The 121,896-nt window shown below is 47.2% G+C and overlaps 4 protein-coding genes and 1 long non-coding RNA gene across 20 annotated transcripts; 3 read left to right on the plus strand and 2 right to left on the minus strand.

The window, feature by feature from the left end:
• The first annotated feature begins 17,032 nt into the window (after positions 1-17,032).
• LSM2 (LSM2 homolog, U6 small nuclear RNA and mRNA degradation associated) lies at positions 17,033-23,105 on the plus strand. Its single transcript, XM_083725482.1, has 5 exons — positions 17,033-17,161; positions 18,980-19,047; positions 19,296-19,326; positions 20,748-20,807; positions 21,861-23,105. Exons 1-5 carry the CDS (start codon positions 17,159-17,161, stop codon positions 21,984-21,986), a joined length of 288 nt encoding a protein of 95 aa, XP_083581608.1. The 5' UTR covers positions 17,033-17,158; the 3' UTR covers positions 21,987-23,105.
• A 3,846-nt stretch (positions 23,106-26,951) lies between these two features.
• LOC310837519 (uncharacterized protein) lies at positions 26,952-31,850 on the minus strand. The gene is made up of 3 exons (XM_083724224.1): positions 30,294-31,850; positions 29,615-29,744; positions 26,952-28,009 (listed from the first exon to the last, which is right to left on the minus strand). The coding sequence occupies exons 1-3, from the start codon at positions 31,065-31,067 to the stop codon at positions 27,114-27,116; spliced, it is 1,800 nt and encodes a 599-aa protein (XP_083580350.1). The 5' UTR covers positions 31,068-31,850; the 3' UTR covers positions 26,952-27,113.
• Positions 31,851-34,877: 3,027 nt separating this feature from the next.
• VARS1 (valyl-tRNA synthetase 1) lies at positions 34,878-72,141 on the plus strand. Of its 3 annotated transcripts, none has more exons than XM_083723240.1 (31): positions 34,878-34,980; positions 37,170-37,529; positions 39,054-39,197; positions 39,839-39,989; positions 41,362-41,519; positions 42,251-42,335; positions 42,530-42,630; positions 42,941-43,068; positions 45,276-45,440; positions 45,565-45,646; positions 46,527-46,646; positions 47,295-47,403; positions 47,802-47,890; positions 50,341-50,431; positions 51,953-52,077; positions 54,302-54,405; positions 55,405-55,563; positions 56,952-57,042; positions 58,045-58,150; positions 60,289-60,359; positions 61,179-61,304; positions 62,551-62,655; positions 63,471-63,539; positions 64,543-64,621; positions 65,224-65,351; positions 66,383-66,538; positions 67,389-67,595; positions 68,824-68,935; positions 69,416-69,591; positions 70,375-70,524; positions 71,931-72,141. In XM_083723240.1, exons 2-31 carry the CDS (start codon positions 37,176-37,178, stop codon positions 71,997-71,999), a joined length of 3,810 nt encoding a protein of 1,269 aa, XP_083579366.1. In that variant the 5' UTR covers positions 34,878-34,980; positions 37,170-37,175; the 3' UTR covers positions 72,000-72,141. The 3 variants fall into 3 exon arrangements, with proteins under 3 accessions (XP_083579366.1, XP_083579368.1, XP_083579367.1); XM_083723242.1 differs by having other exon boundaries at positions 34,894-34,980; positions 42,254-42,335; XM_083723241.1 differs by lacking the exon at positions 34,878-34,980 and adding an exon at positions 34,983-35,328.
• LOC310838262 lies at positions 72,077-77,720 on the minus strand. 2 transcript variants are annotated; one of them, XR_014560864.1, is made up of 2 exons: positions 77,632-77,720; positions 72,077-72,351 (listed from the first exon to the last, which is right to left on the minus strand). It is a non-coding gene; the product is annotated as an uncharacterized lncRNA (long non-coding RNA). The 2 variants fall into 2 exon arrangements; XR_014560865.1 differs by lacking the exon at positions 77,632-77,720 and adding an exon at positions 73,884-74,089.
• Positions 77,554-120,557, plus strand: VWA7 (von Willebrand factor A domain containing 7). 13 transcript variants are annotated; one of them, XM_083723425.1, is made up of 17 exons: positions 77,554-77,877; positions 84,499-84,786; positions 86,353-86,634; positions 88,510-88,606; positions 90,759-90,905; positions 93,202-93,397; positions 94,243-94,412; positions 100,243-100,355; positions 103,236-103,352; positions 103,890-104,069; positions 105,800-105,977; positions 108,712-108,864; positions 109,895-109,987; positions 112,862-113,145; positions 115,497-115,633; positions 116,775-116,943; positions 117,543-120,557. In XM_083723425.1, the coding sequence occupies exons 2-17, from the start codon at positions 84,547-84,549 to the stop codon at positions 117,942-117,944; spliced, it is 2,958 nt and encodes a 985-aa protein (XP_083579551.1). In that variant the 5' UTR covers positions 77,554-77,877; positions 84,499-84,546; the 3' UTR covers positions 117,945-120,557. The 13 variants fall into 13 exon arrangements, with proteins under 13 accessions (XP_083579551.1, XP_083579546.1, XP_083579540.1 ...); XM_083723420.1 differs by having other exon boundaries at positions 77,556-77,877; positions 117,625-120,557; XM_083723414.1 differs by having other exon boundaries at positions 77,556-77,877; positions 90,783-90,905.
• The last annotated feature ends 1,339 nt before the right edge of the window (positions 120,558-121,896 follow it).

A 121,896-nucleotide genomic window follows, 5' to 3' on the forward strand; every position in this document is an offset into this window, starting at 1 on the left:
TCTGGAGCAACGGGGCCCTGTGACAGAAACCAGTGTGCACAGAAATGTCGTTTACCTTCCCGCTGCAGAGGTACGTATTTATCTACTTGCACTGGCGTGCTTTCGAACTGCTAGGTTGGCAAGAGGTGGGACAGAGCATTGGGAGCTCACCCTGTCGTGGGGATTCGAACTGCTGATCTTCTGATCAGCAAGGCCAAGAGGCTCTGTTCTCATCCTGAGGTAAAGTTCTTAGCCTGAGGTACTATTTCTGGGTAAGCGGAGTCTGTAACGTGAAGCGTATATAACCTGAAACGTATGTAACCCGAGGTACCACTGTACAGAGAAAGGGGCAGAGATTGTCTAAAAAACGTTTGCAGTGTTCCTTTCCAAATCAACGGGGCGGCGACACTTTGGAATGTCACGCAGTTCCAGTTACGTCAATTTAATATGAATAGAATGGGATGCACATCTTTAACTTTCGCTCCTGCCTTTTCTCTCAAGTGCTTATTACCTCCTCTTCTATTGCTGAGAACTTTCAAACCAAGCCATTTAGGCGTTTCACAGTTGGGTGCCTAAATTAAATCCACTATAGATTATTTCTTTCAGCATTTAATGGCCCGCGGATTAAATCTATCGATATATATAATCCCTTCACCATTTACAAATACATTATTCACTAGGAAAGGAAATCCTCATGATAGCTACTAATTAGCCAAGCTGTTGTGCGATGCTATTTTGTCACAAAAATAGCAACAGACACCGGGAGGCTGGGATCTGGGGTGTAACAGTGCATCCAATACAGTGGTACCTCAGGTTACATACGCTTCAGGTTACATACGCTTCAGGTTACAGACTTCCCTAACCCAGATATAGTACCTCGGGTTGAGAACTTTACCTCAGGATGAGCATGGAAATCGCGCGGTGGCAGCGGGAGGCCTCATTAGCTAAAGTGGTACCTCAAGTTAAGAACGGTTTCAGGTTAAGAACGGACCTCCGGAACGAATTAAGTACTTAACCCGAGGTACCAATGTATATTAAATTCACTGTGTGTGGCAATGTAAACTTCAAATATCCCTATTTATACAGTCCTTGGGCCCCTCCAAGCTGGTGTCTTTCCGCAGGTATACTCTGCAACCTGTCATTGATGCAACCGTAGTACATTGCAAAGCAGATTTAAACTGGACTGTCCACACGGCATTCTTTTTTTATTAGCTGTTCTGCAATGCTTCCCCAATGCTACCATGCTATTGCCATCTGGAGGGGACAGTCTTGCACTGTAGTGCAGTGAACGTGGGGCAAAAATTAAAATAAACTGGAATATTTGCGGTATAAAAAGTTACAGGATTTCAGCAGGATGTCTGATCGGAAACGAAGCAGAATGCCTGCCCCAGACCTTTTGCAGGTGCAAACACTATTGAAAGTGAGATCACGGATAACCGCCATGATACTACAGTGGTACCTCTGGTTACATATGCTTCAGGTTACAGACTCCGCTAATCCAGAAATAGTGCTTCAGGTTAAGAACTTTGCTTCAGGATGAGAACAGAAATCGTGCTCTGGCGGCGCAGCGGCAGCAGGAGGCCCCATTAGCTAAAGTGGTGCTTCAGGTTAAGAACAGTTTCAGGTTAAAAACGGACCTCCAGAATGAATTAAGTACTTAACCTGAGGTACCATTGCTGTGGGTTAAACCACAAAGCCTAGGACTTGTTGATCAGAAGGTCAGCGGTTTGAATCCCCGTGACGGGGTGAGCTCCCGTTCCTCGGTCCCTGCTCCTGCCAACCTAGCAGTTCGAAAAAATGTTAAAATGCAAGTAGATAAATAGGTACCGCTCCGGCGGGAAGGTAAACGGCGTTTCCGTGTGCTGCTCTGGTTCGCCAGAAGCGTCTTAGTCATGCTGGCCACATGACCCGGAAGCTGTACGCCGGCTCCCTCGGCCAATAAAGCGAGATGAGCACCGCAACCCCAGAGTCGGCCACGACTGGACCTAATGGTCAGGGGTCCCTTTACCTTTTAATCATGAAAGTGCATGAAATTCAGCAACCAGGTTGCTCACTAGAGCAAGACGGTTTGAGCATATTACACTGATCCCTGGTCCAACTGCACTGGCTACCAATTAGTTTCTGGGCCCAATTCAAAGTGCTGGTTTTGACCTATAAAGCCTTGAAAGGTTCAGGACCACAATACCTCAAGGACCGCCTCATTCCATATAAACCTTCCTGGACCCTGAGATCATCTTCTGAGGCCTTCTCTGCAGTGGCTCCCCATCTGTGGATGCTTTCCCCAGGGAAGTTCAGCTGGTGCCTTCATTATACACCTTTAGGCACCAGGCAAAAATGTTCCTCTCTAACCAGGCCTTTGGGTGATTTGATTGACATCCTTTTAAAATGTTTTTGTTGTGAAGGGGAGGTTATTGGGTTGTCGTTTATATTTTTATTATGTATTTTGTGGTTTTATATCTTGATTTTATTATGTGAACTGCCCGGAGACCCCTGGGTATAGGGAGGTATATAAATTATAATAATAATAATAATAATAATAATAATAATAATAATAATAATAGTCAGGAGAACTTCTATCCCCCCCATCTTCCTGTCTTTTGCCCCATTCTCTGTCTTTTGCCCCTATTTTTGGCTTTGGGGGATGCTTTTGGGGTCCCTTACCTTTCCTGCCCCGATCTGGCCACAGTGATCCATCCGATGGTCACCTCCAGGCTTGACAACTGTAATTCGCTCTACGCGGGGCTGCCCTTGAAACTGTCCCAGAAACTCCAGCAGGTGCAGAATGCTGCAGCGAGGCTCCTCACGGGGTCTCTGCCATGGGAGCATATTCACCCAGTGCTTTACCAGTTGCACTGGCTCCTGGTGGAGTATAGGGTCAGGTTCAAGGTGCTGGTTTTGACCTTTAAAGCCCTTTGTGGCTTAGGGCCCTCGTATTTATGGGACCGCTTCTCCTGGTATGCCCCACAGAGGACCTTAAGGTCCATGAATAACCATAGTTTAGAGGTCCCGGTCCCTAAGGAAGTCAGACTATCCTCAACCAGGGCCAGGGCCTTTTCAGTGATGGCTCCAACCTGGTGGAATGCTCAGTCCCATGAAACCAGGACCCTGCAGGATTTAACCTCCTTCCGTTGGGCCTGTAAGACAGAGTTCTTCCACCTGGCCTTTAATTTGAATCCAGCCTGATCTTTTATTTCCCTCTCTTCCCTCCCCCCTTTTATGAAGATCACCCGCTCTGAGACCCCACAGCTAATTCTCCCCTGGCCTCCTCACTGGCCCAAGCAGGACAAATTCAGCCAGCTAGCCCTGGTGACTATCTAATGCTTTTTAGATGGATTTCCCCTAAATTAATTTCTGAACTTTGAATTTTATTGTTATTCATGTTTTTATACTGTATTTTATGCTGCTTTTACAATTAAGTGTATTAAATTTGTTGTTAGCCGCCCTGAGCCTGGTTTTCTGAACCAGGAAAGGCAGGATATACATAAAAAAAATATTATTATTTATTAAAATGCTGTTCAGTGTGACAGTTGAGAGCTTCCATCGTTTAGGGTTCCACTCCTCCTCTGGCCTGTATCATTTGAGACAAGGCAGGAGTGAAAGGGTGTGTGTGTCTCTGTGTTAATGCATCTTGTCTCTCACACATCCCAGATCTCCTTGACTCAACCTTTTCACTGGCTCTCGCTCTCTTGCCTTCCAGAGCGGATCTTAGCAGCTGATAACCTTGGAAAGCTTTGCTTGCCAGTCTCTGCAGATCAAGCAGCTCCGAAAGGCACAAGCTCAGGTCAGACTCCCCTCCCCGCCCTGTCTGTGTTGAACCAAAGGTGAACTGTTCCGGAAGCTTTGTGGTAGTCGAGATAACCCCACAATTAATTGGTAGTTGCTGCGGCAACAAGCAGACACCTCATTGCTTATATGCACTTGCTTTGATATACGTTAATTGGCTTGCTTTGATGTCGTCCTTATCTGTGGGATTGGGGTGCTGGGCTCTGAGCCTAGGAAAGGAGAGCTAGCTGTAAGATTTGGGTAACTGCCACCTAGGCCCTCACCTGGGCAGCTGAGGTGATGGAAAGTCCTGGTCAAAGTGACACATGCTGCTTTGTGTATGCTTGGGTGCAGAAAATATATCTCCTCTCTGCGGTGTCCGCCCTGTGTCTGCAAAGGCTAAGAGAACTGGCAGGCTGCTTTGCTGTAAGTCGACTACACCTTTCTTTAATAAAGCATTGGAACTGAGCACTCTGGCCTTTTTCGTCTCCTTCTTTGGTATCTCTGTACCCAACTACTCGCACAAGCCCTCCTTTGGGCTGGTGGATCAGAGCGTCCCTACATCCAAGTCCAGTGCTCTAGCCATTACAGTGCTCCCTTGGTTTAAGAGCAGCCCTGTTTATGAACTATTCAGTTTATGAAACCTGCAAAACTGGAAGTAGTGTCCCGGTTTGCGAATTTTACCTTTTTCTAAAAACGGAAGCCGAATGGTGGAAGGGTACTGGCAGCGGGAGGCCTTATTAGGGAAAGCACACCTTGGTTTAAGAACGGTTTCGGTTTAATATCAGACTTCCGGAACGGATTAAGTTTGTAAACCGAGGTACCACTGTATAGCACCCTGACTGTGTGTTTTACTTCAGTAAAATTTCTTTCCTCTTCCTCAGAATATTGCAGCTTGTGCTGTGTGCTGTACAGTGTAAACATACAAGTAATGGCTTTCAAGTTCTGTAATCATTTTGTATTTGTTATTTTATTTTGTTTTGTGGATCTTGGAACTTTTCGTTAAGAAAAAACACGCTGAACCTGTTAATTTATAATCTGCCCATCGTTGCTGTAGGCTTTGTGCAAAGACACACACAAGCAAATATTCCAGGAAGGCAGCAAAGGGCCTTGATCCAAAGAATAAAGTTTCCTTGTGTGTTGGCAGCTATTGGAAAGAGGATGTGAGGAATGCAAAATATGGTTCCTAAGCTGCAGAAATCTGAGCAGGGACCACATTCAAATCATGCATCACTTGGTGCTGAAATAGCTCGTTTCTCTGGAAAGGTGGTTCATTACAAGTGGAAAAGCCCCATTGCTGTGTGTGCTTCTCATGGCTAGCATGGTTTTCATGTTCACTATGACACGGCATTGTCTAAAAGTTTCATTTTTGAAAGCAGATGCTTAGCTGTTACGTGTGTGTATTTTTAAAGAATATTTTAAAGAACTGCATCATCTATAGGGACCCTGTTTTGCAAAAAGCCAATGGCCTTTACTTGTGTGCCAAGCGTCTTTGGCTGGTACTGGCATTTAATGAATGTGGCAAAGTGATACCCATCTTCGTCTACAAATGTAAACACATGTGGCTTTTTACAGAGGCCATTGTGTGGGTTGGTAGCTGAGCATGTTTTGAAAGGCAGAGAGGCACAGATAGTGGGTGTGTTGCAACAAAGGATGCTGCTGTTGATAAGGCTGAATAATGGGCAGGTGCTTATCCTTGCTTATATTGTATTCCTGGCACATGGTATCCCTGGCATGCCCCTATTTCAAAATGACACCAGTCAAGACCTTACTAGGACAAAGCTGATGACACCCAAATGTCTGGCTACCCATCTCAGGGAGCTGTGAAGGACCAGTTGTTAATTCAGTCCTTCACTCGGGGAATTGTAACTCTGGGAATGGAGTAGGGGGTCTCTCAACAACTCTCAGCACACTTAACAAACTACAGCTCCCAGGATTCTTTGGGGGAAGCCAGGATGGTTTAAAGTGGTAGCATACTGTTTTAAATGTATAGTGCACATTCCTGCTGGTGGTACTAAATAGCAACAACTTACAAGAGAAACTGGTGTTTGTTCCCATCTCTTTTCATATTCATATTTGATGACACACACATACACACATCCTGCACCTGTATGAACCTGATCAGACTTTAATGTTGGCTGTTGGGGTTACCTGCACAATTACATACCCTCCAACATTTCTCTGATGGAAATAGGGATGTCCTATTCCATATTAATAATACTAATAATAATTTCACTATTTATACCCTGCCCATCTGACTGGGTTGCCCTAACCACTCTGGGCAGCTTCCAACACATAAAAAACATTTTTTTTAAAAAATTAAACATTTAAAAAAGCTTCCCTCTACAGGGTTGCCTTCAGATGGCTCGGGGATCGGATAACTCCATACCCTCCAACATTTCTCCAATGAAAATAGAGACGTCCTATGGCAAAAACAGGACATTTGGGGGTCAAATCATAAACAGGGACAGCTTCTGTAAATCTGGGACAGTCCCTAGAAAATAGGGACACTTGGAGGGTCTGCGATTAGTGGGCACTAAAGACAAGACCATATAAAGACAGTGACCCCCTCATCTGTGGAAGTCCTTCCTTATGGATATATAGTTGACCCGATTGCTTCTGGTTTTTCAAAGGGACTCGAAAACCATGATTGCGTCGTGTTGCCTTTAACCGAGATGTATTGATTCAAAGTGTTAAGTTGATTTTCTGATGATTATTTTTTAAATGGCTACATCAGTGCTGGGTCTAATGGTTTTCTCTAAGAGTTCTTTGTTTTTACCTCACCAGTTGAGGCTGTCTGGGATCCACCACTTTGGTTGAATACCATAAAACAAAATACCTTAACTGTTAAAAAACAAAACAAAACACAATGCATCTGTGCTCTAAGGCAGAAACTATTCAGTGAAGATGCTTGTTGCACCTCTGTGGGGTGGGAGTTGCCCAATTTAGGGACTGAGACAAAGAAGGCCCTCTCCTGGGCCACCATACCCTGAACGTCTGAGAGTGGTGGAACTACCATGAGGGTCCCACCATCAGCCAGTGTGGTTGTATGGTGCTTTGCTGTTGTTTAGTCGTTTAGTCATCTCCGACTCTTCGTGACCCCATGAACCAGAGCACGCCAAGCACTTCTGTCTTCCACTGCCTCCCGCAGTTTGGTCAGACTCATGTTCGAAGCTTCGAGAACACTGTCCAACCATCTCATCCTCTGTCGTCCCCTTCTCCTTGTGCCATCCATCTTTCCCAACATCAGGGTCTTTCCCAGGGAGTCTTCTCTTCCCATGAGGTGGCCAAAGTATTGGAGCCTCAGCTTCAGGATCTGTCCTTCCAGTGAGCACTCAGGGCTGATTTCCTTCAGAATGGAGAGGTTTGATCTTCTTGCAGTCCATGGGACTCTCAAGAGTCTCCTCCAGCACCATAATTCAAAAGCATCAATTCTTCACTGATCAGCCTTCTTTATGGTTCAGCTCTCACTTCCATACATCACTACTGGGAAAACCATAGCTTTAACTGCTAGGTCTGATGAAAATTGCTGTCTAAAACATCTGGCAGGGACCAGGTTGAACTAAATCATTGACCCAGTCTAACAACTGAGATATTTGGTTTCAGCATTTGAGATTTAGGTACTCTTCAAGTTGTCGGAAGGGACAATGTTGGCAGCTTCCTCTTCTACCCAACCCTATTAAAAGAAGGTACTGGAGAGATTTTATGTGTCCATAACTCCATAAATAATTTGTTGTGGAATGAACTTTTGTATGCCATGGGCAATTTCATCAGATGGGTGAAGCAGGTTGACTTACGATGGTAATTACAATGATGAAGGTGGTGGTAAGAGCAGCAAAAACAATAATTTGCCACTAGCCCAAAATTTTACAACATGGTACTCCTGGTTCATGGGACGCGGGTGGCGCTGTGGGTTAAACCACAGAGCCTCTTGGGCTTGCCAATCAGAAGGTTGACGGTTCGAATCTCCGCAACGGGGTGAGCTCCCGTTGCTTGGTCCCAGCTCCTGCCAACCTAGCAGTTCGAAAGCACATCAAAGTGCAAGTAGATAAATAGGTACCGCTCCAGTGGGAAGGTAATCGGCGTTTCCATGCGCTGCTCTGGTTCGCCAGAAGCAGCTTAGTCATGCTGGCCACATGACCTGGAAGCGGTACACCAGCTCCCTTGGCCAATAAAGCGAGATGAGCGCCACAACCCCAGAGTCGGCCACAACTGGACCTAATGGTCAGGGGTCCCTCTACGTTTACCTTACTCCTGGTTCATACCAGACACTGCGAGGCGAGACATTGGTCATGTAGGAAATGCAAGGAGTGGAATCTAGCTGGAAGAAAGATACAGTTGCTTGTGTTTTCCCCACAGCTCCACAAGCATGGCTGAAATTAATGTATAGCTCCTATTTCACTGCATTTTTAGGTGCACACAGAGAGGGTTTTAAGTGCACATCTAAAATTCAGAGCATGAGTAAGACAAACCTGCAGTTGCAAAGATGTGTATCACACAGGTACATCTGTTAGGGATTTTGGATTGAATGAAGTTCTTTGGTGAATATACAGCTGGTGGAAATCCTGGATTTGCAAAAACATAAAGATAGAAGGCTTGGAAACACCAGTGCTGGGCAAAAAGCTAGACGTAGAGAAGGTGCTCAGAATGCAGTAGTAGAGGAAAGGTGACAGAGAAATGTACTCTTGACATCCTCAGAGGCACTATCTTCAGCAGGGGACAATGTCTTGTTCACTGCAGGGACCTCTGGGTTCTGCTTGACTTTTTTATTAAGGCTGGGCCTACAGATATAGTGGAATAAGTGGCAGAGTCTTGGGCTGGTAGGATGGATTATACAATTTCATACTGCTGATGGAGGTTTGCATTTTAAGATGCTTTGCTAGGAAGAGGATATCTGTTATGTACTGAGTTGAATAGGATCTAAACTGCAGCAGTCTGATTGGTCCTAGAACAATAGGATTCAGAATACAGCAGTCTGATTGGTCCTAGAACAATGCAGCAATATGATTGGTCCGCAGGAGCCACCCAATCCAGCTCCAGATAGAAGTGAATCCACAACCTGATTGGCCTACAGGAGAATTCCGGAATTAGCCAATCACGTGCAGCCCATTGTGTAAATAATGTAGATAAAGCAGATACTTTGAGGGGACATTCATTCATTCCCTCCTCACCACTATGAGCTGAATGAAAAGCATGAAATCACTTTGCGACTCTGAGTATATTTCAATATCTCTGCCAGTAAAGAACTAAAATAGGGTGAGGGCTAAGCTAAAACTCCCCCCCCCCCTTTTGCTAAAGAAAATAAAATCTGAGGGAGGTTGGAGGGAATAGGTTTTAATATTCACCCTTGGTGCCCCCCCCAAAAAAGTCCAGTTTATTACTCTAGTATGAACCCTTAAAATCCTTTAAACTAGGGGGTTGTCAATGTGTATGACTAATATGCACTTTTTTCTGCTTGTACACCTCATTTGTTTGCTCATTCTTAACTTTTGTTGATGGCTCCGGCTCCGTGTTGGAGAACCTGATGTGGTTTGTAAAGCCTGGGCTTCTACTTATGATTCCCACCCACAAGGGCTTCTGCTTGCACAATAGGACTCCCCCCCCCCCAAACTACACCTTAAATCTTCTCTGGGGGAGTCAGGAGAACACCTTGAATAGGGGTAGGAGAGGCAAGGGATTGTTTCACCTGGCAAAGCAGAATGCTTTCCCTGGCAGAACAATCAACTGTTGAATTCCTCCCATTGCTTCAAAATAAAAAATATATTTTTAAAGAAATCTAGTGATTGCCAACACGACCCGAGGGAACACATGCGCCTGGAGGGGTTTTCCATGGCACCCCAGAAGGTCCTCTTCCCCTGCTGAAATTAGGTTTGAAAGAAGCATTCTCTTGTAGCCAACAAAGTAGGTGATATTGTGTGCATGCGTGTGTGTTTGCAATGCCCACAACAGTTTCTCTGGTTTGCAAATGTCACCATAGTCCCTAAGGGGTTGTGACTGCTGTTCTGATGCGAGTGATGTGATCTTTGGCCTGAGTGATCCTTAGGCCCTGTGTGTCCTATTTTCACAGGGTAGTCTTCTCTTTGAAGCCTCGCTCCATCAGAAAGGCTGGTCCAAGTCTGGTTTAAAGGAAAGATCCATTCGAAGGGAGGGCAGGGGTCTCAAGTTTGCCCCTTCACAGGAAGCAACTAGATGGCGAAGCAGCTGTGCAAGTCAACTGTGGATAGTCTTCTCCACTATGGTGAGATGTACACTGGTACCTCAGGTTACAGACTCTGCTAACCCAGAAATAGTACCTCGGGTTAAGAACTTTGCTTCAGGATGAGAACAGAAATCGTGCAGCAGTGGCAGCAGGAGGCCCCATTAGCTAAAGTGGTACCTCAGGTTAAGAACAATTTCAGGTTAAGAGTGGACCTCCGGAACGAATTAAGTTCTTAACCAGAGGTACCACTGTATTGCATTTCTATTTGACCCCAGATGTGCATCTACAAATACTTAAATAAATGTAAGTGATTGCTAGGCAAATCTGTGGCCTCTTTTTTGCTGACACACAAGTGAATCCTAGAGGATCTTTGAGGAAAAGACCTTGCTTATCTCCTGATAGAAATCCTATCTAGACGTATAAAGTTGCAGAAAACAAACCCGAAGAGTTTCTGTAAAGAACAGAGAGCACAAGGATCACACACACAAATAACAGGTGAGAAAAGAAGAGGCGGGCCTCAGGCTGATTAAAGAAAGCAGTAATTTGTTTTCGCCATAAAAATAACAGCCATCAAAGGATGAGTGTGCATGCGTTGGTGCCCCAAATCAAAATCTCTTTTATAGGTTTACAGCTCCAGGTAGCTATATAAATTATGGCCACCAATGCAGATATACTGACGCATCTGTCTCCATTTGTGAACCATGCAATCATCCGCCTACTCTGTGTCCACGTCAACATTTCATTACATCTTATGATTGCTCATGCTCACGTCGACGCCGGGATGTAATCTTCCCTTCTCTCATTGCTCTGCACCAGAGCAGAGCAGAGATTTTTCCGCAGAAAGGCTTTGGAGGAAATTTCTGAGATTTTTCCTTTATCTGACTCTCCTCGGGCCCCTCCAGACGGCTGCTTTCATGTGGGTGTGTTCCACAACCTGTGCTTGACACAATAATTAGTGCATTAGCAGAAGATTTATTCCGTTTTTAATTTGTGCCACCTCGCTGCAACCACCTAATTGCTATCTGGGATGGGGAACAGGGTGGGCTACGGCACATCAAAAGCAGGACAAAAATATATCAGAATGTTTATGGTGTTAAAAGTTATGGGATTTGAGTAGGCGGTCACGGGATATGCACGGGTTGGAAATGAAGCAGTACGAAAACTTTAATAAATATTCTTTAAAAAAAAAAGGAAATGAAGCAGTACAAATGTCCCAAAATCTTTGCAGGTACAAACAGTATTGTAAACGTGGGCTCATGTGTGACTGCCCTGAAAACATCATGTGTGCAAGTCATCATGAATGCACAATAAAAAGGATTGCTGAAGGGGACTTTCTGCAGAGTGGCCATCTTTTTTCCCCTCCCAAAATTCTCCACTGTTTTCCCATAGTTAATCTTTTTCATGCTTTTGTCACTGTCGGCACTTTGAACTTCCTAACAGTTGAGCAGGATTCAGATGGTTTGTGCTTTTGTTGTTGTTTAGTCGTTTAGTTGTGTCCGACTCTTCGTGACCCCATGAACCAGAGCACGCCAGGCACTCCTGTCTTCCACTGCCTCCCGCAGTTTGCTCAAACTCATGCTGGTAGCTTTGAGAACACTGTCCAACCATCTCATCCTCTGTCGTTCCCTTCTCCTTGGGCCCTCCATCTTTCCCAACATCAGGGTCTTTTCCAGAGAGTCTTCTCTTCTCATGAGGTGGCCAAAGTATTGGAGCCTCAGCTTCAGGATCTGTCCTTCCAGTGAGCACTCAGGGCTGATTTCCTTCAGAATGGAGAGGTTTGATCTTCTTGCAGTCCATGGGACTCTCAAGAGTCTCCTCCAGCACCATAATTCAAAAGCATCCATTCTTCGGCGATCAGCCTTCTTTATGGTCCAGCTCTCACTTCCATACATCACTACTGGGAAAACCATGGCTTTTACTATACGGACCTTTGTTGGCAAGGTGATGTCTCCACTTTTTTATGGTTTATGCTAGCGGCCCCCAGTAATAATAATAATAATAATAATAATAATAATAATAATAATAATTTATTATTTGTACTCCACTCATCTGGCTGGCTTTCCCCAGCCGCTCTGGGCAGCTTCCAACAAAGATTAAAAATACATTAAAATGTCACACATTAAAAACTTCCCTGAACAGGGCTGCCTTCAGATATCTTCTAAAAGTCAGATACTTGTTTATTTCCTTGACATCTGATGGGGGCGTGTTCCATAGGGCGGGCGCCACCACCAAAAAGACCGTCTGCCTGGTTCCCTGTAGCTTTGCTTCTCACAGTGAAGGAACCGCCAGAAGGCCCTCAGCACTGGACCTCTGTGTCCGGGCGGAATGATGGGGGTGGAGACACTCCTTCAGGTATACAGGACCGAGGCCGTTTAGCTCGGCCCAGTTAACTAAGTACTGTGGACCCCTTGTTTTTTCAAAAGCCAATTTCCCTACCTTTGAAAACATTGATATATTTGTGGTAGCTTTAGTTATGGGAATGATGTAACCATAGCCTCCAACTAGCAAAACCAGGACGCGTCTGCCAGGACATTCTCCCGTGCAAGTCATGTGACCTGTGCAAGAGCGTTGCACCCTAAAACATGTTTCAGGGTGCCACAATCTCGCTCAATATGTGTGTTTGGCTGTAATCTTGCTCTCAAATGGGATGTCCCAGACAGTTAATGGGTATGTGCCATGGACAAGATAGGCCTTTTTGGTCTGACCCAGCAGGGCTGTTATGTTCTTATGACCTCTCTGTGATGGTGATGATCTGCTTCACGCCTTGGCTGTAGTTTAGAATATAATAATAATAATAATAATAATAATAATAATAATAATAATAATTGTTAAGTTGTGGTTTGACATAGCAGACGACACAGCGATTTCTCCAAGTAGCTCTTTATTTTGTAAGCTGGAATAGAACTGACTGCAAACAGCTCAGCCGGCCTGCTTTTATAGGCAGCCGGCTGTCAACATTGTAGCAACAACAGCCCAGAGTTCCCGCCTAAAATAACTGACGTGGACCTGAGTGAAAACTATCTACAGACCTGAGTGAAAACTATATACAGTATCCCCCTGCTGGCCCAGGGTGAAACTTCACTACATAACAATTATTATTATTATTATTATTATTATTGTTATTGTTATTGTTATTGTTATTGTTATTATTTATTATTTATACCCCGCCCATCTGGCTGGGCCTCCCCAGCCACTCTGGGCGGCTTCCATAAAAGCCAAAAATACAGTAAAATATCACACGTTAAAAACTTCCCTGAACAGGGCTGCCTTAAGATGTCTTCTGAATGTCAGGTAGTTGTTTATCTCTTTGACATCTGATGGGAGGGCGTTCCACAGGGCGGGCGCCACTACCGAGAAGGCCCTCTGCCTGGTTCCCTGTAGCTTTGCTTCTCGCAATGAGGGAACCGCCAGAAGGCCCTCGGTGCTGGACCTCAGTGTCCGGGTGGAACGATGGGGGTAGAGACGCTCCTTCAGGTATACTGGGCCGAGGCCGTTTAGGGCTTTAAAGGTCAGCACCAACACTTTGAATTGTGCTCGGAAACATACTGGGAGCCAATGTAGGTCTTTCAAGACCGGTGTTATATGGTCTCGGTGGCCGCTCCCAGTCACCAGTCTAACTGCCGCATTCTGGATTAGTTGTAGTTTCCGAGTCACCTTCAAAGGTAGCCCCACGTAGAGTGCATTGCAGTAGTCCAAGCGGGAGATAACCAGAGCATGCACCACTCTGACAGTCCGCGGGCAGGTAGGGTCTCAGCCTACGTACCAGATGGAGCTGGTAAACAGCTGCCCTGGACACAGAATTGACCTGCACCTCCACGGACAGCTGTGAGTCCAAAATGACTTCCAGGCTGCGCACCTGGTCCTTCAGGGGCACAGTTACCCCATTCAGGACCAGGGAATCCTCCACACCTGCCCGCCTCCTGTCCCCCAGAAACAGTACTTCTGTCTTGTCAGGATTCAACCTCAATCTGTTAGCCGCCATCCATCCTCCAACCGCCTCCAGACACTCACACAGGACCTTCACTGCCCTCACTGGTTCTGATTTAAAAGATAGGTAGAAGTACTCCCTAGGTGGATCGGGGCCATAATGGCAGTCAGTCTCTCTCTGCCTCCTCCCCAGCTGTTGCCTGGAATGTGGGGCTCACAAATATGAGTGCTTTATTGGGTGCTATGTTTTGTTTTCTGCTGGGAGAGGGAGGACCTCGCCATGGGGAAGCCATTTTAGGCAGTGTCTCCATAGCAACCGGAACATATGTGTGCCCTGTCTTGCAGCTTGTCACATGTAGCCTCTCATTTGATTGAACTGACAAAGGAATTGCAAGAGGATCAAGCTGCAAATGTCAACTTACGGAACTGGAGGATTCCCCCAATATATTTTACTGTACTTTGGGAAAGCAATGCAAGGGCTTGAATCTCTGCTGCCCCTGGGTGGAAGCAATGAGTTTGTACGTGTTTGCTGCGATTACATTAAACAGGGGACAAAAAGAAGAGCAATTTAAGGCCCTCTTTCTGGGTCTGATCCAGGAAGCTCTGCCACAGCTTTGATGATCAGTGCTGCTTTTACCATCAGGCGAAGCGAGGCTGTTGTGGAAAGGCATGAAGTTGCAGCAAGGAGAGGTCTGTGCTATAATACTGCCAGCCCTGTGCTCCCTGTGCCTGCTGCCCTCAGGTGATGTGATCGATGATAACCTGTCACCTGTGTTGCTGTAAGATTCAAATGCCAACCTGATGGGCTTCTGTACGAGGAACAGATTAAGGTTACCAGATTTATTCCCAATGAATCCGGGGACACTTTTCAACTTAAATGGATTTTGTATGGGACTGATATGTAAATCTGGGGAAATGGGGACGTCTGGTAACCTTAGAATAGATGGCATCGTCTTGTCCGCCTCAGGCAGCAAAATGCCTTGGGCCCAGGACCAGCCCTACCATTAAGCAAAGTGAGGCAAAGCTTATTACATTGATAGGGCTGCCATATTTCAAAAAGCGAAATACTGTTTTGAAGCTATTTTTTTTTAAAGAAAAATCTGCAAAAATTACTGTATTTTTTGCTCTATAAGACTCACTTTTTCCCTCCTAAATAGTAAGGGGAAATGTGTGTGCGTCTTATAGAGCGAATGCAGGCTGTGCAGCTATCTGCCATGGGGGCACAGTTTGGGTATGGTGAACCTCTTGCCTCATGAGGAATTGTCGCTGAATTCAGCGAGACGTGTGTTGAATAAATAACAGGAATTCGCTCCGATACTTCCCTGTGGCCCCGAACACCACTGTGATCTTCTTTTGTGTTGTCATTGCTGATCCGGATCTAGATCAGGGGTCAGCAGACTTTTTCAGCAGGGGACCAGTCCACTGTTCTGCAGACCTTGTGGGGGGCTGGATTATATTTTTTGGGGGGGGGGGGATGAACGAATTCCTATGCGCCACAAATAACCCAGAGGTGCATTTTAAATAAAAGGACACATTCTACTCATGTAAAAACACACTGATTCCTGGACCATCTGCAGGCCAGATTTAGAAGACGATTGGGCCAGATCTGGCCCCCAGGCCTTAGTTGTCAGGAGTTCAGCCTACACTTGAGTAGGACTGGCATGTTCTCTCCCTTCTGGTCGATCGTTCGGGAGCTTCATAAGCTTTCTTCAGTCCAAACATCACAGCAACGAATGCCAACCGACACCGGCACACTTAGGGATCCGCAAAGTTTGCCCAGTTCGCGTGACAGACCTCAGCAATTCAGCATTTTGGCTAATCTACTTTATTTACATATAAACACACACGGAGCACTGCAACATGGCTCCCTCTCTCTCTAGCATCAGACAGCAAAGAGAAAAAGAACAAAGGACAGCAGTCCTACTTCACGGAACACAGTAACACAAACATCCTGTTTCCGTCACTTCCCACTCTGTGGAGTCAAAACATACACTGTCCTGTGAAAGACAAAAATCCCATGACTGCAATCATGGAGCAGGAATTCTAACAGCTGTACCTATTTATCTACTTGCACTTTGACGTGCTTTCGAACTGCTAGGTTGGCAGGAGCAGGGACTGAGCAACAGGAGCTCACCCCATCGTGGGTCTAAGGGACGCAGGTGGCGCTGTAGGTTAAACCACAGAGCCTAGGACTTGCTGATCAGAAGGTCGGCGGCTTGAATCCCCATGATGGGGTGAGCTCCCGTTGCTCGGTCCCTGCTCCTGCCAACCTAGCAGTTTGAAAGCACATCAAAGTGCAAGTAGATAAATAGTTTCCATGCGCTGCTCTGGTTCGCCAGAAGCGGCTTAGTCATGCTGGCCACGTGACCCGGAAGCTGTACGCCGGCTCCCTCGGCCAATAATGTGAGATGAGCACCGCAACCCCAGAGTCGGCCTCAACTGGGCCAAATGGTCAGGGGTCCCTTTACCTTTGATCTAGACATAGCTGTCAACTTTCAGATTTGAAAATAAGGGATCAGCAGCCTCACCTGTCCCGGGGACAGTCTATGGGATATCTAAAAATCCGGGATAGCAGTGGGAAACGGTGCTGGAATAAGGGAATTTCCCGCAAAAAAGGGAAGGTTGACAGTTATGGATCTAGATATTGCTGGTAGCAGGAGAGCTTGGATCATGTAACCCCAAATTCTAAATGTCACAGCTCCATGTGGGAATGGGATGTGAAGTGCACATTAACCGGCCCTGCCCCCTGCAGCTTCATCCCCCCACGCCAACCTCGTGAGGTAGGCTAAAGGCAATGACTGGCCGAACAGTACCCAGTGTGAACTCGAACCCAGGTCCTAGTCTAGCCACTGCACTGGAGAATGAGGTCTGCGGACACCCGTGTTAGCCGGTGCACACGTTGCAAAGAGTTTCTGCTTTAATGGCTAGAAATGCATTCGCTTCTGCGGCCTCGTGTCAGCAGCCAGGATGGCCAGGTGTTTAAGGCCACTTTTAGAGGGGAAATCTGAAGAGTTTAAGACGAGTTTTCTATCCATTCATAGAACCCGCAAAGGGCAATTGAGCAGCAAGCCTCCTTCTCCTTTAAGGCGCGGGGCGAGGCATAATTAGGCAGCGGCCCCTTTAAATAAAAACCTTCCTTCCTCCGCGCTTTCCGAGCGCGTCTGGTTGTCCCGCCCCCTTCCCCGTTCCGTGAGCGCCCGCACGACGCATGCGCAGCCCGGGAAGTTCTTTCTGGATTCTGAGGTTTGGTCCACGCGGGTTCTTTGCTGCTGCGTCTGGCGAGCGGCGGCGATGGTGAGTTTGTGACGTCACGGGCTGGTTCTGTGACGCAGCTGCCATTGCTTTTTCTCCCCCCACGCCTAAAAGCAGGGTGCAGGAGGCAATGGTGTGTGGGGTTATTATTATTATTATTATTCTGCAGCCAGGGAAGCCGTTTGCAAGTCGGGGTCGGTGGGGAGAGGACGAACTTTTCCTGCTTTTAATTTTTGGACTCAGAGCAGAGCAGAGCAGAGCAGCCTGTGTTTTGGCTAGGAATGCAGGCAGCAGGGTAGCTTAAAATGCACCTTAAATACTAACAGCGTCGCCATCATCATTAGGATCAATGCTTTTTATGTTCTCCTTTTCATAGTAGAGTTGGAAGCGACCACGAGGGTTATTTACCAGTCCAACCCCCTGCAATGCAGAAATCTTTAGCCCAACGTGAGTCTTGAACCCACAACCCTTATGAGTTAAGAGCCTCATGCACAACCTCAGCTGAATCTCTTTAAGCACTTCCTTACACTGGCCTTAGACATCAGAGATAATGTGTTGCCAGGGTGACTGTAATCCGTTTTATTTTATTTTTTAAATATATCTTTATTCATTTAAAATAAATACAGTGGTACCTCGGGTTACAGACGCTTCAGGTTACAGACTCCACTAACCCAGAATTAGTACCTCGGGTTAAGAACTTTGCTTCAGGATGAGAACAGAAATCGCACGGTATTGCAGCAGCGGGAGGCCACATTAGCTAATGTGGTGCCTCAGGTTAAGAACAGTTTCAGGACCTCCAGAACAAATTAAGTACTTAACCTGAGGTACCACTGTACATTTATGAAAAACAGACACACATACAAGTAAACAAACAAACAAACATACAAATAACAGACAAATCAAACAAACCACCACACTATAAGATATAAGAAGATTAATATAATTATCATATAAATTCCTGGTATTGAACACAATTTTAAAATTTATAGAAAAGAAATTTAAAACTGACTTCCAATTAATCTAATTGTACTATAATCCATTTTAATTGTTGCTAATTTGAAAAGTGTTGGCAGCCCACCCTGGGGCCTGCTGGTGTAGGGCGGGTAATAAATTTAATAATGGTGGTGATAATAGCACCATTATTGTTGTTCTGTGTAACACCGTATTAGTGTACGACGACTTGGCAAAGAGCACGGTTTCCTACCCCGAAGGGCTTTTAGCCTAAATTAGAGGCAAGGAAACAGTGGAGCAAAGGGGAAACTGAGTCCTGAATGGGCAGAGGAAAAAGGATGATGGGTATTTCGGTTACCTGTAGTTGAGCATTTGTTGCCACAGGGGCTAGAAACCTCTTTTCAGACTGTGGGTCCTATTCCTTTCTGAGCCTCTACGCTGACAGGGGCACGATGGGAGTTGTAGTCCGAAACACTGGGTGCTCCCACCGTTTGTTGGAAGCTGATATGTTTGTTGGAAGCTGATATATGTGATGTGTTTGGTGCATAATGCTTCCAGCTGAGCAGTGGAATAAAAGTTGTGTGAGGCCGTCTTGTCTTTAAGTGCAAGGGAGTCTCTGCGTCAGGGGTAGGCAACCTAAGGCCCAGGGGCCAGATGCGGCCCAATCACCTTCTCAATCTGGCCGGGATGGTCCGGGAATCAGCGTGTTTTTACATGAGTAGAATGTGTGCTTTTATTTAAAATGCGTCTCTGGGTTATTTGTGGGGCATAGGATTTTGTGTTTTTTTTTTAAAAAAAGAAATACTCCCCCCCCCAAGGTCTGAGGGATAGTGGACCGACCCCCTGCTGAAATAGTTTGCTGACCCCTGCTCTGGGTGATCTCTTCAATTTGTTCTTCCTTCATCGCAGCTTTTCTACTCATTCTTCAAGTCCCTGGTAGGGAAGGACGTGGTGGTTGAACTGAAGAATGATTTGAGGTACATCTTACTCTCCTTTTCTAAAAAAATAAAATAAAATTTATTATTTCTACCCTACCCATATGGGTGGGTTTCCCCAGCCACTCTGGGCGGCTTTCAACAGAACATTAAAAACAAAATGAAACTTCAGACATTAAAAACTTCCTTAAACAGGGCTGTTTAATTTATTTCTCAGGCTTTGCACCCCTCCCCAAATATCCCATGTGTCCTGGCTGGCTTTTAATTGTGCCTTTTCTCCCTTTTTACAGTATATGTGGGACCTTGCACTCCGTGGATCAGGTATGAATTACATCTCAAGCCTATTTCTTCCTTACAGATTATATCCTGCCCTAATTCTTAGTGGATCGCGTAGGCGCAGCTTATAGTTAAACTATGGAACTTGCTCGCACAGGAGGTAGTGATGTCCAACAATTTGGATGGCTTTTAAAGGGGGTTTGGCAGATTCACGAGAGCAGGCTACTTGCGGCTACTGGCCATAATGACTAGGTTCTGTCTCAAGAGACAGAATTGCAGGTGGGCAAGAGGGATGCGGGTGGCGCTGTGGGTTAAACCACAGAGCCTAGGACTTGCCGATCAGAAGGTTGGCGGTTTGAATCCCTGCGGTGGGGTGAGCTCCCGTTTCTCGGTCCCTGCTCCTGCCAACCTAGCAGTTCGAAAGTATGTCAAAGTGCAAGTAGATAAATACGTACCGTGGTAAATGGTGTTTCTGTGCGCTGCTCTGGTTTACCAGAAGCGGCTTAGTCATGCTGGCTACATGACCCGGAAGCTGTACGCCAGCTCCCTTGGCCAATAAAGCGAGATGAGTGCTGCAACCCCAGAGTCGGCCATGACTGGACCTAATGGTCAGGGGTCCCTTTACCTCCTTTAAGAGTGCTGTCGCTCTCATGCCCTGCTTTTGGGCTTCCCACAAACATCTGTTCAGCTGCTGTGAGAACAGGATGCTGGACTAACTTGGCCACTGGTCTGATCTAGCAGGTTTTGCTTATGTTACGTTCTAGCTTTTGTGGAAAATATGTGCCTTTTGGTTCTCAAAAAGGGCTTCCTGTTTGACTGTACGAGGAAAGGGGATATGAGCAAGCAGAAAGGAGAACGTCTCTTTAGCTATAAGGTTTTATTTATTTTAATTGTGGGGCGTGACAGAGATGTGTAAAATGATGCCTGCCACGAAGAAATTGGACTGGGAGAAGTTTTCCTTCCTCCTCTCTCGTAATACTAATGGGGCCACCCAGGGAAGCAGAACGTGTTGGAAGACTCTGGACGGGCGAAGGAAAAACCGTCACAGAGCTTATTCTTGAATTCGGTCCACGAAGAGCAGCGTTGGCCACCAACTCAAAAGATTAGGAAAATTCACGGGGAAATATAATTGTTAATGGTGGCTACCTCTCCTGGCCATGTTCTGCGTCCACAGTGGGAGACAGCGCCCCTCTGAATAGTGGTTGCATGGAAAAGCAAATGGGCTGTTGGGCTCAGATTTTGCTTGAGGGTTTCTTGTTTGTGTCTGGTTGGTCACCATGACGACGGGATGCTGACACAGATGCTCCCAACAGGGCTCTATGTTCAGTGGAAGCTGACCAGAGGTGTTGATTAAGGTGGATAAACAGCAAAGGGGTAATGAACAGGCCGCTAGGCAGAATGTTGTATTACTTTTGAACCTTGCTTGCTTATTTCCGCCCCACCCTCTCTCTTCTCTGACTTTGCAGTATCTGAATATCAAGCTCACAGACATCAGTGTGACTGATCCAGAAAAATACCCTCACATGGTGAGTGATGGACGTAGGGCAAAAGGGGGGATTTGGGACGGCAGGCGTGAGAAGTGTAGATAAATGCCGAGGTAGAAATTGGTGTCTCTCTTGCTGGCTTTTAACCTGTAAAGCCCCATAACCAGCGCAGGGATTTTGCTTGGTGGTGGTTGGGGGAGATCTGAGGGACCTCTATAAAACCCGACTTCCCACAGGCTTACCCTGATTATTTGTTGTTTTAGAGCAGGGGTATGTAACCTAAGGCCCAATCGCCTTCTAAATTCAACCCACGGACGGTCTGAGAATCAGCATGTTTTTATATGAGTAGAATGTGTCCTTTTATTTAAAATGCATCTCTGAGTTATTTGTGGGGCCTGCCTGGTGTATTTACATGAGTAAAATGTGTGCTTTTATTTAAAATGCATCTCTGGGTTATTGGTGGGGCCTGCCTGGTGTTTTTACATGAGTAGAATGTGTGCTTTTATTTAAAATGCATCTCTGGGTTATTTGCGGGGCATAGGAATTCGTTCATTTCACCCCCCAAAAAATATAATCCGGCCCCCCCACAAGGTCTGAGGGACAGTGGACCGGCCCCCTGCTGAAAAAGTTTGCTGACCCCTGTTTTAGAGCCATTCAAAACCACTTGGCATTTTTAAAAAATCTCAAGGTGTTATCCAGAAATTACAACCAAATGAAAATAATAATTATTAAAACAAATAAAATCAGGGATTCAGAAATGGCGAGGCCCGGTCTTAGACTCAGAGAAAGCCTGGGCAAAAAGATATCTGAAGCCGGTAATAGATGATGTTGTACCCAAGTCTCATTTTAGCCTCCTAGATACAGGAGTTAATGGCATTTTTGAAAATGAGTTTGGGGGGGGAGTTAATTCACCACCCCCAGCCCATCTGGTGCCCTGTCACCTCCCCCCACCTCAAAAACAACCTTGTGGGGTAGATCTGTGGGTGCTGTTTGGCCACAAGGTCACGCAGTGGAGGATTTGAACTGTTGCGTCCCCCTACTCCAGTCCGGATGCTTGTGATCTCTGCACCCTGTAACACTATTCTTCCTCTCCAGTTGTCCGTCAAGAACTGCTTCATTCGTGGCTCCGTCGTCCGCTACGTCCAGCTTCCAGCCGATGAGGTCGACACGCAGCTGTTGCAGGATGCTGCGCGCAAGGAAGCTTTGCAACAGAAGCAGTGAGGGCCCCTCCTGCTTTCATCCCCCTCCCCCTTTCTGCACTGTGTGGTTTTCCTGGCAAAGAGTTGAATGAAGATGTGGGGAAGCTAGACCCACCTTCCATACCTGCCCCCCATGCCATGGAAGCCGCCACCAATATTCTGTGTGCATGCACGCACCCCCCCCCCAGTCCTGCACCCGCTGGGAGGCAGAATGCGTCCCCCAGGCTAGAGTTGGTGCCTGCCTCCTATGGGCTGGATCCAGACTTACAAGTCACCCTTGCAGAAGGCCCACGGGAATCAATAGGAATTTAGCCACGGCTACCTGAAATCCCGTCAATTTTGGTGGGTCTGTTCCAAGCGCATCGAAACCTGGGTCCCAACCCTGCAAGAAGCAACAAATTGGTTTCTCTTTTGCTTTAAGTTCAAGGAGGTTGTCTGTACACTCTTGTTCCGTTCCTGGTTGGGACGCTGAACCCCCTTCCATGGTAATGGCAGCAACTTTTTTTAAAAAAGTTATTTTGAGCCAGTAGTTCAATTTCCCAGCCCCTGCAAAAACTTCTAGTATTCCACAGGTAGAGCAGATGTAATACTCGAAGCTTTTGTTCAGTAGTGGGAAACGTTACTTCTTCCGGGTTTCCCCCCACCCATTGTTTTTGTTCTTCCTTCATTTGTTCTCCTACCTGTGTTGCCGGTAGAGGCCACAATCCTGTGGGTATTCTAGGTGGTACAGACATGAGTTCTGCGATCTATAAATACCAATTAGCAGTACTGGGGGTGGTTCAGATTCTGTGGCAATGCTCCTTTTGGCCAGCAGAGGGTGCCCCAGGGCCAAGTTTCCCTAAGCAAACTTGGGTCTCCAACTGTTTTTTTTTGGACTACAACTCCCATCATCCCTAGCTAGCAGAACCGGTGGGGAGGGATGATGGGAACTGTAGTCCAAAAACTGCTGGGGACCCAAGTTTGGGAAACCCTGCTTTATAGCAACTTTTGTGTTTGGCCCGCAAATACGGGACCTGCCCATGTTTGTATTTTCTTGTATTTTGTTTTCCTCATGACCTTTGTGCATTTTTTTTTTTAAGAGGGCAAATTGAAAGAGAAATTGTATGTAAAGTTGCAGAAGAATAAAAGGTTGCATTTGAAAGATTGTGGCTGTTATGGGCTCGGTCTAGGACTTTGAGAATATACCACAACCATGGTTCTGTATGAATGACACACAATAAGACCATGCACTTAATTTTCAATAATAATAATAATAATAATAATAATATAATTAATAATTCACCAGCCACTCTGGGTGGTTTTCAACAAAATATTAAAATACAGTAATGCATCAAACATTAAAAGCTTCCCTAAAAAGGACTGCCTTCAGATGTCTTCTAAAAATCTGGTGGTTGTTTTTCTCTGACATCTGGTGGGAGGGCGTTCCACAGGGCGGGTGCCACTACCGAGGAGGCCCTCTGCCTGGTTCCCTGTAATCTCACTTCTCGCAGGGAGGGAACCCCCAGAAAGCCCTCGGCGCTGGACCTCAGTGTCCAGGCAGAACGATGGGGGTGGAGACGCTCCTTCAGATATACTGGACCAAGGCCATTTAGGGCTTTTAAGGTCAGCACCAACACTTTGAATTGTGCTTGGAAATGTACTGGGAGCCAGTGTAGATCTTTCAAGACCAGTGATATGGTCTCGGCGGCTGCTCCCAGTCACCAGTCTAGCTGCCGCATTCTGGATTAGTTGTAGTTTCCGGGTCACCTTCAAAGGTGGCCCCACATAGCGCATTGCAGTAGTCCAAGTGACACCATATATCGTGTGTGTTGCTTTGTTTGGTTTCTAGAATACATATGCAGTATAGGACACAACCAGGACTTTCAAGAATGGAAGATTCTACTGTGCAGGGAATCCAGCTCTAGGGAAAACCATCTCTTAGTAACCTGCCTTATGCAGAGTCAAATAACTGGCAAATCATTGGTAGTTTTTCCTAACTTAGCAGCTACTTTCCAGAATTCCAGGTCTCCCCTACCACTAACTGGAGTAGCTGGGAATTGAAACTTCTGCATGCGTAGCAGATATCCTGTCGCTGAACTGCAACCCTTCACCAAAGAACAATCCCTTCCTGTTCAACATCGCCACATCCTGCTTTGCAAACTTGGGTCGGTTTTAGAAACCGGATCCTGCACTCAGCTTATCAACACACGCCCTGCTGATCCTCTGCATGTAATAAGGAACATAAAAACCAGCTTTGGAGATTTGCCGAATTATTAACTTCTGCTTCCCACTGGCAGTCTGATGACTTAAAAAGATGGATCTCCTCCTCAATGGCCTCATTGACCATCCCAGAGGACTTGTGGTCAAAAGCAAGGAGGTCCACTACTCTGAACAAGGGACATAGCTAAAGCTACACTACTGTATCCCCCCCAAGGCTCAGCAAAGGGGAACGGTGCCCAGGACCCTGGGTGTCTGTAGTGGAGAGAAACTACAGCAGGCTTCCTCAACCTTGGCCCTCCAGCTGTTTTTGGCCTACAACTCCCATGATCCATAGCTAGCAGGACCAGTGGTCAGGGATGATGGGAATTGTAGTTGAGTTGAGGAAGCCTGAACTAGAGCACTCCGGGGGTGTTTGTAAAACCATAGGGCAGATGTAGGGAACGTTTGGCCCTCCAGATGTTGCTGGCTGCTATGTCCCATCAGCCCTGACAAACATGATGTCACAGACTGGTTGGATACAGAGGAACAGTGGGGGACACCCGCTTGGGGAACCCCCAAAGGAAGAAGACTCAGTGCCAGGGTAGAGGTGGTGGGACAATGGTGAGTGGTCAGAGGGAGAAGACTGGGAGGAGGAGGTGTCTGAAGCTGAAGAGGTATCAACTTAGTGAACTGGGGAGAGTCCATGTCAGAGGTCCAGAATCGGAGGCAGAAGCTGAATGAGAAGAGGAGGGAGGTCAAGTGGCAGAGATGTGTCTGGTTGGCAAAGAGCCACAGGTGTCTCCCCCTCCTGGTGCGACAAGCTCCCCTCACCCCTGGTCTCCCAGAACCAGCAGAGGCATGAAGAGGGTGGAGGAGGGGTTAGCTTCACGGAGGCGCAGTCTCAAGATTGCTTGGGGAAAACCCTAGAGAGGAGGGGGCAACGGGGGGGAGACAGGGACTGTCAGGGAACTGCCACTGGCTCAGAGGCGAGAAATAGAAGGGCAGTTGTGTTACAGGTAGCCTCCAAAAATCTTGCGAAGCAGTTCCTCTTCCAGGGAGGAGGAAAGCCCCACCTCCAGTGGAGAAGAGGTACAAGGACCAGAGGATGCTGGTGGGAGCCTTAACACCGCTCCTGGGCAAGCCAGACAGGAGGGAAACACGCCCTTGCCATCGCCCATCCTGCGCAGTAGCCTAAGACACAAAGAGGGGACGAGAAGGTTGGGACATTGGGAATAATATTATGTTTGAGGACTGGGAAAGGTTGTGGACTACTGGGCTGAACTTCACTGCATGTAATGCTTTGAAAGAAAATGTAATGAAAATGATATATAATGTAATGAAAATGATATATAGATGGTACATGACCCCAGTCAAACTGGCAAAAATATACCACTTGTCTGACAACAAATGTTGGAAATGTAAGGAAAATGAAGAAACGTTCTTTCACCTTTGGTGGACATGCCCAAGGATTAAGGCTTTCTGGGAGATGATATATAATGAGCTGAAAAAGGTATTTAAGTATACCTTCCCTAAGAAACCAGAGGCCTTCCTCTTGGGTATTGTCGGCCAAGGGGTGCTAAAGAAGGACCGAACATTTTTTATGTATGCAACAACAGCAGCAAGGATACTTGTCGCTAAGCATTGGAAAACCCAAGATCTACCCACACTGGAAGAATGGCAGATGCAACTGATAAGACTATATGGAACTGGCCAAGATGACTGGCAGAATCCGAGACCTGGGAGAGGAGACGGTAGAAGAAGACTGGAAAAAATTTAAGATTTACTTGCAAAAATATTGTAAATTGTATGAATGTTAAGCAGGATGCTTGATCATAAACAACCTGGCACCATTGAAACAGACAAAGTGAACTATGAAGTTAAGTTAAATTTAAGAAAAAACAAATTTTTAGATAATTATTAGGCTAAGTGTAATGTTTTAAGGAGTGAAATAAACGTATCTAAAATTTAAGATACAACATTGGAAAATTAGATAGTAAGGATGGAGATAAGGTGATAAATTGCTGGTTTAATTTCTATAATTTGGAACGCAGGAGCGGGAGATGTGAGGAAGTCCAAAGGAGATAAGAAAATATGTTATGATATGTAATATTCTTGCTTGCTTTCTTATATTGTAATCAAAAACCCTTAATAAATATATTTTTTTTTTTAAAAAGAGAAGGTTGGGAGTAACGAAACTTTTATGTTGGGGGAGGTACAATAAAAGACCACTCCCGGATTCTGCTAGCAATTGAGCCAGACATGAACTTATGACACTCTTCACTGTAAATAAAGGTAAAGGTAAAGGGACCCCTGACCATTAGGTCCAGTCGTGACCGACTTTGGGGTTGCGGCGCTCTTCTTGCTTTATTGGCCGAGGGAGCTGGCGTACAGCTTCCGGGTCATGTGGCCAGCATGACTAAGCCACTTCTGGCGAACCAGAGCAGCGCATGGAAACTCCGTTTACCTTCCCGCCAGAGCGGTACCTATTTATCTACTTGCACTTTGACATGCTTTCAAACTGCTAGGTTGGCAGGAGCAGGGACTGAGCAACAGGAGCTCACCCTGTCGCGGGGATTCGAACCGCCAACCTTCTGATCGGCAAGCCCAAGGCTCTGTGGTTTAACCCACACCAAAATAAAGCCTGTAAAAGACAGGTTGGAGTCCTGCCTGGTTATTCTCGAGCAACCGCAACAGACATCTGACATGGGACCTTCAGTCTCAGCAAATGCTTCATGGGGGCAAAACCTGCTGGAGATGAGTTGTTGTCAACCGACATTTCCTGTTTTTGCTAATGAAGGGTTAACTCCCAGTTGCTCAGTGTAATTTATTGCTGGCTCATTCCTATCACATGGAGGGCAAAAGGTCCCCCGCAGCCCCGCCGCCCGTACTCTAGGCTTGGTTTTTTGCTAAAAACGTTGGCCAGCCCTCCTTTTCCGGGTTCCCCCAATGTGCTCACGCATCCTCCATACTCTTAAGCGCTGGCATGGGTCCTCTCATGGCTAACCAGCTGCGACCGCTGACAGAAGCATTTCCCGCAGTGCGCACAGGCGTAGGAATTTTCTCCCGTATGAGTCCTCCTGTGCTTGGCGAGCAGCGAGCTGCGCGTGAAGCTTTTCCCACAGTCCGGGCAGTGGTACGGCCTCTCCCCGGTGTGGCTGCGGGCATGCGCCGTCAGCGCCGAGACCTGCTTGAAGCCCTTCCCGCAGTCGGAGCACTTGAAGGGCCTCTCGCCCGTGTGGGTCCTGGCGTGCGCAATCAGGATGGACCTCTGGCTGAAGCTTTTCCCGCAGTCGGCGCACCGGTACGGCTTCTCGCCCGTGTGTGTCCGCTCGTGCACCGTGAGCGTCGACCTCTGGCCGAAGCTCTTCCCGCAGTTGGAGCACTTGTGGGGCCTCTCGCCCGTGTGGGTCCTCCTGTGTGCGATGAGGTGCGACCTGTGGCGGAAGGCGTCCCCACAGTCGGGGCATCCGTATGGCCTGCCTCCTGTGTGGACCGTTCTGTGGGCGATGAGGTTTGAGCGGTGGCTGAAGCCTTTCCCACAAGCCGGGCACTCAAAGGGCTTCTCCCCTGTGTGGGTCCTTTCGTGGATGGTGAGAGTTGACCTCTGGCTGAAGCTTTTCCCGCAGAAAGAGCACGAGCACCGCTTCCCTTCTGGCAGGGAGATTTCATGCTCTGGGTGTCTGCCACGAAGGCAACTGCCCTCTGCCTCCTCCGAGCAGCTTTCTTGCCGTTGTGCAAATGTTGCTTCCTGATCGAGGCCGCAGGAAACATTTCTTTGGCCTTTTCCTGGCAACTTGCGACGTGGTTCTTTATCCTCAGGGTGCTCTGTCTGGTTTCGCTCCTCTGCATGACGCTGCCTATCTTCTCCTAGAATCGGGAGAGAGTTTGTAACGTGAAGGTTATTGTTTGTCAGGGACTGGGCAGAGGAATAATGGTGGAGACCGCCCTCCCCAGCCTGACTCTTCCGGAGAAGAAGAAGACTGTTCAGAATTACAACAGGGGTTTGAGGGAGGTCACAGCTCAGAGGAAGATGAGGGGGGGAAGCTGGGAAATAATGGGAGAGTAGGAGGAAAAGGAGGAAGAAGAAGAAGGACTCAGTGTCTTTAGAAAGCATTCTCTCAGAACCTGGCGGGCATTGAAAGTAGGAGACCAGAGAGCTCAAAGGCAAAAGGCCCTTTCCCGTATCTGTAGCAATGACTCATGAGGAAGTGGGAAAGACAGGGGGGCTGGGGTTTCACTCGGAGCAACACCGTTATTTTGAGAGGCTGCATTTCTAAGCCTCTCTCTGTGAATATTGAATAAAAAGCATTGGTGAGAACTTTCCTTTTCTTACAGGGATGCAAGTGGAGCTGTGGTCTAAACCAATGAGCCTCTTGGGCTTGCTGATTGGAAGGTCAGCGGTTTGAATCCCTGCAACAGGGTGAGCTCCCGTTGTTCGGTCCCAGCTCCTGTCAGCCTAGCAGTTCGAAAGCGTGTCAAAGTGCAAGTAGATAAATTGGTACCACTCCAGCGGGAAGGTAAACAGCGTTTCCGTGCGCTTTTCTGGTTCGCCAGAAGCAGTTTAGTCATGCTGGCCACATGACTCAGAAAATCTGTCTGTGGACAAACGCCGGCTCACTCGGCCTGTAAAACAAGATGAGCACCGCAACCCCAGAGTTGTCTGCGACTGGACTTAACTGTCAGGGGTCCTTTACTTTTACCTTACTTCCTTTTCTTACCCATTCCTGGCAACCTACCATGGAGGGTTGGATTCTCTGACGCCTGACATTATTATTATTTGCCCCTGCACTACAGTGAAAGAAAACAACTACACAGCTTTCATGGGGGAAACACTTTCCAAAGTGGATGTTCCTTCCAACTTGAATTCTCTTCCTTGGTTATGTGTCCACCTGCTTGCTGCCTAAGTCAGTGATGTGTATTAATTTCAATGGGTCTACTCGGTGTAGAAGTAGCATTGGATACAACCCCCCCCTTTACCCATAATCCCTTGAAAAAGCGGACTATGTGTGCATGCATATGCCTTTTCTCTTTCTGCAGGTAGGGGCCTAATCTGGAGGAAGGGGAAGATGAATTACCAGAAAAGGGAGCCCCCAGAGCACTAAAAAAAACACAACAATTTGTGCTCAAGGGCCAAATGTAACGCCTGGTTTAGAGGTCCTCGCTTTTTGCTTGCACTTTATCACTTCCACTACTTCCCGTGTGTGTCATTAGATGCCCTGTTTTTCTGCTCACCGCCTGGAATCAGACGTACAAATACGTCGCGCAAACACTTTTGGAATGGCGGTTTCCATATTTTTTTAAACACCTTGATTGAAAACATTACGAGGAAGTTTGTGCCACCTTCACTCAAGCCGCACAGATTTAGAAGAGCGGCCAGGAATCGGAGACACCGAGAACTGAACGACAACCTAAACTGTAGCTCGTTTCGAGAACTCACGATAATCCGCTGGCCCAGTCACAATAATTCCTCACCTGGGGAGCTGGCATCACCATCAACCTTCTGGCTGAGTTCTCTGCAGGGTGGTTGCTGCCAGGCACCCGATGGACCGTCACTCTCTGCCTCTGCGCAATGTATGGCTGCCACCTTGAATGGCCCTGGTCCCTGAGAAAGCCAAGGAGACCCAGCTGAAGAAGGCATGGGGATAAAGTCCAAAGCTGAGCAGGGATTTTGCTCCCACACCTCCCCCCCCCAATAATCAGCATTTGAAAAAGCCAAGGAGACCCAACTGAAGGCATGAGGTAAAGTCTAAACCTGAGCAGGGATTTTGCTTCCACCCCCATCGTTCTGCCCAGACACTGAGGTCCAGTGCAGAGGGTCTTCTGGCGGTTCCCTTGCTATGAGAAGCCAAGTTACAGGGAACCAGGCAGAGGGCCTTCTCGGTGGTGGCACCCGCCCTGTGGAATGCCCTCCCACTAGATGTCAAAGAGAAAAACAACTACCAGACTTTTAGAAGACATCTGAAGGCAGCCCTGTTTAGGGAAGCTTTTAATGTTTAATAGGTTATTGTATTTTACTGTTCTGTTGGAAGCTGCCCAAAGTGGCTGGGGAAACCCAGCCAGATGGGTGGGATATAAATAAATTATTATTATTATTATTATTATTATTATTATTATTATTTGTTTCTCAACAACCAGCATCTGGCTCTCTCACCTGAACATCCTGCTGCCGCCTCAGGAAATCCTCTGCCAGGGACACGGCCTGGGAACAGGTTTGTGGCGAACTATCCCACACCCATTTCTGGAGTTCTTGGGGCAGGATAGACAGAAACTGCTCCATAATCACCAGCTCCAGGATCTGCTCCTTCGTGTGCTTTTCTGGCTCCAGCCACTGGCGGCAAAGCCGCCAGAGCTGCCCACAGGCCCCTCGGGGGCCATCGGCCTCCCGATAGTCGAACCGCCTGAAGCGTCGTCGCTTCGCCTCTGTGTCCAAGATGGCGGAGTCCCCCTCCTCCAAGTCTTCCTCTTTCACCCTCATGCCATTTGCCTCGGCTTCGTCTGACCATTTGGCATCTTTGCCAAGGTGTGGCAGGAACTGGGATAGCACCCCCGCAGCTCCAGGCTCCTCAATGGCGTGGGCTGATCCTTCAGAGGTGGACAGAAGAGCCTTAGTATCGGCTGGTGCGGCCCCCGGCAATTGTGGGCGCCTCCATTCTGAACAGGGCAACTCGACCCTTTCGATAAATTCCTGTAGCTGAGCCGCCCAGCGTTCCTGCAGCTGCTTAGGAGGTTCCTGCTTCATCTCATCCAAAATGGTTATTTCCTTGAAATCCCCACAACTCCCCACACGGATGGGACAAGGGCTGTTTTCCGCACCGTTCCTTGGCCCAGGGTCTGGAAGCTCCGGTTCCTCCATTTTCAATCCTTGCTCAATCATTGCTTGGAGTGGCAGAGCCAGCCCTGACGCATCTCCCTTTTCAGCAGCCATTTTGTCCCTCCAAAGGATGGAGGTGGGGAGTTTAACTGGAGCTCCTAGTTAAGATGCACAGGCTTGATGAGATGATGGGTGGGTTTCTCACCCTTATTGATCGTCACAGGTGGAATGCAATATTCCTAGGCTGAGGAGAGGGGCTGTTCCCTGAGGGAAAGATGAGACAGTTGCCTAAAATTAGATTACATATATTTATGAAACTTATTGCCCAGGCTTCACCACAAGTCCCCATGAGTGGGCTAGAGCAACAGACTAAAAAGGTAAAGGTACCCCTGCCCGTACGGGCCAGTCGTGTCCGACTCTAGGGTTGCGCGCTCATCTTGCTCAAGAGGCCATGAGCCAGCGCCGTCTGAAGACACTTCCGGGTCATGTGGCCAGCGTGACGAAGCTGCTCTGGCGAGCCAGCACCAGCGCAGCACACAGAAACGCCATTTACCTTCCCGCTATAAAGCGGTACCTATTTATCTACTTGCACTTAGGGGTGCTTTCGAACTGCTAGGTGGGCAGGAGCTGGGACCGAGGACGGGAGCTCACCCCGCCACAGGGATTTGAACCGCTGACCATGCGATCGGCAAGCCCTAGGCACTGAGGTTTTACCCACAGCGCCACCCGCGTCCCTTAGAGCAACAGACTATGTATATACAATTATGAAAACAGATAAAATTAATGCAATAATAAAACAGTTCAAAAAGGAACAGTATAAATTCAGCAAAAGAGGTGTGCCCAGCAAAACAAAAACCAGAAAAAGTGCCTTGTTTTTTGGCCAGGGTCCACACATGTTGTGGAATTTGCAGTCAACCCAACTCTGCCCTTTTGGGGAAGACACACAGGTTTCATCACTTATGTCACGCCAAGCATTGCAGTTGCAAAGATGATTCCCAGTCCCAGGGTCAAGGCTTCGGACATCGTTCCCAAACTTGGGTCCGCAGCTGCTGTTGGACTACACCATCTCTAGCTAGCAGGACCAGTGGTTGGGGTCAGGGATAATGGGAGTTGTAGTCCAAAAATTGAAGGCCCAAGTTTGAGAAACTCAGGAGTGGAGATGGTCACACCAGAAGTGATAAAGCCATTCATTGCGTTGAGCAAGACCACAGGTCTTACCCTACGGTGTGTGTGTGTGAACCTTTCGCAGGCTGCCCTGCCTCTTGTCCCCAAGCCTTGCTATAGTCTAGAACCAGGACGTTTGACCAAGGACATGGGCTCCCAACACCACCTGAACGGCAGAAGGCTTCCCTACTTTCTGCTCATCTTGCGCTACCCCAGACCCGGTTTTCTGCCCGTCTCCATTTAACCCGCCAGATCCACCCCAACCCCTCCCCAAGCTGTAAAGATCCATCATTCAGTGCGCGTGGGAAATTCAAAGCCCATTTTCCCACGGTGGCGGAAAATTTTCCCACGGCCGGCGGGCGGGCCAGCAAGTGACTTTTCAGATGCCACCTCCTCCTGCTGCGCCACCGGGGCTGGTTGGGGACGAGGGCTTTTGTCCGCCCGACCCTCAGGAAGGACCACCCGGCACGGCGGGGAGAATGGCGGGTTCGTGGTCTCCCTCCAGGTGTTTGCTAGACGCCAACTTGCATCCTTGGCCGGGGCTGGCGGGAACCAACAGCATCCTTGGGAGGGGTGGGCGCATTCACGGGACATTGCAAAAAAGGGGCACCAAGCTGCAAGGGGTGGCAGCTGGAAACAAGGGGAAAGGCGGAGGCGACGTACTTGCAGCCCGCGTTCCCGGGGCATCCGAGCGGCACTAGTGGCCCTCCAGCCAGCAGGGGGCGCTCCACCGCTCGACTTAGAAAAACTGCCGCCTCTAACCTAAGGCGATGCTGGGCCAGATGTAGCCTAACTGCCTACCCCCGTGTACTGCTCTGTATTTTTCTAGTTCTACGTTCACGGCTCCCTTTCTCAGCCGAAGCGTCACCAGTTGTCCTTCATGGGTACTTCCGGTCCTGTTTCGCAACTATCCTCGTTAACAGGGGAGCGCGGCTCTACCGGAAGTGCGCGCTGTGTGTCACTCTACCCTGCGCCTTCCACCGGGCTGTTGTGAGCAAGGTGTTGCTCTATAAGAATCCGGAGGCGGAAGTCTGGCTTTAGGGTCCTTTTCCACCGAGGGCTGGCGACGGAACTGCCTGTGTAAAAACCAGGTATGATGCAAGCCGGTTGCAATACAGGATGTCTATCTATCTATCTATTTATTTATTTATTTATTTATTTGCTTGCTTGCTTGCTTGCTTGCTTGCTTGCTTGCTTGCTTCATAACATTTATGCACCGCTTAAGCAAAGAAAGAAACAAAGCAGCAACCCTCAGCGCGGTTTACAATAAAGATTAGGCAATAAGCTGGCAATCCTGCATTAAAAACATACAAAAGTTTAAATGCTAAAAACAGGTCAGAATGCCCTATAGGGTGAAATAGTCTCCCATATATCCGTGTGCCGTCCACACAGCTGCATCTGGCAAGCAATGCTTTAAAGCAGAAGTCTTGTAACAGCTTTGATTAGGAATATATATGTATTAGGAAATTATTATATTTAGATGTATTAAAGTGTGTTTTTTTGTTGATTGGTTTTTTGTTGTTGTTGGAACTAATAAAGCAAAATTAAATAAACAAATAAAAGGAGTATTTCGCCTTAACTCCTTGTAATTTAGCTTCTGCGTGGACCATGCCCAGGATCATCACCCTGCCCAGCCTAACAAAGCCCTCCTCTTCTGCCCCTCAAAACACCCCACAACTTAAGACTCAACACTCAACATTTTCCCTTCCACGACTCCCCGCGTCCCCTGTTCCCCTCCACCCCCCCCACCAAATCATTTAGCTTGACGAAGAGTCCTGGAGAACTGAAAAAAACTTGCACACTATTCTGTGACTTTTATGCTGGCCTAATAAAGGTAGTGGCACTACTGCTCTTTCTACATTCATGGATTTATTTACTTATTTACTCAGTACTGAAGTTTACTCATCTGAAGATCTCGGGGGTGGAGTGGGGGGGTTTAACAGCATAAAAATACAGAACGCGATCACAAAGGACATAATATAAAGAACAAATCAAGCCCATAACCCTCCCCCACTCTCACACCCCACAAAGACATTTAAAAGGACACAGAATGTTAATCTTCGTATGAGGAACTCCGTCATTTCCTGTGGCAGCATCTGCGGAACTCCCTGCACTTTGAGACCAAGCAGGCGCACCTTCGCCTCACCCCTTTCTCCACCAGCTGAAAATATTCCTCTTTTAGGAGCCTACCCAGATGCTTCATGGTTGAGGTAGCTTTAATGTGTTTCAGTATTTCTTTTCGCATGCGTTATAAAGTGTGGGAATTTTTATGAAACAAACAAAAGAATCAATCTAAAGCGTTCTTATAGGGATTTCGGAATATTTCTTGCAGGGCAATATGCAGGGGTCCAGGTGCTGAACTAGGCAAGGGAGACCCAAGTCCAGGCCCTCAGATCCTAAAAACTGGAAGGGGGCAGAGGTGCATAACACTCTTCCTTGTTTTCTTAAAAGAAAGAAAGGAAAGAAGCCACCAGTTGGGATTTGAAAATAATAATAATAATAATAATAATAATAATAATAATAATAATAATAATAATAATAATAATAATACTTTATTGGTACCCCACCCATCTGGCTGGGTTTCCCCAGCCACTCTTGGGCAGCTTCCAACAAAGATTAAAAATACCACACATTAAAAACTTCCCTAAACAGGGCTGCCTTCAGATGTCTTCTAAGCATATATTCCTGCATTGCAGGGGGTTGGTCTAGATGACCTTGGGGTCCCTTCAAACTCTACAAGTGCCATGCGCTGCAAATTGGTGGCGGTGACGCAGGCGTTGCAGCAGACGGCTACAGGCGGGGTCCTTCCGCAATGGGAAAGTAGCACGTGGGGACGAGAAGCTGCAACCGGCTGGATTTGCAGGTAAGAGGAGGACCCCGCCCCCTCCCTTCCCCTGAACCCAGGAGTCCTGCCATGGGGGGTTCCCCCACCCCCACCCCGAGAAAAAGACCCCCAAGCATTTCATTCATTGCCGGAGAGAGACTTATTGCAGATTCTCAGTCCAACCCCTTCCCACCCCCACCCTAGAGCCCCATTTGTCTCCCGCAAAACCCGGGAGTTTCGACTCCTGTTCCCAAGTTTACTGCAGTTTCTGGTTTCCTCCCAAAGAACCCAGAAAATTGCTCTTGGATTTCCTCCCGCGATCCAAAGCTGCCGGCTGCTGCCAAGACCCCGCCGCCAGTCACTGCCCTGCCCTCTTCCAGAGTCAGTGTAAGGCAGTAATAATAAAAATAAATAATAATAAATTTTATTTATACCCCGCCCCCCCCCCGCCAAGACCGGGCTCAGGGCGGCTAACACCAAATAGAAATACAATTGATTGAAATACAGCTTAAAAAACCAGATTAAAATATAACATTAAAATGCCACCTTATTTCAGTACTAGAGCTACATGGACCCGATGGCCTGGCTCAATATAAGGCAGCTTCCTAGGTCACTATCCCATCCCAGAATACAGTTTACTACCTGCCCCTCAGTTTAGTTTTAATTTCGTCAATCAGCCGGTTTCTTTTTCTCTCCTATTCTCTACTTATTAAACAAAAATCTGATCCCAAGTCCAGATTTAGACAGTTCTTTTTCCTCATCTGCCCCCCACCCAAGTTCACATGCAGATAATCTGTTGTACGTATTACAAACCAGATTTCTGCCCACCTGAGGTGATGCAATATGCGAACAAGGATTCATCGGTCTACTTGCTTAGGGCAAATATACAAATGCCACAGATGGCTAGAACAAAAGACAGCTCTTTCCTCAGGATTCCCAACCTCTAATATGTTTGTCCACAGAGTTAAGTGTAAAAGGTCATACAACTTTATGGGTCTTTTAAAAAAATATATTCCAGCACCATATGGAGGAGAGGAGTTTAAATCGGCAACAGCCCTAGTCCCCAATTCGCCTTCAGACCCTTTCTATGTCATGGGAAGCCTGCCTTTCAGCAGTTTCATCCCTGTTGAAAACTGTCATTATTACTAATGCTCTTCCCCAGTCCCCACCCTGAGAACTCAGATCTGCCTCTCTCAGGTCTCCCTCAGGCACTGGGGTGGGGGAACAGGTTCAAACAACAGTTGGGTGAAAAAGCCACGTGCAATTTGAAGCATAGGCATGTATCCAGTTTTATTTTAAACTATTTGAACGTCACAGGCTCTGAGGACCTGGAACCATGACATGTCAAAAATCCAAATGAATTAACTCGCGCAAATACAAAGGGACCTCCTGCTGGTGTGAGGCAAAGGATGTTAAATCTGCATCCCGCCAGCTCAATAGGAATGATCAAACAACAGACCTTGGAGTTTACATCCTCTAAACGGAAATACAGTGGTACCTCTAGTTACAGACGCTTCAGGTTACAGACGCCTCAGGTTACAGACTCCGCTAACCCAGAAATATTACCTCAGGTTAAGAACTTTGCTTCAGGATGAGAACAGAAATGGCGTGGCAGCAGTGGGAGGCCCCATTAGCTAAAGTGGTACCTCAGGTTAAGAACAGTTTCAGGTTAAGAACGGACCTCCGGAACGAATTAAGTTCTTAACTTAAGGACCCACTGTATCTTGTCCTTAAATTGTTGTTAAACAGTTAGGAGTTGGAAACCTTCACCAGTCTACCTCAGATCACCCAGAGATCTAGCAGGAGACCCCAGACTACCCTCTGCCCATCTCTGACCTACCTTCCTGTAGCGTAAGAGCCAGTGTGATGTAGTGGTTAAGAGAGGTAGACTCGTAATCTGGTGAACTGGGTTCACATCTCCGCTCCTCCACATGCAGCTGCTGGGTGACACTGGGCCAGTCACACTTCTCTGAAGTCTCTCAGCCCCACTCACCTCACAGAGTGTTTGTTGTGGGGGAGGAAGGGAAAGGAGATTGTTAGCCGCTTTGAGTCTCCTTCAGGTAGTGATAAAGCGGGATATCAAATCCAAACTCTTCTTCTCTTCTTCTTCTTCTTCAATCTAGTCTTGCCCTCTGCAGGAGCAGAGAACGTCTTCTCCCTCTTCTTCACAACAGCCCTGTTGTATTTCCAAGAGGGCTCTTAACACTTTTTTTGCCCTTTCTTTCCAGGTCGCCATGCCAACTCTGTACCTTTCCCCTCATCCGGATAACTTCCAGAATCTGCGGGTGCTGGTTGCGGCCCGCTATGGCCGACACGAGCCCAGGGTGGTCTCCCTGCCTCCTGACAAGGAGCTGGGGAATCCTTCCTTCTCTGTGCCCAAACTCCCAGCTCTGGAGACCCAGGCGGGCGTCCGTGTCTCTGGCGCAGCGGCTGTTTCTTACCTGCTCTGCCCGGATGCCATGAGAGGGCAGAGCCCAGAAGCCAGCACCCTGGTACGGCAGTGGGTCAGTTTCGCAGACTTGGAGGTCGCTCCTGCGGCCTCCGCAGCTGCTTTCTCTGTGCTGGGGGTCTCCAAGCAAAGCAAACAGGTGAGAGGCAGGCTTAACTCTGCTGTGACGGGGTAGGGTACTGTGTCTAACCCATAGCGTAGTGGTTAATGGAGTGAGCTGTGAGCCAGGAAGAAAGTGGGCAGGGCGGGGGAGGAAGTGTAAAAAAAAAAAAAAAGCTCTGAGAAATAACACTCGTTTATTTGAGACAAATGAACAAAACGAAAAGCATAAACGTACATACAAGTGCTGTACACTTTTCAGCACCCGCCCAAAACATTGTTTAGATGCGGGTGGCGCTGTGGGTTAAACCACAGAGCCTAGGACTTGCCGATCAGAAGGTTGGCGGTTCGAATACCCACGACGGGGTGAGCTCCTGTTGCTTGGTCCCTGCTTCTGCCAACCTAGCAGATCGAAAACACGTCAAAGTGCAAGTAGATAAATAGGTACCACTCTGGCGGGAGGGTAAACAGCCTTTCCGTGCCCTGCTCTGGTTTGCCAGGAGCGGCTTAGTCATGCTGGCCACATGACCTGGAAGCTGTACGCCGGCTCCGTCGGCCAATAAAGCGAGATGAGCGCCGCAACCCCAGAGTCGGCCACGACTGGACCTAAAGGTCAGGGGTCCCTTGACCTTTAACCAGGCATGTATAATGCTGGATTGTGTTTTAATCTGGTTTCCCGCTTTTTGTTGATCTTAATTATTTTTTTGAAAGTTTAAAATAGTTGCGTTTAACTGCTTTGACTGATAATTTTATTGCTCTGTTCTTTTCACAATCTGCTGTAAGGTTTTTCTTTTAACAGTTGTGTGCTGTATACATTTTGTCAAATAAATACCGTATCTTTCGCCCCATAGGACGCACCGCCCTATAGGACATTTTGGGGGGGGGGAATAAAGAAAAAAAAATTATTTCCCCCCCAGGAACAGCCTGCTATCCGCAAGCCTAGGGAGCCGCACCGGTCTCCCCAGGCTTGTGGACAGCTGTGCGAAGCCCGGGCGTGCTCTTGAGCGCTCCCGAGGCTTTGGAATGCAGGGAGCTCTGCGTGACCCTCTGCGCGACCGTGCCGGCCTCCGGAGGGCCGCACAGAGCTTCCTGAAGCCTGGAGAGCAAGAGGGGTCGGTGTGCACTGACTCCTCTCGCTCTCCAGGCTTCAGCGAAAGCCTGTATTCGCCCCATAGAACGCACCCACATTTCCCACATTATGCAGCTGAGCCCCACATTGCTGTGCGCTGTTTTCTTTCCCTACTTCCGCAGGATCCAAAGGTCATGGCACCAGCGTGTTTAACAAGACCCTAAACACTTTTTGATTCATTGTTTTTGTTTGATTTTAACTCCCCCCCCCCCCCCAAATCATGAGCAAGGGCATTTCGTGAGCTAGACCACATTCAAGGCGGAAGGCACACAGTGGCAGGGAGTAGTGCCAATGTACTTCAACAGAGCAGGAAGGTCACCTTTAATTCAGGGACCCCTTATGCAGAAAGGAGTCCAGGCGGCAGGTATCTTCTGAGCATTGTACCATGAGAGGCGGTGGTTTGTGGGTGTGATCACATACTCTTCTCTTGCCCAGGTGACGGACCGTGCTGTGGCAGAGCTCCAGAGTCTGCTTGCGGTGTTGGACGGCCACTTGAAGCTGCGGACATACCTGGTGGGCGAAGCCATGACGCTGGCTGATGTGACAGTTGCGTCTTCTCTGTTGCTGCCGTATAAATATGTGAGTCTCCCTGCAGTATCCCTCCCATCCTCTGCTCCAATGGGGCATCGGTAGCATAATTTTGCAGTAGTTTCTACTACTCTGCTTTTGTTGGGGCAGGGAGTCAGTGGCTCTGCACTCTGTTGGTGCTGACCTTTAAAGCCCTAAATTGCCTCGGTCCTGTAAACCTGAAGGAGCGTCTCCACCCCCATCGTTCTGCCCGGACACTGAGATCCAGTGCCGAGGGCCTTCTGGTGTTTCCCTCACTGCGAGAAGCCAAGTTACAGGGAAGCAGGCAGAGGGCCTTCTCGGTAGTGGCACCCGCCCTGTGGAACGTCCTCCTTCAGATGGGAAGGAAATAAGTAGCTATCTTATCTTTAAAAGACATCTGAAGGCAGCCCTGTTTAGGGAAGTTTTTAATATTTATTGCTATATTGTTTTTAACACTCGATTGGGAGCAGCCTAGAGTGGCTGGGGAAACCCAGCCAGATGGGTGGGGTATAAATAATAAATCATCATCATCATCATCATCATCATCATCATCATCTGCAGATGTTCTGCCTTAACGCTGTTGTTGGGTTCCTGCCCTTCTTCTCACCTATATTCATAATGGTATATCTCGCGTTCGTGTTCCTCTCCTCATCTCCAAATGATTCCTCTAGGTTCTTGACCAATCTCTCCGCGCTTCATACACCAACGTCACCCGGTGGTTCCTGACCTGCGTCAACCAGCCAGAATTCCAGTTTATCTTGGGTCCAATGAAGCTGTGTGAGCAAACGACTGTTGTGGGGATCCTGAAATCAGATCTCAGAGGTAAGGTGCTGCTACTGTTGTCCTCGTTCCCAGATCCCCGTGAATTTGCTGAGGGCAAAGAAACCTCAAGGAAGAACAGAGCTACAGTCTGTATTGCTTGGGAGAACAGGTTGTTGTTGTTGTGACAATTTAATGTTGAACTGGGTAGGCTTTTGGTCTGACCTAGCAAGGCTTTTCTGTTCTTGTCGCCCTCAATCTGAATAGGTGGGCCGTAGAGTCAGGGATCCACTGCTGATTTAGTAATAGTTATCATAATCAAGCAGGGCTTTTTAAAAAAAGGGAAAATAAGGTGTTGGTACTTACCATGAAAGGAACGTGGGTGGCGCTGTGGGTTAAACCACAGAGCCTAGGACTTGCCAATCAGAAGGTTGGCGATTTGAATCCCCGTGATGGGGTGAGCTCCCGTTGCTTGGTCCCTGCTCCTGCCAACCTGGCAGTTCGATAGCACGTCAAAGTGCAAGTAGATAAATAGGTACCGCTCTGGCAGGAAGGTAAACGGCGTTTCCGTGCGCTGCTCTGGTTCGCCAGAAGCGGCTTAGTCATGCTGGCCACATGACCCGGAAGCTGTACGCCGGCTCCCTCGGCCAATAAAGCGAGATGAGTACCGCAAACCCAGAGTCGGCCACGACTGGACCTAAAGTTGTTACAGTAATTGCCACACTTTTAACATGGGGGAGATGCTGGTACTTTGTATCCTTTAGTACCCCCAGAAAAAAGCACTGATGGTGATGATGAAATAATAATAGATTTCTTATTCCCTGCTTATTTGGCTGGATTTCTCCAGCCACTCTACGCGGCTTCCAACAGAAATACAAAACATCAAACAGGGCTGCCTTCAGATGTCTTCTAAAAGTCAGATAGTTGTTTATTTCCTTGACATCTGATGGGAGGGCATTCCACAGGGCGGACGCCACCACTGAGAAGGCCCTCTGCCTGCTTCCCTGTAACCTCGCTTCTCACAGTGAGGGAACCACCAGATGGCCCTCAGAGGAGAACTTCAGTGTCTGGGCTGAACAATGGGGGTGGAGATGCTCCTTCAGGTATACAGTATAGGAGTTTAATGGTTAGCACCAACACTCTGAATTGTGGTCGGAAACGTGTTGTTCATATGGGCACAGACTTTTTGGCAGCGGCAGGGAGATGTGGGTCTAGTGCAGGGGTGGTGAACCTGCAGCCCTCCCAACTATTGATCTGGGCTACAGTTCCCATCATCCTTGACCATTGGCCATGCTGGCTGCAGCTGATGGGAGCTGTGATCCAACAGCTTCTGGAGCGTTGCAGATTCTCCACCCCATTCTGGAGAGCAGATGGCAATTAAGCAAGATTTATTAACAAGGCCGCTGCACATTGGTTTATTTCCTTTTCTCTTAAGAACCTAAGGCAGAGTTTTCGGAGCCCAAGGAGCTCACAGAGCCGCCCAAAAGCGCATCCCAGCTAAAGAAAGAAGCCAAAAAGAAAGAAAAACTGGAGAAGTTTCAGCAGAAGAAGGAAAAAAGCCAGCAGCAGCAACAGCAGCAACAACAGGGGGAGGTAAGAAAAGCAAAAAAAAATAAAAAAATAAAAATAAAAAAATTCTTCTGGTAGCACCTTAGAGACCAACTAAGTTAGTTATTGGTATGAGCTTTCATGTGCATGCACAGAGTGAGGGAAGATTTAAATATTCCAGAAAAGAAGAAAATAGGATCCTTGTGTGTGAGAGAGATATTTTTCAGTGCTATCTATTCCAAAAAAAGAGCTCCCTGCATGTGGAATACTAGTGTGTTGGGGATTGAGGGATTCTGGTCTCGCCAAGATTTGAGCAGATTTGAGAGATGCTTGGGGAAAGGAGAGGGGAGACAAATTCCATGACACTTGTGGATGCGATGTTTTGGATAGATGCCACCCAATGTTGTTTAATTATTTTATTATTGACTGGGTTTTCTTACCTACTCCGTCACTGTATGTTCCCAGGGCAGGTTGAATCAATACTAAACGTCATTTCAAACAATTTTCATTCAGAAGAATAGAGTGGGTTCTTAAAACACACCTCAAGTTGGTGTGTATGTGTATATATGTGTGTGTATCACTAATAATAATAAATAAAATTTATTTTAAACCTCGCCTTTTTCCAGTAATAAATAAAATCGGGAAAACGTGACATTTAAAAAATTGCATGCCGAACTTGCCTGAATTCAGGAAAATAGCGAAGAGCTCGGGGCAGGGGGTGATAATAGTGTTTGAGGCCTGTTTCCACCTTCCTCCCCCATCCTGATTCTTTGCAGAAGAAGCCAAAAGTTGAGAAGAAAGAGAAGAAGGATCTAGGGGTCATTACCTACAACATCCCAACTCCCCCAGGAGAGAAAAAAGGTAATGTAAGTGGGGTGGGGGTGGGAGGGAGCTGAGCAGGGCTGGAGTTCTCTGCCCCACACTGTGCTCAGGCATCCGAGATGCCAATTGTGAAGTCCATTACCCAAGGGGGGGTCATAATGTAGCTAAAGCAGCAGCACCCAAACACATCAGGGAGGTATTAGGAGGCCTCGACGTCTCTTTTCTCCTTCCAGATGTGGAGAGCCCGATGCCTGACTCCTACAGCCCCCAGTACGTTGAAGCCGCCTGGTACCAGTGGTGGGAGAGCCAGGGCTTTTTCAAGCCAGAGTATGGGGTGAGTTTGAGCCCAGGGTGGCTGCGGGGCAGGATTCTCTCACCCAATTCCCCCGGGAAGGTAACATGGCCAGCCCAAGACCTTTGGGCGCCTGCAGCTGACAACAAAATGGCCGACGCGACACCCCTCAGCCAGGGAAGAAGGGGTGAGGGAAGATTACATCACGGATGGGCAGGGGTGGATAAAGATCTACAGCCTCTGCGGACCTTGCTGCCTGAGGCGGTCGTTTCGCCTTGCCGCATGGTAGGGCCGGCTCTGTGGCTGATTCCCGGAGGGCCACCTGCCTCACGAACATTGCTCTCCTTTCCAGCGTCGCAGCGTCTCCGAGCCAAACCCCAAAGGCCTCTTCATGATGTGTATCCCTCCACCCAATGTCACCGGATCCCTCCATCTTGGCCATGCCCTCACCAATGCCATCCAGGACTCTCTGACCCGATGGTGAGGTTTCCATCAGTTGCCTTGACTACAGCCTTCTGGCCTTACGCTAGGGCCCTTCCTAGACGTCTCTGTCAACCTGGACCCTCTGTTCTCCACCCCTTAACTGGCATTCTTTGGCCTTGTCAGTGTGGTGTAGTGGTTAAGAGCGGTAGTCTCGTAATCTGGTGAACTGGGTTCGCTTCCCTGCTCCTCCACCTGCAGCTGCTGGGTGACCTTGGGCCAGTCACACTTCTCTGAAGTCTCTCAGCCCCACTCACCTCACAGAGTGTTTGTTGTGGGGGAGGAAGAGAAAGGAGATTGTTAGCCACTTTGAAACTCCTTCAGGTAGTGATAAAGCGGGATATCAAATCCAAACTCCTCCTCCTTGCCCCAGTTTTGCCCTGCCTGAGAGCTGTTTCAGGTAGCCCCGACTCCCAAGTGGCATGGGGCTTTGTATAGGTCGTTAATACATACGTCCGCAGAATGGGCTACAGTGCGCAGAATTCAGATTCCTGGGAATTGCTGCGCTTTCAGTTGGAACAAAACAAGCTCAAGTTCCTAACCCTCGTGGTCTCAAATATATACTTGAAAGGATGTTCAGAGCTCTGCGGCCTCTGTAGTGCCTTTCTCTCCCCATGGCTAACCCAAAGGTATGCAAAATGGTGAATAGGCTAAATATACTAGCATAATTTGTACAGAGGGACGCGGGTGGCACTGTGGGTTAAACCACAGAGCCTAGGACTTGCTGATCAAAAGGTTGACGGTTCAAATCTCCATTATGGAGTGAGCTCCTGTTGCTCGGTCCCTGCTCCTGCCAACCTAGCAGTTCAAAAGCACATCAGAGTGCAAGTAGATAAATAGGTACCACTCTGGCAGGAAGGTAAACGGCGTTTCCGTGCGCTGCTCTGGTTCGCCAGAAGTGGCTTAGTCATGCTGGCCACATGACCTGGAAGCTGTATGCCGGCTCCGTTGGCCAATAAAGTGAGATGAGCGCCGCAACCCCAGAGTCAGCCACGACTGGACCTAATGGTCAGGGGTCCCTTTACCTTTACCTAATTTGTACAGGTTGAAGAATCAGGCTGTTCCCAGTATGGAGGCTTGCATTTTAAATGAAAAGTAGCCTCAGGAGGCTACTCTTTATACCAGAGGATTCCTAGGAGAGGGAATTGTCCTTGAATTCTACTCAATATTGATCCAGAGCAGAGCCTCAACGTATAGTTAGCAGAATAAAAACTTAAACACGTTGCAGGATTCCCCAGAAATAGACCAGAGGCAATTATATTTCATCCAGCAGAGCTTTACTGAAGGAAAATGAGCACAATGGTCACAAATCCAATACATTCAGGATTGGCACTGCCCATAAGAAATCCAGTTGCAGCAGACTTAACTTATTACAATAACTTACAATAGGTCTAAACCTTAACCTTAACACTGAGCATGCTATGTACAGAACACCACACCAGAAGGAAAAGAGATAGAGAAAGTGAAACCCAGGCTCCTTCTGGCCCTACTTTTATAGTCAGCATGACCTTGACAGAAGAGGTAACAGAACCTGTTTAGGCCATCTGTACTCACCTTCTCTGAAGGAATAACCCAAACACCATGGACCTTCTGCTTGTTTCTTTCACACAGAGAAGCTTCCAGAACCCCCTTGAATTAATTAGAATAGGAAAGATCTCTACACATCAGATCAATGCTTTCTGTACTAAGAAATGCCAACTGACAGGAATGTGGCTTGGACCTTTTCCCACTGCTAGTTTTCCTATTCAAAATTCCCCTGTCCCTGTCCATTTGCCTCTGTGGTATTCTGGAGAAAGAACCACACTTTCTAAGCACAAGTATGCCACCCTTTGAACCCCGGGGGGGACACCCCAGGGTTCCCCAAACAGGAGCATGGCCTTCAAGGACGACATCATAAGTTTGGCATGGCCAAACTTGGCCCTCCAGATGTTTTGGGACTACAATTCCCATCATCCCTGACCACTGGTCCTGTTAGCTAGGGATGATGGGAGTTGTAGTCCCAAAATATCTGGAGGGCCAAGTTTGGCCATGCCTGTCATAGGAGGATAGCCAACAAAACGTGTCCAGGTGTTGTTGGACTCCAACTCCCATCAGCCCATTAGGGATGATGGGATTTGTAGTCTGGCAGCACCTAGAGAACACCACATTGGCTGTTCCTGAACTATGTCGCCTGACGAACAGCTGCTCATGGCCCCTGTGTCTTCCAGGCACCGGATGAAGGGGGAGACTACTCTGTGGAACCCCGGCTGCGACCACGCCGGCATCGCCACGCAAGTGGTGGTGGAGAAGAAGCTGTGGAAGGAGCAACGGAAGACGCGGCACGACCTCGGGCGAGAGCTGTTCGTCGAGGCCGTCTGGAAATGGAAGACCGAGTGAGTTGTCTCAAGGCTGGCCCCATTTTTCTGAGTGCCTTGAACCTCGTCCCTGTGCTGTGTCACGTCTTCTAGAGACACAATGTGCTCAGGGTGCTTTTTCCCTCTGGCTCTTTTCTTGCAGAAAAGGCGATCGGATCTACCACCAGCTGAAGAAACTGGGCGCCTCAATGGACTGGGACAGAGCTTGCTTTACAATGGACCCGGTAATAATAATAATAATAATAATAATAATAATAATAATAAATTTATTATTCATACCCTGCCCATTGAAAGCACGTCAAAGTGCAAGTAGATAAATTGGGAAGGTAAACGGCGTTTTCGTGCGCTGCTCTGGTTTTGCCAGAAGCGGCTTAGTCATGCTGGCCACATGACCAGGAAAAACTGTCTGCAGACAAACTTCGGCTCCCTTGGCCAGTAAAGCGAGATGAGCGCCGCAACCCCAGAGTCGTCCACAACTGGACTTAACTGTCAGGGGTCCTTTACCTTTTAATCCCACCCATCTGGCTGGGTTTCCCCAGCCACTCTGGGCGGCTCCCAACAGAATAGTAAAAGCACAAGAAAACATCCAACATTAAAAACTTCCCAAAACAGATGTCTTCTAAAAGTCAGATAGTTGTTTATTTCCTTGACATCTGGTGGGAGGGCGTTCCACAGGGCAGGCACCGCTACGGAGAAGGCCCTCTGCCTGCTTCCCTGTAGCCTCACGTCTCGCAGTGAGGGAACCGCCAGAAGGCCAGAAGGCCAGAAGGTCTGGTCTGAATGATGGGGGTGGAGACGCTCCTTCAGGTATACTGGGGCTGACGGATAAGATCAACCTGATGGGTCGCCTCTATTAACCATCGCTGACCAGTTCAGGAAATGACTGGTTATGCCAATAGCCTTCTAGGACAGCAGTGACAGACTTTAGACTTAGGGGAGCCACTTAGGGTTGTGTTTCCCCCTCATTTTTAAAAAAACTAAACCCCTAGATCCACCAACTGGATTTTGCAGTTATATTTCAGAGTCGAACAGACTGTGGTTTTGTTTGCGTCCTGCGAGAGGTGGAAGCGGCTGAACTGAACTTCTCCCTTGCTTTGCCCACAGAAACTCTCCAACAGCGTCCAGGAGGCTTTTATCCGGCTGCATGAGGAAGGCGTCATCTACCGCAGCACGCGCCTCGTGAACTGGTCTTGCGCCCTCAACTCGGCCATCTCTGACATAGAGGTGACAGGGTCTGGAGACGCTGGGCAAATGGGATGCTGTCGCCCCAACTTCGGTTTGCCCTAGTTGGTCAGCAACCCCACTTGCTTGCCTTCCTAGTTTCAAGCTGGCCAGGTGTGGCCCTGAATGTCAGCTCCCTCCTCCTCAGCCTTAGCGTGGCCAGAGTCACAGCATACATTTAAAGACCACTTTAGACAGCCATGGCTTTGCCGCAGAGGATTCTGGGAGCTGCAATCTGTTACGGGTGCCGAGGGTTATTAGGAGACCCTCGTTTCCCCTCACAAGGGCTGCAGTTCCTAGAGTGGCCTAACAATTGATCCTTTCTCACAGGGAATTCTGGGAATTGCAGCTGTGTGAGGGGGAACCACTCCCAGAATTCTTTGGGGGAAGCCGTGCCTGTTTAAAGCAGTATCACATCACTTTGAACGTACAGTGTGAAGGCGGCCTTTGTTGAACTCACCAGGGAAGGAAGAGGAGGACAAAATGAGAGTCATTGGCTCCGGCACTCCCTACTCTTTGCCCCCTTACTGTCTCCCCACCAGCCCCCTCTGGGTGGGAGAGAACGTAGGATGGCCATAGGGTCAGCTATTGCCCCTGTGTTAGGCCCAGTGAGAAGAGGGTGACACACCTTGGGCACCTTCCTCTTCCCAGGTGGACAAGAAGGAACTTACGGGCCGGACACTCTTACCTGTCCCCGGCTACGAGAACAAGGTTGAGTTTGGGGTGCTGGTCTTCTTCGCGTACAAGATCGAAGGTTCCGGTGAGTCAGGAGACCTGGTGGGCAGTTGGGTTGGGATCAGATCTGACACCCTTTCTTTTTTCTCTGACTCTTGGCTCGCTCCGTTGTGGGACCAGCATTTCTCAGAGAGGAGCACTGACCCGCTGTTTTCCTTCCAGTGTGGTGTAGTGGTTCAGAGCGGTAGACTCGTAATCTGGGGAACCGGGTTCGCTTCCCCGCTCCTCCACATGCAGCTGCTGGGTGATCTTGGGCCAGTCACACTTCTCTGAAGTCTCTCAGCCTCACTCACCTCACAGAGTGTTTGTTGTGGGGGAGGAAGGGAAAAGGAGAATGTTAGCCACTTTGAGACTCCTTAGGGTAGTGATAAAGCGGGATATCAAATCCAAACTCCTCTTCTTCCTTCCTCACTTCCTCCCTAGATGAAGAAGTGGTGGTGGCCACGACCCGTATTGAGACGATGCTGGGGGACACTGCTGTGGCTGTCCACCCCAAGGATCCCCGGTACAAAGTAAGTAACCCTGAGGGCCGCTAGCAGAGAGTGACTGACATCAAAACAGAGTCTGGAGAGCAATAGGAACAAATAAGACTTTATAAAGGGTACAAGGACGAGGAGAAATAAACAGGGGGGCTTATCTTTCTTGTTGGGGAAGAAACTCCATCAGAACAACTTTTCCCTCCCAACTCCACCAATTGCCAAATCTCAATAAGTTTTCCTGGCTGACATATAACTCCTTAATAAATAACCAATAAACACATGATACGTAACCGGCTGTGTTCTTAGATAAATACGGTATACTAGTATCATAGTATCAAATTGTAAATTTCGGCAGAAGTAACTCATAAAGTTCAACAAACAAAGCAGAAGACCCAGTGGATCAGATCATACTATAGTCAGTTCATGCATAAGGTCCACCCATGTAATGGTGTCTATTCTACCTGTCTGTTCATAAAGTCCAAACAATCCACATGAAAGGTTGTTACAGTTCCACAAAATCCTTTCACAAGTCTAAGATAAGGATTTCCAGAATATAGGCCTTGTTTCGCTGTCCTGGGCTTCATCAGTAGTTAAAACTCATATATGATATTACAGGACAGTGGATCCTGTGGCATAGTAGTAGCTGTTGAAATTTACAGTTTGATCCTATGAATAGTATAAATCTTATTTATCTAAGAACAGAGCCAGTTACGTCTCCTGTGTTTATTGAGTATGCTTTACGTGACCATAGGTTTGTTTGTTGTTGATTTGACGTATAACTCCTAGCATCTTCTTCCATCCAGCCCAATACTGTAATAGGATGAATGATTGCTGGCTGAATGATTCTTGCTGCACTTCCTAATGAAAGACAAATGAACACCTGTAGTGTTCTAGGTTGGATTTATCTGAAAGGGTTATTGCAAGCATAGTGTCTCTGAAAAATTTTACACATCACTTGGGAAGACAGGTGAACTAATATCAGTGTACTGGAAGAAGCAAAGATCACCAGTGTTGAACCAATGATTCTTCAACATCAACTTCGTTGGACTGGTCATGTTGTGCACATGCCTGATGATCGTCTTCCAAAGCAACTACTCTATTCCGAACTTAAAAATGGAAAGCGTAATACTGGTGGTCAATAAAAGAGGTTTAAAGACTGTCTCCAGGCAAATCTTAAAAAATGTAGTATAAACACTGACAACTGGGAAACACTGGCCTGTGAGCGCCTCCAATTGGAGAACAGCCTTTACCAAAGGTGTCATGGGCTTTGAAGACACTCGAACTCAGGACGCAAGGGAGAAACGTGCTAAGAGGAAGGTGCGCTTGACAAATCCACACCGTGATCAACTCCCGCCCAGAAACCAATGTCCCCACTGCGGAAAGATGTGTGGATCCAGAATTGGCCTTCACAGTCACTTACGGACTCATTGTTAAAACTGTGTTTATGGAAGACAATCTTACTCGGCTACGAGTGATCGCCAAAGAAAAGAAGAAGTACCAGAGTTTAGGTGCTTTTTCTCAATTGTGCCTGGGGCCTGCTCTGTATTTTCAGATATGGTCAGTATGCCCAGACTAATGAGGGAGCATTTACTGTATTTGCCCAAGCTGCTTAAAAGCTCCCTCCACTTTTTTCTTTTTGGAATAAATGAAGGACAAGTAATCTCGTTTCACTCAATGGAATATGGCACCTTAAGACCTGGGAGAGGAGAGGATCGAAGAAGATTGGAAGAAATTTAAGATTTATTTACAAAAACATTGTAACTTGGTTGAATGTTAAGAAGGATGCTAGATCATAAACAATTTGGCACCACTAAATTAGAGGGAATTAGGAAGATAAGAGATTTAGGAAAATATAAAGTTTTGGAGAATCATTAGATCATATTTAAATTTTTGGGATATAAGAATGTAAACAAGGTAATAAATTGCTGGTAAAATTTTATAATGAAGAAAGTGGGAGCGGGAGATGTGAGGGAGTCCAAAGAAGCTATGAAACTATGTCAAGATATATGTTACATTGTTTAATCTCTTTTGTATTCTATCTAAAAAATATCAATAAATATTATATAAAAAAAAAAGGAATATGGCACCTTAGTTAGTGACGAAAGTTGTAACAGGATGAGAAGGCAGTTCAGACACAGCTGGTGTGGACAACCTTTGACCCTCCAAGTGTTGCTCCAGCTCCCATCAGCCCCGTCAAACATGACACTATTGGCCAGGGATGATGGGAGTTGTAGTTCAGGAACATCTGGAGGGCCACAGGCTCCCCCACACTTGAAAATATATGATATTTTGCCATAGGAAGAGTGTTACAGGAATGGAGAGCTGAGTTGGTTGGGCTGCATATGCATGGAATGGATCTTCTGTTAAGGACTGGATGTGGGCAGTAGATTCTACTTCAGATTACTTTTTTGGAGTATTCTTTATTCGCGTGATCTGGGAATACTTTAGCTAAACTTTTCTCCTCTCTCTCTGTTTGTCTCCAGCACCTGCATGGCCGGAGAGTCCTCCATCCCTTCACTGCTAAGTGCTTGCCTATAGTTTGCGACGACTTTGTAGACATGGAGTTTGGAACTGGTATGTCTGTTTATATATATATATATATATGTATAGATACAGTGGTACCTCGTTGTGCGTCTGCCTTGTTGAGCGCCCATTTGGTCCAATTTCTGCGGCAAACCCGGATGTACCGGAATGGGTTACTTCCGGGTTCGCCGCTCCTGCATGCGCAGAAGTGCAAACTGCTCCGCGCACGTGTGCAGATGCGGCCCTTTGTCCAGTGTCCTTTTCGGCCAGCGACTGGGGCTCTGGAATGGATCCCGGTCGCAAAACGAGGTACTACTGTATAAATTTATTTTTATTAAATTTTCTGTTCTACAATTTAGAATATTCATTTAAACAACTTTAAAATATCAGTGATTTCCCTTCTTCTCTTTCCATGGTTCATTTTGCATAACATAAATCACTGCATATTTTATATAAACTAAAAAATTCAGTATTCCATTATTACATCCATCAAAACTAATTTACACTGTTGAATTCATCTTGACGCTGCCAGCGTTTTCAAGTGTACATAATCGCCGCCCCCCCCATGTTCAATAAACATTTCCCAATCTTCTCTAAATGTATGTTCTTCTTGTTCTCTTATTCTATATGTTAGGTCTGCAAGCTGTGCATATTCCATCAGTTTAAGTTGCCATTCTTCTTTAGCAGTAGTGGCATACATAAATAAACTTTTTTTGACACCTTGGAATTTCCATCTGAATTATCCCCAACAAAAAGGATTCTTGTTGTTGTTTGGAAAAGTGTTTTTAAACATTTTTTTCCAACTTATTATAAATTATTTCCCAAAAGAACTGGTATGTCTAGGTGGAGACGCTCCTTCAGGTATACTGGGCCGAGGCCATTTAGGGCTTTAAAGATCAGCACCAACACTTTGAATTGTGCTCAGAAATGTACTGGGAGCCAATGTAAATTTAAATTTAAACTTTCCCCCCTCCAAGTTTAGTTTTGTGTTTCTGACAGCAAGCTTGGTTTTTCAGCTGAGTGAAGGTCTTCTGTGAAAGCTCAGGCAAGTGCTCCTGAGCTCGTGAGCCTTACTCGCAAGCACAGCAGCCTTGGTTTACAGACATTTATAACCTTTGCGCTGCTGTGGGACTCCCTCTTGAAAGACTTGTTGGTTGTGTATTAATTCACACACACAGAAACACAAACACATTTGCTATCTGCACTTTTGAATTGTCCTCCTTTGGGTGGTGACTTGGCGTTTAGGGGCATGCTGTTTATGTATTTAATAGGATTTATACACTGCCTGATCATGTAAAAAAGAAAGTCCTCAAAGCTATAGGGGTAGGTGGGTCTGTTCCTGATGAACTTGAGCACCTCCGGGTCTGCAGCTGCACTGCTGGCTGTAACTAGAAGAGCCTTCTGGCCGAAGGCTGGGAAAAGCACCTGCTCAACTGCATGCCTTCAGCCGCACTTAAGAGACCGTCAGGTGGGCAGTTGGAAAGCAACCTGAACAGCCACCAGTTAGATCCAAAGGCAGGATGGGTGCCGTCCTCTTCTAATATCTCCTCCTCCTCTTCCTGCGTCTCTCAGGTGCTGTGAAAATCACCCCGGCCCACGACCCGAACGACTACGAGGTGGGCCTGCGCCACGGGCTCGACTTCATCACCATCATCGACGAGACCGGCTGCCTCGTCAATGTGCCCCCCACCTTCCAGGTATGGATGGGAGGAGCGGGTTGTACGGTGGATCTCTGTTGGAGATTCAGTGCCAGTATCTGAGTACCACAAGTGGGTCTGGGTAGCGGCTTAGCTAGCCGCTTGGGTGCCTGGTGTGGCGTGTGTGTCCTGCAGCCAGGGGCAGACACAAGCCCCACGCTGCTCAAAAAAGCAGTGCGGAGCTTGCAGGCAGGCAGTCTGCCCACTGCCTCCCCCCACCCCAGGAGAGACACGTGGCTCAGGCATGCTGTAGGCCCCATGGTGTGGCGCACAGTGCCCCCCAGTGCCCCCCACCTCACCTAGCTTCCAGTGGCGTAGGAATAATGATAATAATAATAATAATAAATTGTTATTTATACCCTGCACTTCCCGGTTCAGGAAACCGGGCTCAGGGCGGCTAACAACAAATTTAAAACACTTAATTGATGCTACCAAAAAAACAGCATAAAATGCAGTATAAAGCGTGAATAACAATTCAAAAATCAATTTGGGGGGAAATCCATCCAATAAACATTAGATGATCACCAGGGCTAGCTGGCTAAATTAGTCCTATTTGGGCTGGCGAGGAGACCAGGGGAGAATTAGCTGTGGGATCCCAGAGCGGGTAATCCCAGAGCGGGATTAGCTGTGGGATCCCAGAGCGGGGGAGGGAAGGAAGGGGAACAAAAGATCAGGCCAGGTTCACACTGAAAGCCAGGCGGAATAGCTCTGTCTTACAGGCCCTGCGGAAGGAAGTTAAATCCTGCAGGGCCCTGGTCTCATGGGACAGAGCATTCCACCAGGTCAGAGCCATCACTGAGAAGGCCCTGGCGGAGGATAATCTAATTTCCTTAGTGTTCGGGAAGGGGGGTGCAGTGGGTGTGGGAGTTATTTTTTCAAAAAAAGATGTTGTGAGCCCATTTTTTAAAGAAACACACACACACACACATTTTTGCCATTTTGTCACCCCCCTGAGTGATAACACCTGGGGTGGCCTGCACCCCCCACACCCCCCTTCTTACTCCACTGGGTCCGGGGAGCTGTTGTCCTCAGGTCCTGCTTGCAGGTCTCCCAGAGGTTTGCCGCTGTGAGAGTAGGATGCTGGGCTCAGTGGGGCTTCGGCCTGGTCCACCAGGCGGTTCTTAATGTTGCGATTGGACAAAGCAGCCTCTGGTTTCATATCTGGGAAGGATAAGGCTGTGGGTAGTTGCTGTCTCCAGTATTGGAGGTAGTAGTAGGCCTCTCTGTGGAGCCGCAAGCGGGGAGGGTGACTATGGCATTCAACCCCTTCTTGAGGGCTTGAGGTTAAAATCTGGTTGGCCACTGTGAAAACAAGATGCTGGACCAGATGGGTCCTTGGCCTCATCCAGCAGGCCTCTTCTTAGATGTTTATACTCTGTTTATGCCTGGTCCTGGTTTGTAATGGGTTGAAGGATGGGTTTGGCATCCGCTAGGAGCATGAGGATCCCATCTCAGTGATTTGGGCCTAGGTCACTGACGTGGACCTTCCAGTCCTCTCATTTTTTCTGTGGGATTTGACATCTTTCCACAGGGCCTGCAAGATGGAGCTGTTCCGCCTGGCCTTCGGCTTAGACTCACTCTGACCCCTTATATGGGATTTGGTATATTAATTTTCCAATGGCTTTTTTGCTGGTCCATGTAGGACCAGCATGGATAGCTGGCTCAGGGGAATATCTGATGTTTCCCCCCTTTATGGTCTTGATTTATGGGCTACTACTAAAATGAGTCTGCATTTAAGCTGTATTAAGCCGTATTAACTGTTTGTTTGTTTGTTTGTTGTTTTCTATTACATTTTATTGTAATTTATGTTTAGTGTTAGTCACCCTGAGCTCGGCCTGGGGAGGGCGGGGTATAAATATTATTCTGATGTTCAGTGCTTGTTGCTTAACCCCAGACACTATAACTAAAGGTAAGCAGGCATGCTTTGGGGAACCTCAAGGTTTTCAGAAGTACCAAAATACGTTTAGGCAAAACAGTAGCAGCCCTAAGGTAGGGGACCCCCTTCTCCCACAAAACCCAACAACAGCCAAGAGAGGACGGAGCTTGCTCAGTAGCTCTAGTGTGGTGGCTGACTGTTGTGAGAAGAAGAAAGGGAGGAAAACTGGAGGGGCACATGTGGAAAAAGGAGCCAAGTTTCTGGAATTCCCGAGAAACAGTGTTCCACGCTGCAACATTTTGTTGTAGATCCTGCTGCCAGTTTACCTCCTCCTTAACCCGTTTCCAGGGCATGAAGCGGTTTGATGCTCGTCGTGCTGTGTTCCAACTTTTGAAGGACGCAGGGCTCGTGAGGGATGTGAAGGACAACCCCATGGTGGTACCGATCTGCAGGTGAGAAGAGGTTGATGGGGGAGAGGAATAATTTTGATCTGGGTGGTGGGACCTTCTGGTTTTTGGCAGGCAGCCCTGTTCTCTGAAGCAACCTCTTCGTGGATACTTAGGTTGCACCTAACATAATGGGTACCGTCTGTCAGAAAAGGGTGTTGATGTTATGGGAGACGTGTGTTCTGAGGTGCACAAAATCAAAAAAAGAGAGAGTTGGAAGGGATTTTGGAGGCCCTCCAGCCCTGACGCCTTGCTCAGTGCGGGATCTACGGTGCCAGATGTAACTGATGGTTGGATGTTCAGCCTCTTATGAACTGCCTCCAGGAAAGGATGCAGCCCGTTCCAGTTGTATCACTGCTACAAATGTAGAGTCAAACCATACTCTATCCGGTTTCAGATGTAACGGCAAACTGCGGTTTGCTCGAACCAGGTTGTGAGTGAGCCAATGAGCCCATAACGCTCAAAGCAGTAACTCTGGTGGCCAAACCATGATTACGTATGAACCGCGAGAGATGGTTACTGGCCCATGGCTAAGCTATTTAGTTTACGGTGAGATCCTAACCATGTCTGCTCAGAAGTAGTTGGGGGTGCTTACCTCAAAGGGTGCGATACCTTGGGGGGGGAAAGGATTCTGAGGGGAGGAGGGTTTTGAAACTGGGTAGATGGAAGGGCATTCTGTATACAGAAAAGGTGGAAAATACCTTGCCTGGTGTGGAGAATCGTAGAGTTGGGAAGAACTGCAAGGCTTCATCTAATCCAACCCCCTGCAATGCAGGAATCTTTTGTCCGATGTGGGAATCGAACCCACGACCTTGAGATTAAAAGTCTTCTGCTTTACCAACGAAGCTATCCCAGAAATAGGAAGAGCGATGAATCATTCTAGGAGGAGCCTTTACTGTCGTGGGGGGGGGGGGGAGATCCTTCTGCCATCCATTGGCGCTGGCTGCACTCGCTTGCCGGAGCTAATCCTGTTTCCCACTTTCCCCCTGCTCTGGACGCCTGCAGCCGTTCCAAAGATGTGGTGGAGCCGCTCCTGAAACCCCAGTGGTACGTGCGTTGCGACACGATGGCCCGCGGAGCGGCCGAAGCAGTGCGCCGGGGCGACCTGCGCATCGTGCCGGACTTCCACCTCAAGACCTGGTTCAACTGGATGGACAATATCAGGTGAGGGTTGCTGTGGGATTGCCCAGTTCCTGTGGTGCTGTAGGGGGAGGGCGCCGAATGGGTGGGTGGGTGGGGGGCATAAAAGGCAGGCAAAGGGGACAGTAAGAGCCACACAAGAGGAGGAATGGAAGAAATTTAAGGACTATATACAAAAATATTGTAAATTGTATGAATGTTAAGAAAGATGTAAGATTAGCAATAGAATGGCTCCAACAAATTAGCTACAAGGAATACAAATCTAATTGTAATTGAAAGAAAAGACAAATTTTGGATAAATTGTTATAACTAAGTCTTCAAAAGAGTGATTTAAATTCTAAAATCTGAGATTTAATATTGGAAAAATATATTATATGAATTGAAACAAGTTAATAATTTGCTAGTAAAATTTATGAGTTTAGGATGCAGGAACAAGAGATGTGAGGAAGTCCAAAGATGAGAATGAAATGTGGATATTGGAAAATACTATGTTATTATCTATGTTTTTTAGGCTGGCCTCAACTAGAGCCAGGGCCTTCTCGGCTGTGGCTCCAATCTGGTGGAACGCTCTGTCGCAAGAGACTAGGGCCCTGCGGGACCTGACATCCTTCCGCAGGGCCTGCAAGACAGAGTTGTTCCACCAGGCCTTTGGTCAGGGCGCAGCCTGACTCCCTCCTCTGGCAACCTGCTTAGAATCTTGCTTAATTAGTTGCCATTAATTTGATTTTAATTGATTTTTATAATGAAATATTTTTAGAATGTGTGAATATCTGATTGTTTGATTGTTGATTGTTGTTAGCCGCCCTGAGCCCGGCTTCGGCTGGGGAGGGCGGGATATAAATAAAATTTATTATTATTATTATTATTATTATTATTATTATTATTATTATTATTGTGTAAACAAAAACTTAATAAATATTATTATATAAAAAAAAGTAAGAGCCACACGTCCTTTTGTTCTGGCGAGATTTCTGTGTGCCTGCTGGTCCTTTGGTTTTTGTGTGCTGTGCGCATGCATCCAGAATCCGTTCCGCGATTCTCTTCGTCTAGCGGTTTTTTCGTCTTGCGAAGCAAGCCCATTGACAGCTTAGCGGATTAGCGCTACAGCGGTCTAGCGGCTTCTAGCGATCAGCTGTTAAGTGGCTTATCAGCGGATCAGCTGTTAAGCGGCTTAGCGGCTTAGGAAAAGGGGGGGGAAAGCGGAAAAAACCCCACGGGGACTTGCAAGATTTTTTCATCTTGCGAAGCAACCCCATAGGGAAATTCGTTTTGCGAAGCGCCTCCAAAACGGAAAACCCTTTCGTCTAGCGGGTTTTCCGTCTTGCGAGGCGTTCATCTTGCGGGGCACCACTGTAGTGTTCTGTGCTGAGGGCTTTTATGACTCTTTTCTCTCTCTCTCTCTCCACCTCTAGGGACTGGTGCATTTCTCGGCAGTTGTGGTGGGGCCACCGTATCCCGGCATATTTTGTGACCGTTAACGACCCCTCCGTGCCACCAGGAGAGGTAAGACACTGAGGGCAGATGGTGGGCTAGATAGCCGAGGAAACGAAACACGGAAAATGTTTGGGATGTATAAACGGCCATCTCCATGGTCCTCTCTGAGCAGGTAGCCCAGGGTGGGATTAGAGGGCTTGGAGGAATGCCTGGAAAAGAACTACAATATTTTTCGCTCTATAAGACGCACCAGACCACAAGACGCACCTAGTTTTTGGAGGAAGAAAACAAGAAGAAAAAATTTCTGAATCTCAGAAGCCAGAAGAGCAAGAGGGATCGCTACGCAGTGAAAGCAGCAATCCCTCTTGCTGTTCTGGCTTCTGGGATAGCTGCGCAGCCTGCATTCGCTCCATAAGACGCACACACATTTCCCCTTACTTTTTAGGAGGGAAAAAGTGAGTCTTATAGAGCAAAAAATACGGTATTTCCCTGTTACTAAGTTCAGATTTCCAAAGAGAAGCTGAAAGCTAAGGGGCAACGCTGCTGTTTATTTGAAGCACCCCCCCAAACCTTCTTTAGCCGAATAAAGGCTTCCAGAATGGTTTGCAATAGATCAATAATAACAGAGCCCTTGCCCTTCTGGTTTATAGTGCGAAAGAAACAACACAAAAGGGAGAGGAAGAAAAGGAGCCATATTGGGCGCTATTGTTACAGAATGCACAATAACAACCTTGTTTCCTTCAAAACAAGGAATAAGCTTATGGGAAAAGTCAGGAAGCATGCACCAAAATGCTTGGGAAAGTCTCGCAAAATGAATATCGTAGCTTACCCTGGAATAAAATGAGACTGTACATGCATGACCCCTCTCTCTCTTCTGGGAATGAGCATGGGTGGAAGATAGAGAAGGGTGTGTGAGGGGCGTATGTGGCCCTCGGAAGGTTGCCTGGAAAGGAAAGTGGCCCCTGAGCTGGAAGATTCCCCCCCCCCTTGCTTTATAGCTTGTATTTATTGTCCCATGTTTTTAATCAGGTTGGGGGAACTGTTTTAAATAATCTGTCCTCTTCTGCCCAGGATACGGATGGTAGATACTGGATAAGCGGCAGAACTGAGCAGGAGGTCAAAGAGAAAGCAGCCAAAGTCTTCAAGGTGCCTGCGGAAAAAATCTCCCTCCGGCAAGGTACAGCAGGGGGAGGGAGAAGGTGGGTTGGTGGGAGATTTGCAAGGAGGTTGTGAAGCAGCGGGAGCCGTCATCTTATACGTCCAGATTTTCCTGGACGTGCTCTGGATTTCTAGGGTGAAATCACCACCTGGGCGGATTTTATAAATTTTGAAAAACATCCGGGTTCTTCTTCTTCTTTTTGCTTGCCCTGAGGGAGCAGGCGAGCAGTTTGGCCGGCTGAGCGGGCCCCGCTTCTGCCCCTTTCCGAGTAATAATAATAATAATAATAATAATAATAATAATTTATTATTTATACCCCGCTCATCTGGCTGGGCCCCCGCAGCCACTCTGGGCGGCTTCCATAAAAACCAAAAATACAGTAAAATATCACACGTTAAAACTTCCCTGAACAGGGCTGCCTTAAGATGTCTTCTGAATGTCAGGTAGTTGTTTATTGCTTTGACATCTGCTGGAAGGGCGTTCCACAGGGTGGGCGCCACTACCGAGAAGGCCCTCTGCCTGGTTCCCTGTAGCTTTGCTTCTCGCAATGAGGGAACCGCCAGAAGGCCCTCGGCGCTGGACCTCAGCGTCCGGGCAGAATGATGGGGGAGGAGACACTCCTTCAGGTATACTGGACCGAGGCCGTTTAGGGCTTTAAAGGTCAGCACCAACACTTTGAATTGTGCTTGGAAACATACTGGGAGCCAATGTAGGTCTTTCAAGACCGGTGTTATATGGTCTCGGCGGCCGCTCCCAGTCACCAGTCTAGCTGCCGCATTCTGGATTAGTTGTAGTTTCCGAGTCACCTTCAAAGGTAGCCCCACGTAGAGTGCATTGCAGTAGTCCAAGCGGGAGATAACCAGAGCATGCACCGCTCAGGCGAGGCAGTCCGCAGGCAGATAGGGTCTCAGCCTGAGTACCAGATGGAGCTGGTAAACAGCTGCCCTGGACACAGAATTGACCTGCGTCTCCATGGACAGCTGTGAGTCCAAAATGACTTCCAGGCTGCGCACCTGGTCCTTCAGGGGCACAGTTACCCCATTCAGGACCAGGGAATCCTCCACACCTGCCCGCCTCCTGTCCCCCAGAAACAGTACTTCTGTCTTGTCAGGATTCAACATCAATCTGTTAGCCGCCATCCATCCTCCAACCGCCTCCAGACACTCACACAGGACCTTCACTGCCCTCACTGGTTCTGAGTTAAAAGCTGCACCAGGCCTCCCTCCTCTTCCTCTTCGCCTCAGTGGTCTCCGGGTCACTGCGGAGCCACTCGCCAGAGGAGGCCCCCAAGGAGGCAGGCATGGTGGAGGCCTGAGGCAGAAGGGCAGAGGTTGAGGCGGAAAATGGCATCCCCCAGGCAAGAAGCCTAACCCGCCCCCACTCCTCAATATCATTGCTGCCTGCCGCCACAGGAAAGTCCTCTTGCGGCTGCCAGGGGTATGGACTCGCTCAAGGGACCTGTCAGCGCTGTGCAGTGCGAGTCCCCTCTGACACAGCTTGAGCAGCTGTTGGGGGCCACAGCTGCTGCTGGGGAAGGGCCAGCCAGGACCAGAGAGGATTGTTTGGGGGGTACACCATGGCTGTTAAAGCATGCTTTAAATGTATAGTGTGTGGGTGCCATACTCAAAGCACAATTTTGATGTTTATTTGCCCCTTGAACAGGGTGAAAAGTTACTTATTCTTGGATTAAATGACTTAAACTTGCTTGTTAAGGGACGCGGGTGGCGCTGTGGGTTAAACCACAGAGCCTAGGACTTGCTGATCAGAAGGTCGGCGGTTCGAATCCCCGCGACGGGGTGAGCTCCCGTTGCTCGGTCCCTGCTCCTGCCAACCTAGCAGTTCGAAAGCACGTCAAAGTGCAAGTAGATAAATAGGTACCGCTCCGGAGGGAAGGTAAACAGTGTTTCCGTGCGCTGCTCTGGTTTGCCAGAAGCGGCTTAGTCATGCTGGCCACATGACCCGGAAGCTGTACGCCGGCTCCCTCGGCCAATAAAGCGAGATGAGCACCGCAACCCCAGAGTTGGCCACGACTGGACCTAATGGTCAGAGGTCCCTTTACCTTTACCTTTAAACTTGCTCGAATATAAAGAACAAAGGTCCTGATCTCTCTCTCTCTTAATAGATGACTCTATATATTTCTCTTGTCTCCTTCGCAGATGAGGATGTCCTGGACACCTGGTTCTCGTCCGGTCTGTTTCCATTTTCCATCTTTGGGTGGCCAAACCCCGTAAGTCCCTCTGTGAAGCAGGACTGTCAGGCCTTAGTGACGTCTTGGCCTTTTGTATTACTCCAGAATCTCTGTTGGGAGATTCAGGGAAATACTTTGCACAGTTCAGATATGGAATTCTCGCAAGATGCAGTTATGGCCAACCAGATGCCTGTAGCAAACCTGCAAAGCTGGATTTGAATTCAAGACCCAACTTTTCCCTCCTGCAGTTTCCAGCTGCTGGTATTTAGAAGGAAGCTGCACTCACTAAGCAGAGCCATCATAGCTGGTAACTTTACCCTCTGTTAATTTTCCTAACCTTTTTAAAGCTGTCCAAGTTGCTGGACCTGCGGGAGTGAGTTCCGCAGTTAAACTGTATGCTGTGCAAAGAAGTACTTTCTTTTTTCTGCCTCTGAAACTTCCATCATTCATAACAGCATTCCAACAGTTCATAATAAGTTCTGGTGTTGCGAGAGAAGGAGAGAAGACTTTCCTGATCCATGATGTTGCAAACCTCTGTCATGTCTCTTCTTAGCTGCCTTTTTTCTGAACTGAAAAGTCACAAATGCTGAAGCCTTTCTCAGTAGTTTCTCCATCCCCTTGATCACGCTGATTCCCCCTTTCTGAACCTGATGATGAGCCTCAGGTCTTAGCCTGTCCGTGGCTACTAGCCATAATGGCTGTGTCCTACTTCCCCTGTCGGAGGCAGTTTGCTTAGGAATGCCTAGTTGCTTGGAAGAACGTCTGCTTGGGGACTTCTGAACTGAATATGCAGGATTCATATCCCCCCACCATCATTCTTATCCGTTCAGCCTCTCCAACTTTTCATTTCTCTTCTAGAGCGAAGATCTCCAAATTTTTTACCCGGGGACCCTTCTGGAGACTGGGCACGATATTCTGTTCTTCTGGGTAGCCCGCATGGTCATGCTGGGCCTGAAGCTTACGGGGAAGTTGCCGTTCAGAGAGGTGTGGTTTTCGGCCGTCCCTCCCTCAACCCCATTCTTCATGACTGTGTGTGCTCAGGGTGGCTTATGTCGCATGCAAGTACCCATAGGTTCCCTGCACAAGCATGCAATCTGCCATTTGCTGTGCTTACTTAAAGAATAAAAAGAGTAGCCAAGTTACTAGTCCTCATGGAGGTAACACAAAAACCTGATAACACTGACGTTCCACCCCCATCGTTCAGCCCGGACACTGCGGTCCAGCTCCAAGGGCCCTCTTGCGGTTCCCTCCCTGTGAGAAGTGAGGTTACAGGGAACCAGGCAGAGGGCCTTCTCGGTAGTGGCGCCCGCCCTGTGGAACGCCCTCCCACCAGATGTCAAAGAAATAAATCTGGAAGGAATATCTGACTTTTAGAAGACATCTGAAGGCAGCCCTGTTTAGGGAAATTTTTAATGTTTGATGTTTTATTGTGCTTTTAATATTCTGTTGGCAGCTGCCCTGAGTAGCTAGAGAAACTCAGCCAGATGGGTGCAATATTATTATTATTATTATTATTATTATTATTATTATTATTATTATTATTTCAGGTATGCTTATCCATGCACCTGCTTATTGATCACTTCAGTGTTAATTATCTTTGCCCCCCAACGCACTTGATTGAACCCAGTCCTCTTGTTCTTGGGGTCAGGCTTGGAGTGCTGGGAAACCCAAATATCGTGCTTGCCAGTTCCCCAACCATAGATTCGCTTGAAACTACCACAGACGTTTTACTGAGGCCTAGCCACTTGATCCTTAAGTTGCAGTTCTTCTGTAGTTACATTTTTCTGTTTTAGAGGCCATAACCCTTGCATGTAGCATAATTAGTTTTTCCTCTAACGGAAGCCCTGTGAGGACCAGCTCCTGCTAAATCCTGGGGAAGTGAGTGCCGTTTGAAACATCAATCCCTTTCCCACGAGAAAAACACTCCCCTGCAGAGCAAAATGTTAGAAAATGGCATGCAAATCATCATATGTAGCCATTTTACTTTATGTACACACATGGAGAAGCCAGGTATTCCTGCAGTGTTAGATACCTTAAGAGATGTGTGCAGTCAGCTGTTCATAAACATCTTCATGCTTTGCCCTGCTAATGCATAGTGTTTCAAAACATTCCCTGAAGATTAGAGGGATTGGACCAAGTTAACAATTGCAAGCCTCTCCCCTCTTGCCACCCAAGCATACATTTCACCCCTCCTCCTCCCAACTAACCCTCTTTCTGCGACTCCTGCCAGGTTTACCTCCATGCCGTCGTTCGGGATGCTCATGGCAGGAAGATGAGCAAATCGCTGGGGAACGTGATCGATCCATTGGATGTTATTACCGGCATTACGCTGGAGGTAACCTATGGTTTTCGGCCAGGGAGGAGGAAGCCACCAGGCCACACACGCCAGATGTGGGGCTGGGAAAACGAGGGCTCTTATCTGGGATTTTTGCCTCCGTAAAGTCTCCCCTATTGCACATCCTGCTTTGTCGTCCAGTGAGAAGAAAAACCCTTTTTCTTCCCCCCACTTTATATAATTTTTATTTAAAAATTCTGTTTCACAATTTAAAACACTCATCTAAACTTTAAAATATCAATGACTTCCTTTCCTTCTCTTTTCATGGTTTGCATATCATAAATCCCCGCATATTTGACATAAACTAAACCATTCAGTATTCCATTATTGCATCCATCAGAACCTATTTACACTGTTGAATTTATCTTAACGCTGCCAACGTTTTCAGGTGTACACAATTTTTTTACCATATATTCAATAAACATTTTCCAGTCTTCTCTATACGAATGTTCTTCTTGTTCTCTTATTCTATATGTTAAGTCTGCAAGATGTGCATATTCTGACAGCTTAAGCTGCCATTCTTTAGCTGGGACCTCACTTGTTTTACATTTTTAGGCTAATAAAACATGGGCTGCAGTAGTAGCGTACATAACCTTTTTTGACACCTGGGAATTTCAGTCTGAATTATCCCCAGCGAAAAGGACTCTGGGTTTTTTTTTTTTGGAAATGTACTTTTAAACATTTTTTTCAATTCATTATACATCATTTCCCAATACTCTTTTACCCTTTTGCAAGTCCACCACATGTGAAAGAACGTTCCCTCAGCCTCTTTGCGCCTCCAGGTGCAACCCTTTCCCTCTTATCTGTCTCTGCAGGGCCTCCATGCACAGCTGCTAGAGAGCAATTTGGACCCATCTGAGACAGAGCGAGCAAAACAAGGACAGGTAATGTGTTTTCCCCCCTGTTGCCGCCAGTTCCCCCCTAATGCTGATGTTGTAATGGATGCTGCAAAGAACACCAACATGACATGACCGTGTGTGTATGTCTGTATATATGTCAGTTAGTTAGGATGCTAGGCTCAAGGTACTGGTGGTCTTGGTGTACAATATGCAGCTTGAGACCAGAACACCAAAAAAATCGCCGCATCCCCTATCTACCCAACCAAGCGCTGTGTTCTGCAGGAGAGGGCATCCTGCAAATGCTGTCGTGCCCAGGTCCCTTCCACACAATGTTAGAATTAGGGCTTTACTGCGGCGGCAGTTCCTGTCCTGTGGAACTCCCTGTCACTGCATGTTAGGCAGGCGCCTTTTTGGCCTCCTGCTGAAGGCATTTTATCTTTCAAGAAGGCTTCTAACACCTTCATCCCAGTTGGCCTCTCCTGGATCTGAACTGACGATATGTACGTGTTCTTGTTGCTTTGAACTGTTTTTGTATTTATTGTCTTTTAAAGTTGTTGGCAGCTGCTTTTGTATTTCTTATTAAATTTTAAAATTCCTCCCAGAGGCTTCGTGAGAAGTGATTCATAAACGAAATACAGTCGTACCTTGGAAGCCGAACACCTTGCCACTTGTACGTTTTGGCTCCCGAACACCGCAAACCCCCCGGAAGTGACTGTTCCGGTTTGCGAATGTTCTTTGGAACCCAAACAGCCAATGGAGCTTCTGCGGCTTCCGATTGGCTGCTGGAGCTTCCTGCAGCCAATTGGAAGCCGTGCCTTGGTTTCCGAAAGTTTTGGAAGTCGAATGGACTTTTGGAACAGATTCCTTTCGGCTTCCAAGGTACGACTATACCCACGTACACAGTCTCCCTCCCTCCCAGAATTATATGATAGCTTCAAGTTTACATATTAGACACACATTCTCAACTAGAAGCCAGTCTAAATAAGCACTTTCAGTTCTGAGAACTTAATGGTGAGGATTAAATACTTTACTTGTGATTCCTTCGCAGAAGTCGGATTATCCCAACGGGATTCCAGAGTGTGGGACAGATGCCCTCCGTTTTGCTCTCTGCGCCTACACATCCCAAGGTAATTTATCCCTCTGCCTGACTTCGTTCTCTCTCTCTCTCTGAGTGAAAGAGGCCCTGCTGTTGTTCTATCCCTGCTCCAAAAAAAGGGTTAATGTTGAGCAGGAAGACGTTCACAAAAGGGTATCTGGAATGATCCAAGGAGCTGGATATATAATACAGCACAAGATATTATGGGCTGTCCCTTGAATCCGCTGGATGACATCGTGGAAGAACATTGCCTCAGGAGAGTGAGGAAAATTCTCAGGGATGATTCACACCCTGGCCGGCACTTTCTTGATCTCCTGCCCTCAGGCAGATGATACAGAAGCATGATTAGTCACACCAACAGGGTAAAGAACAGCTTCTATCCGTGGGCTGTTAGGCTGCTGAATGAAAAGATCACAACAGGGCAACGGACTTTCGGGTTTGGTGGGTGCGCGTCAGTAAAGGAGGGGAATTAAAACTAAGAGAGCTGAGTGGGGAGTGCTCGTGTAATCTCGCTGTATACAAGTTGTACAAGTGACAATAAAGTATTTCAATTTCAGTGGACCCTTTCCTTGATGCAGAAGGGCTCTTGTGCCTCTCCTGCTTGTGTTTCACAACATTCTCTGCTCCCTCCAGGACGGGATATAAACTTAGACGTGAACCGCATCCTAGGCTACCGCCATTTCTGCAACAAGCTGTGGAACGCGACCAAGTTCGCCATCCGCGGTCTCGGGGACGGGTTCAAGCCGCAGTCCAGCCCAGAGGTGAGCCTCTTTTCAAATTATTCCCTACTCCATTCTCTCCACCCCGCCCCTGCCCCATCTTTTTTGGAAGTGTGGGGGGGCGGCGTTTAGTGCCTCCTGGAGCTCAGCACAGACTGCAGGGTTTGGAGATCCAGTACGGCACAGGGGTTGAGAGTGCTGTCAGGGAAAACGCAGCTTCAAATCCCCTCTTAGCTGTGAAGCTCGTAGTGCATGGGTTGGCAAACTAAGGCCCGAGGGCTGGATCCGGCCCAATTGCCTTCTGGATCCGGTCTGCGGACAGTCTGGGAATTGCAGCGTGGATCTGATTCTGATGATTCGGGCTGCGCCTCTTCCTCCCCCTCTCCCTCACACAAACCGCGGCATCGCCTCCTCCCTCCCTCCTCCTGGCTTCTCCCCGCCCTGCCTGGAGGAGGAAGGGGGCTGGGCTTTGTTGAGCTGTGGTTGGCTGAGTGCCATTTTAAGCAGCCCTCATCGTCCCTCCGCTACCGCCGCCAGCCCCTGCTGCTCGCAAGGCACAGGTAAGCAGCCACCGGGCCTCGTCTGGTGCTGTAGAGAAGGGAGGGGAGAGTCGGGGGGGGAGGATTCCCCCCAAAAAAGATAGTCTGCCCCCCCCAAAGGTCTGGGGGACAGTGGACCGGTCCCTTGCGGAAAAAGTTTGCTGACCCCTGTCGTAGGGTGATGTTAGGCCTGTCGTCATTTCTCATTCCAGTCTACCTCACAGGGTTGTTGTGAGGATAAAGTGGAGTGGGGGGAGCGGAGGGGAGTCTTGTGAGGCACCCTGAGCTCCGTGAAGGAAGGCTGGTGGAAGGAATAAGGCTTGGGTGCGCCAAGGTCGGGGGCGGGAGTCCTAGGAATTAACACATTGCATTATTCATTTAGAAACGGCAGTGTTTTGTTGGTTTCTGAGAACTCCCAGGTAATTCCAATGTGCAAATAATCATGTGCCCTCTCGCTTTCCCGCCTCAAAGTCCTGCCCTCAGACAAGGGCCACCGGGAACGATTCCTTATTTAACAGGAAATGCCTTTTTCAGCCCAGTGGATCGGAGAGCCTCATCGACCGCTGGATCCTGAGTCGCTTGAGCCATGCTGTGGAGCTGTGCAATGCAGGATTCCAGGCCTATGACTTCCCTGGCATCACGACAGCAATCTACAACTTCTGGCTCTATGAGCTCTGCGATGTCTACCTGGTGAGTGGGGTTTCTGAAGGGTTTTGTTTTGAGCTTTTTTGCCCCTTTTCCCTTCTGGGGAGGTGTGACATCTGCAGCTGGTGGATAGTTCATTTTTGTTTTGTCATTTTGCTACCAAGAATACGTTAAAATGTAATTCGGGGGGGGGGGGTGTGAGGGCCTAGATTAGGCCTGTGGCACTCCAAGACGAAATGTTGGGACTACAACTCCCATCATGCCCTGCTGCCGGGGCTGATGGGAGTTGGAGTCCATCAACATCTGAATGGCCAAAGCTTCCCCATTCCTTGCCTGGAGTCTTACTTTTGGACGTGGCAATCTCAGTTCAGCAAAGCAGCGCTCAGTCACAAAGCTCACCATGCAGACTTAAAGTAGTCTGAGCAGACCACAACCCCATCAATAATACCATAGTACCCTGATCTACTTGACAGAGCTGTTTTGAGGACCTGAGCTTCTTGGAGGAAGAGACAGGTGCAGATGTAATACCGACGCATAATGCACATTTTTAACTGTCCCAGGCGCACTGTGAAGACTGTTCTTGCATTTCAGAAGTTGCATGGTCGCCACAGGTGCACGGAATTGCATGGAGTTCTTTGCAGGCGAGTGGGCAGGGTGGCAGAGGAGGGGCGGCTCATTTGCCCTTTGTCTGCTAGCCCTCTTGGTCAAAGTCCAACATTATTTTTTAATTGCCCTGTAAGCTTGTGTTTCCATGGCAAGGCAGGTTCTCTTCTCACCCATTGGCTCGCCCACTTTGGCCCCGCCCACCACCTGAATGTGGCCCTCGGAAGCTGGCCTGCGAGGGAATGTGGCCCTTGTTCCTGACTTCTGCCCTTTTGAATCCCGCCCCCCTCAGGAGTGCCTGAAACCTGTGTTTGCCAGCCCAGATGAGGCCGCGATCCAAACGGCCCGGAACGTCCTCTACACCTGCTTGGATGCCGGACTCCGTCTTCTCAGCCCTTTCATGCCCTTCGTCACTGAGGAGCTGTTCCAGCGGCTGCCCCGGCGGTCCCCCAGCAACCCCCCCAGCATCTGCGTCACTCCTTACCCCTCCACAGAGCAGGTAAATCCTCAAGCTCACAGAGTCAGGGATGTAGCGGTGCAGGGACCTTTCCGTTCATAATGGAATGTGAAGCGAAATCTTGAACCTAGAAACAATGTGCTCATATTTATCGTGTAGCTTTGTTTTGAAACAAAAGTTTAGAAGCGCATGAATTACTGGAAAATAACGACAGAAAGAGAAAACATACAAATTGTTGTTACACCAGTGTGGTGTAGGGGTTCAGAGCGGTAGACTCGTAATCTGGTGAACCGGGTTCGCGTCTCCACTCCTCCACATGCAGCTGCTGGGTGACCTTGGGCCGGTCACACTTCTCTGAAGTCTCTCAGCCCCACTCACCTCACAGAGTGTTTGTTGTGGGGGAGGAAGGGAAAGGAGAATGTTAGCCGCTTTGAGACTCCTTCGGGTAGTGATAAAGCGGGATATCAAATCCAAACTCTTCTTATTTACACGTTTTCTTTTCTTAAAGTTCTTCAATCAATTATAACGCCACTTTGCCAAGCTGACGCTCTCCAGTCCTTTTCATTTCTATCCTGTCATTGAACAAGTTTATAGGCCCGCTTCACAGCATAAGGCCGTCAGAGCAGTTTGAAATACAGAATAAAATAAGGAAGCGCGAATAACAGTACAGTCATTAACTTGGGAGCCGAACACCTTGGCACGTGTACGTTTTGGCTCCCGAACGCCGCAAACCCAGAAGTGAGTGTTCCGGTTTGCGAATGTTCTTTGGAACCTGAACGTCCAGCGCGGCTTCCATAGCTTCTGATTGGCCGCAGGAGCTTCCTGCAGCCAATTAGAAGCCACACCTTGGTTTTGGAAGTCGAACAGACTTCCGGAACGGATTCCATTCGGCTGCTGAAGTAAGTCTGTAAAACCAACTTGGCAAACTCTGAAACAAAGTCTCATCATACATAAACCGATCCTCTGTAGATGATGGGAAAGGCTTCCTGAAGCTTCAGTAGCCCTGGTGTTCTGGACCGCAGTTCCCATCAGTCACAGCTAGCACAGAGGGCTGATGGGAGGTGTAGTCCAAAGCCCCAGGTTCGCGAAGGCTGAATAATAATATAAGAAAGCTCAACCTTCTGTCCCTCTCCCTACAAAACCAGGAAAGGAAGTGTCTCTTTTTGGGTCAACTTCATTGCTTTATCCCCTTCTGATTTGTTGACTCGCGATACCCAAAACATCACTTTAAACCGGGGCACTGTTAACCCTTTTTCCCGCCTTACCCCAGTACTGCTGGAGGGACGAGGGCTTGGACCACACCGTGGACTTTGCGCTGAGCATCATTAGGGCTGTTCGATCGCTCCGGGCGGACTACAACCTCACCAAGACCAAAGCTGACTGTGAGTGGAGAGGGGGGAAAGGGTCTTCATTTGGAACAAAGGAAGCTGCCATTGGTCTTCAGAGCCTGAACACGCGGCAGAATCTTAAGGCGGAATAAATCAGCGTGTGTGTTGTGGCTTCTCAGTTGCTTGGGCCCTGTGGCTCAGAGTGAGGCTGAGAATGCAGCTACTTGGCTCCAGGACACTGCAGGATGCCTAGCTGAGCAGGGATTCGAACTCAAAGAAGACCTGTGGCTCAGTGGCAGAGCAGTGGCTTTGCACGCAGAAAGTCCTGGGTTCAGTCCCTGGCGTCTCCAGATAGAACAGGGTTCCTAATTTGACCAAGGGATGGAAAAGGGGATCTAAGAGGTCCTGAGGGAGGAGGAATCGAAGGGTAGAGCCAGCCCTGCAAGGAACATCAGCCGCAAAAGCCAAGGGAGGTTCAGACAGGCCAGCATCTCCATTTCTCCAGCTCTGACCTCCTCTCCCTCCACTTCCCAGGTTACCTGCAGTGCCTGGATCCCGGAACAGCACGGTCCGTATCTTGCTGCTCCAGCTACATCCGGACTCTCAGCTCCTCCAACCAAGTGCTGGTTCTGGAGCCTGGGCAAGCGCCCCCTCCTGGTTGTGCCGTGGCCATCGCTTCTGACAAATGCACCGTCCATCTTCTGCTCAAGGTACGCAACGTCACCTGCGCGACCAGCCAGCGAGTTTAGGGCTCTGGCATCAGCTACAGCCCAGCTCTCCGGTCTCTCCCACCAGCAACCACCACTATTCCCTGTCACCTCACTCTGTTGCCTAACTCTGTCTTCTTGGCCCTCCAGCTGTTTTGGGACTACAGTTCCCATCATCCCTGACCACAGGTCCTGTTAGCTAAGGATGATAAGAGTTGTAGTCCCCAAACAGCTGGAGGGCCAAGTTTGGCCATGCCTGGTAGCCCAATGTTTCCCAAACAGCTGTTTTTGGACTACAATTCCCATCGTCCCAGACCACTGGTCCTGCTAGCTAGGGATGATGGGAGTTGTAGTCCAAAAACAGCTGGAGACCCAAGTTTGGTAAACATTGCTCAAGCCATAGGAAGAATAAGCTGTTAGGAAGAATAAGCTGTTCAGTGCTGTTTTGATGGCTGTTAATTACAAATAATACATTTCTGAAACAGATGGCAGCCATGCTTTCTGAGCTTTTCTTAAAAAAGAAATAATCCACAAGGACTAGGACTCTTTTCTGAAAACTAATAGATTTCAGTGCATGCTTTGTTGATTAACCTGTGCGTGGATACTCTTTAGTACAGTATTCACTAGTGGGGATCTGTATCTTATTTTTGGAGGTAGGGGCATTTGTGTCGTGTCGGTCGATGGAGGCCGAGAGAGAGAGAGAGAGACTCTCCCTGCTGTCCATTAATTAAAATGCACTCTGCATTTCCCCCCACTCCCCTGTACTTTTCCATCCTCCTGTGCCAGGGCTTGATCGATGCCGAGAAGGAGATTTCCAAACTGGTGAGCAAAAAAGCAGAGCTGCAGAAGCAAATCCTTCGGCTGCAGGAGCGCATGGGCAGCCCGGATTACGCTGCCAAAGTGCCTGCCAAGGTCCAGGAGGCGGATGCAGCCAAGGTAAGGAAAACCGCCCCCCCCCCCATCCCTCTGAAAGTTGCATAGGCAACGCCTCCGGGGCTCTAGTGACGAGCAACGTTCCTGCTGCCGTCGCCTGAGCCAAAGCCATTGAGGGCTTTTTAAAGGCCTTGAATTGTGACCGCAAGAAAGTTGGTTGCCAGTGCAGGCGTTGCAGGTTAGGCCCATGAACACCCTTGCCTCTTCATTCTGGACCAGCAACCTTTGGCCCTCCAGGTGTCGCTGAACTACAACTCCCATCATCCTGCATGACTCGCCGTCCATGCTTGCTAGGGCTGATGGGAGTTGTGGTTCGGCAGCACCCGGGCAGCCAATGTTCCCCACGCACGTTCTGCTTCCCAGTGGAGCTTTCCAGACTCTCTAAAGGAAATCCCCTTGTTGAATGTGTTGCAGTAATCCAACCTGGATGGGAGTAAGGCAGAGAGAGATGGGGAATTGGCCCGAGGGCCACGTTCCCTTGGGGTCGGTCTTGTGGGGCCCGAATGCCCCCTTGCACACTTCTCCATCTGGGGATTGTCCCAGTTCAACAGCACATCCCAGCCGAGCGCAGAGCATTTGGGATAGCTTTGTCGGTAGAGCGTGGGACTTGCAATCTCAGGGTTGTGGGTTTGAGCCCCATGTTGGGCAGGAGATTCCTGCAATACAGGGAATTGGACCAGATGATCCTTGTGGTCCCTTTCGACTCTACAATTCTATGAATCTACGAGGGCACAGAGCAGAACCGGCTAGGGGTGGGGCCTAGGGAGAATCCCAAGGGCTGGGATCAGAGGTTTAAGAGGGCTGCATTTGACTAGCAGACCTGAGGTTCCCAACCTTAGGGCGAAGGCGTGCAGCTGCATCTGACTTCCTCAAAAAAGAGGTGCAGGCAGCTCACCCGTCTCAGCTGCGCAAATGCCCCCCAGCCACTGCTGCCACTGTAACCCGATGCTAAACGGCATCTGGGAGACTCCCAAATTGCAAACCTGCTTACTGTGGCTCCTCAAGCTTTCCTGCGCTGAACGGTAGCTTTCAACAGGCTTCCTACTCCCTAGGACAGCCTTCCTCAACCTCGGCCTTCCAGATGTTTTTGGCCTACAACTCCCATCATCCCTAGCTAGCAGGACCAGCGGTCAGGGATGATGGGAATTGTAGTCTCAAAACATCCGGAGGGACGAGGTTGAGGAAGCCTGCCCTAGGATTTCTCGCTTGGGTTTTAGGATCTTGCCAGGCCATTAGTCTCAGCCATTTTAATTAAATAAAAGTGTGTTGCTTACGCTTCCCTCGCACATCTGTTTTGCTCACATTGACGCTGCGTCATCAAGGACCCCAGGTAGCTTGTGGTGCCCATTCTAGGAATGGGGAGGAACGATGAAAAAGAAATTGTTCGGTTTCCCCCCCCCTTTCCCCAGCTGAAACAAAGCGAGACTGAATTGCGGAAGTCAGAAGAAGCCATTGAGAACTTCAAGAAGATGCTCTGAATACGTTGATCCTAAGGGGTGGGAGGAAGGTAGAGGAGAACGTTAAGCCCTTTTACCTTGAGAAAAGAAGGCTCGTCTTCGGTTCAGCTCTCCTTGGTTTATTCTATTTTCTGCAGAGACATTAAAATATTTTGCTGAGTTAGAAGGTTGCGGTGTCATTGGTGTGTAAAGAAGCAAGCGAATGCAAGGCATGGCCAACCTAGCCCTTTGGGTCTGCTGGCAGGTTCACATGTTGGCACTGGCCACTTGTTTGCTGCAGCCTTCAAGTGATGACTCCGAATGTGTGAATGGGCCATCGATGTCGCAGAGCGTTCAGACGCAAAGGTTTAGTGGAGTTGGTTTGTACATCCACCTGCAATCAAACAAAGGGTAATAAAATATGGAGAGCTCAATCAAAGGTAGACAGGGCTCGTCCTACTCAGAGTAAACCCATTGAAGCTAATGGACATGGCTAACTTAGGTTCATTCATTTCAGCATTACTGCTCTGTATAGGATTGGAGTCGATGCTGTGGATCTGTTTGGAGTTGAGTCAAGACCATGCTTAATTTATTTCTGCACTTAATTACCAAGAACAGTACAATTCACTATAAACCATACAAATTTGCATAGGTTCCCCGCATTAGTGCATGTGTAATTTTTACTGAAACCCTGGTCATCTTAACTCATCCACCTCTTTAAGAAGGCGGAGTCCGTTCCCTATATACTTCAGGCATATATTTTGCAGTCCTAAAAGACTAGACACTTATTTTTTTTTTGTTGAACAGGGGACATTTTGCTTTTGCTTTTATGCCTACTTCCTAACTGTGATGCACACACAGTCCTAATGGCAAATTCGCACATGGTGTTCTTGGTGTGTCTCCCCCCCCCACCGACCTTGGTTGAACTTGTATAGCATTTCTATGTAATCTTATTGCTGCTGTTATTATAATTAGACGTGTTAGTCGCTTGTTACCCAGAGCTCTTCAAGAAGCTTATAACATGTTTAAAAACCTCTTCTGGTGCTGCATAACAGAACAGAAATAATTATTCTGGTGGTGAAGCAGTCCCTCCTACACCAAAACATCCCAAAATATGACCTCTTTAAGAATGTGCTGCAAAAGGCATAGTGAAATGGTGGTTCAGCATGATGTGCTTTCCCTAGACATTGGGAGGGACCCCGAGGGTCATCTAGTCCAGCCCCCTGCTATGCAGGCATCTCAACTAAAGCATCCCTGACAGATGGTCCTCCAACCTCTGCTTAAAAACCTCCAAGGAAGGAGAGTCCACCACCTTCCAAAGGGAGTCCGTCCCACTGTCAAAGAGCTCTTAACTCTCAGAAAGTTCTTCCCGATGTTTCGCCAGAATCTCTTTCTTGTAACTTGAAGCCATTGTTTCAGTTCCGACTCTCCAGAGGAGAGGAAAACCAGCTTGCTCCGCCTTCCATGTGACAGCCCTTAAGATATTTGCAGAAGTCTATCCTTTCCCCTCACCTCCAATTTTAGCTAAAAGGCTCTGCCTGTCCCATCCTCTGCCCGTGAACCTGTGGTAAGTTTATCCACTCAGGAATGTGCCGGTCCTCAAAACTTTCAAATGTTTAATCACGTCTCTCTCTCCTGAGTACATTCACATGCCAGCTGAAGAGCTTTTGAATTGCCCTAAGCATTTCTAATAGCAAGATACACACACATATATGTATCTCAGCAAGGTGAAATAGGGTTTCTGAATTGCTCCATAATTATTCTGCTTCTGTAGCTGTGCCCTTAAACTTTGTGTGGCGGAATTAGATAGTTGGCGAAACTTTGCACAGCAGGGCTATAAAAATTTGCAAATGCAGTTCCAGGTGCTGTGAAAAGCAGAGCTCAGGAACTGCTTGGGAACTCAAGTTCTCACACACGCATCCTTACCGAACTTGACAGCCAAACCTAAATCTTATCGCCCGAGTTCCCCAGAAAAGTTGGGCGCTCATGCCTCCTTGTCTGCTAGTCCTGTCTCCTCTGCTATTCTCACAACTCACCCTCACCACGCCCCCTTAAAGCATTCAATTTCTTGCCACCATGACTCAGTTCCATCTTCTGAGCCAAGAAACCACTTAGGTTAATGCGTAAGGAGCTTGTCCCTGATGGGTGAAAAAGGCTCTCTTGTGGGTTAGCCGTAATGCAGAGGAGTGTCTGTGATGGAGAATGCTTGGGTGTACTTTTTTTAAAAATTGCCCTCGTGAGCACACAAGGGCCTGTTCACTCCCTAGGGAGACCAGCTGCTTCCAGAGTCAGCCCACTGGTTCACCTAGCTCAGGATTTCATACACTGGCTGGCAGCAGCTAGCCAGGGTTTCAGTCAGGGGTAGCATTTCCAGTCCTACTTGAAGATGCCAGGAGTTGACTGCGGCCTGCTCTGACACTCTGAAAATGGCTCTTTTCTAACAAACACACCTGGGAAGCACTGTATTCTGGGGAAAATAAGACCCACCTTGCTCTAATTTCCATGCCAGGATGCTGTTCCTTGAGAAGAGAAACCATCCCCAGGAATGGTAGGGAAATCAGGGCTGACTCAATACATTTTGACACCTGAGGCAGACCACAAAATGGCCAGGGAAGAAGGGGAACAAGCTGGGAATAAAAACACACATCCGGAACAAGGGGTGTGTGTGTGTGGAACTCGTAAGGCTTACTGGGAAATGATATACAATGAAATGAAAAAGATGTTCAAAATAACGTTTGTAAAAAACAACAACCAGAAGTCTCTCTCTTGGGAATTATAGGGACAGAACTACCTAAACTGTATAGAAACTTATTCATGTATGTGACTAACAGGAAGAATGTTACTTGCCCAAAAATGGAAAGAAGAAGAAGTCCCAGCAAAGGAAGAATAGATACAAAAACTTATGGAATACGCAAAAATGGCGAAACTTACCAGAAGAATAAGAATAATTGTTGTTTGTAACATAAATTCATTCAATAAACATTGTTTTTTAAAAAGAGAGAAAAAATAAGAAATCAAGGTAACAAACTTTTTATAAAAGAGTAGAAATGGTTTATTGAATATTTACAAATAAATTGTAAACAGATAAAAACACTAGCAGGATTATTGTAATAACCTGCAGTTACATAAGAGTATATATTTAAAGAAGATAAATAAATGAGTAAGTTAAGTGAATTTGGATATGGATATGCATAATACATTGAAAATTTAAGGAATTGCAGAAAGGGGGAAGGAAGCCAAGTTTGAAAATGTCAAAATGATTGTAAAATCAGTGAAATGTAAATATCTGAAAAGTATAAATTAATTTTTTTTAAAAAAAGGGTGGTGGAACTCAAACCACCCATATCCTGGCCTATACTGTGGTTGAAGTGGGAATCAAAGGCTATTATGGGGTGGGGGGTTAGTGAACTGCTCTGAATCCCACCAGGTGGGCGCAGAGCCCAGGATACCCCAGAGGGCATCCCTGCCAGAGTTGGGAGGAAAACAGCCCCTAAGGCTGCTGTGGAGGTGGCACAGATCCAGTCTCCAAGGAGTGCACCACAGGCGTCGCTAAAACCTTAGTAATGGCGGCATCAGCAGCAGGTGGCAATTCCTTGGAGGCCAGATCTGCAGCCCCTGCGCATCTTGTCGGCTGAGGTGGTCTCCTCACGGGCCTGCGGAAGGGAATTGTGTGTGCATGGGCCTTGTAACAGCTCTCAGCATGATTAACAAACTACAGTTCCCAAGCTTTTTGTGTGAGGGGGGAGGCAGAAGGGGTACGATGCTACCATTATGCCAGTGTAGCGTAATGGTTAAGTGTTGGGCTAGGCCTGGGAGACCAGGGTTCGAATCCTCTGCTAGGCCATGAAGCATCGCTGGGGGACTTTGGGTCAGTCGCCATCTCTTAGCCTAATTTTCCTCACAGGGTTGTTGTGAGGAGAACTGTGTATACAACGTTGAGATCCTCAGAAGGCAATGGTTGGTATATTAAATCATGGGCGTAGCCAGGGTTTTTTTTGGGGGGGGCCTTTTGTTAAGGAGTGGGGGCAGAACCTCAGATTGCTATGTCTTTTTATTGAATGTTATTGATTGAGTGGGGGGCAGCTGCCCTTCCCTGCCCCGCCCCCAGTTACACCCATGTAATATAATATAATATTTATTTATTTATACATACATCCATACATCCATACATCCATACATCCTTACATACCCTGCCCATCTGGCTGAGTTTCCCCAGCCATTCTGGGCGGCTCCCAATCAAGTGTTAAAAACAATACAGATTTAAATATTAAAAACTTCCCTAAACAGGGCTGTCTTCAGATGTCTTTTAAAGATAGGATATCTGCTTATTTCCTTCACATCTGAAGGGTGGAACACAGGGTGGGCGCCACTACCAAGAAGGTTCCCTGTAACCTCACTTCTCGCAATGAAGGAACCGCCAAAAGGCCCTCGGCGCTGGATCTCAGTGTCCAGGCTGAATGATGGAGGTGGAGACACTCCTTCAGGTATACAGGACCGAGGCCGTTTAGGGCTTTAAAGGTCAGCACCAACACTTTGAATTGTGCTCTGAAACATACTGGAAGCCAATGTAGGTCTTTCAGGATCAGTGTTATATGGTCTCGGCGGCCAGTCCCAGTCACCAGTCTAGCTGCCGCATTCTGGATTAATTGCAGTTTCCGGGTCACCTTCAAAGGTAGCCCCACGTAGAGCGCATTGCAGTAGTCCAAGCGGGAGATAACTAGAGCATGCACCACTCTGGCGAGACAGTCCGCAGGCAGATAGGGTCTCAGCCTACGTACCAGATGGAGCTGGTAGACAGCTGCCCTGGATACAGATTTGACCTGCGCCTCCATGGACAGCTGAGAGTCCAAAATGACTCCCAGGCTGCGTACCTGGTCCTTCAGGGGCACAGTTACCCCATTCAGGACCAGGGAATCCCCCACACCTGCCCGCCCCCTGTCCCCCCAAAACAGTACTTCTGTCTTGTCAGGATTCAACCTCAATCTGTTAGCCCCCATCCATCCTCCAACCTCCTCCATGTATTAAATGAATGAATGAATGTAGACGGGGCCTAAATTTCAACTGCAAGGCCAGTCCACGGTTGCATATGGAGGACTGCCACCCTCTTGCCCTTCCCTTGAATTACTGGATTATTTTAATTATTTGGAGGGGAAGGAGAAGGAGACGTGCAGTTCTTGGGATTACTGGGAATAAGCGCTCCCGTGCAAAAAACAAACAAACACCTCTTTGTAAGACTGTGTACGCGGGACGGGGCCGAGCATTTAATAGGTCAGCTGGGGTGGTGGAGAGTTTCACAGCCCGGGTCTGCGGGATCACCAGGGGGCCAAATTTTCCATCCCCGCCCCCCGCGGGCCTTGCTCTTGCGCTTTAACCAGAAACCCCGGCCGGCTAGTCCTTGGGAGAAGCGATGCCTGGGGAACGCGCATTGCACCTGCAGGATCTTCTAAGGGCGCATCCAGAAAAAATAAAAACCGGTGGAGAGCCTCGCTCGGGGAGGCGGGTGGATTTTAAGAGGGGGGGGGCAATCCCGGACGCCTGGGTCCCCCAGGCAGGACCCGGGGGCTTGATCCGCGCGCCCCGCCCTTTCCCTCCCACTCTCCCTTCCTCCTCCGTTCACGTGCGCTGTAATTATAGCCCGTGACTGCAGCGGCAGCGGCACCGGTTGGCATCGTACCTACTTCTTCTTGCCCTCTATTAATAGGGGCGGGAGATCCGGTGTCCCGGCAGAGGGGCGGCGCCCGCGGAGGCAACAAGACCAACACCCCAACCCCCCCCCCCCCCGCTTGGCCGAGGCGTGGGAGGATAGATTGTAAAGGAGGCGCTGCGTGGTGGGCTCCCCCCTCCCCTCTCATTCCCGGGGCTTCTCCTCCGCGACAGGTGAGCTGCTTCTGAGTCAATTCCTGCGGCTGAAACCTGCCCGGTAGGTCTGGCGTCTTTTTTTAGGGGATCTTGGAGGGAGGTGAGGGGTTTGGGGCTGGGGAGATCTGAGAAAAGGGCGGAGTGCCTTCCTTCCCAGGGGATCGTGTTTGTGTTTGTTTTGCTCACTTCGTGTCAATAAGCTGATTTGGGCTCTGGTTTTGGTCCCCACTTGCCATAGGAAACCCATCAACCCATCAATACTTTCCCGACCCTCCAAGTGTTCCTCTTTTCCAGGGACAGCTCTGGATTCGCAGAAATCGTTTCTGATTTGATCCGCTTTTCATTTGTTGTTGTTGTTGTTTAGTCGTTTAGTCGTGTCCAACTCTTCGTGACCCCATAGACCAGAGCACGCCAGGCACTCCTGTCTTCCACTGCCTCCCGCAGTTTGGTCAAACTCATGCTGGTAGCTTTGAGAACACTGTCCCACCATCTCGTCCTCTGTCGTCCCCTTCTCCTTGTGCCCAGTGGCGTAGCGTGGGGGGTGCAGGGGGGGCCGGCCGCACCGGGCGCAACATCTGAGGGGGGTGCGCTCGCACTCGCAGCTCTCTGCCCCTACTAAAATCCATGGGTTAGGGGGCGCAAATTACTTGCCTTGCCCCGGGTGCTGACAACCCATGCTACGCCACTGCTTGTGCCCTCCATCTTTCCCAACATCAGGGTCTTTTCTTTTCTCATGAGGTGGCCAAAGTATTGGAGCCTCAGCTTCAGGATCTGTCCTTCCAGTGAGCACTCAGGGCTGATTTCCTTCAGAATGGAGAGGTTTGATCTTCTTGCAGTCCATGGGACTCTCAAGAGTCTCCTCCAGCACCAGAATTCAAAAGCATCAATTCTTTGGCGATCAATAAGCTGTCGTAGTCTTCAGCTTTTTTGGGGGGGGGGCTCTGGTTTTGGTCCTCACTTGCCGTAGGAAACCCATCAACCCATCAATACTTTTCCGACCATCCAAGTGTCCCTCTTTTCCAGCGACAGCAACGGATTCGCAAAAACCGTTTCTGATTTGATCCGCTTCTCATTAGGACGACCCTATTTCCATTGGAGAAATGTGGGAGGGTATTATGGAGGTATGCGACCCCCCCCCCCAAGCCAAGGAGATAAGCAAATATACAATCTTTAGAAGACATCTGAAGGAAAGTGTTTTTTGTTTTTTGTAAAGTTTAAAGTTTTATTATGTTTTTTATATACGTTGGAAGCTGCCCAGAGTGACCACCCAGTCAGATGGGCAGGGACTAATAATAATAATAATAATAATAATAATAATAATAATAATGGAACAGGACATCCCAATTACCATCAGATAAATGTTGGAGGGTGTGAATTTTTCAAAATTTTATTTTTGCTATATGTAATGGTCTCCTTTTGTATCATTGCTAAAAATGTAAAGGAAAACAAGTAGTGGGCGCAGGAGGTTCAGGTTGCAGGCCAGTCCGGTGCCTGAACAGCTCCTATTGCAGTGGCAAAACTATGCTTTACTTCACCTGGTTTGGCACCCCACCCCATGTGAATTTGCATGCGTACACACACACACACACACACACACAGGCTTCACAGGGGAAAAAAATCTGACTACCCTCCCCTAGTTACAGTGCCTCCTATTGACTTGTGTGTTCGTTCCCATTTTGCTTGTCCATGTGTAACCATATAACAGTGAAGTGTGTGTTACTATTCCTGTGTTGTGTGTTGAAAGCTGCAAAGGGGGTGGGTGCGGCTTGTGTAGCACACAGCGTTCTGCCGACTGTTCTACTACTACTTAACAGCCTACAAATCTCAGGTGGGTAACTTATTCTCATGACCGCAGGTCATAGCAAACATTGTCGAACGCAGTTATTCGGCATTGCTCGTACTTGGCAAATGACCCAGTGGCGAATATAGGGGTCAGTGAAACAAAAGCACTTAAAAAGAGTGTGCCGTTATTAAGAATGTTATCCTTATGGCAATGGCCGTAAGTTGGTTTCTACAAGATAAGATTGATGTGGTTTTGCCGTGGCAAATGCAAACAGATATTTCCAGAGGTATAGCCAGACAGCAAAAAAACAAAACAAGGAGACTCGTGGCTCCTTTAAGCGAATTGTATGATACCATAAGCTGTGTTGGACTATTGCCTTTGTATATAAAAAAAATAGAGTTGGTCTGAAAAACAAACAAACTGGCCCCCTTGTTCCAGATTCGCGGTTGATATAGGGCAGTCTTTGCTAACCTGGTCCCCTTCAGAAGTTTCGGACTGCAACTTCTATTCTCCCAGGCCCAGCGTGGAGCACTTTCCCTAAGTTCAGGGATGGGGTCCTCCAGATAATTGCTAGATTCACTGAGCCTCCGGATAATTGTTAGACTCCGATCAGCCTCAGTGGGCAGGAGCTGGCGGGAAGTAGAGTCCGGTAATGCAAGCTGATTTGCATGTGGCTTACTCCTGCCCTGTTTAAGAGGGAAGACTGATGTTTTAAGAATTGCTAATGGTGTGGAGAATGTAGATAGGACAAGTTTTTTGGGAGGTCCTTTCTCATAGCTCTGGGACTTGGGGATGCCTAACAAAATTGACCGGCAGTAGAGTCAGGACGGATCAAAGAAGAGACAGACAGACAGACAGACAGACAGACAGACAGACAGAGTACTTCATAACAGCATGTAACTTACGGGACTCTGCTACAATATATGGTGGTGTCCGGGTGCCCTCTAGCTTAGAGGGCTTTAAAAGGTTGAGAGGCACAATCTGATCTATCACAATCTTTTGACCAAATGGAACTGTTAGGAAGGGCTGTAGCTCTCTGGTAGAGGCCCAGCTTTGAACATAAAAGGTCCATGGTGCCGTGTATCTTTTTTTTACTAATAATTTTTATTTGGTTTTACAAATATAAAATTATAACAATCCAAATTACATATCCATATTTAGAGATTTCTCCAAGTCTCTGGACTTCCCACCTTCGCTTCCATGGGTCCTATTGTGTACCCTCTCAACTGCATATTATATCATAATCCATCTTTTGTATCTCTCCATACTGCCCATAAATTTCGCTACGTTATTAAAATCCTGCCAATGTTTTCATCTGCTTACAGTGATCTCCTAGATAAATTATAATTTCCCCCCATTCTTTTTTGAAGTTTTGGTCTGTTTGGTTCCTGAGATTTCCAGTCAGTTTTGCCATTTTGGCATAGTCCATCAGCTTGGTTTGCCATTCCTCTCTTCTTTCCAGCTCTGGGCTAGTAACATCCATGTAGCTGTTGCCACATACATGCAAAGTACAGTGGTACTTCAGGTTAAGAACTTAATTCATTCTGGAGGTCCATTCTTAACCTGAAACTGTTCTTAACCTGAGGTACCACTTTAGCTAATGGGGCCTCCCGCTGCCGCTGTGCCCCACCGTGCAATTTCTGTTCTCATCCTGAAGCAAAGTTCTTAACCCGAGGTACTATTTCTGGGTTAGCAGAGTCTGTAACCTGAAGCATCTGTAACCCGAGGTATTTTTTGTTCCTTTGGAATGTCGGTACCTAGAATTCCTAATAAAAAAAGCTTCTTCTTCTTCTTTTTTACAAAAGTTATTTTAAACATTTTTTTCCAGTTCGTTATATATCATTTCCCAGAATGCCTTCATGTCCCCCACATATGAGAGAAGGTGCCTTCCTTCATGGTCTCTTGTATTCAGGTGGGGCTGGTAATGTCCCCTGCTTGAAATCCAGAACAGCTGTAGCCCATCAGTGTTGAAGAAGAAGAAGAGTTTGGATTTGATATCCCGCCTTTCACTCCCCTTCAGGAGTCTCAAAGCGACTAACATTCTCCTTTCCCTTCCTCCCCCACAACAAACACTCTGTGAGGTGAGTGGGGCTGAGAGACTTCAAGGTCACCCAGCAGCTGCATGTGGAGGAGCGGGGAAGCGAACCTGGTTCACCAGATTACAAGTCTACCGCTCTTAACCACTACACCACACTGGCTCTGTTTACATTGGTTTAGCTGCATGGCCAGGTGGTCCGCCTGCATAAGGTAGCTTCCTCTGTTCCGTGGATGAAGAAGATCTCTCTCCACATTCTGTTGGAAACAGAACCAGGCTAGATGGACTTTGGGGTAATCCAGCAATACAGCTGTTCTGGTCTCCCTGAATTCAGGACTGTATTTAAGTTTACATGGCTGGCCTTGCCCATTCACAACCAGACAAGATATAGCTCAAAAGGTGCCGGCTAGGTGAAGGAATGCCCAGGCTGCTTTGGCTGGCTTCCAGTTCGCCGAGAGTTCGGGTGTGTGCTGTCAGTTCTTCAGTGCCACCAGATCGTTCTGTGGCACATCCCCAGTCGGTGCAGGGTGGGCGGGTAGGATCAGCCATGCTTGGGAACATTGTGAACTTGGATTCATTTGCTCTCAGCAGCATACGCCACCCCCGCTGTTTCTCTGTGCTGTTTTTGTCAGTTTGGGGTGTGTGTGTTATCCAGGAGTGTAGCCAGAGCTGTTATCTTCTCAGCCCAAGCTGCTTTCCTTGCCAGCCGAGTTCTAAGAAATGGCACAGATCTCAACGGTCAACATGCAGAGTTTGCGTGAAGGAGGAGGGGGGGAAACACAAGAGACCACCAAAAAGAGACAAATGCCACGGATTCCACTGCGTGTGTGTGTGTGTGTGTGTGTGTGTGTGTATTTCATGCAGCCTTGGGCTGAAGCCCTTGCTAGGTAAGGAGGAGTTCCGTTCAGGTTTATCTAGCATGAAAATATCAATGGTCTGTAGGAAAAGAATGGCAGTCATCCTCCATCTCACAGCAGGCCAGTGAATTGTCCAGAGAACGTTTTGTTAATGGTTGGCAAGGAACTGGAAGAATGACACGCTTCCAGAGATTACTGACTGGCAGATACTCATGTTAGAATATCTACAATTAGCAAAACTGACGGGATCAGTTAGAGGAATATCGAAACAAAAAACAACTAGAGAATGGATAATATTCAAGAACTATGTAAAACTTTATTGTACAAATAATTCCATATTAGCAGAAATGGAGTGATATTTGTAAAGAAAACAATTAGAGGAATATATACAAAGTAGAAAGAAATGATATTATACAATACAAATCTGTGTTAAAAAAGAATGTTTATATTACAGTGTAATGAGAAGGATGGGAAGGATTGTGATGAACACTTTTATTGTGTAAATAATGTTGTCTTGTCTTTTCTTTTGATTTTTCTTACTTCGTTTATTTGTTATTTCTTTATTTTTTCTTTCCCTCTTTTTTGCTCCTTTAAAAAATTTCTATTCTCTACATAATTTTCTTTTTTTTCATAGGTAAAGAAATAGCATATAAAGTTTGTATAGATATGCAAATTTTTAATCAATAAAGAATAATAATAATAATAAATGGTTGGTATAATATCTTGTAAGTAAGTAAATCACGTGGCTGCTGTGATGAATCTATGTATGGAAGTGTTTAATCTATGCATGTACAGTTTCTCTTTGGCATGTGTGAACCCACTTGCTTGGGTCGTTTAGGGCTGGGATCGCCAACATGGTGCCCTTTGGGTGCTGCTGTATTTTGTTGCAAGCTCCTCAGAGTGGCTAGGTACAGGAAACAAGTTGTTGTTGTTGTTGTTGTTGTTACATTCCTCCAGCTCCCATCAGTCCTGCAGGGTGGACCTTGGTAATACAACGCAAGGTCAAAATCTGATCCTCTCGCACCCCTTGCGCCGCCTTCTCAAAGCTGGCGAAAGCTGGGCAATTGCTTAGGAGATGCCAGAATTTGAACCCAGGATATTCTGCCTGCAAAGTAGATGCTCCACTACTGAGTGATGGCTCTTCTCATTGTGCAGAGGCCTAGTCTTACCGCCTCATGAGCACACCTATATAATGCATGCATTTGCAGGTACATTGTTATTATTTGCAAGGGGGACGGCCACATTCACACTTGAGAAGATAAGTGAAGTGGGCTGTTGTGCCTTCCAGGTAAGATCCTGTGATTGTTTAGCTGCACACAGGTGACAATTCCGGTAAGAAGTCTCAAATCTACCCTAGCAGAAGCCACTCCTGCAAAGCAGCGGAGGAGAAACTACCAGCCGCTTTGCAGAACAGAGAATGCTGTGAAGTCAAAAACAGTTGACTTTGGGCCTGAGCCAGCAAAGCACTCCTTACAGTTCTTGAGCGAGAATTGCCAACTCAGGATCACCAAATACAGGTTAGTTACAGCTCGGGACGAGAAGATCCTGAGTAGGCATTATAGCACCATAAATTTAAAGTACCCGATACATCATGGAATTCTGGTGGAAAAATAAAGTACACCCAAACGAGACTAAAGTCAGTCTGCTCCTGCTGTAAAAGATGAGCTTCTTATTTACTCAGGGAAGCCATTCCTTTCCTTAAGAATGGAGAGGTTTGATCTTCTTGCAGTCCATGGGGCTCTCAAGAGTCTCCTCCAACACCATAATTCAAAAGCATCAATTCTTTGGCGATCAGCCTTCTTTATGGTCCAGCTTTCACTTCCATACATCACTACTGGGAAAACCATGGCTTTAACTATACGGGCTTTTGTTGGCAAGATGATGTCTCTGCTTTTTAAGATGCTGTCTAGGTTTGCCATTGCCTTTCTCCCAAGGAGAAATGTGATGTAGTGGGTTTGAAAAGTGCTTTCTGAATTGTTTGGATTTTTGTTTCTGAATTGTTTTTAGGTTTACTATTTCCTTGGATTCTTGTTCTTCCTGATAAATGCATCCAATATGGACCATCCCCTGGCCTGGTTCTGGCGCTTCCTGTGGCTGCTGCCGCTGCTGCATTTGCCTCCGCGAGGAGCCCACGCCTTCTTCCCCAACTTCTGGTCTCGCACCATGGCTTTCACCTGGGACTCCGTCACCCACCAGGACATGACCGAGGAGGCAATCCTCAATGTCACCTTGCGCATCTTTGTGGAGATGCAGCATCCCGCCAAGGGGAAAGGTATCCGGGAGGAGGACTTCAAGGTGAGAGGAACGGCGTGTCTGGACACCAGCAGGGCTGCCCTAGTGACAAACAGAGGTCTTTCCATATGAACCTTCCTGGACCCTGAGATCATCTTCTGAGGCCCACCTTTGTGAGCCTCCTTCTTGAGAGGTCTGGAGGGTGGCGACACGAGAACGGGGCCTTCTCTGCAGTGGCTCCCCGTCTGTGGAATGCTCTCCCCAGGGAAGTTGGCCTGGCGCCTCCATTATACACCTTCAGGCACCAGGCAAAAACTGTTCCTTTTTAACCAGGCCTTTGGTTGATCTGATTTACATCCTATGCCTTTTTAAAATGTTGTTTTTTTGTGGGGGGATTATTGGGTTGTTTATTATTATTATTATTATTATTATTATTATTATTATTATTATTATGTATTTTGTGGTTTTACATCTTTATTTTTTCCTGCAAACCACCCCGAGACCCCAGGGATTATGGCAGTATATAAATTGAATAAAGAATTTTATTATTTCGGTCACAGACCAGTTCCAGCCCACATACAATATCAAGGAAGTCATAAAACACGATAGGGATACTAAATTTAATAAATAAATGAAATAAAATAAAATAATGCTAGCCTAGGGGTGGGCAGGCAGGCTGAAATCGCAAGTAAGGGTCAGGGCAGGCGTAGGCAAACGCAGCCTTCCAGATGTTTTGGGACTACAGTTCCCATCATCCCTGACCACTGGTCCTGTTAGCTAGGGATCATGGGAGTTGTAGTCCCAAAACAACTGGGGGGCCGCACTTGCCTATGCCTGGGTTAGGGACACTGGAGAACACAGGAAGCAACCAACTTTAAACTGAGCAGTCACTGGCCCATCTAGGTCAGAATTGCCGTACACCCCCAAGATGGGGGACTTGTGGTCCTCCAGATGTCGCTCTCCTTTCTTGGAGGTTTTTAAGCAGAAGTTGGATGGCCACCTGTCATGGAGGAGCTAAAAACTTCCCTCAACAGGGCTGCCTTCAGTTGTCTTTTAAAAGTCAGAGAGTTGTTTATCTCCTTGACATCTGATGGGAGGGCGTTGCACAGGGCAGGCGCCACTACTGAGAAGGCCCTCTGCCTAGTTCCCTGTAACTTCACTTCTCTCAGGGAGGGAACCGCCAGAAGACCCTTGGCGCTGGACGTCATGTAATTCCTCAGCCACTAGAACAGGCACACACAATTTATGGGTGCAGGGAGTTGTGCTGAATGAGACCTTTGGCCCATCTCCCTCAATTGGAACTGACTCTGTATATGGGTTTCCTATACAGTGGTACCTCGGGTTACAGACGCTTCAGGTTACAGACTCCACTAACCCAGAAATAGTACATCAGGTTAAGAACTTTGCTTCAGGATGAGAACAGAAATCGTGCAGTGGCAGCGGGAGGCCCCATTAGCTAAAGTGGTACCTCAGGTTAAGAACAGTTTCAGGTTAAGAACGGAATGGCTCCTAGGAAGAAGACAGTTATGCCTCATTCGCACCCGTGCTGCCTGTACCCACTGCCTTGGTTCCCACTGTTACAGATGAAAGGGCCTCCTGATCTCATTTCCCTCCCCGTCTCTCACCTAGGGCAGGACCCTCCTGGCTGACGACATCTTCGCCGCTTTCTATGGTCCTGAGGTGTCGGCTAAGCGCTTCCGCGGGGCTATCGCCCAGGTGGCTAACGCCAATGCCGCCATGGACTTCACGAACACCACGCGGGACGACCCTGTGCTCCACTTCGATTCTGAGCTCATCCGCTCCACGAACAGCTGGCTGTTGCAAACCCGCAAAGAGATCCTCCAAGCTGTGCGTTCGGAGCAGTACGTCATCGCCCGGGGCAAGCTGGGGCAGCTCCTTCATACCTTACAGGTGCTTACCGAAATGTAGGAGAAGCCGGAAGTAGTAGAGGAAGGGGGCATTAGGCTTTGAGGTAGAGAACTTAACATGTTTGGCCCTAGTCCTGATTTGATCTAGCCGCCTTTGTCGAAAGCAGGGCTGAAATCCATTCTAGGGGGTCTCTGTTCATTGCAGAATTTGCACTGTAGTAGATCTGCAGCGCCTGGGTGGTGCTGTGGGTTAAACCACAGAGCCTAGGACTTGCTGATCAGAAGGTTGGCGGTTCGAATCCCTGCGACAGTTCGAAAGCACATCAAAGTGCAAGTAGATAAATAGGTACCGCTCAGGCAGGAAGGTAAACGGCGTTTCCGTGCGCTGCTCTGGTTCATCAGAAGCGCTTAGTCATGCTGGCCACATGACCCGGAAGCTGTACACCGGCTCCCTCGGCCAGTAAAGCGAGATGAGCACCGCAACCCCAGAGTCGGCCATGACTGGACTTAATGGTCAGGGGTCCCTTTACCTTTACTTTAGATCTGCAACACAGAGTTCCCATAATTCATCACCCACGCCGAAGTTAAAATTCCTCTCAGGTTTTAGCCGTAATCTTTATTTTGTAAATAAAAGGCACCAGAACTATCAGGGCACAGCTGCTACACTCCTTGACAGCAGGCTCGGAAGATATATGGAATATGTGAAAATGGTATGATTTCTGTAGAGTCATATTACAATTTTCTGCATACCCTTTTCCCTTTAACTCTTTCCTGCGCTTGCATTCCTTCTGCAAAGTACAAGAAACACTTGTTATTTATATTATTTATATCTACTGCCTTATGAAAATGTGATTCACCATTTCTCCCCTATCGTGTTTTATTGTATTCTAAGCCATGGGCAAAATTAAGACAGTATTTTAAAAAAAAACCAAAAAAGGGCAAAAATATTCCATGATGTTGTCCCAGCCAATGTTAACCTTTTGGGTTAAAAAATGTCCCATGCGATTTTTCAGGCCAAACAGCAACTGAGAGAAGCAGATAAGATTTGTTCCTACACGCAACACGCGCAGCTTTGTTTTGCATTGTTTTTATATTTTATTGTATTATGGTATGTGACTAAAGATGCTGTGAGTGGTTTTTTAAAATCCTTTGTCCCCCATACTGTGGTCCTGACAGTGGCGTAGCGTCGGGGATGCAGGGGGCGGGGGCCGGCCGCACCGGCCGCAACATCTGGGGGGGCGCACTCGCACTCGCAGCTCTCTGCCCCACCGGGTTAGGGGGCGCAAATTACTTGCCTTGCCACGGGTGCTGACAACCCACGCTACGCCACTGGGTCCTGATTAGATTAGGCTCCCTGCACCTGCTATTTACATGAGGGAAACTCTCCCAATAATATATTCTGGGTCTCAAGATGACCTGTGTGCCAGCTGTAGCCCTTTAGCAATGAGGGGAAGGAACTCTGTCCAAGCTCAGAGGAACTAGTGTTTTTAGTCACATAATCAAGACGGTAGGGTAGAATCCTCTGCTTAAGTCCTCTTCTTTCCACCATTTCTACGGCATATGCTCATATCACTCTTACTTTTATTATTGCTTGCTTTCCCAGCTTACTTTTCCCACTGTCTAAACTTTTATTTTCTTCTCTACCCATCCGAATCTGTTGTGCCTTAGCAGATCCTGCAAACCTGTTTGCAATCCTTTTGCAAGTACACAATAAACATTTCCCATTCTTTTTAAAAATTTCTTGTCATCTTGATTTCTGAATTTCCCCAGTTGATTTCACCATTTCAGCATAGTCCATTAACTTGGTTTGCCAGTCGTCTTTGGTTGGGACTGCTTCCTCTTTCCATCTTTGGGCTAACAGTACAGGCGGCCCTCGTAGCGTAAACAGTCTCCACTAATAAGCTTCCGTTCCGTTTAGGATTTCTACAGTCACAGCAACTGGATCGAACTTGGCCATCGGAAGATACACCCGCACCTCCTACAACCAGGCCATGAAATCAAGTCCATCGCAGAAGGTGTGGTTTTAGAACTTGATGACGATGATGTTCCACCACAACTTGTGGAGTATTCATTCTGATGGTTCCTGGGCTGGGTGAGGTTGGAGACTTGGTGCAAAAACTCCTCAGTTAAATGAGGATGGAAGAGAAACTGAGGCCTGTGCTATGTTGTGTCTTTCGTTTAATCTGTAGGGTAAACGCAGGACTTCTGGGTCCCTGGCTTGCTTGCTATCTTTGGCAGTGGATAGACTAGGTGATTTTAGACCCTGAACTAAAATTACACATGTGTAACTCACACACAGGGGACGCGGGTGGCGCTGTGGGTTACACCACAGAGCCTAGGACTTGCCGATCAGAAGGTCGGCAGTTTGAATCCCCGCGACGGGGTGAGCTCCCGTTGCTTGGTCCCTGCTCCTGCCAACCCAGCAGTTCGAAAGCACGTTAAAGTGCAAGTAGATAAATAGGTACTGCTCCGGCAGGAAGGTAAACGGCGTTTCCGTGCGCTGCTCTGGTTCGCCAGAAGCAGCTTTGTCATGCTGGCCACATGACCCGGAAGCTGTACGCCGGCTCCTTGGCCAATAAAGAGAGATGAGCGCCGCAACCCCAGAGTCAGCCACGACTGGACCTAATGGTCAGGGGTCCCTTTCCCTATCTTAACTCACACACAGACACACAGCCGTTAGATAGCCATGTGTATTACCAATTTACACAGCGGTTACATTTCAGGGGTAGCACATAAAGCCAAAATGATACATAATAAAAACACATTTTCCCTGTACCTCCAAATACTCTCCCTGTGTGAGTGCAATGGCAGGTGGGATTGCTGACATCTCCCTGTCCCAGATGCCCACCTCCTATTTTTATTTTTTACTTTTTTCCCCAGCGAAACACATTAAGTTGAATGCGCAAGTTGCAATACGTAACTTGCAAGTCGACTGTACGTGCTTGTAAAGCACACCGTTCCTCTTCTTCCTGCTGCCTGTCTGTGCTTTGGAATTGCTTCTACATTCTTGACACGCTGAAGCAAAAAAAAAAAAAAAGTTTGCCAATCCTTCTGAAAAAAAAAAGACATACTCTGAGCATATGCAGCTTTGTCTTTTTTAACTCCCTTAAATCACAAAGGTAAAAAGGTAAAGGTAAATGACTCCCGGATGGTTAAGTCCAGTCAAAGGCGACTATGGGGTTGCGACACTCATCTCACTTTCAGGCCGAGGGAGCTAACGTTTGTCCACAGACAGTTTTCTGGGTCATGTGGCCAGCAGGACTAAACCGCTTCTGGTGCAACGGGACACCGTGACGGAAACCAAAGTGAACGGAAACGCCATTTACCTTCCAGCTGCAATGGTACCTATTTATCTACTTGCGCTGACGTGCTTTTGAACTGCTAGGTTGGCAGGAGCAGGGACAGAGCAACAGGAGCTCACCCCATCACAGGGATTCGAACCATCAATCTTCTGATCGGCAAGCCCAAGAGGCTGAGTGGTTTAGACCACAGCCCCACCCATGTTCCACACTTAAATCATTCCACCACCGGGACTGCAGGATTAAATGAAATTTACTTCTGATGCTAGACACAGTTATTTAGGAATAAGCACAATTTTCTTGTAGGAAATACCTTTTACAAGATGATGTCTGGAGCTATACAGATGCCCATCTGGCCACCTCCCAAGCATAAGAACGGATGCTGTGGTGTCCAGAACCAGCCTTGGAGGACCCAGGGATATCCATGGCACCTGAGGTGTCCAGGCCTCGCGGTCTTTTAGCTGCTGCCCCATCATCCGCTGCTCTCTGTAAAGACTCAGGAATTAACTCTCAAGCTCCAGCCCAGGAATAGGCAAACAGCCCTCCAGATGTTTTGGGACTACAACTCCCATCACCTCTAGCTAACAAGGACCAGTGGTCAGGGATGATGGGAATTGCAGTCTCAAAACATCTGGAGGGCTGTTTGCCTATGCCTGCTCCAGCCCTTGCAGCAGACCCCCCGTTAGGCTTTGTTGAGGCAGGCTTATCCAGACACATTGTTTTGTTCTTAAAATTGATTGGTTTTTATCTACATTTTAATAATTTAATGCCTGCTGTTTTTACTTGACAACCTTTTGCGCAAACTGTTTGGAGCTTTGCTTTGAGTAAAATAAAATAATAAATAAAATGAGTAGAATAAAATAAGTAGGCTTTCTCTCCTGCTCCCCTCCAGCCGGCGTACGAACCTGCACGGACTGTTCTGACTGGACGTGTCGGGGAAACCTCTTGGAAGGTCTCCTTGAAAAGGGGCTCCTGACCACCGGTTTCTATGGCGCCCAACCTGAAAAGCCAATCGGTATGCTTTTGTTGCCAGAATATAGCGGGAGGCTCTGTTTGAGGCCTGGGGTTTTGTGTCTGTGTGTTTAGTACTAAAGACTCAAAGGGCTTTGTTCTTCTTCATTTGTATTCCTTCTGCATCTTCCAGCAGTTCACACTGAAACCCTTTAGAATTTAATGGAAATTCGTTTTAGAGAAGCGCTTTTTCTCTCAGGTTTCTTCTCATGGGATTGATTTTTCTTTCCTGACAGCTTCTTTTTTTTTTTTTAATGCATAAGGCTGCCAACTTTTGGATTTAAACATTTTGACAAGTTCAGCTCGGTGTCCGGAGAGTGTGCAAAGGTGTGTTGCCTTCATGGTGGGAACTAGCAGCTTTTTGTTTTCCTTTTCCTCTTTGTTGCTTTTGGGCATGTGGGAAACGTCTGTTCCCACCCCACCCCCTGCCCTCAAGACAAGGACCAGCTTTTCAAAGGAACCTTTGCAAAGAGCGAAAGGATTCTTCTGTGCCCCTGAAGGGTATCACTGTCTGAATAATAATAATACATTATAGGGAAATGGCAGTTCAAAACACCGAACACTTTACACCCCTGGGGAACACGCGGTGAAGCTGAATGTTGGAATATTTGGGGTAGGGCTTCCTTCACACAGCATGTAGTTAAACTATGGGATTCTCTCTTGTAGGTGTCAGTGATGCTTATCAATGGCTGCCAACCACAATGGCATGTTCTCCCTTCACGGCTGGAGGCAGTAAGCCTCTGGATAACAGGTCCTGCAACCAGCAGGCAGGGAGAAAAGCTGTTGTGCTCATGACCTGCTTACAGGCTTCCCATGGACAGGTGGTTGGTCATTGTTGTTGTTGTTTTCCCCCTCACCCCATTCATATTTTATTGAAAACCTTACAATAGATTAAAATGAATAAGAAAAAGAGAAGGAGGAGGCTAACCACTACAAAATACCGTTAGAATGTAATTAGGGTTCCAAAACTATGTCATGTATATGAACATAGACACGGAGGTCCAGCTCCAAGGGCCTTCTGGCGATTCCCTCCCTGCAAGAAGTGAGGTTACAGGGAACCAGGCAGAGGGCCTTCTTGGTAGTGGCACCCGCCCTGTGGAACGCCCTCCCAGCAGATGTCAAGGAAATAAACAACTACTTGACTTTTAGAAGACATCTGAAGGCAGCCATGCTTAGGGAGGTTTTTAATGTTTGATGTTTTATAATATTCTGTTGGGAGCCGCCCAGAGTGGCTGGGGAAACCCAACCAGATGGGCAGGGTAGAAATAATAAATTATTATAGACTTATCATATCCCTTGTTTATACGTCAGTTCAGGAGTCGAGCTATGGTTTTGATAAATGCTTCCCAAATACCATTAAATCTGTCAATACATGATCTTCATTGAAAAGCAGTCTGTTAAAGAGTTGTCGTCTCTCTATGGATCAAAGGAAGCTATATTTTTTTGTCCTTCCAGTGTATCAGTATTAATCTTTTTTGCAGGTGTAAAGTGCCTGAGATCAGGTTGTTCACTGTGAGAGCAGGATGCTGGGCTTAGGCCGGCCACTAGCAGGGTTCATCTTAGGTTCATACATTTCCCTTTTTCACTGCCACAGTCATCTAAAAAGATGGAATTCTGTCTGGGCCTGTGAAAGTTCCGTGTTGGTTGGTTGGCAATTCTGTTTTTTATTATGCTAAGTGATCCGGTGGCAAATGGAGCTCTTTGGTGTGCCGTAGATGATGGTCCTTTTAAGCACTTCTCTCTTGCTCCACAAATTTCAGTTGGGTTGGCGGTCTTATTTTCTCTCTCTCAGCCCTGTTTAGGTAAAGGTAAAGGGACCCCTGACCATTAGGTCCACTTGTGGCCGACTCTGGGGTTGCGGCGCTCATCTCGCTTTATTGGCTGAGGGAGCCGGCGTACAGCTTCCGGGTCATGTGGCCGGCATGACTAAGCCGCTTCTGGTGAACCAGAGCAGCGCACGGAAACGCCGTTTACCTTCCTGCCTATTTATCTACTTGCACTTTGATGTGCTTTCGAACTGCTAGGTTGGCAGGAGCAGGGACTGAGCAATGGGAGCTCACCCTGTCACAGGGATTCGAACCACCGACCTTCTGATCGGCAAGCCCTAGGCTCTGTGGTTTAACCCACAGCACCTCTCAGACCTGTTTAGGGAAGTTTTTAATGTGTGACATTTTAATGTATTTTTAATCTTTGTTGGAAGCCGCCCAGAATGGCTGAGGAAACCCAGCCAGATGGGCAGGGTACAAATAATAAATTATCATCATCATCATCATCTGTTTGCTTATTTCCCCGTCTTCCAGGAAAGTGCAGCCATGGCGGGAGATTTGACGACAGCCGCCACAGGGAGCCTCGGGGTGGTATCAATAAGGACAGCTCCTCGTTCTTGTTCTCGCCTCACAATTACCTGCACAGGGAAGCCGCTGCCATGGCCCAGGAGGCCTCAGTACACTTTCTGGAGAAGCTCTGGCGGGAAATAAAGAGCAAGCCGTTCATGAGGTAACGCTGCCCGTTTCGCAAGGCTGTGTATACATAATGCTTCTTGCTGCGCTCACGTCTGTCAGTCTGTCTGCGATTGATGGATTTCTTTGCCGCTTCCCATTCAAATGCATCTCAAACAATAGACAACGGCAACTTGTAGAACGCTGTGCTTAAAGCACGAGTTATAAACACAACAAACAATAAAACCAATCAATAAAACCGGGATCCTTTGGGAGAAAGGGCAAGGGATAAATATAATATTTATGATCTTTAAAACAATTTGAGGGAATACAGCAACTGAAAGTAAGCCGAATATTACCGCATTCCTGCCCCCTCTCTTTCTCCTCAGTCCATTAAAATGCTCCTAACCCTTCGTCAACTCCAAGTGAATAATTAACATTGATGGCTGTACGTCATGCATTTGCATTTGAGTTAGTAGGGTTCTTTGTCTTTGGTGCCAAGGAGTAGAAATGCAGAACTGTGCAGCCAAAGATATCTGATCAAACTGATGTTGATGTTTCTCCTGACACCCTTTTCTTCTCGGGACTCTTTTTCTTTTTGGCACTATTGAATCCCTGGCTCACAACTTTTTTTGCCCGAGGCAGGGCTTGAACCCACAACCTTGAGATTAAGAGTCTCACGCTCTACCGACTGAGCTATTCCAAACAAAACAAATTTTGCTGGCAGCAGTGGGATTCGAACCCGTGGGCCCCCAAAGAGACTGGAGCCTTCACCCAGCACCTTAGTGGCTCCAGGGAGAGGGGGGAAACAGAGTTATCACTGATGCAACTGAGCCCACGGGTGCCACATTGACAATTCTAGGGACAACGACTAAGCCACAGCTCTTGCCGTTTTGTTCCCAGGCTACTGGATATCAGTCCAGCTACGGGCTTGAGCTTTGTTGTGGACACCACTGGAAGCATGGGCGAGGAGATCGGCGCAGCCAAGCGCCAAGCCTGGGAGATCATCACGGCACGCCGAGGCACCCCCCAGGAGCCAGATTTCTATCTCTTAGTCCCTTTCAACGACCCTGGTGAGATGGTTGATGAGGGCCCATTTTCTAAAATAATTTTTTATTAGATTTTCCACCGTGATAACACAAACCACAAAGAAAGATGATACACAAAAACGGGGGGGGGGGGGGAGAAAAAAGAAGAAAGAGAAAAAAGGAGGGACAATAAACAGATAAACAATAACAACTAACTTAATTCTTCACAAATCCAACCTTTTAAACATCTTGGTTGACTTCCTCAAATCCCTCCCTTCTCAGTTTCCTTGTAATTAAAAGTAACAGCTTTCCAATATCATTATTAAACTAAAACAGTTTCCAATTATAGTCCATCTTATTCCCTTTTCTTAACATTCCAAATCCCATTATAATAACTTAATTTAATCCTAGGCCTATTTGTTTCTTTCAAGTAATTTCTAATTTTTTATATTAAAATATTTATTCAAATAGTCCTTGAATTTCCTCCAGTCCTCTTGAAACTCCTCTTCTTTCTGGTCATGGATTCTTCCAGTCAGGTCAGCTAGCTCCGAAAAGTCCATCATCTTCATCTGCCAATCTTCCACTATTGGTAGTTCTTGTGTTTTCCAATTTTTAGCAAGTAATATTGATGAAGGCCCATTTTCAGTAGGGAGGGAAGTGTTTTTAAAAAATAAATATTACATACAGTGGTACCTCGGGTTAAGAACTTAAGTTGTTCTGGAGGTCCGTTCTTAACCTGAAACTGTTCTTAACCTGAGGTACCACTTTAGCTAATGGGGCCTCCTGCTGCTGCCACGCGATTTCTGTTCTCATCCTGAGGTAAAGTTCTTAACCTGAGGTACTATCTATGGGTTAGTGGAGTCTGTAACCTGAAGCCTCTGTAACCCAAGGTACCACTGTAAATGTGAGGAAATGCCGTATCCCGCTCGGTGGTGAAGCAGCATCTGCTTTTCACAAAGGAGGTCAAAGAATCGGAACCACAGAGTTGAAAGGGGACCACAGGGGTCATCTAGTCCAACCCCCTGCAATGTGGGAACCTTTTGCCCGACGTGAGACTCGAACCCACGGCCCTGAGGTTAAGAGTTCTCATGCTCTACCAACTGAGGTATCCCCTCAGGGAAAGAAGTGTTCGCTGTCCCAAGAGTCAGTCCCCAGGACCTGTAGGTAGGGCTGGTAGAAACCTCTTCTCTGAAACCCTGGAGAGCCACTGCTCAGTGTAGACGGAACTGACCTCGTTGGACCAAGTGATCTGACTCAGTATTGATTGATTTATTAAATTTATAGCTTACTCTTCATCTCAAAGGAGCCCAGAGGGGCCAATGAGAAGGGATAAGGCAATAGGAACATCTTAAAAAAAACAATAGAGGTCTCAGCTTTGAAGGGTTTATGGTACCTGCCTAATACTTGAGGAAAAGGCGTTCCAAACACTAAAGACCTCCTTCCAAAATTGTGCGGAACAGAGCTCCTGATAAGATGGTGTCTGCAAGAGACCCACTCCTGCAGGATTTAGTGGTTGTTTGGCTATACAGTGGTACCTCGGGTTATATATGCTTCAGGTTACATACACTTCAGGTTACAGACTCCGCTAACCCAGAAATATTACCTTGGGTTAAGAACTTTGCTTAAACAGAAATCGTGCTCCGGTGGCGCGGCAGCAGCGGAAAGCCCCATTAGCTAAAGTGATGCTTCAGGTTAAGAATAGTTTCAGGTTAAGAACAGACCTCTGGAACGAATTAAATACTTAACCCGAGGTACCACCTCTAGTTATGAACTTAATTCGTTCCAGAGGTCTGTTATTTACCTGAAACTGTTCTTAACTAGAGGCGTGCTTTCGCTAATGGGGCCTCTTGCTGCCGCTGCGCTGCCGGCACACGATTTCCGTTATCATCCTGAGGCAAAATTCTCAACTCGAGGTAACTCTTCCAGGTTAGCAGATTTTGTAAACACTGGTGGAGGAAGAGAGGGGCGGGGGGAGCGCACCACCCCGGCAGTGCGATTCCGGTGGGGTTCCATCGCGGCTGCCCCCCTGCCCACGCTAGACGCCCCACCCCCACAGGAGGCGCGCCCCACCCCTGGGACGTGTGCCAGTCCTGCCCTGCTTGCTCTCTGCCCCCGGTGCCGCATCATGAAGCTCCACCACTGTTTTTAACCTGAAGCGTTTGTAACCTGAGGCGTTTGTAACTTGAGGTACCACTGTATAAGGCAGCCTTTCTCAACCTGTGGGTCCCCAGATGTTGTTGGACTGCACCTCCCATCGCCCCTAGCTAGCAAGGCCAGAGCTCAGGGATGATGGGAGTTGAAGTCCAACAACATCTGGGGACCCACAGGTTGAGAACCACTGGTATAAGGGGTGAGGCTACCATTCATGCATCCCTGCTACAGGGCCTTTATATTCCAGAACCAACACCTTGAACTTGGCCTGGTAGCTGATTGGCAGCCAGTTCAATTCTTCCCACAGCGGAGTAACGAGTTGGCCACGTCCTGCCCCAGTGAGCCGTTGAACTTGTGTGTTTTGCATCAGCCAGCCGCAGCTTCCGGACCAACCTCAAGGGCAGCCCCACGTCAACTGCATTGCAGTAATCAAGGCTGAAGCATACCAGCTTGTGGACAACAGTGGTCCAGCTATCCTGGTCCAGAAATGGCCGCACCTGCCTTACCAGCTGAAGCTGGCAGAAGACATTCCTAGCCACTGAGGTGTTGACTGGGTCGCTAGTGACATTTGGAAAGCACCCAGCAGACTGCGTATCTGCTTTTTCAGCGAATGACGCTTGAAGGCAATTAAAAGCAGTATAATGCAAAGTAAAGTACAAAGTCAACATAAGAATAAGGCACATGAAACGTCAATAAAACAGTCAGCTGAGCCATACCTTGTCAGCTTATTGGAGAAAGGTCTGCCTGCATAAAAATGCTTTTGCTGCTGGAGGGAGGGAGGTTCTTGGAGACTGGGCAAGACTGGCTTCTCTCGACAAAGGACCTCTAGAGACTGGGATGAGGTGACCCTCTTTGTCTCCTGTCAACCCCCCTTCAGATGTTGGCAGCTAGAAACAAAGGCCTCTCTCAAAGACCTTCAAGACTTGAGCAGGCACTTTTGGGGAACACGGTCTTTCTATGTAGCTTCCTGACTTGTATGAGTTTTAGCTGGGAGAAACCTCTGACTCTTCCAGATGTTGCAGAACTACAGCTCCCATCAGCCCCAGCAAGCACAGCCATTGGCAAAGGATTATGGGAGCTGTAGTTCAGCAACATCTGGAAGGGCACTAGGCTAAGAGGCAACATTTAAGCAGGTTCAGATTGAGGAATATTCTGTTCCGTGGTGCTTAAATGTGAATTGGCAGGTGGGAACGCTGCATAGAAAATGCCATCCAAGATCTGTTTATAGGCCCAGGTAAATGTCAGGCCAGGAAGGATTAAGTCCTCAGGAATACAAGGCTTAAACTGTCAAAAGAAGTCATCATGAGGAAAAGCACAGCTAAGAACAGAATAGCCAGTTTATTCGGTGACAGTGAAGCCAGGAGCCAGATAAGGAACTATTGCAGTGCCATTATAATGGAGGCCTTATATTTGCCTTCTGTTGGCATTTGATTAGACGCTAGGAGAGGATATACCGTATTTATTAGATATTACCCTTCCTTTCTCACATTAGTGAGTTCAGCAGTGTGCCATTCCTTTACAGCTTAAAGGGAAGCTAGTTTATCCTTTTAGTGTTGGTAATCCAGAACGCTTTAAAGCAGACTGGATTTTCCTGTATTTCCCCCTTTTCTCCCCCTTAAAATAACAATCACACACAAACAGTCTTATAAGAGGCAAAAATAATATCTGCTCACTCAGAATAAGTCTTAAAGAACGACAGGTACAGCAGCTTGATGCAAGCAGACTTAAAATGGGAATTAAGTTACAAAGGCATACTAGGTCCGGCTTAAAAATGGAGTCTGAGCTTAAGCTCGGACTAACAGATGTCATGTTGCAGGTTTGGTGCAATAGAGTGGAAAGAGTGTGCCCAGGTAGGGAGGAGCATAAATAGCCATGCTCTCTTCCTGACAGGGTACAAAGGGAAGTGATCTAACAGAGTTCTCTCTAGCAAGTTTATAGGAAAGCTCTGTGAATACAAGTGCCTTCATGTGCCTATCTGGCAAAACATGAACTGTTGATTTGGCAGCATTAAACTCCACACCCTCTTCATCCTGGTGCCCTCCAGATGTTTTGGATTTAGTGGTACCTCTGGTTACGTACTTAATTTGTTCCGAAGGTCCGTTCTTAACCTGAAACTGTTCTTAACCTGAACCACCACTTTAGCTAATGGGGCCTCCTGCTGCCCCACAATTTCTGTTCTCATCCTGAAGCAAAATTCTTAACCCGAGGTACTATTTTTGGGTTATCTGAGTCTGTAACCTGAAGCGTATGTAACCTAAAGCATACGTAACCCGAGGTACCACTGTACAACTACTATCATCCCTGACCTTTGGCCATGGTGGCCAAGGTTGATGAGAGTTACAATTCAAAACATGTGGAAAGCACCAGATAAGGGAAGACAGCTTTATATAGTTGGGAATCAGGAGGTTCCTCTGTAAGCTCTGCCTCCTTCCTCCACCTTCCTTCCATTCTTAAAAGGGCCAGAATCCAGGCAAACACATTCTGTAGTTTCTCCTCAGGCCAGTTTGTGCCTTGTATGTGATTCAACACGAAGCGGAAACGTTTCCAACAAGCTAATATGGGGTATGGAGGAGAAGGAATGGGTAAGACTGTAGTTTCATAGCCTACACTTGGCTCTATAGTCCCTACCTTGGACAGTGTTGAATGGTCATGGTTGTGGGTTGTGCCTAGTTCAAGTGTGGAGTGCCGTGGTGAAGTTCAAGACTTTTTCCTCAATTGTCTCTGGGATCTTCATTATACATTTTAGGGTTGATGGGAACTCAGACAAGTGACCAGCCACACTTTCCAAGTCTTGACATGGAAATCCAGATGCCCCCCCCATACACACACTAATATTATAATATAATATAATATAATATAATATAATATAATATAATATAATAATAATAATTGGGACGCAGGTGGCGCTGTGGTCTAAACCACAGAGCCTAGGGCAGCCTTTCTCAACCTGTGGGTCCCCAGATGTTGTTGAACTAAAACTTCCATCACCCCTAGCTAGCAAGGCCAGAGCTCAGGGATGATGGGAGTTGTAGTCCAACAACATCTGGGGACCCACAGGTTGAGAACCACTGGCCTAGGGCTTGCTGGTCCGAAGTTCGAATCCCAGCGACGGGGTGAGCTCCCGTTGCTTGGTCTCTGCTCCTGCCAACCTAGCAGTTTGAAAGCACGTCAAAGTGCAAGTAGATAAATAGGTACCGTTCCAGAGGGAAGGTAAATGACATTTTTGTGCGCTGCTCTGGTTCGCCAGAAGCGGCTTAGTCATGCTGGCACCATGACCTGGAAGCTGTTTGTGGACAAACACCGGCTCCCTGGGCCTATAGAGCGAGATGATTGCAGAACCCCAGAGTCGTCCGCGACTGGACCTAACAGTCAGGGGTACCTTTACCAATATAATATAAATATAATATATAATTATTATTAATATAATATAATATAATATAATATAATATAATATAATATAATATAATATAATAATAGTTGTTTAATTCTTACAGTTGTTTGTTGATGCTGGGTCATACATGCATGTCCATCCCTTGGACACCAAAGGTTGATGTGTAAATTTGCACTTACGAATCTGCCGTTGCAGGTCAAAAAATAAATAACTTGAATCATAGTGCCTCTGATGCCATGCTGTTCCATTGAGACACTTCATTTATTCATTTGACATGTGTCTGCATGAATCAGCATTCATGCTTTCTCTTCTCTCTCTCTCTCATCCCTCCAGAGTTTGGCCCTGTCCATAAGACCAGCGACCCAGATGAATTCTGGAAAATCCTCAACACCATTAGCCCTCTGAAAGGCGGAGACGAGCCGGAAATGTGCCTTTCTGCGCTTCAGGTTAGTATCCATGTGATATCTTTAAGGTCTGTGTCATTTTCTAGATCTCGGCACTGTAAGATAAATGCTGCCGAGATAAATGTTTATTCTGCAATCCTCTTCGGGAACTTGCAGCCTCAAAGGAATTGTACCACCTTGATACGCTAAGGAGAATTGTACGTCCCTGCTTGTTTCTGGAAACAGCGAGGGGCAAGAACGCTCTTGGGCTCGAATCCTGTGGACAGATTTCCTACGGCCATCTAGTTGGCCGCTATGAGAACTGGATGCTGGACTCGACGGGCCATTGGCCTGATCCATCACACTCTTCTGATGTTCTTATATCTAAGCCTTATTGCATGTGCAGAGCTAATATGCCTGGCAGTGGCAAATGGTCAGAGAAGTGATTCTTAGGACCAGAGCCAAGCCACACCACGAGAGAGAATGAGGAGGATTTAGTGTGTTGGGTGGCGCTGTGAGTAAAAGCCTCAGCACCTAGGGCTTGCCGATCGAAAGGTCGGCGGTTCGAATCCCCGCGGCGGGGTGCGCTCCCGCTGCTCGGTCCCAGCGCCTGCCAACCTAGCAGTTCGAAAGCACCCCCGGTCAGCATTTTCCCTTCGGCTCTTTGCCACAGCAACATGTTCCCTGCTTTGCTGCGTTTGACTCCTTGCTTCTTGATCCTCGGACCCCTGACTTCGTGACTCCTTGCTTCCTGCCCCTCAGACCCTTTGCTTCTTGACTCCCGGCTCTCTTACCCTCAGACTCTTGGCTTTCTGACTCCTAGCTTCTAGACTCCCGTTCCCGCTCCCACCCCGCCATCTTGCCCCCGGTCCCGATGTCCCCAGCCAGGACTTTGATTGCCCGTGAACAGACATGCCCATTTTTTTTTTTTAGTTTTAATCTGGCGAAGTCAACCTTCTCTGGCTGATCTGCTTCACGTGAATGTCATAACTGCAAGGAGATAGAAGTTTAGGGCATTTCCCAAAAGAAGAGGATTAAAAGGGGTACTTGCACATAATTAATTTGTAATGTGCAAGTGCTTTTCTTTGGCAGGGGCTGGTCTGGATCGGAAGATGCAATCACAGGGAGATCAGCTCCTAACAGAAGAGGAGGGGAATATTCCTGCCCCCCCCCCGAGTCCAGCGTTTCCAGAAGCAGAGAGACAGGCAGACCACAGAAGCTGCACAGTTGAGAGAGGAGCTCCCCTGCTGTGAGATAGTAGCTAAGCAACCAGAAGGGAGGGAGCAGCTGGGCGATACATCAGTTGAGAGAGTGTGTGTGTGGGGAACCCCTCCCTCCCCCCGAACTCAGAGGTCCGAGTGTGTCAGAGAACAAAGGAGACACCGGGAGGGGGGGGGACTGTTGAAAATTCCGTTCCACCTTAAGGAACAGACATGTGGAATTGTTGCATGTCACATGTCTGTTTACATTCCAGCACAGTATGCTGGGAACTTCCGTTTGTGTATAGCTTTTGTTTTTCCCGTTCTCCCTGAGAGGACATGAGAGAGAGACGACATGTTTCTTTGCCCTGATTTATGATTAATAAATCTGTAGTTATAGTATGGCTTCACAAGCCTCACGCCTATTCTGTGTGCGCAGTACACTCTGCTAATAGCGTGCTCTGGCTTTTGAAATCTGGGTCACTGATTTACATTGGAGCATGGGCTGATGGATGGAGATGGCACAGCTGGGGCTTGCCAGCTGGCCTCCCAGCCCTCTGCATGTTGACAGGAACTTCCCATTGGCACGCTTCTTGCTGCGGAAGTGGGGAGGAGTCTGAGTAGGCAACTGATATCCTTGCGGAGGGTTCCCTGTTTGTGCTTGCAACATAACGCTGTAATAAAAGGACTATCCATCTACCAAATGCTCATTAATTCTTAGCAGCGAGCTACCAGAAGGGAGAGGGGAACTCCCGTACTTTTGACAGTCTTGAACCTACAAAATGGAGAGCCTGTTGGAGCCAAAGCAACCAGCCGTAAGCTCTTCCAGGGTTTTTTTTTTTTTGGCTGTTATTTATCACCAAGGAGGTGAATGCTGTCCTTGGTTCAACAGATAGGAATCTCACCTGTCCTAGAATCATAGAATCATAGAGTTGGAAGAGACCACAAGGGCCATCGAGTCTGTGGACAAACGCCGGGTCCCTCGACTTGAAAGCAAGATGAGCACTCCAACCCCATAGTCTCCTTTGACTGGACTTCCCCTTGGGGGCATCTTAGAATCATAGAATAGAATCATAGAATCACAGAGTTGGAAGAGACCACATGGGCCATCAAGTCCAACCCCCTGCTAAGCAGGAAACACCATCAGAGCACTCCTGACATATGGTTGTCAAGCCTCTGCTTAAAGACCTCCAAAGAAGGAGACTCCACCACACTCCTTGGCAGCAAATTCCACTGTCGAACAGCTCTTACTGTCAGGAAGTTCTTCCTAATGTTTAGGTGGAATCTTCTTTCTTGTAGTTTGGATCCATTGCTCCGTGTCCGCTTCTCTGGAGCAGCAGAAAACAACCTTTCTCCCTCCTCTATGTGACATCCTTTTATATATTTGAAAATGGCTATCATATCACCCCTTAACCTCCTCTTCTCCAGGCTAAACATGCCCAGCTCCCTTAGCCGTTCCTCATAAGGCATCGTTTCCAGGCCTTTGACCATTTTGGTTGCCCTCCTCTGGACACGTTCCAGTTTGTCAGTGTCCTTCTTGAACTGTGGTGCCCAGAACTGGACACAGTACTCCAGGTGAGGTCTGACCAGAGCAGAATACAGTGGCACTATTACTTCCCTTGATCTAGATGCAATACTCCTATTGATGCAGCCCAGAATTGCATTGGCTTTTTTAGCTGCCGCGTCACACTGTTGGCTCATGTCAAGTCACACTGTTGGCTCATGTCCTTGTCCGCTTCTCCAGCTTGCCCTCCAGAACTCGCCGCCGTACTCCGAGATCTTCGTCTTTACTGATGCATCTGCTAAAGATGCACACCTGAAGAACAGCGTGGAAGCCCTCATCCAGGAACAGAAATGCAAGGTGGGCTGGGATGTTTGCTTTTAATGATGTTCAATTTTGAAAAACACTGATAAGGGATCTGAATTTTTGTTAAAGGTAAAGAGAACCCTGACCATTAGGTCCAGTTGACCGACTCTGGGGTTGCGGCTCTCATCTCGCTTTACTGGCCGAGGGAGCCAGTGTACAGCTTCCAGGTCATGTGTCCAGCATGACTAAGCCGCTTCTGGCGAACCAGAGCAGCACATGGAAACGCTGTTTACCTTCCCACCGGAGCGGTACCTATTTATCTACTTGCACTTTGACGTGCTTTTGAACTGCTAGGTTGGGAGGAGCAGGGACCGAGCAACGGGAGCTCACCCCGTCGCGGGGATTCGAACCGCCGACCTTCTGATCGGCAAGCCCTAGGCTCTGTGGTTTAACCCACAGCGCCACCCGCATCCCTATTACAGTTCTGTAAAAATCCAGGGCGAAATGGGCTGTGTAATAATACAATGAAACCATCTGTCCACCCTGCCCCCAATATAAACCTGCTTCCCCCCCCCTTCCACTTGACATCAGGTGACCTTCCTAATAACAGAAGATCCCTCCAGAACCCGGGTGAAAAGGGAAACACTTTCCCCAGACCGATTCAACCTCTACATCAGCCTAGCTCACAGCTCCGGCGGCCAGATCATATTTACGGACAACGAGAACATCCAGCGGGTGTCGGAAATCATCGGTGAATCCAGCACATCTTCGGTAATGGGGGGGGGGAGGGGGAAATAGGGGGGAGTGCTTATTTTTAAGTACAGTGGTACCTCAGGTTACATACGCTTCAGGTTACAGACTCTGCTAACCCAGAAATAGTGCTTCAGGCTAAGAACTTTGCTTCAGGATAAGAACAGAAATCGGGCTCCGGTGGCGCAGCAGCAGTGGGAGGCCCCATTAGCTAAAGTGGTGCTTCAGGTTGAGAACAGTTTCAGGTTAAAAACGGACCTCCGGAACGAATTACCGTATTTTTCGCTCCTTAAGGCACACCAGACCATAAGGCGCACTTAGTTTTTAGGGGGGAAATAAAGAAATCTTTTTTTATTCCACACCCCCCCCAGCCCCAAAGAGCAAAGAAGCCAAGACAGCCAGCAGAAGCCAAGACAGAGTGGGGATGGATCCCGCTCGCTGTCTTCGCTTCGTTTTTAGCTGCGGGGCTGGGGCCCAAGCTTCCCCTGCCCCAGCCCCCAGAACAGGTCCAGGAGCGGCGGCAAGGTTGCGGGGCTGGGGGCACGCTCCAAAGGCTTGCGGACAGTTGCCTGAAGCCTAGAGAGCGAGAGAGGTTGATGCGCACCGACCCCTCTCGCTCTCCAGGCTTCAGTGAAAGCGTTCCCTCTGCGCTTCGGAGGCTTCGCGTTGCTATCGCTGAAGCCAAGGAGCCTGCATTCGCTCCATAGGACGCACACACACATTTCCCCTTCATTTTTGGAGGGGGAAAAGCGCGTCCTATAAAGCGAAAAAATACGGTAAGTACTTAACCCGAGGTACCACTGTACTCGTTTAAACATTGTAAAATAAAACCCACTGGCCTATTCATTAGGACGCTTTTCTAGTTTATAAAAAATATTTTTAATTGTTTACTTAAACCCAGGGGTAGGCAACCTAAGGCCCGGGGGCTGGATGCGGCCCAATCACCTTCTCAATCTGGCCCACGAACGGTCCGGGAATCAGCCTGTTTTTACATGAGTAGAATGTGTCCTTTTATTTAAAATGCATCTCTGGGTTATTTGTGGGGCATAGGAATTCGTTCATCCCCCCCCCCATATAGGGACCACGAGAGTCATCTAGTCCAACCCCCTGCAATGCAAGAATATTTTGCCTGACGTGGGGCTCGAACTCACAAACCCCGAGATTCAGAGTCTCATGCTCTGCCGACTGAGCTATCCCAGTCTACGTAGTGCTACACCATTTATCAGTGCAAGCCTTTCTGCTTGCCTGATGGGACAGCCTGCTCTCTCCTCCCTTCCCTCCCCCTCTGTCTGGGGTTTTCCTGACCCATCTCCCAGCCATCTATGGGGGGTGGAAAGAGCAGGGGAAGCCCCACTGTGCTAGCAAAAGAGTTTGTGCAGGCTTCTGCTGGCGGGGCTTGTTAGCTGAATCGTCCCCCTGATTTTGTTGTCGTTTGAGAGAGAGGACCAACCTGATCCTACGACAGGCATAGGCAAACTCGGCCCTCCAGATGTTTTGGGACTACAACCCCCATCATCCCTGACCACTGGTCCTGTTGGCTAGGGATGATGGGAGTTGTAGTCTTAAAACATCTGGAGGGCCACATTTGTCCTACGATGTGATGGCTTAAACGACATTTTCATATATATATATATTTTTTAAAAGCATTGTGAAAGGCTATACCTTCAAGTTGCTGTGCATTCAGAAAAAACACATTCTGCTTCAAACCACACATTTATTCACATGTTTCCCCGTTGCTTCGCTCTTTCCAGGTGACCCTCTTCCGCCACCAGAAAGGGAACATCTTCAGCCCCAAGGGGTCGCAGCGGAGGAGGAGAAAGGAAGCGGCACAGCTGGAGGATCACACCTTCTGGATTGACAGCTTGTTGGACAAAGTGGTCTTGACCATCCAAGGGGGTGTTCGGGCCTTTGAGATGCAGAACCCTGCAGGTAGTGTGATCTGTGGCTTTTCACTGGCACCTGTCTGCTCTCTCAAGTGTGTTGCCCCCAGGGTGAATTTGATTTAAATCAAATCAAATCGATTTAAATCACAATTTAAATCACTCGTCAGTAAGACTTGATTTAAATCTTTTTTTTTCTTTTCTTTTTTTACAGAAAGACTCATTCTTGCTGTGGCATAATCTTAATATTTACAACCAGATGAAGGTTTCATTTCTGGAATAATTAATTTTCAGAGTAGTTTTTACAGTTATTTCAGAAATTACTGATTAGGTTATACTATTGGAAATGCATAGACAGATAATTATGAAATTATTGTGAGGTTTAATAAGTTAACTGTTTATTTTTGGACAGCTTTTCTGCTGTACTTTATTGGAAGGAGAAAAAAATATTCATTTCCTTAATAACAATTTAAACAATTGATTTAACTAAAACAATAACATTGTAGCATATGTATCCGTGTTTGTAAACTGATGTGGTTAAACAGTTAAAAAAACAAAAACTTAGACTGAGTTTTAGCACACATAAAAAACTTAAAACAAATCTTTGTTTCCTGATGAATAACCTTTGGACTATAATGTAACTTAAATAGAAAACTATCTTTAGAAATATTTTTCCTCCAAAAGCATTTTATTTTTTAAAAAACCAATTTAAATAAAAAAACCCTGATTTAAATTTTTTAAAATCCAATTTTTAAATTATTAGTTAATTTTTTTAAAATTATTTTTAGCCACCCTGGTTTCCTCTATGCTTTGGGTTCTACTTGCTTTATGTTTTAGGTGCTGTGCAGAGGGTAAGAAATCAGGTTACTTTTTTAAAAAAAATGACATTTTATTAAGTTTTACAGAAGATTAACAATCAACAAAAATCTCAAAGAAAAAACAACAAACAACAAACATCAAAAATACAGACAAAACAGAAAAAAGAAAAACATAAAAAAAGAAAATTTAGCATATAAAAAGAAAAACTCTTTTTCAATTTAAAGGTAAAGGTAAAGGTACCCCTGCCCGTACAGGCCAGTCTTGACAGACTCTGGGGTTGTGCGCCCATCTCACTCAAGAGGCCAGGGGCCAGCGCTGTCCGGAGACACTTCCGGGTCACGTGGCCAGCATGACATCGCTGCTCTGGCGAGCCAGAGCTGCACACGGAAACGCCGTTTACCTTCCCGCTGGTAAGCGGTCCCTATTTATCTACTTGCACCCGGAGGTGCTTTCGAACTGCTAGGTTGGCAGGCGCTGGGACCGAGCAGCGGGAGCGCACCCTGCCACAGGGATTCGAACCGCCGACCTTTCGATCGGCAAGTCCTAGGCGCTGAGGCTTTAACCCACAGCGCCACCTGCGTCCCTTTTTCAATTTAATAACCTTCAAAACTTTATTTTCCTTACTTCCACCCGCTTTCCTTTCTTGTATTCCACTTTAAAAATTAGTTCAGGTTACTTTTGGGCCAAGGTTACTTTTGGGCCAAGCCACACTGCTGTTTATCCTGTGATTTCAAGTCACGGCTCCAAGACTTTCCTTTCTTTTGCCCTGCCACTTTCCCCAGGAAAAAAGCCCCTAGTTTACTGCTGAATTGGAACAAACAGCAATCAAGTTTTTCTGTGGATTAATGTTTGCTCTGATTCAGCTGTAAACGGTGGATTTCCCTGGGGAAAAGCAGCGAGACAAAAACGAAAGCAAACCTCTTGGACCCATGGCTTGAATGGCAGGGACCTGTGGGTGGGCTCTTAGTCACAGGGGAATTCCAGGCATGTATTTCTGGTGGGAACAGTCCTTCTCTTGCAGTGCAAGTTTATCACAGTGCCCACCCTATTTCAGTGGCATCAGAACCCTAGCATGTATCATCTCCTTTCATTTAATCTTGACTTAATCTTCTGGCAGAAAATCCAATAAATTAGAAATAACCTGTTGCGAATGGGCCATTTACAGTTACTGAATTGTTCTGCCTGGACACTGAGGTCCAGCTCTGAGGGCCTTCTGGCAGTTCCCTCACTGCAAGAAGCAAAGTTACGGGGAACCAGGCAGAGGGCCTTCTTGGTGGTCGCACCCTCCCTGTGGAACCCCCTACCGCCAGATGTCAAGGAAATAAACAACAACAACAAATTATTATTTATACATCTCCCATCTGGCTGGGTTTTCCCCAGCCACTCTGGGCGGCTTCCAACAGAATATTAAAATACAATAATCTATTAAACATTAAAAGCTTCCCTAAACAGGGCTGCCTTCAGATGTCTTCTAAAAGTCTAGTAGTTGTTTTTCTCTTTTAAATCTAGTGGGAGGGCATTCCACAGGGTGGGTGCCACTGCCAAGAAAGCCCTCTGCCTGGTTCCCTGTAACTTCGCTTCTCACAGTGAGGGAACCGCCAGAAGGCCCTCGGCGCTGGACCTCAGTGTCTGGGCAGAACGATGGAGGTGGAGATGCTCCTTTAGGTATACTAGACCGAGGCCATTTAGGGCTTTAAAGGTCAGTACCAACTACCTGACTTTTAGAAGACATCTGAAGGCAGACCTGTTTAGGGAAGTGTTTATCGTGTTTTTATTATGTTGGGAGCCACCCAGAGTGACTGGGGAAACCCAGACAGATGGGTGGGGTATAAATAATGATGATGATGATGAATAGACCTGTTTGCAGTTCTAAGCTCCCACCTGGAAGCGTTTATCCAGTCCAGCCAATTTTAAAGGAATAACGTTTAACCCAGTTTATGTTCCCCTTGTGACTGTCCATGCAGGTGTAAGGCAGGCTTCTTCATCAGCCAGCGGTCCATTGGCCAAGATCCAGTCCATTGGAAGCATCTACAGAGCAGTCCTTTCTCCCCCTCTCCATGCTGGTAAATGGACGCTGACACTTCAGTCACAAGGCCACTACTCTGTGCACGTCCAAGGTGAGGAAAGGCTAAACCGAGGTGCTGGAATAAGTGAGGCCACAATTCTGAGCTCCATTTTAACTCTGAATGATCTTGCACACACCTGGAGGCGCTAGGGAGTGCCAGTTGCATCAGATCTATTATTGGCCTAAAAGAGTGGCCATCTTTTTTGGATCTTTGAGCAAACAATTGCTCCAACATGGTAAAACTTTGTTCTCTAGAGCAAATGATTTCTAGTGAGGTCTGGAGGGTGGCAGCATGAGAGCAGGACCTTCTCTGCAGTGGCTCCCCATCTGTGGAATGCTCTCTCTAAGGAAGTTTCTTTTATTCTTGTTCTTACTGAAATTCTATATCTATCTCTCTACCTCTCTACCTCTATCTATCTATCATCTATCTATCTATCTATCTATCTATCTATCTATCTATCTATCTATCATCTATCTATCATCTGTCTATCTATCTATCTATCTATCTATCTATCTATCTATCTATCTATCTATCTATCATCTATCTCTATCTATCTATCTATCTATCTATCTATCTATCTATCTATCTCTATCTATCTATCTATCTATCTATCTATCTATCTATATCTTTCTATCATTTCTGTTTTACAATTTAGAGTATTAATTAAAACAACCTTAAAATATCAGTGACTTTCCTTCTTCTCTTTCCATGGTCCATTTTGCATATCATAAATCCCTGCATATTTCCCATAAACTAAAGCATTCACTATTCCATTACTGCATCCATCGAAACTTGTTGACGCTGTTGAATTTATCTTAATGCTGCCAACGTTTTCAAGTGTACACAATTTTCCCCATATATTTAATAAACATTTCCCAATCTTCTTTAAACATATGTTCTTGTTCTCTTATTCTATATGTTAGGTCTGCAAGCTGCACATATTCCATCGGTTTAAGTTGCCATTCTTCTTTAGTTGGGACTTGGCTTGTGTTCCATTTTTGGGCTAACAAAACACATAAATAACCTTTTTTTTTTTTTACACCTGAGAATTTCCATGAAAAAACGTTTTACTTGTTGACAGGTCAGAGCACCTTTGACTTCCTGTATTATTTTGCGGTTCCAAAGGATGGACGCCACCCTGGGCTTTTTATGATGGATAGTTCCCCTGTGCAAGGTATGTATGGGATCTTTCTCCTTCAGTGGCTCCTTGGTGTTAGTTTTTGCACAGCTGTGTGGCAGCAGCAAGGGGGGTGCACAGTGATTTTTTTTTTTAATTAAAAAGTCCTTGTCATTATCCAGTCTTAAAATACCATAGTAGGAAGTGCACTGGGAATTATACTGAGGAGCCACAAGTGGTCTTCTTAACGGGGCAAATTTCACTATGGGTCTACTTCCACCAAGCTTAAAGAAACGTCAATACAATCTGCACAAAAAGTGTGCTTTGTGCCACTGAGAGTGCCAAATATTCAGAAAAAACAAGTTCACCGATGTGTTGGAAAGAATGAACCATTAAGTGATCATTTTAAACGTATGTGGTGGGCCTGTGGGAAAAGTGACCCAATTTAAGCAATCAAATTTTTCTTGATTTTAGAAAGGAAGTTTACATTTTTTTTAAAAAACCATTACTGAGTTTATTCATGGGAGAACACCAAGATATAATATGGCAACCATTTGTGGGGTGTGCATTGTTAGAAGACGAAGTTTTTATAGCTCAAACCTAGACATTTAAAGGATTTTACCTGTCTTTAAAAAAATCTATTGGCAAAACGCAAAACATTTGTCTTTTCATAATTTTTTGTTTAGTTTTTTATCTGTGCTGTCCGTAGAATTTCATTTTAATATGTTCTGATTTCTCCTAATGTTGGTTTTTGGAAAATACTTCCCCCCACCCCCAAGCCTTTGTCTCTATTAACCGTCCAATATATTTGGTGGTCAGATATGAAATAATCCCTCCGTTGGTTCCATTCCACACCTTGGCCTCACCTGTTTCCTTAGACATTATTGCTAGCTGCCAACTTCCAGCCTAATCGCAGGCTTGGATACTTCCAGAGGCCCTGTCTATAAGCCAGCACACTTAGCATCTTTGGGATTGGATGAGCACAAAAAATAGCTCTGCTGGATTTGACCAGCGGCCCATTGAGGCAGGCATCCTGTTCTCACATTGTCCAGTCAAGACAACAGGGAGATATGTAAAGTATTGCACTTGGGCAAAAAAAATGAGAGGCACAAATACAAGATGGGTGACACCTGGCTTGAGAGCAGTACATGTGAAAAGGATCTAGGAGTCTTGGTTGACCACAAACTTGACATGAGCCAACAGTGTGACGCGGCAGCTAAAAAAGCCAATGCAATTCTGGGCTGCATCAATAGGAGTATAGCATCTAGATCAAGGGAAGTAATAGTGCCACTGTATTCTGCTCTGGTCAGACCTCACCTGGAGTACTGTGTCCAGTTCTGGGCACCACAGTTCAAGAAGGACACTGACAAACTGGAACGTGTCCAGAGGAGGGCAACCAAAATGGTCAAAGGCCTGGAAACGATGCCTTATGAGGAACGGCTAAGGGAGCTGGGCATGTTTAGCCTGGAGAAGAGGAGGTTAAGGGGTGATATGATAGCCATGCTCAAATATATAAAAGGATGTCACATAGAGGAGGGAGAAAGGTTGTTTTCTGCTGCTCCAGAGAAGCGGACACGGAGCAATGGATCCAAACTACAAGAAAGAAGATTCCACCTAAACATTAGGAAGAACTTCCTGACAGTAAGAGCTGTTCGACAGTGGAATTTGCTGCCAAGGAGTGTGGTGGAGTCTCCTTCTTTGGAGGTCTTTAAGCAGAGGCTTGACAACCATATGTCAGGAGTGCTCTGATGGTGTTTCCTGCTTGGCAGGGGGTTGGACTCGATGGCCCTTGTGGTCTCGTCCAACTCTATGATTCTATGATTCTATTCTATGATTCTAAGATGCCCCCAAGGGGAAGTCCAGTCAAAGGAGACTATGGGGTTGGAGTGCTCATCTTGCTTTCAAGTCGAGGGACCCGGCGTTTGTCCACAGACAGCTTTCCGGGTCATATGGCTAGCATGACTAAACCGCTTCTGGCACAATGGGACACCATGACAGAAACCAGAGCGCACGGAAATGCCGTTTACCTTCCGGCCGCAGCGGTACCTATTTATCTACTTGCACTGGTGTGCTTTTAAACTGCTAGGTTGGCAGGAGCTGGGACTGAGCAATGGGAGCTCACTCTGTTGTGGGGATTTGAACTGCCGACCTTCTGATCGGCAAGCCCAAGAGGCTCAGTTGTATAGACCGCAGTGCCACCCGCATCCCTACTCTTCCGTCCTGTACTCTCCCAGCAACAGGCGTGGTCCAATGAGCTTTTGCCTTTCATTTCTTTTTCTTTTTAATTTTTTTTATTCATTTTTCTTTTTCATTCATTACAAACATCTCAAAATTCTTAACATTTACTGTATATTCCTTCCTCCCTTCCCTCCAAGGCTTCCCCCAACTTCCACTTCTGGCTTGTTTCTCTTTTCACCCACTTTGCTATCTCCTAACAGAAAAAGTTATTAATAACATAACATCAAGCCTAAAGACATAAAAATAAACACATCATAATATTTCACTATTTTCTAAACGTTTTCTAATACTAATAATGTGAATGCTTATTTAAATCCTGCCATCAAGTCTATTGACTTCCTTTGTTTCTGCAAATACAGTGGTACCTCGGGTTAATTACTTAATTCGTTCTTGAGGTCCGTTCTTAACCTGAAACTGTTCTTAACCTGAAGTACCACTTTAGCTAATGGGGCCTCCTGATGCCGCTGCGCCGCCAGAGCACGATTTCTGTTCTCATCCTGAAGCAAAGTTCTTAACCTGAAGCACTATTTCTGGGTTAGCGGAGTCTGTAACCTGAAGCGTATGTAACCCGAGGTACCACTGTATGATATAAATGGTTCCCGTTCTTTTTCAAAGTCGCTGTTGTCTTTTTCTTTTAATCTGTCTGTCATTTTTGCCAGTTCTGCATAGAGCTTTTGCCTTTCCTTTCGACAGGCCTGCCCACTTACCTGGTCGTTATGGCAACCGGTTTGAAGCGATCCCCTGAAGCCGGCTCGGTTCAGCTGAAAGCTGTGAACCTGGAGGGGAGGGGAGGCAGCTTCGAGGAGCTGAAACTGGAAGGAGGAGCCAACCGGACCGACCTGCTTGTGGCCAAGCTGCCTCCCACCCTGATGACCAACAGCAGCTTCTCTGTAGTGCTGCGGGCTCTGGATGGAGACGGCCGGAAGGTAGAGAGGGCTGCCCCTCAGGCCACGACTGTTGAGGCATCCCTGCTGCAGGTAAGGCAGGGAAGCGAAGAAGAAAACCATGTGTCTTGACTTGGGGAAGCTGGAGTGGTGGAGAAAGGGGGTGTGTGGTGGTTGCGGGCTGCCCGGGTGTCATCACTGAGGGGATAGACGTAAATATGAGGGTTTTTGTTTTTGTTTTTTTAAAGGGCTCACGAAACTTTTTAGTTCAGTTTTTTTTAATATATATATATATATATATATATAAAATTTTTTAATTTTTATTGGAAGTTTTATTTACAACAAAATATAACCCCCCCACACCCCAATACAAAAATCCACCCTCATTAAACGTGAACATAACATACAATAAGCATAACATAGAATCATAAATAAACATAGAATCATAGAATTGTAAGAGTTGGGAGAGACTAGTCGTCTGGTCCAACTCCCTGCAAAGCAGAAACTGCCATTGTATGCCAAGAAACAGGGAATTATGTTCACATGTTGGTGGGGGTGGGTCTAAATATGTGCAATTTCTCTGGCAAAGGCTGTTTAAGGGGATAACAGAAATCTCTGGGTTAAAGCTGACCAAAAGCCCAGAGGCAGCATTATTTTCAATTTTAGATGGGATGGAAGGTTCGCAGGCTATGAAGGACTTGCTCACAGGTTTATTGACAGCTGCACACATTATTATAGCTAGGAAGTAGAAGGGGCAAGTGGAATATAACATGGAAGAATGGTATAAAGAGGTGTGGGATGTAGCTATTAATGATAAATTAATAAGTACCATTAAGGTAAGATGGGGAATATGCAGGAGAAACAATTTTGAGGAGATATGGAGGGTGTTTGTAGAATTTGTACTGTAAAAATGGAAATAATAATAATAATAATAATAATAATAATAATAATAATAATAATAATTTATTTATACCCTGCCCATCTGGCTGAGTTTCCCCCGCCACTCTGGGTGGATCCCAATCAGCACAGCATTAACAGCACAGCATTAAAAACAGCACAGCATTAAATATTTAAAACTTCCCCAAACAGGGCTGCCTTCAGATGTCTTTTAAAGATAGGATAGCTGCTTATTTCCTTCACATCTGAAGGGAGGGTGTTCCACCAACACTTTGAATTGTGCTCGGGAACATACTGGGAGCCAATGCAGATCTCTCAGGACCGGTGTTTTGTGGTCCCCGCGGCCACTCCCAGTCACCAGTCTAGCTGCCGCATTCTGGATTAATTGCACTTTCCAGTCACCTTCAAAGGTAGCCCCACGTAGAGCGCATTGCAGTAGTCCAAGCGGGAGATAACTAGAACATGCACCACTCTGGCAAGACAGTCCGCAGGCTGGTAGGGTCTCAGCCTGCATACCAGATGGAGCTGGTAGACAGCTGCCCTGGACATAGAATTGACCTGCGCCTCCATGGACAGCTGTGAGTCCAGAATGACTCCCAGGCTGCGCACCTGGTCCTTCAGGGGCACAGCTACCCCATTCAGGACCAGGGAATCCTCCACACCCGCCCGCCCCCTGTCCCCCAAAAACAGTACTTCTGGAAAGGGGTTAAACCATTGCAAGAGGTGTTGAAATTTTGGGAGGTTGGATAGTTACAATGGAATGGTCTCGGTGGTGGAGTGCACATTTATTCTTATTTATTTATGATACTTTGTCACAAAAAAAGAAAAGAAGAAAAAAGAAACTGCCATTGGCCCAGTCCTGGGCGGGATTCAGCAGGTGCCTTCTGTGCCAGTTGTTAAATGCCTGCTGGGAAAAAAATGCCATTCTGCCAGGCTTGTGCAGGCAATTAAGAAAACACTTTTCCGCTAAGGGTTAATTGAAATCTGCTCTGAGCTTTTTGCTGTTTTTTATTGTAAGGTTTTATGGCTGTTAACTGCTTTTTTTTAATGACATATTTTTTAAAAATAAACAAAGGGGTACACTGTCATGCTTTTTTGGTCTGTGCAAGCCTACCTGCAAATATGTGCCTGCGCATTTGCGCCTTCCTTCCTTTAGGTCAGTGTTTTTCAACCTTTTTTGGGCAAAGGCACACTTGTTTCATGAAAAAAATCACGAGGCACACAACCATTAGAAAATGTTAAAAAAATTAACTCTGTGCCTATATTGACTATATATAAAGTAATTCTCTTGAATAGGAATCAAATAAACACAAATAATGTATTTTATAATTACTTTATTATGAAATAGTAAGTAAACAGAAATATGAAAAATTATAAAACACTTTATTTTTAAATCTTTCGAATTTTTCAATTTTTCCCACGCCACACCAGGCAACATCTCGCGGCGCACTAGTGTGCCGCGGAACAGTGGTTGAAAAACACTGCTTTAGGGAGCTCTCATCTGGCTCCAGCCGCTGTGCTCTAACCTACACCCTGCTTTGTTCCAGCTGAGCACAGACGCTCCGGTGTTCCCAGGGAGACCTGTTGCCATTGCCTGGAAGGTGACGAATCCCGGCTCACCCAAGCAGTATGATCTGAGGGTAAGCAGCGTTCCTGGGTTCCCGGTCAACATCTCCAGCTCCAGGTAATTCTGATGAATGAGCAACCATGGAAGACACCAGTTCCTAGCATTGTAACTCAGCGTTTTCTAGTCTTTCCAAAGGCAGGGCTTGTGTGCATTCCACTATCGGACTGTGCAGAATGCAACTTCCTAAAAACTCAATTTCCGTTCCAAAATAAAAAATGCTTTGAGATCCTAAGGCTGTGAACGTTCTTGGAGATCTCAGGATCCTGTGCAAGTGAGAATGTTTTTAAAAGCTGGATGGTGAGGGTTTAGGCATCCGTGCGGGTCTTTGTCCCCTACCTCCTCATGTTTAGAGGGGAAAGAAATTAGGGGTGTTGCCTCTCTGATTAGCGGTGGAGGCAATTTTGTTGCTGGTCATACCATTTTGTATTGATCTTACCCAGGGGTCAGCAAACTTTTTCAGCAGGGGGCCTGTCCACTGTCCCTCAGACCTTGTGGTGGGCTGGACTATATTTTTGGGGGGATGGGGGGAATGAATGAATTCCCATGCCCCACAAATAACCCATAGATGCATTTTAAATAAAAGCACACATTCTACTCATGTAAAAACACGCTGATTACCGGACTGTCTGTGAGCCAGATTTAGAAGGCAATTGGGCCAGATCCGGCCCCCGGGCCTTAGTTTGCCTACCCATGATCTTACCTTACAAACTCCTGGTTTTATATGAAATACAGTCTATACATGTTTTAAACAGCTAGATAAAATACCGAAGCTGCTTGATAATGTTTAGGCCACCCATCTATTTCTTAAATATTAACTTCTTTCGGACTTGCATTCGACCAAACTATTCCTCCAGCCGAGTCCTCCAACATGATTCATGACCTGAGCATTTGATGAGGCTCCAGGCACGTTCCCCCATTACGCAGAGTATACAGCAGCAGGGAAGGACGAGAAATATGAGCTACATTGCGAAGAGTTTTATTTCTAACTACGCAGACAGAAAAGAAAATGCATCCTCTCTCTGTGAGAGCAGAGAGGCAACTGAAACAAAGGAACAGGAAACCAGTAATATAAGCATCCGTTTCCCGTGAGACTTCCAACAGTCTGGAATCTCTGGAATGTAAACAGAGTCTTGTGACTCCAAGCACTGCACAGTGGCACAAACAGAAACCTAACAACTTCCACTCCCCTTTACTGCAGGCTACAATTGGACTTTAACCAAACAGCAACTGGACTCATTACCTTGAATGTACCTGATGCCGCTGATCCTGGCTCTGTGATCACCCTGACGCTGCAGGCCAGCCTCCTTCACCCATCTGGGGATCCTAGCTTTGCCCATCTACAGCTCCTTGTGATGCCTCTACCTCTGGTGAGTTTTTTGGGGGAAGAAAACTGGGGAGCGGGGTGCCCACGGGAGAATTCCTGGAGTTATTCTTTGATTATATATTGGGATGGGGAACCTGTGATGTGTGTGTGTGTGTGTGTGTGTCCCCCCCGCCGATGCTAGACTCCAAATCCCATTAGCCTGGTCAGCATGGCCAGTGGATGATGGGAATTGTAGTCCAACAGATATCTGCACAGGTTCCATACACATGGTTTGCTTGAAAACCATCAGAAGGATGCAGGCTTGTCAAAAGGAGCAAGGAAGTACTCATGGGTCATAGGGTTACAAGTTTGGGGAGGACAGTCGCTTCCAAACCCATGATCCTGTGTATGCAATAGAATCTTTAAGAGACAACCAATCAGACCACTCTCTTTGTCAAAAATAGATTTTTTAAAATAATAATAATAATAATAATAATAATAATAATAACAACAACAACAACAACAACAACAACAACAACACAAAAAAGAAAACAAGCTAGCTCCATCTTCCATGTGGCAGCCTTTAAGATATTTGAAGATGACTATCCAGTCTCCTCTTAGCTTGGCTAAACATACCCAGCTGCCTCAACTGTTCCTCATCAGGCTTGGTTACCAGACCCTATATCCAAACACCTCGTTTTTGGATATGCTGTAACAAGAAGCTCCTCTTTGCCCGCAGGTGCAGAACCCAGACTCCTCCCCAGTCTGCAACGTCACTTCTGTTGGTGGATCCTGTGGCCCATCGCGGACCCCTTGCCACGACCAGCGTTGGACGACCACCTTGCAGATCTGGGACGAAGCTGGCGTCCGCTCGGTGCATGTGGAAGGGGGCGCCGTGGTTGCTCACCACGCCGACGGGCTGGCAGAGTCCGTTGCTTACACCTCGGACTGTTGCTCGCAGCAAGCCAGGCTGGTGGTCACCAACGTTCTTGGGCAGAAGTATCGGTGCCAAGTGGCGTCGGCCCCCCCTGCTCTTACTGTGAAGCCAAGAGCGTCCCCTTCTGAGGTCCTAAGGAAGCCTGTGGCGGCAGCAGGGGCTGCTGCGTCCTGGGGGTGGTTATTAATGGTGTCCTTGGCAACCGGATGGATGATGTGTGTGTCATAGGGGAAACTCCTGGCTGTAGGAAGGGACCTCTCTGACTGTAGAGGCTGTAGGGATATTGTGGCCTTTTGTCTTCCCAAGGAAGAGAATGAATGAGCTTGGAAGATGCCAAGCAGATGGGCAGGTCCTGAATTCTGGACCCTGCAAAGCACAAGGCGGGGCCTGACTACTGACGTGTGTGTTGCACTGTGATTGATAGGTGGTAAAAACTCTGAGCCTCAGATTCCACCCTCTTTACATGATCTGAGCTGCTCTTGAGCTTCGCGGCAGCTGAGTCTCTCTGAAGGAGAGGAGCTTCCGTTTAACTGAGCCAGATCTTTGCGTCATGTAACCCAGATTGAGCTGTCTCATAGGGGTGCCTGCTGGCTTTTCAACCTTAACCACCTGAGATCCTTTTAAGGAGCAGTGGCAGGGTTGAAACTGGGACTTGCACATGCAGTACCACATGCTCGACCAGAGGGGCATGGCTGCTCCCTAGAGGGAGATGTGTGGGGCCCAAACCCACATCCTTGCTGCTATGAGTTCCATGCGCAGAAGGGCATTACTAGCCAGACTGAACAAGCCATCTTTTCCCCATCTCACATACTTTTTTCCTCTCTGTGCCCCCATACCCTTTTAATCATTTGTCTATCTACAGCCTCTACTTGTGTGTTGCAGTTCTTACCCGTTCTGCTTCTGTGTATGTCTCCCCATATTATTTTGACCTGGCCACCAGAAGTGTGCAAGGCTAACTGCTTCATTTTTGCCGGCTGGAAACAGGTCCCCAAGTCTCCTGTTACCCCTGAAATGGCCCCCAATGAGTTTATCCTACAGTTGTCGTCCTCTTCATTCCTTTGCCCCCAAAGTCCCCTCCATTCTTTTCATGCACCCTTTCTAAATTCCTTTCTTACTATGGCTGCATAAAACTTTTCACAGGCCGTGCTCGATGCCTAGACACCCTCTGTACACCGTTACCTTTTGATCAGCGATCAATTTCCATTCTCTTTTTGCGTACTCAAGAGAATTCTCAGGATTGGCGTACTCAAGAGAATTCTCAGGATAGGCAGAGGGAGGCGGCTGCCTCAGGAGGCAGATGCCGAGGGTGTTAAAGCATTGGAAAAGAGAGCTGTGTGCACGCCCCACACAGACTGCCCTGCACCCCCTAAAAGAAGCCTGCTCCTCTCACGTGTGCAGTGGGAAAGTGCTGTCCCATTGCCTGAGTTGAAACAAGGTTTGGTAGCCAGTCTGGCTAGATTCTGTGCATGAAATCGGGGGTTGCCAGTGGAGAATCAACTTTGCTTCAGGCAACAAATGTCATAGGCTGGCCTGGGAAATCTTCCTTTGCTCTTCCTTCCTCCTGTTCTTACGTGTGCCTTTCTTCCCACTCCTATTTTCCTGCCTCTCTGCCACTTCATCACTGGGTTAGTCTGTCACAGGAAAAAAACAGCAGAGCATCCTCTGACACCCTTTAAGAAGTCTAGCCGTGATCTAGTAGCTGTTGAACTGAGATCTCCACACCTTCTCCTTTTGTGTGAGTGGCCCAACCGGCTTTCTGGAGATCCATTTTATGGTTCCTCTTGTGAAAGAGTTGGGAGTTGGCAAGCCTTGCCAATCCATTTCCACTTGCCTCTTCCTAGGGGATTCTGGCTGGAACAGAATTGGTCCCTTCCCTGCTCAGGTGGGTCTACCTTGCCTTCTCCTCCCATCTTGGGCCCTGGCATGGCCTCCCTCCCTCTGTGTAACCCGTTCCCTCAGGCTAGTTAGCTGCAGTGAGATCTGGGCCATTCAGTCTTAATCTGACTGAGCTGGGAGAGGTGATGATCAAACTTTCCTCTGTGTTGTTTTCCTGGTCAAACTCAATATACCCGTCTCACTTTCCATATAGGAAGCAGCATTTTTGTGGGGGGTAGATGGCAGATATTTCAGTTGAGGAAATAAATGGTGGCTTTCCTGCTGAAAGCATTAGCTTCTTCCGCAGCCATTGTGAAGTAAAAAAAAATGTTGTTAGGAGAATCGACCACAGGCCTTCCACCAATTTGGCTTTAAGCGTGCCTTAAGATTTGAGATTCTTCTCTTCATGAAGCGTTCCTCTTCTCCAGACTTCCTTTCAGTTAAACTTGAACTGTATATTTTTGCCTACTGGGTCTAAATCGTCCTCTCTATATTTTTATGCAATTTTTTTTTTAAAAAAGTTCTAGATATTTTAGTTTTCGCCGTATGAGATTCATGTTGTTGTTGTTTTGTAGATAGATATTTGTTTAATGGATAAAAAGAAGCATTTGGAAATTTTTCGACTTTTGTGTCAACTGAAATGTAGAATGGTGGTGTCTTGCTTTTTTCCTCTTGAACTATTTCAATAATAAAACGTGCAATAGGTTTTGAGGATCCCCGCCCCCCGGGCGGGATGTGGGAATGAGCTTAGGGTACAAAATTAAAATAACCCAGTGCATTCAAATATGTTTTAATCACGCATACATTTCAGTTCTTTTCTATACAAACGTTTGAATAAATAAAGTTTGGTTGGTTGTTGTTGTTTTTTTTTAAAAAGGGGTGAGAATTGGAGGATGCGAAAGGGGAATAGGGAATATAAATTATTGACATCTGAGTAGTGTTATATTGTTGAAGCCAGCAGGGGGAGCCATAGATTTGAGGTTTGGATTGCTGCTAGCATCCTTATGAGAAAGTGATTAAGATAATCAATGCTGTCTTTTAAAAATACCTGCTTATAGTGGGCAAGGCCTGGCAGCTCATGTAGAGTCAGGCACTGGAGGCCAGTGGTTCAGATCACTTGAAAAATCCTAAATACCCAGCTCTAAATGCCAGGTTTGAAAATGGGGTTGAAATCCACCCCAGGCTTATGCTCTGGTTAGAAATTAGAAGAAGAGGAGTTTGGATTTGATATCCCACTTTATCACTACCCTAAGGAATCTCAAAGCGGCTAACATTCTCCTTTCCCTTCCTCCCCCACAACAAACACTCTGTGAGGTGAGTGGGGCTGAGAGACTTCAGAGAAGTGTGACTGGCCCAAGGTCACCCAGCAGCTGCATGTGGAGGAGCGGGGAAGCAAACCCGGTTCACCAGATTACGAGTCTACCGCTCTTAACCACTACACCACACTGGCCCACAGAATTACACAGAAGCTAACCCACGCCATACTTCTAAATTGTTGTCACCTGTGCCAGGAGTAAGCCCTATTCCCAAATTTCAGTCACTTATCATTTACCATTTCTGTTCTGCAAATGAAAAACACTTAGGACACCTATTGACTTTGGGGTTTAACAAACAGTGTCCATCATATTTTTTCCAAGGAAATCCCAAACCAAGCAAGCGGACAGGTGCCTTTCTCCTGACACACGACACACATGGCTTTGTTCCGTGACATTTTATCACCCTGAGACACATTTGAATAGGCTTGGGTGGAAAAAAGTACCCCTGTATACTTCAGTTTTGTGGAAGTTATTGAGGGTAGAAAACTATTGAGGGTAGAAAACGACCATGTGAAACTAGCAGTGCCCAATTTTTGCTTTCCCTGGATTAACAAAATGACCCAATACTGAACATGAGCCAAAGAGATCAAATGGGCACACAGAGACCTGAGGGATAGCTCGGTTGGTAGAGCACAAGATCCTTAATCTCAGGGCTGTGGGTTCAAAAGATTCCTGAAGGAGTGTCTCCACCTCCATCATTCTGCCCGGACACTGAGGTCCAGCACCGAGGGCCTTCTGACGGTTCCCTCGCTATGAGAAGCCAAGTTACAGGGAACCAGGTAGAGGGCCTTCTCGGTAGTGGCACCTGCCCTGTGGAACGCCCTCCTGTCAGATGTCAAGGAAATAAGCAACTATCCTACTTTTAAAAGACATCTGAAGGCAGCCCTGT

The sequence above is a fragment of the Podarcis gaigeae genome (genome assembly GCF_964106915.1).
Source record: "Podarcis gaigeae genome assembly, chromosome: 2".
Taxonomy (NCBI): Eukaryota; Metazoa; Chordata; class Lepidosauria; order Squamata; family Lacertidae; genus Podarcis; species Podarcis gaigeae.

What these genes read in the sequence shown, in the direction of transcription:
- LSM2 (XM_083725482.1), top strand. An exon ending in GAACTGAAGAATGATTTGAG is followed by an intron (nt 19,048 to 19,295) that starts GTACATCTTACT and finishes CCCTTTTTACAG; the next exon opens with TATATGTGGGACCTTGCACT. An exon ending in CCTTGCACTCCGTGGATCAG is followed by an intron (nt 19,327 to 20,747) that starts GTATGAATTACA and finishes CTGACTTTGCAG; the next exon opens with TATCTGAATATCAAGCTCAC.
- LOC310837519 (XM_083724224.1), bottom strand. Translation starts at nt 31,067, where the DNA reads ATGGCTGCTGAAAAGGGAGATGCGTCAGGGCTGGCTCTGCCACTCCAA. An exon ending in GGCGGCAGCAGGATGTTCAG is followed by an intron (nt 29,745 to 30,293) that starts GTGAGAGAGCCA and finishes TGGCTTTCTCAG; the next exon opens with GGACCAGGGCCATTCAAGGT. An exon ending in TGGTGATGCCAGCTCCCCAG is followed by an intron (nt 28,010 to 29,614) that starts GTGAGGAATTAT and finishes TCCCGATTCTAG; the next exon opens with GAGAAGATAGGCAGCGTCAT.
- VARS1 (XM_083723240.1), top strand. Translation starts at nt 37,176, where the DNA reads ATGCCAACTCTGTACCTTTCCCCTCATCCGGATAACTTCCAGAATCTG. An exon ending in TCTCCAAGCAAAGCAAACAG is followed by an intron (nt 37,530 to 39,053) that starts GTGAGAGGCAGG and finishes TCTCTTGCCCAG; the next exon opens with GTGACGGACCGTGCTGTGGC. An exon ending in TCCCCCAGGAGAGAAAAAAG is followed by an intron (nt 42,336 to 42,529) that starts GTAATGTAAGTG and finishes TTCTCCTTCCAG; the next exon opens with ATGTGGAGAGCCCGATGCCT.
- VWA7 (XM_083723413.1), top strand. Translation starts at nt 84,547, where the DNA reads ATGGACCATCCCCTGGCCTGGTTCTGGCGCTTCCTGTGGCTGCTGCCG. An exon ending in GTGAATCCAGCACATCTTCG is followed by an intron (nt 104,070 to 105,799) that starts GTAATGGGGGGG and finishes CGCTCTTTCCAG; the next exon opens with GTGACCCTCTTCCGCCACCA. An exon ending in GTCAACATCTCCAGCTCCAG is followed by an intron (nt 115,634 to 116,774) that starts GTAATTCTGATG and finishes CCTTTACTGCAG; the next exon opens with GCTACAATTGGACTTTAACC.